This window comes from Phymastichus coffea, unplaced genomic scaffold (genome assembly GCF_024137745.1).
Source record: "Phymastichus coffea isolate CEN01 unplaced genomic scaffold, Cenicafe_Pcof_1.1 PCOF00001, whole genome shotgun sequence".
Taxonomy (NCBI): Eukaryota; Metazoa; Arthropoda; class Insecta; order Hymenoptera; family Eulophidae; genus Phymastichus; species Phymastichus coffea.
The window spans coordinates 16,783,080-16,924,903 of record NW_026706812.1 but is presented as its reverse complement, the minus strand read 5'-3'; the positions used below and the strand labels follow the sequence as shown (position 1 = coordinate 16,924,903).

General features: G+C 37.5%; 16 protein-coding genes across 31 annotated transcripts; 12 read left to right on the top strand and 4 right to left on the bottom strand.

The window, feature by feature from the left end:
* The first annotated feature begins 14,075 nt into the window (after positions 1–14,075).
* LOC131668738 (ankyrin-3-like) lies at positions 14,076–15,718 on the top strand. The gene is made up of 2 exons (XM_058943185.1): positions 14,076–15,638; positions 15,683–15,718. The coding sequence occupies exons 1-2, from the start codon at positions 14,076–14,078 to the stop codon at positions 15,716–15,718; spliced, it is 1,599 nt and encodes a 532-aa protein (XP_058799168.1).
* A 553-nt stretch (positions 15,719–16,271) lies between these two features.
* On the top strand, positions 16,272–20,699 carry LOC131668670 (serine/threonine-protein phosphatase 6 regulatory ankyrin repeat subunit C-like). The gene is made up of 3 exons (XM_058943065.1): positions 16,272–16,617; positions 19,843–20,305; positions 20,561–20,699. Exons 1-3 carry the CDS (start codon positions 16,272–16,274, stop codon positions 20,697–20,699), a joined length of 948 nt encoding a protein of 315 aa, XP_058799048.1.
* A 9,958-nt stretch (positions 20,700–30,657) lies between these two features.
* On the top strand, positions 30,658–32,827 carry LOC131668599 (glucose dehydrogenase [FAD, quinone]-like). The gene is made up of 3 exons (XM_058942952.1): positions 30,658–30,885; positions 31,205–31,495; positions 31,595–32,827. Exons 1-3 carry the CDS (start codon positions 30,658–30,660, stop codon positions 32,825–32,827), a joined length of 1,752 nt encoding a protein of 583 aa, XP_058798935.1.
* Positions 32,828–40,469: 7,642 nt separating this feature from the next.
* On the top strand, positions 40,470–44,445 carry LOC131669869 (ankyrin-3-like). Of its 7 annotated transcripts, none has more exons than XM_058945509.1 (3): positions 40,470–40,632; positions 41,037–41,118; positions 41,208–44,445. In XM_058945509.1, exon 3 carries the CDS (start codon positions 41,219–41,221, stop codon positions 44,189–44,191), a length of 2,973 nt encoding a protein of 990 aa, XP_058801492.1. In that variant the 5' UTR covers positions 40,470–40,632; positions 41,037–41,118; positions 41,208–41,218; the 3' UTR covers positions 44,192–44,445. The 7 variants fall into 7 exon arrangements, with proteins under 7 accessions (XP_058801492.1, XP_058801541.1, XP_058801414.1 ...); XM_058945558.1 differs by having other exon boundaries at positions 41,037–41,130; positions 41,211–44,445; XM_058945431.1 differs by having other exon boundaries at positions 41,037–41,130.
* A 249-nt stretch (positions 44,446–44,694) lies between these two features.
* LOC131669651 (serine/threonine-protein kinase 11-interacting protein) lies at positions 44,695–53,995 on the bottom strand. 4 transcript variants are annotated; one of them, XM_058944816.1, is made up of 23 exons: positions 53,835–53,995; positions 53,608–53,707; positions 53,327–53,535; positions 53,012–53,251; positions 52,708–52,948; positions 52,337–52,633; positions 52,064–52,257; positions 51,316–51,640; positions 50,749–51,041; positions 50,382–50,550; positions 50,201–50,279; positions 49,953–50,127; positions 49,612–49,738; positions 49,370–49,546; positions 48,644–48,721; positions 47,561–47,696; positions 47,184–47,305; positions 46,929–47,096; positions 46,615–46,805; positions 46,445–46,542; positions 46,168–46,370; positions 45,793–46,097; positions 44,695–45,550 (listed from the first exon to the last, which is right to left on the bottom strand). In XM_058944816.1, the coding sequence occupies exons 4-23, from the start codon at positions 53,243–53,245 to the stop codon at positions 45,335–45,337; spliced, it is 3,828 nt and encodes a 1,275-aa protein (XP_058800799.1). In that variant the 5' UTR covers positions 53,246–53,251; positions 53,327–53,535; positions 53,608–53,707; positions 53,835–53,995; the 3' UTR covers positions 44,695–45,334. The 4 variants fall into 4 exon arrangements, with proteins under 4 accessions (XP_058800799.1, XP_058800879.1, XP_058800712.1 ...); XM_058944896.1 differs by lacking the exon at positions 53,327–53,535 and having other exon boundaries at positions 53,012–53,247; XM_058944729.1 differs by lacking the exon at positions 53,327–53,535 and having other exon boundaries at positions 44,696–45,550.
* Positions 53,996–54,128: 133 nt separating this feature from the next.
* LOC131670502 (lipid droplet-associated hydrolase) lies at positions 54,129–56,491 on the top strand. Of its 4 annotated transcripts, XM_058946351.1 has the most exons (5): positions 54,129–54,482; positions 54,647–54,718; positions 55,034–55,375; positions 55,506–55,697; positions 55,774–56,490. In XM_058946351.1, exons 3-5 carry the CDS (start codon positions 55,067–55,069, stop codon positions 56,212–56,214), a joined length of 942 nt encoding a protein of 313 aa, XP_058802334.1. In that variant the 5' UTR covers positions 54,129–54,482; positions 54,647–54,718; positions 55,034–55,066; the 3' UTR covers positions 56,215–56,490. The 4 variants fall into 4 exon arrangements, with proteins under 4 accessions (XP_058802334.1, XP_058802416.1, XP_058802259.1 ...); XM_058946433.1 differs by lacking the exon at positions 54,647–54,718 and having other exon boundaries at positions 55,053–55,375; positions 55,774–56,491; XM_058946276.1 differs by lacking the exon at positions 54,129–54,482 and having other exon boundaries at positions 54,551–54,718; positions 55,053–55,375.
* Positions 56,492–56,847: 356 nt separating this feature from the next.
* On the top strand, positions 56,848–58,333 carry LOC131670700 (LDLR chaperone boca). Its single transcript, XM_058946561.1, has 5 exons — positions 56,848–57,270; positions 57,567–57,641; positions 57,740–57,900; positions 57,968–58,112; positions 58,185–58,333. The coding sequence occupies exons 1-5, from the start codon at positions 57,103–57,105 to the stop codon at positions 58,269–58,271; spliced, it is 636 nt and encodes a 211-aa protein (XP_058802544.1). The 5' UTR covers positions 56,848–57,102; the 3' UTR covers positions 58,272–58,333.
* A 1,911-nt stretch (positions 58,334–60,244) lies between these two features.
* On the top strand, positions 60,245–62,582 carry LOC131670214 (ankyrin repeat domain-containing protein 65-like). The gene is made up of 2 exons (XM_058945667.1): positions 60,245–60,358; positions 60,414–62,582. The coding sequence occupies exon 2, from the start codon at positions 60,442–60,444 to the stop codon at positions 62,410–62,412; it is 1,971 nt and encodes a 656-aa protein (XP_058801650.1). The 5' UTR covers positions 60,245–60,358; positions 60,414–60,441; the 3' UTR covers positions 62,413–62,582.
* Positions 62,583–63,718: 1,136 nt separating this feature from the next.
* LOC131670276 (free fatty acid receptor 4-like) lies at positions 63,719–91,889 on the bottom strand. Of its 2 annotated transcripts, XM_058945865.1 has the most exons (6): positions 91,615–91,889; positions 80,262–80,585; positions 74,751–75,161; positions 74,479–74,676; positions 65,976–66,289; positions 63,727–65,675 (listed from the first exon to the last, which is right to left on the bottom strand). In XM_058945865.1, the coding sequence occupies exons 2-6, from the start codon at positions 80,364–80,366 to the stop codon at positions 65,303–65,305; spliced, it is 1,401 nt and encodes a 466-aa protein (XP_058801848.1). In that variant the 5' UTR covers positions 80,367–80,585; positions 91,615–91,889; the 3' UTR covers positions 63,727–65,302. The 2 variants fall into 2 exon arrangements, with proteins under 2 accessions (XP_058801768.1, XP_058801848.1); XM_058945785.1 differs by lacking the exons at positions 80,262–80,585; positions 91,615–91,889 and having other exon boundaries at positions 63,719–65,675; positions 74,479–75,847.
* LOC131670384 (uncharacterized) lies at positions 68,924–74,620 on the top strand. 2 transcript variants are annotated; one of them, XM_058946068.1, is made up of 4 exons: positions 68,924–72,628; positions 72,903–73,013; positions 73,425–73,911; positions 73,967–74,620. In XM_058946068.1, exons 3-4 carry the CDS (start codon positions 73,576–73,578, stop codon positions 74,480–74,482), a joined length of 852 nt encoding a protein of 283 aa, XP_058802051.1. In that variant the 5' UTR covers positions 68,924–72,628; positions 72,903–73,013; positions 73,425–73,575; the 3' UTR covers positions 74,483–74,620. The 2 variants fall into 2 exon arrangements, with proteins under 2 accessions (XP_058802051.1, XP_058801971.1); XM_058945988.1 differs by having other exon boundaries at positions 73,099–73,911.
* Positions 77,740–78,911, top strand: LOC131670760 (transcription initiation factor TFIID subunit 10-like). The gene is made up of 2 exons (XM_058946692.1): positions 77,740–78,060; positions 78,581–78,911. Exons 1-2 carry the CDS (start codon positions 77,870–77,872, stop codon positions 78,783–78,785), a joined length of 396 nt encoding a protein of 131 aa, XP_058802675.1. The 5' UTR covers positions 77,740–77,869; the 3' UTR covers positions 78,786–78,911.
* A 2,235-nt stretch (positions 91,890–94,124) lies between the features above and the next one.
* Positions 94,125–102,277, top strand: LOC131675670 (UDP-glycosyltransferase UGT5-like). The gene is made up of 6 exons (XM_058954739.1): positions 94,125–94,409; positions 98,095–98,532; positions 98,604–99,023; positions 99,099–99,330; positions 99,393–99,618; positions 99,697–102,277. The coding sequence occupies exons 2-6, from the start codon at positions 98,128–98,130 to the stop codon at positions 99,980–99,982; spliced, it is 1,569 nt and encodes a 522-aa protein (XP_058810722.1). The 5' UTR covers positions 94,125–94,409; positions 98,095–98,127; the 3' UTR covers positions 99,983–102,277.
* A 7,250-nt stretch (positions 102,278–109,527) lies between these two features.
* LOC131675677 (uncharacterized) lies at positions 109,528–110,788 on the top strand. Its single transcript, XM_058954752.1, has 4 exons — positions 109,528–109,716; positions 110,204–110,406; positions 110,464–110,590; positions 110,655–110,788. The coding sequence occupies exons 1-3, from the start codon at positions 109,585–109,587 to the stop codon at positions 110,588–110,590; spliced, it is 462 nt and encodes a 153-aa protein (XP_058810735.1). The 5' UTR covers positions 109,528–109,584; the 3' UTR covers positions 110,655–110,788.
* A 362-nt stretch (positions 110,789–111,150) lies between these two features.
* LOC131675659 (UDP-glucosyltransferase 2-like) lies at positions 111,151–115,652 on the top strand. 2 transcript variants are annotated; one of them, XM_058954717.1, is made up of 6 exons: positions 111,151–111,766; positions 112,515–113,068; positions 113,143–113,565; positions 113,627–113,858; positions 113,927–114,152; positions 114,238–115,652. In XM_058954717.1, the coding sequence occupies exons 1-6, from the start codon at positions 111,754–111,756 to the stop codon at positions 114,530–114,532; spliced, it is 1,743 nt and encodes a 580-aa protein (XP_058810700.1). In that variant the 5' UTR covers positions 111,151–111,753; the 3' UTR covers positions 114,533–115,652. The 2 variants fall into 2 exon arrangements, with proteins under 2 accessions (XP_058810700.1, XP_058810708.1); XM_058954725.1 differs by having other exon boundaries at positions 111,157–111,604; positions 114,238–115,649.
* A 4,679-nt stretch (positions 115,653–120,331) lies between these two features.
* Positions 120,332–123,445, bottom strand: LOC131673783 (putative ankyrin repeat protein RF_0381). The gene is made up of 2 exons (XM_058952101.1): positions 123,173–123,445; positions 120,332–122,960 (listed from the first exon to the last, which is right to left on the bottom strand). The coding sequence occupies exon 2, from the start codon at positions 122,918–122,920 to the stop codon at positions 121,412–121,414; it is 1,509 nt and encodes a 502-aa protein (XP_058808084.1). The 5' UTR covers positions 122,921–122,960; positions 123,173–123,445; the 3' UTR covers positions 120,332–121,411.
* A 12,081-nt stretch (positions 123,446–135,526) lies between these two features.
* Positions 135,527–139,407, bottom strand: LOC131675038 (SET and MYND domain-containing protein 4-like). Its single transcript, XM_058953866.1, has 6 exons — positions 139,232–139,407; positions 137,958–138,983; positions 137,647–137,900; positions 137,385–137,576; positions 137,069–137,203; positions 135,527–136,542 (listed from the first exon to the last, which is right to left on the bottom strand). The coding sequence occupies exons 2-6, from the start codon at positions 138,961–138,963 to the stop codon at positions 136,258–136,260; spliced, it is 1,872 nt and encodes a 623-aa protein (XP_058809849.1). The 5' UTR covers positions 138,964–138,983; positions 139,232–139,407; the 3' UTR covers positions 135,527–136,257.
* Positions 139,408–141,824: the final 2,417 nt, after the last annotated feature.

The window sequence follows — 141,824 nt, the reverse complement described above, 5'->3', positions numbered from 1 at the left end:
TTTTGATTTTTTAAAAACTGCGTTACACTTCTACTTGCATGGTTTATTTTTTGCCTAATGAAGGCACACGTTTGAAACTTATTTTTTATAATATATGAAATTATTATTATAATATATGAAATTTATAATATATGAAATATATACCAAAAGGTACCTACATATAAATTTTGGAGTGATTTATTTTTAACTTTAAAACAAAATTTTTGTGACGAGTTACAGTGCAAATTCTTCATTAAACCATACCTTTTCATCTTATAGCTTCGAAACTATAGTAGATATCCTAACATAATCTTATGGATTATATTTTTCATCATTTTTCTTACAGAAAGCATTTTTCAGATTTACATTACCTCCTTTTGTAGAACGGCTATCAACTAGAATTTTAAAAAGTTTTAGAGATTTGCTCATATAAGAGATTTATCGATTCGGTTTTACGTAGTTTTACATTGTTGTTTACAAAAGTTCTTTTTTTTACAATGTTCAGGTCACCCTGGAAGCTTTATTAAAGGTAAAATATTATAATTTTGTACATTTTATTAAGTTTCCTATAGCTAATCCTATAATTATTAACAATTTTTTCTTATTATTTTAGTTTGAGGGTTGGCAGCATTCCTATGCTGTCAAGCATACCAAGCCGAATGGTCTTTCAATACAGCCTACTGTACCTGGGGTCTTATTGAGATGCATAAGTCCGGTTGCGCAGTAGCAACTGCACATTGCATAGTTGCAGTATAGAGGCTCTGCGCAACCGGATATATTTATGTATATCGATATAAGTACAAAATTGGTATATATTTATATTTGAACTTATTCTCTTTGTAATCTATATTTATTTTCTTTAGTTTTAGGAATAGGCTATCGTACGAATTCTGCGGAAGTGCGATCCGCCACACATCTAAAAACCAGGAAAAGGGTTATCAAAACTAAGACGCTACCTCACATACACGCTTAGATGTACGAGTATTAGGGCACTTAATCAAAATCAGTACCATATAAAGAGCGTGACATCACACCTATGCAAAAATCTGTTGTTTACTATGAAAAATCGGCAATAGTAAGGTTTTTTAATGAACAAAAGCACTTTTTTAGTTAATTTTGATGCACTAATCTCAAATTTAAACTTATTATATAAGACTTAGCGAAATTTAATTTACAAGTAGAAATCACGAGCTATTTTTTAAAATAAACAAATATAATGTGAATTTGATCATTATAAGTGAAATCAATATCTTAAGAAAGAGAAGCAAGAATTTAACATATTGATAACTGATTTTTTAACAAAGTTATCAATAAATAAAAAATTGTTAATTTATTTAAATTACTTAGCGAGATAGCGATTCAACTGTACATACTTGTAAAATTAGTGAAAACGATTATTATCTTATCGTCGATTTTATATACGAAAAAGAAATAATTTACGATTTCGATATTTAATTATTATTCAAATTCTGTTGGTTAAATTAAAAATCTTATTTTTGGATAATGTTCAGAGTATCATAAATGATTTTAAGTATAAAAAATTCCTATAATTTTTTTGTAAATTTTATTGTATTCATTTAATTAACTTTATATGTTTATAACTTCGGAAGGCGATTTTTCCTCAAAAAGTGACTTATATTATAAAATTCACCATTTTTAACTTAATTTTTCAATTCACAAATTTTTCTCATATTAAAATATCACAAAAATCTGTCGTGTTGGACAAAGTCAAACTTCAGATTCAGAAATTCTCCGCAAAAAATTAATTCAACAACTCTCGGTTGGCCGTAACAACAAAATCATGCAGATTTGCGTAATCTTTATTAATTAATAAATTTTAAATAAAAATGTAAACTTTCACTTGCCATATTTTAGTAAAAAAATGATATTCAAACTCAAGTTTATTTAAAAGAGGAAGACGTGCTCTTTCAAATGCATGAATACGTTTTTGAAAAAAAAATTCACTACCATTTCTACATAATCTCGAATATACATGAAACTTGTTTTTTGCAATTTTAGATTAAGTTATCTCCGAAACCTGCAATTTTATTAACAGATTCGTTTTCAGCGATTCAAAATCTACGCAAAATGACTATTCATGCTCAATCCAAGAGTGTCATGTTGATCTGTGTAATTAATGTACTATGATTTTAAATAAAATATGCGAAGAAAATTTATACCATTTGAAATAAAATTTATTAATGCAATTTGATATGTATTTATTTCACAATCTCTGAAAATGTACAAATTTATATTTAACAAATTTATAAAAACTTTTTAGTTGAAAACGTTATTGTTGAAAAATATACAAATACACAAGTTTTATAGGAAAAATAATTACACTTACAAGATTTTTGCACAAATCACGATTTTTATATCAGTAATATATCATCATATATCTAACTTACTTGTGCCAAAAAGAATTAATTTTTTATGACAAAGCTAGTGGATATAACAATTTTATTATCCCGCTAAGATTCAATTTTTTTAATATGCTAGACTTCTGAAAATGGATTTTCCGTAAACATGATGATAATTGTTAATTGAATATATGGCTTCGTATTTTCAATAATGTCGATTATTATTGCAGATTCTCCCGAAATTAATTGTATCATTAAATCATTGGTTTTCTTTGATTGATCATATTTTTCATTATACAGAGTATTCTCATATACACTTTTTATAAATCATACCTTCTCTAATCCCATATATTTTTCCATAAACCTTTCCCGTAATAAACAATGTCTGTCCCGCGACGAAAAGATTTACTCAATCTAATTGGATTAAATAAACTAGAACAAAATGTTGGTGACGTATCACAAGAGGTTATATTTCGAATATTGCCGGTTTGGAACAATAAATTTTTTAGATGTTTCCTGGCCATTTGCCTGTCTATACTTTTTTGTCCATTTACCTAAATTTTGAAGGTGTAAATATTACTTTTAAAAAGAAATACAGAGTTATAACATAAAGGCTTAATTTTTCTTATGAAAGTAAGTATATGACGAAGTATATGTGTATTGAATGTCATCTTATCTTTGTATTATCTCTCATGACCTACTTCAAATTTTAAAAGATTATTACCTGAAGAAGAACTTGAGAAATGTGGTAACATTTCTCAAGTTCTTCTTCAAGAAAGTAGGTTTTAAAGCAATGAATGCGATACTTGCTAGTAAACTATAGTGTTTTAAAGCTTTTCGGTGCAAAACGTTTTTCAAACAGGGTAAAGTATAAAACAATATCTAAGAATTAAGTTCAGCGACCTTGGATTTCACCAATCCTTTAATAATTCAATTTCTTGGAAGCCGGAATCTATGGATGTCGTGAGTGGCTGTTATATACAAAAATCTTTGTTCAATAAAATCTATCTCTATCTTACTGATTTTTAATTCTGAATCGCCATTTTTCCACTCATTCCAAATCTGATGAATCGTCCCATAAGGCATAGCTAATTTCAATACTCATATGGAAAGAATCAAATCATATCGATTCGTTTTAATTCTCTTATTTATTTATTTATGATATACGTAACTTCTATTTCTACTTATAATATGAAAAATAAAATTAAAATAAAAAATACTGAGTAAGTCTTAAAAAGTCTGATAAAATCTCTTTCTCTTGCTGCTTATCTTATCAGTTAAATTAATAGTACAGGGGAGTAAAATAATAATTAGTGGAAATACAATGTAATGTCGATTGTTTGCAACGGTAAAAATTATATAAATTTCATTCCCGTAATATACAAAATTATAAAAAAATATAGACAATTTTTAATAGAATATAAAATTGTTAAGATATATAAAATACTATTAAAAAATTTTGAAAGTTATTAAAGATTTACGAATAAAATAGATTCATTAGTTGAATATTATATAAAATATTTCAACTTTACAAAATAACTAAAAATACGAATGGAAATATTGCCATTCATGATTTTAGGTTTTTTTCAATAGAACTGAAATTATTCATTGCAATAAGTCGATGAACAATTTACAATATATTTAATGCTGGAACTTGTACTTATATTCATTATGTTTCAGCTTTATTCATTAACATGACGTGTATTATAAATTTATTTAATAATCAATGTTTTGAAATAATTTTTTTAAATGTACTTTAACATTTTAACTATATGATAAATGACTGATTGGCTTGCATTTGAATGTAGGTATTTCAATAAATTCGAAAATGTACAATCAATTACTTTCAGTAATGGTGAATACTATATTCATTAAGGCACACTGCATTGTCGCAAACTGTTTAACATATTCCTACAAATCATTTTTAATTGTTATTAACATAAATATTGATAGTGATTAAAAATTATTTATACGAATATATTAAAAGATATAAAGATTCAATGTATATTGACGTGACGGACCATTTTATTTTCTTTGTAATTATATGTTTGATTAGAATTTCGCTTTCAGGAGTCCCATTTATGTGCGTGCTTTGGCGGGAATGAGTGGGAGACGCTGAGCATACTGCTGCAGTATTCTGCGACCGTTAGTTGCAAAGACAGACAACGGAATTCAGTTAGTGACAAGCGCCTCCAAAATTTTTTAGAATTTTTTTTCTACCATACACATGTCAATATCGAAATCATTCTTCAACCATGAGTGCACAAAATTGTTGAACTTTAACAGAAAATTTTTATATTCAAAGTTTTTTTTCCAAAATGGCGGAAAAAATGCCAAAATCTGGAAAAAAATGCGTTTTAGATTACTATTTTTTTCTTAAAAACTATGAGGTTAAGGAAAAAGTTTTATATAACAAAAATGTCATATAATTTGTCAAGGAACACTTTAAAATTTTTTTTAATTTTTCAAAAAATTACAGTATTGAAAATTTCAAAAACATTTCGAAAAATTCTGGAAAAATTAGAGAGTATTCTTTGACTAATTATAAGACATATTTGATCTTATAAATTTTTCCCGAAAGCCTATAGTTTTCGAGAAAAAAATTCTCAAACAATTGTGGAAATTCTATTCAACCGTTTCAACTTTTGGAATTTCATAAGATAAGTTGGGGTGCAAATGTATGGGATTTCCATTCTCCATGAGGTTGGAGGAAAAAATCGTATTACCTGAGTATTACCTGAGTTCTCATAACATTTATATTTAGATTTTACTCTCAGCGTAGCCCATCTCTTCTCTTAGAAAAGTTTTACCAAAACCTATTTGGGCAGATCGATTGAAGTCGATAAACGTAACGTGGTTTTTCAGCTCAAAAGTTATTCAAATTCATCCTTTGAAATTAGGAAATTTTCTTAACACTTTCGTGTTTATACTAGCAATGCCTCGAAAAAGATCGAGAAGTGCTGTTTCTTCTGAATCTGGAAGTGAATCTGAATCATGCACCACAGACGATGATGAAAATTGCATGATACCAAATGCAGAATATTCTGGTTCGTCAGATTCTGAAAATGAGTCAGATAGTGATTCAGATAATTACCGTGATGAAAAAATACCGAAAAAATTAATGGGTTAATATATATAAAGATTAAAAGATTATATGCTAATGCAATATGCCTAAAAAAATACAGTATTGAAATAAATTTATTGTATATACACATTAAAATATATTTTAAAAAATTACAATCGAATGACAACTGCAATATTGAATATGATTAAAAATGATTCATTATGCATTATATAGTAAAAATATTGAAGTCTATTTAAATAAATACTTAAAAATGTAATTTTAGCTATTGAATATTATTCATAAAAAATTTTTATTACGTATATTTCGATCTCTAAAAAAAACACTTTTATCAAAGTAAAAAGTTGCATGAATGCTTTTGTAAAATTCTATATTATTATTAATACTACTCTTTTAAATGCACTATTTTTTTATCAATCTTATTTAAATACCATTATACAATACAAAATTTTATAAACTGTTGCTTACCTTACTACATGTTGGTTACCTTATTACATGTTACTATACATTCTTATCAAATCTCTATTTAAATTATTTATGTATTCAAACACACTTTTTTTTTATGTATCTCAATTGAGTTTTAATTTTTTTACGAATTGTTTCTCAATTTTTGAAAGAAATGAAATCTATTTTATAATGGCACGAAGGCTAATTTGTTTAATACACATGGCTTAAATAAATTAAGTACGCATCTAGCAGATCAATGAGTCTGATATATTATTTGAAAATAGAACAGATGCTGAAAAATGTAGTTGAAAATAGCTTTCATATTTAATATCATAACACAAGTAATGTATTTATTTTTAAATATATTTATTATCATAATTTTAAAAATTACACATTGGAATACTTAGAGTTTTGGAAGAAGTGATAGAATAAAAATGAATGATATAATGTTATTTGTAACATATACGTTAAGTACTAGTCACCAGTAATTTAAATATATTTTTGATAACTTTCATTCTTGCCGGGCCTTTTCGCCAACAGTATCAAGCTCATATATATACAAAAAATAATTCTATAATAATATAGCTTGTATTTTCAGCAATTTTATACATCATATAATCTACTGACTTAATGTATGCATGTTATCGTATAATTTAACTCTACTCGTCTATACGTGCATATAGATGATTTCACATAATTATTTTTTAGTTTACAACTACAATATGTAGATACTAGCTTTTTAGATAAATCGGCAAATTTTCTGTATTTAATAAAAAAAAAATAATTCTATAATAATATATACTTAACAATTAATAGTACATGTTTATATAATTATTGAATTACTCTTTTATGCTATATGGCTCCCAAATCTTGAAAATTCGATAAAATCATTAGCTATTTTTTTCAGAATCTATAAGAAAAAATTATCTAAGAACATACATATCTCTAAAATTGGTCAAAAAAGACCCTCAAATTTTTTTAGTATTTTAAGAGATTATTATTATTTTTCAAAAATGGCAAATATTCAAATATTTAGAAACATTTTAAGTTTGAAAAAATGTAAGGGTATTCTTTGATCGATTCTGACAAATTTTTCTTTTATATAAATTTTTACCAAATTTAATAGTTATCGAAAAAAAAAATTATTAAAGTTCAAATTACATATTTCGTAAAATGTTTTACAACTTTTATATCCAGATAATGTGATAACGTATAACGTATATTACTTGCTACACTTAGCACAGAGTGTTGTTAACTGGGGTTCATTATATTCTTATAGTGGCTATGTGTATTCAAATCAGGTAATGAAAGTATTAAAAAATTATTTATGCCAACAAGGATATTTTGAGCCTAGTATGTCGTCATCTGTCATCATCAATTATTTAAAATAAAAATTAGCGATATATGTAATTTGAGCTTTAATAATTTTTTTTATCAAAAATTGTTGCATTTAGAAAAAATGAATAAAGAAGAAAAATATTTTAGAATCAATCAAAGAATGCTCTTAAATTTTTGCAAAATTGTAAAAAAATGTTCTGAATATTTCAATTTTTTACAATTTTGGTAAAATAAATTTCATCTTTAAAATTTCTAAAATTCTAAAAAAATTTGGGGGTGTTTTTTTGATCAATTTTAAGACATTTTTGTTCCTAGATAATTGTTTCTTAATTCAATTGCTTCTGAAAAAGAAATAGCTAAGAATTCCATAAAATTTTCAGAGTCTGGCCGCAGCCATATAGTAAAAAGGATTGATTCAATAATTATATAAAAATTTACTGTTAATTGTCAAGTATAGATATTACCTATAATCATAATTGTATCATGAATTCCGTCCGTTAACATAAAAAAAATGTCAAAAGTAAATTTTTTTCGTAAATTTTCACCTTTTTCATGATTAAATCAGTCATATATTTTTTCCTTAATGTTTAATCAAAATTTCGAGCTTAGATTCTGAAAAAACCTCAAATTTAACGTCTGAATAGTGGTATTGCAAATATTTTTTAGTCTAAAAATATACAAAATAAATCCGTTGAAAACTTACAAAAAATTCATGTCAAATGGGCGTTAACGGGTTAAATAAATAATACACACATATTCTGAATAAAATAATGTGAGCATCTTCTATAAAAATGAACTATATACATAATGAGAAAATTGTAATATAATATAATCAAGTCATACAACGCGATAAATTACATGTATCATCAAAAATTATTGCATTATTGAAATCTTCTCGATTTTCTACATCGAATTAAAAGGAAACGTAAAGATTTTTTAATTAGAAGCTGAATTAAATTAAAATAATGATTCAACAATGGCTTGTCAATTTACTTCGCTACACTTGGTTGTCATGTGTTAAGATAAATATAGAAAGTTCACGAAAAACAAATGCATCAATTTGATTATGTATTTATTTTTCCACCTACTTTTTATAATTTTTACATTTACTTTTATTTTTAAATCGATGTAACAAATCAAGTCTTCCCATATTGCACAAACGCAATAAACAATGCTGAAGTTTAACGATCTACATTGATTCAAAAGAGGATAAAATAGTTGAATTTTCGAAGAGAAAAGTTGGCGTGCCTGTTTCGAAAGTGAAAATAGTATATAAGTTTCAGCCATAGAGAGCGTCATTCTGTTTTGTGTTTCTGTGACGATAAAGTGTCCTGCGGAAGATTCTCTTCGAAATAGACGCTACTATAGTACGGGCGCCGTCTTTGCTAGTGAAAACGCTGGATTACAATATTAAAGCATTTTTTCTATCTTCAACATTTTGAAGCTGTAAAAATTGTAAGTTTTTATTTACAATAATGTATGCATGTATTTTACCCTATATTTTATATATGTATGTATGCGTCTTTATCTGTATATGTATGTGTCTATATTTTATATATGTATATATGTGTTTATATTATATATATATGTCTGTGTCTTTATCTGTGTGTGTGTATCGATTGGTATATTTTGATAGAGATGATCCCTTAATCATGCTCATGCTTGCTTGTTAATGTACATGTTTGTTCACTTAAATGTTTTAAATATATTTATTCATTATAAATGAGTTTATTTATTATTAATTTTTTCTACTGTATCCTGGATTTTCTATTCTTTTCTGTAAATCAATAATGAAATTATTAATTGATGTAATGTATCATAACATTGCAATCATTAGTTTAATAGCATTATTACCGTCACAAATAATATTTCAGTAAATTATAATAATTTATAAAATTCTATTTATATTATTATATCTTGCTAGAATATATTAGCTATCCGTTAATTTTGGGTTGAATGTGTGCAAAGCCTACAAAGAATTTAAAGAAATGGTGCTTATAAAGTATTACTAACATTTTCATCTTCATATTATTATTCCTGCATTCGTAAATAATTGTGAAAATAGTAAATTATTATGTTGTAATAATGACAAAATATTTAGAAAATGAGAAAATGAATATTGCAAATTGTTATACCTTTTCACACATGATTCAAATAGAATGGTCATACAAATGTCATATATATTTAATAACATATTTGTTAAAAATATTCATTACACAAGTTTCTGGATGATTGACAAACAAATGTATATTCAAATAGATTGATTTGTTTTCGTACTTGCTCTAGTTTCATTGACAGTAACCCAGTGAAAATATTCCGTATTTTTATAAACCTTTTAAATTGAAATCAATGTAATAACGAACTTTCAATCAAAATTAATCTAGAAGCAGATCACGTAAAAAACATTAGTTCGCGTCGTAGTTTACGACGTGAACTCCACCCCCCTAAAAATAAGTATACAAATTTTATACAGAATATGTATAAAATTCATACAAGAATATATATAAAATTTGTACCAACGTCGTAAAATATTCGTACAAAATGAGAACAAATTTTTTCATATATTTTCCGAAAAAATTCGTACAAAACTTGTAAAAGTTAGATATAGGTCTTATATAAGTTTCGTATAAATTTAATATATTTTTATAATTTTATAATTTTATTATATATTTATAATTTTATAATTTTTATATATTTTATGTGCACTAAATTGTTACAAATTTTGTATTCAATAATCGGCTTGTTTCAAAAAATTAAATAAATAAATAATACCCACACATTATGCATAAAATAATGTCGACAACTTCCATAAAAGATTAACTACATTCGAAAAATGAAAAAAATAAAATAAATAATAAAATGAAAAAAAAAAGATAATATCAACATGACCGAGTCTTGAATCCGAGACCTTCGTCTTATTCATCATTATTTTATGTTATATTTTTTATGTTACATGTTTTCATTCGCTCTTACTTAATTTTGCAATAAATCGTTTTTTTTTATTTCCAATTTTATTTACAATCTGCCTGTCAACAATATGTAAATGATATTATAACAATACTATTTTTTGATAACAAAAACTACATTACATGAAGGTACTTCACTATTGATTTGTACCAATACTTTTATTTTATAGAGCTAAATTATACATGTATAAATGGTGATTTATAATTTTTAAATTTAGATGTTCTTGGTGTTGTGTGGATTAATTTCTTCGCTAAAGAATTAAGATGTTCTATTGTCGTATAGAGTACCTTTTACAAGCAATTTCTGTTTCTTCCTTAACCCATTAACGACCAAAATGCTCAATTTTTTTGTCGATTTTCAACGCGTTTTTTTCGGTAGTCATAGGCCTAAGAAATTTTTGCAAACACGTATTTGGATGGGAAATTTAACGCTCTTTCAGAATCTTTTTTCAAAATTGCGATTGATTGCGTTATAAAAAAGTTATAGCCAATTAAACAATAAAAACCTGAAAAATTTTGCGAAAAATCAAGTTTGCGATTTTTTTTTAGCAATGTTACCGCTAAAAAATCATCAAACAAATATGATCAGAGGTGATCACGACTATCAAAGTATCTCCAGAAATTTTGGTGGAATATTTGAACCACTTCTTCCAACAAAATAGCAAAATAAAACAAATCCATAAAAAACATTTCTCATTTTTTATTTCGGAAATCATTAAGTTTAGATGAAAAGTTCATTGAACAAAAAAGTCTTAGAATTAAACGAGAAATACGCCTGAATTTTTTCAGAATTTTCCGAGGTGATTTTTGAATTTTCGGAGAATACGAAAAATCCATTTTTCGAAAATCATCTCCAAAAATTATGAAAAAATTCAGGCATGTTCCTTGATGAATTCTAAGATTTTTTGTTCTATAAACTTTTCCTCTAAACTCAATAGTTTTCGAGATAAAAAGTGAGTTAGGTTATAATCCTAGCAGCGTTAATATTTTTGATACAGAATAAAGAACAGCCATTCAACAATAATATAATAATGTTTTGCCTTTTTATGTGTATACAAGTGCAGTTTGTATAGCGTATATTAATATACACATATCAAAAAAGCAATTCAGAAAATTGTATGTGAGCTCATTTTTATTACTTACTAGTCTCTTGTTATTTTGAGACCATACAGTAAATCGAATCGAAAAGATTATTTTCGCTTTCTGAAGTCTAGGTTTGACAAGAAGCATTGAAAACTGTAGTAATTATTTTCATTAGGTATTTTTATTATTTTATATAACATGTCGCAAAAACGTAAAAGACGTTCCACTCGCTCCCATGAAATGTACGAAATTGATACTTCAAAGAACACTTACGATGATATATTTACCCTTCCAAATCCTGACAATTCTGGTTCTGATGGATCAGATTTCGATACTGATTCGGATGATGAAATTTCTAATATAACGTACACAGAAGCTTGTAAAACATACTGAAACTCAAACTAAATTAGAAAGAACGCATGAACTCCAGTGGATGGAAGGAGAAAAAAAGTATAATGATAATTTGAAAGACAAAATTTTATTGAAAGACTCGGTAAAAAATAAAATACAAGAAATGGAGACAGTAGAACTGTTTGAAACATTTTTCTCAACTGAAATGAAGCAATATATTATAGATGCTTGCAAAGAAAATAATTTTGATTTAAACTTAAAAGACTTAAATACATTCGTGGGAATAATCATTTTGACTTCATTCAACAAAAGGAAATATCAGAGGGATTACTGGTCACGTGATTCCTTTTTATCTTGTAACGTTGTTTCTTCTGCTATGTCACGTAATAAGTTTGAAGAGATCAAATCAAAATTAAAATATTCACAAACGAAAGATAAGAATCCAACTGACTATGCTTGGCGTGTCCATTCACTATTAAACCTATTTGAAATTAATATTATGAAGTTCGGTGTGTGGAGAACTGCTCTTTCCATCGATGCTAAGTCTTATGCGAGGACGGTTCTAAAACAATTCATTCGAGAAAAACCCATACGATTTGGTCTCAAATTCTGGGGTCTTTGTACTTCCGATGGTTTTGTATTAGGTCTTGACTTATACTGCGGAAAAAATTCTACAACGAGAAGTAAATTTAGTAAGTGTGCATTAGGTTCTCGCGTTGTCAGGAATTTACTAGAAAAGTTTTTTCGTGTTATACCTCCGGGCAAAATATCTATGTTCAATCTTTATTTTGATAATTATTTCACAAGCTTAGATCTCGCTGTGCATTTGAAGAAGCTTGGGCTAAAATGTACAGGTACTATTAGAGAAGATAGAGGCAAAGATAAAAATGTTCTAAATAAAAAAGCTCAAAGAGGTGAGTATGCCGTGCAGCACGATAAGAACAGTGGTATAAATTACATCACTGTGATGGATTCAAAACCAGATTCGATTATTTCTACTGCTGCAGGGGTAACTCCATTATCCTTTTCAAATAGATACAGTAAGCAAGAAGAAAAAAAAGTTGAAATACCTTTTCCGAGGGCTATTAGCGTCTATAACAGTTTTATGGGCGGCAATGATGTCCACGACGGACATTGTAACAATTTACTTCCGAGTATTCGTTTAAAAAAGTGGACGTGGGTAGTTTTTTTAAGACTAATTCAAGCTTCGATTGTAAATGCTACTGTACTATTCAATGCTGTCAATGATGAGAAAAAAAGGGTTGGAACAAAAGATTTTGCACTTTCAATAGCTAAAAATTACATAACGCAGAAACAATGCAAAAAAGAGAAACACAATATGTCCAAACAAACAAAACTCAAACTTCGTTCTTATTGTCCCGTAAGAACGAGAATTATCTGTGAAAAATGTGATTTATCGATTTGTGTTGAATGTTTCAAAAAAAAATTCGTATTGCAGTGAGAGGCAAGGGGACTCACTCAAATCAAGCACCCCAAAGGAGACAAAATTCTACTACGTCCTCGTCGTTATCTCTAGGTCGTGCTAAGAATAGAACGTTTTTTATCTCGAAAACTATTGAGTTTGGAGAAAAAGTTTATGGAACAAAAAATCTTAGAATTTATCAAGGAATACGCATGAATTTTTTTAGAATTTTTGGAGATGATTTTGGAAAAATGGATTTTCCGTATTCTCCGAAAATTCAAAAATCGCCTCGGAAAATTCTAAAAAAATTCAGGCGTATTTCTCGTTTACTTTTAAGACTTTTTTGTTCAATGAACTTTTCATCTAAACTTAATGGTTTCCGAGATAAAAAATGAGAAATGTTTTTTATGGATTTTTTTTTATTTTGCTACCATTTTGTTGGAAGAAGTGGTTTAAAAATTCCACCAAAATTCCTGGAGATACTTTGATAGTCGTGATCACCTCTGATCATATTTGTTTGATGATTTTTAGCGGTAACATTGCTAAAAAAAATCGCAAACTTGATTTTTCGCAAAATTTTTCGGGTTTTTATTGTTTAATTGGCTATAACTTTTTTATAACGCAATCAATCGCAATTTTGAAAAAAGATTCTGAAAGAGCATTAAATTTCCCATCCAAATACGTGTTTGCAAAAATTTCTTAGGCCTATGACTACCGAAAAAAACGCGTTGAAAATCGACAAAAAAAATTGAGCATTTTGGTCGTTAATGGGTTAACAGTCCATATAATGAGGTCTACTCTGATTATTTCGTTTATAACAAACTATGGTACATTTGTAACAGATGTTAATGCTTTATTTGGGAATCTTTTAATAATATCAATATTTGATTTTTTTTGCAAAAATGACATGAAGTACAATATTTATAATGTAATTTAATGATTTTTTTTTATAATTGTATTTTTAATATTTCAGCATCAACTGGACAAGATAACTGTTGGGATCAAAACTGCACATAACTGTACAGATATATTTTATTATGAGCACGATGTCACAGCAAGAAAATGAAACAAACAAACATCTTGCAAGATTTTATGCCGCGATTAGTAGCGGCATTTCCGATAAAAAATACAAGATCATAAGGAATATTTTAAAGCATAATAATTGCTTGAACAGCCTGATACCCGAAACACCATACTTCAGGCAAGAAAAACCACACTTAATCGGCAACTCGCTACTCCACTTAGCATTAATGGAACATGAGCAGAAGATTTTCAACTTTTTAATAGATCAAGGCGCAGATTTCACCTTGAAAAACAGTAACGGTGAAACGGTTTTACACCAAGCTTTCCGTCAGAGCAACAAGTCTCAAAAGCCTTGTGATATAATCTGGGGAAAAATTATCCACCCGTTTATAGATTCAGGACTGACTGCTCAGGTGAACAGCCGCAACTGGAGCAACCCCAGCAATAAACACGGCTTAACTCATTTTCACATCGCCTGCATGGTCAATCATACAGCGGCTGTCAAATTCTTTTTGGAGAACGACGTGTCCGTAAACGAAACCGTGGATATGGACTCGCCTTCTCTGCCGGGCTATTCAGCTCTGCAATTTGCGGTGCGATACTATGCCTATGAAGTGGTTTTGATCTTGCTGAATTATGGCGCCGACACGAGCTTGAAGGACGCCAGCGGCACGAACCCGCTGCAATTAGTGGTCAAGCGAAACATCGATATCGCCGAATGGCTGCAAAGTGGCAACCACACATTAGACAAACTGTTCAAGAAGGAGTTGGAGGCCAACGAGAAGGTGATTGCCGCGATACTCGGCCCTCCGGGTTTCGACGACACCGGCAGCCTGGGTTTCAACGCGCTGCACGCAGCCTGCACGCTATCCGACAGCTCGACGGTGGAGGAGCTACTGCGGCTCGATTATGACCCCGAACAGGCCGTTGACGTCCGCTCGCCGATCTTTCCGGGCTACCGGCCGCTGCACTTCGCGGCGCACTTCAACACGCGTACGATAAAGCTACTGTTGGACGCCGGGGCCGATCCGACACGCGAGGACGCCACGGGCCGCTCGGCCCTCGACATCTGCATGACCCGGGACGACGTGAGCGACAGCATGCCCATGCTCCTGTCTAGCCGGCCGGACTGGGCGAACATCAGCTTCAGCGACGGCGTCACCAGCCTGCAGAAATTCGTCCTGTCGACACGCTTATGTTTAAGCCTGCTATCCTTCTTGGAACATGTCGATATCGACGTGCACCTCCCGCTCGACTCGCCGCTCTGGCCCGGTTGTGGCGTGCTGCACCTGTGCGTGCTATTCGCCGCGAACGAGGACAACGTCCCGGACATACGTACGAGCATTGACTTACCGAACATCAACTGTTGGTTAAGCCCGAATGGTCCCTTATGGATCGAGCACTGCCTGAGACACGGCGCCGACATATATGCGCCGGACGCCCGCGGCTTGAGTCCGCTGCAGCTGGCCTTCCGCCTGGGCAAGCACTACCTGATTACTTACCTGCTGCATACCCAGCCGTGTTTTCAAGCCGACCCCGGCATGTCGCGCTTGCTACTCGGCTGCCTGTATGGGGACGCGAAATTCGTAACGGAGTTGCTGCGACAAACGAATGGCGCTGACTGCGCCAGCCGGCTCGACCAGGACGTCAAATTGGGCAGGGGTGAGGACCACATCTTCGCCAGCGGCTCTACGCCCCTGCATATCGCCATGGCCAGGGGTTGCGGCCAGATGGTCAGGGCTCTGCTGGATTTCGACGCCGACTACGGGCTCCAGGACGATAACGGCTTGACCCCGGTGCACCGACTACTCGGTGTTAACCGGCAGGACGAGGATCTCGTCTCGGTCCTGCTCGCGTTCTACAAGATGTGGTGCGTGGACATCGGCTTGAGCCCGTTAGCCGACTGCGGCTTAACTTACCTGCATGTCGCCACCTACTGGGACTGCTTGTTCGTTGTGAAAAAGCTGCTCGACCGCGGATGTGATGTCAACGCCACCATCGCTTGCAGGCCGCGCAATGTCCAGGCCAAGGGCTCGATCGACTCCATGGCCTTTCTGAAACGCTACGACGGCTACAACTCATTGCACCTGGCCATAGAGAGTAAAAGTTCCATCGCGATTACTCTGGTGGAGCATGGTGCTGACATTCTTGCTAGACATCCTAACGGATTAGCGCCACTCTACAGCATTCTAAAATGCGAATCCAATGACTCCGAGTTAATGGACTGCTTCGTCAAAGCACTTCTACGCGACCCGTTGCTGCAGGAAAGTCTGTTATACGAGTCGGGCTTGACGATGCTGCACGTTGCTTGCGCCTGCAGTAACATGGACTTAATCGAAGATTTATGTGACCAAGGTCTGGACGTCAATGCACGTGCGTACCAGACTTCGCCGATTTTTCCAGGTTGTACACCACTTCATGTGCTGATCATCAAATTCAAAAACAACATAAGTCATATTTCTGAAATGATTTATATGTTAATAAACCACGGGACTGACGTCACAATAGCTAGTGCTGAACAAAAGACTCCAGTTCACGAGCTCTTCGATTGCTTTGTCGCACAAGGTAATCTTTGGACTTATTATTGTGTACTGTAAACATTTTTATTGAAAGATTTTTCATGAAACCTTATCGAGTTTAACTCATTAAGGTGCAGAATCGCATTTTATGCACACAGTTTCAAACGCATAATTCATACAGAAAAATATGATAACTGCCTCCTAAAATTCCACATACGAGATTTTCAAATGTGCTTTTTCAGAATCGGGTATCAGTTTTACATTAAAATGTCAATAGCATTATTAATTTTACATTTTAATAAAAAAAGACTTATTTTTTAAGAGTCCTTGTATTTGTTTTTAATTATTTTTCTGTTGTATTTAAACCAATATTCTATCGTCAGAAATCGCGGTCCCAATATTTTAAATTTCTGAAATCGTCCAGACATTGTTTTTTACAGCACTTTTACAAAATGGCGTGTTTTTATGAGTGTTATATGAAATTTCATAATTTTTTTACTAGAAAAGTGTCAACTATACAACATAAATTAATACTAAAAAAATTACTTACAGTTACTTAAAATATACGTCTAAATTTTTTTTAGAGTTATTTCGAACATTTTCGGATTTTTCTTATTTATAACATATTCTGAAAAATAAAAATTTGCTTATCAATTCAAACGAATTAATTAATTGAGATGTGTAGAAAAAAATATTTTTTTAGTTTAATTTTTTTATATATTTTTTTTATTTGCAGATATTTTGCAATTTATTCTTCAAGTACGATTCTTCTAAATGTTCTGATTCAAAACAATTTTTGAAGAAATATAATTTACACTCTTTGCAAATTTTTCTAATTCTTTCAGAACAACTTCAGAATAACTCTTAGCAACAACTATAATAATACTTTTTGTTTCTATTTTTTTACGTTTATCTTTCATTGCAGTATTGTATCAAAATATAATTGATAATAATATACAAAAACATAAATATTTTATATATAAATATTTTTGTACATTACGTGCCGTGGTACAAGATAAAAATTGTTTCAAGGTTTGAATTGCATCGCAACTACCAAGAGAAATTTTAAGTAAAATATTACTTTTGCCATTTTTCCAAAGTATATATCTAAATTGAATAAAAATCTAAATTGAATAAAAATCTAAATTGAATAAAAATCAATTTGACGTATTGTTTAAAGAACATCGCTCATGGTATTTTATCATCATTTCATCTATTGACAACGCTGTCGAGAAAACCCTAAATTGCATATTTTCCCTCATAATATTTATAGATGTCTTCATCCGCCAAACTTTGTCTTTATTTTAATCATCGGGATTATCTAGTTTTATTTAAATTGGATAATTTCCGGCCCATACATGGTGTCACTAGATCCGATCTCAAAAAATAATTTCTTGAGCAATAATAATCTCTGAGATAATTTCTTAATGAAGCAACTAAAAATTATGATTTTAATAAACTTATTAATCTTCCAAAAAAAAGTCATAACCATGCGCTTTTGTACAATCAATGATATATTTTTTAACTTAAATGACATAAAAGCCAAAAATCTATGTTGAAGAACTATTTAATAATTTTTTGCCATCATATTCTTTTAATAATATTTCATTTTCTAAACATGTATTGTACTCTCTTTCGCCTTTATAATAACTCAATAACCCAGTGATAAATGTGATTTCTTTATAAAAAAATTAGAATTCCGTGGAACAAATTCTTTAGAACAATAATTTTTTGTTCATTGAAAGATATAAAAATGACAATGTTTCAGGAAAACTCATCAGGTCAAAAGTAGAAACTACACTTGTAAAATCTACACTTATCTACGCTTGTAAAATTTTTTTAGTTTCTACTTTTGATCAGATAAAGGGGATCATGAAATCTCTGAAACATTGTCGTTTTTGTATCTTTTAATAAATAACAAATTATTGCTCAAAAAGATCTGCGTTGGTTGTTCTAAAGAACTGATTTCACGGAATCCTAATTTTCTAACGATATCATTATTAACACCCTAAAAGGAAAACACTATCAATAGCTCTAACTTTGTTTGAGAATTAATGTATGATTCTATAACTATTCTAAAGGCTTTCAAAAAGTCAAGCTTTATTGCTTCTCCAGAATCACTTGCATTATCACTCTTAGAATCACTATCTGATTCAGAAGAATCGTTAGATTCTTCAGAATGTTCGTTATTTAGTAATACAGAGATATCGTAATAATCGTCACATTCTGTAATTTTAATTTCACGTTGGTGAAATCTTCTGCTTTCAATACCACTTTTCCTTTTGAATATTGTGATATTCTTCACTTATACCTTTCAAACTAATCAAAAGAAACAGTAAGATATCGGAGAATTTTTTGCAGTTCGATAATATTAGTTATAGCCCATCAATGTACTTACCTCTCTATAATCAAATTACATAAAGGTCCGATAATATATACGACGCACTAAGATTTAACTATACATTACTAGTATTATTAATTCATTTTATAAAAATTCAAGTGGCATTTTTTGAGTTAATGTAAAGAAACAAGTTTTTTTTTTGAAAAAAATGATTTCGAACAATGTCTATGAAAGTATGGGAAAGAATTCAGGATTTTTTTACTTGAAAAAATCAGCTAAAAAGAAAAATTTTATTATATGAAAAGTGCTTAGAATCAGTCAAAAAAACTCATAAATTTATTCAAAATTTGTAGATAACATTTTTTTTCAGAATCTGATCAAAATAGAAAAATCCGAAAATGATCGAAACACCTATCCAAAAAATTCACACGTATTCTTTAAGTAATTATAAGTGATTTTTATAGTATCAATTTTTTTTATAAAGTTAATAGTTTTTGAGTAAAAAAATTATAAGGTTTTATATAACACTCACAAAAAATCGCCATTTTGTAAAAGTGCTGGCAAAAAAATAATGTGTCCGGACGGTTTCAGAAAGTTCAAACATCGGGACCGCAAATACTGTCGATAGAATATTGAGTTTAATGCAACAACAACAAAAATAATTCTGAAAGAGCACACTCGAAAACCTCGTATGTAAAATTTTAGGAGTCAATTACCATATTTTTCTGTGTGAATTGGGCGTTTGAAATTGTGTGCGCAAAAATGCGATTTTGCACGTTAATGGGTTTATTTTGTTTTTTACGAAAAAAGTATATTTTCAAGCAATAAAAAGAATAATGTTTTATTGTCAATAGTCGTTCGAATCATTTCCAAATACTGGCAATACCTATGAAGGTGATGCAGTTTTCATTATTTTGGTTTGTTCTCTAGGCTATGAATTAGTAAGTCTACTACTGAGGAATCAAAAAGATTATAGTAAAAATCCTGTCACTGTTCAAGGAATATCACACTTTCACATAGCATGTTTATATAAAGAAGAAACAGTAGTAGCAGAATTTTTGAAGCACGGCGTTGACATACATTTGCCCATCGATTACTTCTGCGAAATCTACGGCGGTCTCACCCCTCTACATTTGGCCTCGATGCAGCACTTTAAAGATATTGCCTTCTTTTTGAGAAAACGAGAGATTGATGTACGCTCAGTTACTTCTTTTATTTTATCAACCCGACATGAGTCATGGCATTCAACGATCCATGCCTACAAAGAGACTGTCAACTTATTACTGCGGCATGGCGCTGATCTCAATATTAAAGATAAATTTGATAATACTCCGCTTCATGTAGCCGCTATGTCTAATCTTCCACAAAAAGATGTTTTTCATAGTCTTATTAGGTACGTAATCGACTATTCCTCTAAGAATACTTTCATGAAATAATTTTTATCACGATATTGCTCAATTAGTAGTTTCTGAATGATGTCACGTATAAAATAATTGTCTGCAACGATTTTTTGAAAGCAAATGAAATGTTATATGAAATAAGGTCATTTCCTTTGTTTATAGCTTTTATTTCATATGACATCTGAAATAAAATATTTAATCAATTAATTAATTGCAGTACAATATGTATATTTTACTAATGTATACAGGGCTGGAGCTCCAACCGAAAGTGAAAATGTTATGGGCGAAACACCTATCCAAGTACTACTTTCCTCGACAGGACCAAACATTTTAGTCAGTGTTTTTTTTACTGTCACTAAAAATAATGCCAATAAAGCACATTTATAATACATTATGTCAAGCATTCAGTATTGTTTTCAACATCATTTATTTTGATATAATGGATCGGAGTCTTATTCATAATGTTGTTTCTCATAGCGAGAAATGATAATGATTACATAAAATTTATTGAAATTTTCAAAAAATTAGGACACAAAATCGATCATCGCGATAAAACAGGTAAGCTATCATTTTTGGTCGAGTTCGTTTCGTACAGATACCAATCCCGGATAGCACAAAACGTTTTCAAAAAGTTTATAAAATGTTTTCCAAACGTTTTTATATCATTTGATCCATTATTATATTATAAGTTTATGTTATTACGAATAAAACAAAATCATTTTGAAAGCGTTTTGTATGAGTAGCGTTGGGTTGACCCGAGGGTTGATCGACCAAAATCCTATCTCTTCGATTATAATCCTAGCTAAAGCTATAAACCAGTAATAACACTTGTACATATAGATCGGTATTCAATATTGTAAAAGTGACAAGCTTGCTATATGACTGCATGAAATCCAGCAGAAAACCATCTAATAACTTGAAATAAACTATTAATTTGAATAGCATAGTCTGTTTTATTTTTATCGGCTACTGCTGAATGATCTATTATTGAAATTCACATGCCCTTACACTAAACTTACCATCTTTACAGTAGTCAATACCTTTTTTATAAGTATCATTCAGCAGTATTTAAAATACATTAAAATGAAGACCTGAGCTATCTAATTACACTAGACGATCAATGATAAGTGTACTCCGATTAACGCAACATTATCCATACTTTCATCATCAGGGCTACCTTTTTGAATATTTTCCTTCCTAGGATAAAAAAATACAAGGATTATTGAACATCTATATTCATGATATATGTTTTGAAAACGTTGGAAAAACGTTTGGATTTTCAGGTTCCAAAAAGTTTTGTTGCAAAAACCGTTTTAAAAATATTTTACAAACGTTAGCATACTTTGCAAAATGTTTAAATTGGTGTTACGTCCGGAATTTACAAATATTTAATTTAATTTACTTGAAAAATCAGTCTAGAGTAAGCGAAGCTTGGCAAATTTATCGAAAAAAGAGAAATAAAAAGAGAAACTGTCGTAGCGGGTACCCTTCACTACCTTTTGGATTGTTGTTTCCTTTGTGATTTGTCGATCTGCAGTCCGACGTTTGACAAGAAATGGAATGTGCCTAGAAGCACCGCTCACAACCAGCCACACTTCACAAGACGAGAGGTATTAGCGGAAGTTTCGGTTTAAGTTGAACTTTACTGAATTGAATTTTAAGAGATATCGTTTCCTTTATTCGATTTACACCTTTTTACTTCGACGTTTCGCGCACCTTGTTACCGTTTCACTCCCAGTTGCCGAGTGTCGCGAGTCCTCCTGCAATCGAGGAAAAAGCTCCGCGATGATCCACCCATTGGCGTACTAACTAATGTCACCGGCCAATGGGCTAATTGCTCAATCAGCTTCGCGAGCCATTGCTTATTCTATTCGGCCATTCTCGCAAAAGCGTGAGAAAAGAGAACTGTCACTCCCACCTTCGCGACGTACTTTTATCAAAATCGCATATTAGACGGAAAGCTAAACGCGACTTCCATTCTCCGCGGGAAACGGCATCGGCTTACACGCACATTCCGTCTGGAGGTCGATTCGTACCGAATCTACCGAAAGCGAGGAACCGCGCAGTTAGCCGTTTACGTGAGAAAGACTAAAAGTCACACGCTAACTGCTACTTCGACAACATATCAGCGTCTGATGTCTGCCTTGCTTGGGACGTAACAATTGGTGGACTTATCTCACGTTTTAAAAACGTTTTATTACCAAAATGAGGAAACGAGATGTTTTACGAAAAAGTTTTCAAAACGTTTTTAAAACGTTTTTAAATGTTTTTGTGTTATTCGGGATACCTACGAAAAAATGTGCTTATTTTTAAATAAGCAAAATAAAATGAATAACTTTAAATGAACAGAATCTTTATTATATAATACTTCTTTATGAACAGATAACAAACCATTATTTATTGGAAACAAATACTATTTAACGTATCAACATTCTATAGAAACCTCAGCTGAAAAATAATTTATCTAATGTATGATATCGCTGTATTAAATTTTATTATACAAACTACTTGAATTCCTGTTTTACTACCTACATAATCTTGCTAGATATTTTAACAATTACAGAAATAAATAAATAGTTAAAAGAATTATATGTTTAGGATTCTGAATATTTAATTGTTATTATAAAAATAATAAAATGTACGATTATGTTGTGGAGAATATTTTGTACGAATTAGACATTTGCTAATTTTTTTGTAGAAAAGTATAATACCGGATAATACATTATTTCTTATGAAAACTGTATTTTATTTTTCGCATTCAATGTAAAAGTATTGTATTAAATAAATCAATTTAAAATATTCTTATCACATTACGTAGTCACATCACGTAAGATCGGAGTTCGTGATACTATACGAAAATACTATACTATATTATATAAAAAATATTTGCACTGTTTTGATAACAAAACTAACATTCCTCTTTATTTTAGCACTAGTAAATACAGAATCGAAATTACTCCAGGTATATTCTATCTTCTTCAAAAACAATGCAAGATCGATGTCTCGTTGGCATAAATAAAATTTTGTATTTGAAAAAATGTATAATTTTTCACTCTTTTCGCTTTACTAAGAATCACTCTATCAAAGCAGTTTGCAAAGTTTTGCAACATATGCAATAACTATTCTCGTAAATTCAAGTAATTTCGAAGTACTAATTACATAGTTAAATTAGTGGAAAGTTCAGCCAATAGCTCGCATGATGCTAAGAAAAAGAGCGCTTAGTGCAGGCACGATAGGAGCATTCATTAGTTCACGAAGTTGCTAAATTCATTTAAAATTACGTATTCTATCAATCTTCCGTTGGCGGTAACATACATATACACGCTTACTTTTCTAGCTATTACACAGATAATCGTCCTGGAATTACTAATAGATATGAAAAAATACAATATTTTTATATATTCTATACAGCATATTTTTGCCTATCTATCTATAATATCGTAATGAATTGAGAATAAAAGGTAATGTATCAATATTACGTATATATCATGGAAAATTGTGTACCACTCAGTATCTACGAATGTGTGTCAACACTTAAAGAAATAAATAGTCTATTGTACTCCTAGATACAACTAGTTTTAAATTTACCGAAGTATCCAAAAAAAGTCGTAACTTAAGTACATAACCAATTTTTACATTTTTATTATAATACGCATATTAAAGTTTCATTAATTGGTTTTATTAATTTTACCTGCATATACGAAATACTGACACAGAAATGTCATTTTAATTACATCATATTTCTCGTCACCTCGGTTCATTTTCTTGACATATCCGTAAGTTTTACTGACATGTGTTTACGAAAGCTCGAAATTTTTACCATTCTGTGGAGCGTCATGAAACCCTCCCATTTCTTTACATAATCTGTAATTCAAACACGTGACATATTTTAAAATTCGATGACTCGTAGATTTAATGTGAGAATCAGGATAATCGTTCGTTACAGTCAAGAAAGAAAGATTTGCTTTACGTTTTGATAGCACTAGAAGTCGGGGGTATCATCATACGTTCTTACGCGACTAACACCTTGTCAAGATTTCAAGTAATTGACATTTTAAGAATGTATTTACGAAGTATCTAAATCAGGAAATCTAGATATATGCGGCATAACTATTTAGTCAAACTAATATTTAATACGTACCGTGTAAAAATGGTATATAACTGTAGATACACAGCAATCAAAAAACACAATACAAAATACAAGCGTAACTGTCAAGCTTGTGTATATCGACAATTTCTCGTAACATTTAAATAATCTTCCAAGCCAAATTGAAAGTACAGCATACCTGCCACTATTGCATACCATTTTTATTAGGTTCACTATAAATATCAGCTTGACTAAATAGTTATGCCCGAATTATAGTAAGCAGTCTTGGTACTATTTAGTCGTTAAATTTATTTATACTCACAACTTCTCTTTGACATGTTCCTGCGAAATTAGTATATATGTGTTCGAAAATTTCACTCAATACGCATTTTAAATTTTGGCCGAACAAATATATAAAGGTCGAAATTTTTCTAATTTCCATAAGAAATGATCTTCATTGTTAAAAATATGACATTTTCTTGAGTCTATGCGGTTACGTAGCCTGTCTAACGTTCAAATATATATCTTTGACATACTGTTTCATTACTTTTAATGCAAATGTATAATTTCTTATAAAATATAAAATATATTTATATTTATTATTTTTAGAAGATCCTACAGTGACCGAAAATATGAAGTTTAGTAAGACGCTCATTGACGAGGAATCATTATTTTTGAAATGTTTGTTTTATTATTTCAAAATATCGGGAATCGCTCCAATGAACTTTCATATCAAATCGCTTAATAATGAGACCAAACGTTGGGTATTTTCGTATAACAGGATAAGTATTGCGTACAATTTGCTTTTAGGCTTTTGTACAATCGTATGGAATTACGTGATCACCGACTATATATCTTTAGATATGGCTGAATATAATGCTACAATTTATACACTCACCGATAACGTTTTGGTTATTGTTAATGTGTCCATCGTCTTATTTTTTTGCACTCGACAAAGAAAGGGAATTACCTTGTTAAACAGAATCAACAGGGCTCGAGAACTGATATATAATAGCAGTTATAACATCAAATCATGCAAGATGAAGAAAAAATTAATAATGTTATTGTTGATTAATTATTCCATCTTGTCCGTATACAACATCTATGCATTTATCTACTTCATAGGCTCCCCACAGTCACAGTTCGTATGCTTTCTGCAGTATTTAATGCCAGTCACAGTGATATTACAATACTGTATACTTTTGAGATTGATTGAAAATCTCTATATAAATGTCAATGAAAATTTATCTGGTATGTCGTTTAATCACAGTTTAATGGTTATTAATCCTAACCAAACTGTCTATGAGCAATACTTGTCTCAGTTTTGGGATTCTTACTCAGAATTAAATGAAATAATTAATGACATGTCAGATTTTTATTCTTTTCCGCTACTATTGTCTGTATCTTGGCAATTTTTGACGATGACCTCGTCGATCTATTCGATTACCTCATCCAACTTTACCGGATATTTTTCTCTCGATTTTTTCACTTTATACGAATTAATAGTACATCTCTACATTCTGCTGTTATTAACAACGTCTGTCACTAATATCATTGATCAGGTACGTAACGTAAATAATATAGATAGCATAGATTTAATATTAATTTATTACCACCATTTAATACTTACTTCGATGCCGCCTCCCTTAATTTTAATAAAATGTCACTACAAATTACAAATTATAAATTATAAATTCTATTATAATAACAATATAATAGAATACCGTTTCTAGTAATCCATTAAATTCGTTATTCATGTCAGATAATTATTAAGCATTGCTTATTCAGGATCAGAGAATACGCAGAATAGTTAATAGCCACTTGAAAAGAAAACACTATCAGAAGGAAGTTCTAAACAAGGTGAACATAACAAGATTCTGCGATGTATTTTACTTTATAATTAAATTATTTATTGAATATGTTACGATAACGTTCCTCTCTAGTTAACGCGGTTTTCCATCTATTTGTTGAATAGCAGCATAAAAATATCTATTTATAATTTATGTCCATTGGATAACTCCTTATTGATAAAGGTCAGTATCTGCAGATGTGACATAAATTCTCGTATACCAATGTTATTCATCAAGTACTGGTGTATTATAGATTATCGGCACTATAACTACGTATTTGGTAATACTTGTTCAGTTTCAACCTAAAAATAATATGCTTGCCGACGTCCAATCGTCTTCTACAACTTTTTGCCAAACATAATCCTAATCATAAGTACAACTATCAAGTAAATAATATCGAATAAAAGTAATGTGGTCCTAAGAAAGCATAAAATTAAGACCATCAGCCCGAAGAAACTCTAAACGTTTATACACTTTAGTATTTTTATTTTATCGAATAGTGTAAATTTGTATACAATTGTTATATCTTTTCTTTATTACTGTTAACTTATTCGCTATATTCGATTTATCATTTATCTTATTCTACGTTTGCATTTGTCGCGTTACTAATAACAACCGCCGTTTTAGCTATGCTCGATAAAACAAATAAATTGCGCAAAGATCAACGAGCGCAGTCCAAACTTTGGCAAAGAGCCGTTGCTAAAATATTTAGTCAAAAATACACGCAAAGTATTCCATTTAATTGCTACTAAAAGTTTTTTTATAACACAATAAACAATTATAGTTATGAAACTTATTAAAAAGGACTGTCTGTTTCATTTTATATCATTGTAATATAACTGCACGCGTTACGTACAAAATTATGAATATGACGTGACAATATTTATTTTTAAAATACAAATTTTATTCGGAAAATTCGACAAATGTTAACATCGTGCCATTTACAAGTCGACAGTAAAATTAGCTGAAATAAAAAAATGTATTACATCAAATTGATAAATTGGATCGACATTCGATCTATGAATATTGTATATAAATTACTCTTCATAATATAGATAACGAAGTAAAATTGAGCAAAAGCAATTTTTTTATAAGTTTTATGCCATTTCAATCAAATAGATCGCCTGTAGCTGATTGTAAATACGTTGCAACATAATTCAGAATTGATGTCAATACAGATGAATATAGATTTACAGTACACGCATTACGATGTTTATTTTTTATGGACCATTGAATAAAGAGCTGAATTAGGATAACATTTTAATCATGACAAAGTAATACCAGGCAACCTTTGATGCGAACTTGAACAAAAATGTTTAAAGTCTTACGCCGGTAGCTATGCGAAGTTCTGTGTTATTATTAATAAATAATTTTGATGTTTAAAAAAAATGTTCTATTATTGTTTCAATAGAAAATAAGTGCTACTAACAAACCTAACAGAGCTAATGAAGCTAGTTTTAATATTTAACTGTACTGCCTCACAAGTGGCAATTATACCGAATGTCAATAAAATTACACAACGAGATTTTATGTATAATTTTGTTCACCAAAAACTATCCGTTTTTGAAATGGTTGATCGATGGAGGTGTACCTAAAATAAAATATAACGTAACTAAATTGAAGTTTCGCACACAAGCTGAAAAGCCGAATCAAGGTCTGCGAATTGTTCTCATGCTTAAATATGTTATAGCAACAAACTTTTTTAGGCATTCTGCCGAGTGCCCGGATATTAAACAAAATTTTGGCAAATAGCGTAACGCGCACATAAAAATCGACCATTTATCTATTTGTCTGGTTCGATCAGTCATTTTGCTCAATTTCCTGCAAATAAAAATCTCTCTTGACATTGATTTCGACTCCTATTTCAAAACTAGTTTACAATCAGAATACTAAGTTACGGCACTAACGCAGAACATACGTTGTTTTTAGTAAATAAATTTTGAATATTAATTTTGATCTTCAATCGCAAATAAAAATGTTCTTCCGTAAATTATACTGTTATTCATTTGAGTTAATTATTTGCACATTACTCATGGATTACACAAGTATAGCTAAATTACGCACATATTTTATGTTCACGATAAGAGTAGTGTGAATAAAAACAATTATTACAAAATTAAATCTAATTTATTATTATGACAAATAAAATTATTAATATTTATTAATTATAAATAAACAAAATGAAATCAAATTGTAAAATAAATAATATCTTTAGACGATCGGAAATTACAAGTTACGCGTGAATCGAGTTAATAACGAAATGACAACTTGCCTCGCTGATAGTTAAGAGCTTTCTGACCATACTTGAATGATGCCTGCCGAACGAGCCGAGCAACCAAAGCATTACTCTCCTCCATCCTTTTCTTCCCCTCAAAGGGATCTAGAGATGGAAGGCGTCAGTTTTCGTTTTTAGCTTATCATTTAGATTATACGCGTAGCTAAGCACGCCATACTGCTCGCTCTATCAATTGATCGTGTGCCTTTGCACGGCCTTTCAAAACGTTCAAACAATGGTGTAATGTTGCACGTTAAAAATGCTTAAATGAGAGTGTGCCTTTGCACGGTAAACATTCAGCAATGATGTGCCTTTGCACGATAAATATTCGAAGGTGGTGTGCCTTTGCACGATAAATGTTCGAGGTTGCATATATTGCGGTATGCATGGCTCCCATCCGATCTATGGATGTGTATGCGATTCGAATTGCGAGCTTGAGAGCAGGTGGCAGTAGCTTTTTGTATTTTTTGTTTAAACTGACACGTGGCAATTGTACGGTTTTCCTTTCGATCAAATTTTACTCTATGTTTATTATAATTCAACTCGCGTCGGCTAGCATCATTCTGCATAGTTGCAATCGCTCGGTTTACAATAATTTTCGCCAATAAAATTATGATTGCGCTCGCTCGTTCAGCTTATATCTAGGTGATTAATACTACGAAGGTCACAAATTATATAATCGCAGAGAAAACGTGAAACGGTTTAAAATGAAACAAAACTTAAATAAATGGCCGGCATAAAAAATCTCGCCGTCTGAGAGGAAAAAGCCTGCCATTTTACAAGCCAAACTTAATCTAATAAAACGCAGAGACAAATATTAAAAATGGCATAATCGTGTACGTTTCGTTGCAATTTGTTGTTCTTCTCCGAAGAATTTTTCGAGTGTCGGCTCGTCGACACTTGATTGTACGGTCGTAAATTCGAGAGCGAAGGCTTTATCGGATTTTGTATATGTATACAAGTTGTATTGTATATCGGCTATGAATCATGGGACAAAGAGAGAAAATTTGAAATAGAAACACACTATGAAAATTAAGACATTCAGGCACACGTCATCGTCGGCACGAGTTTCGATTTTGACACAAGCATCTTGATTTCATTGCAAGCAAACCACGATTAAACTATACTCGGTCGTACGGAACATTTTATTTATTACAGCAAGTTAAAGATTAGTGGTAGCGTGAATTAGTCAATATTTTACTTTGAAGTATTGATTTGTTCTATATTGATTCCCTACTAGTTTGTAATTGTATTTTTTATAACTTTGGCAACCATTTAATGCTTACTCCAATGCCGCCTCCCTTAATCTTAATAAAATGTCATTACAAACATCATCAATTGTAGAAATGTAATGCCATTTTTCATTCTTACTTGAATAACAGCCTCACGAATTTTCATAATCACGCCAAAAATAGAATTTAGGCCCATGGACTTCTGATCTGCTGTAGAAACTGATAATGTGATATAATCACGAACTACTAATGGTGGAAATTTATCTTTAAAAACATTAATCATTTTTTACACTAATTGCTTGTCGCTAACAATAGTCTTTCTGATTGTTAGCAAAAATTTGTCTTCTTATACACAAAGCACGTCTTCAGTACCTAAATCTAATTAACCACACTTATCATGAATGTAAAAGTACATATCGTATCACTTTAGTTTTTAAGCAACTTTCAAAATAGCATCGAAATCGACGTGCAAGTGACATTTCTATTGCCCGGGAGATTTTTCTTAGGCCTTTTGCTTAACAGCGCCTGAGAATTAACCAACGTGACTGATCGAATCAAACAAAAATAGATGAACATTCATTACGTAAGTTTTACGTTACCATTTGTCGATGATTTGTTCAATGTCCGAGCATTCAGCAAACGCCTGAAAATGCTGATTGGCCACGATATGCATATGTGCACCCTAATTGTCGAATTGTCCAGCTGATAATAGCTATCACCACTCAAGCAGAGATAAGCGAATAAAGTTTTTTTCTTGAATCGAGTGTTTCCATAAGAGTATGTTTTATTATACCGTTGTCATGTCGTCAGCAGACAGTTTGCAAAAGACCTCACGTGAAGGAGAGCCTGCTGACGGAGAATAAAATCTAATCTAGAATCAGGACTATTTATAAAAATAGAAATGACTTGGGTACCTGCTAATTATGATAGTAATTGTACGCAAAATTCGAAAACGCTGTCGCTATTGTGCTTTCTCGTGCAATATTTTGGAGAATCACACGACAGTATGCTGACGAAAATCAATAATGATCATTGTACAAATGAAGTCGACTATGATTTCATTATTGTGGGAGCTGGGAGTGCCGGCTGTGTTGTTGCCAATCGGCTAAGCGAGGAATTTCATTGGAAGGTAACTAATATTCGACTTTGACTAATATTGTTATTGAGATAAGTATGAGTAATAAGAGATTATTAATTCTTATAAGTATTTAATATATTTGACGAGTGGCGTTACAGACATACAACCTAAAATTAGACGCTTGACTTCGGAGCTTTTATATCCGATAATCGCTGAATTGTAATTACACAACTCAGCACTCATCAAAATTTCAAAGAGTGCATCGTACTGCTAAGCAATGCATTCTATGGAGTGCATTGTACTGCTGAGCCCAACATAAATTTATTTTATATTCTAACAATTGTCATATTGCAAATGCATAAATTTGCAGATATTGCTGCTGGAAGCTGGTGATGAAGAACCGCTTGTGGCTGAGGTGCCAAGGCTCTACCCAATTTTATGGAATTCTAATATTGATTATGCTTATCGAACAAATGATACGAAAGCTGAAATTTATTCGCGGGGCAAAGTTATGGGTGGCTCTAGCACTATCAACGGTATGGTCTATGCGCGAGGCAACAAGGTCGACTACGACGACTGGGCGAGAATGGGAAACGACGGCTGGAGTTGGGACGATGTGTTACCTTACTTTATAAAGTCAGAGGATGCGAGAGATCCACAGGTAAAAGTCGATCATAATAATTTCATAAGTTATTTCACTACATAAAGTTCCATCTCATATAAATTCTTTGCGTGCATGCGTGCGTACATCATTTCGTAGATTCTCGCCAATTATTCCCGTTACCATGGTACTGGCGGGTATTTAACTGTGGAGGAATTACCGGAAGAAGATAAAAATACGCCGATTTTGTTGAGAGCATTTAATGAAATAAGCCTGAATGAAACAGACTATAACAAAGGTGATCAACGCGGTGTAGCTCGAATGCAGTTCACCAATGTTCATGGAACTCGACTAAGTTCCAATGGTGCCTTCGTTAGACCCATTCGAGGGCAACGACCAAATCTGGTTGTAAGACCGAATGCTCGTGTGACAAGGATCATGATAGATCTTGAGTCGAAATGCGCAACCGGAATTGAGTATGAAATCGGCATGAAAAATAAGATTGTTACAAAACAGGCTTTTGCCAAAAAAGAAGTTGTTGTCTCAGCTGGTTTCATAGAGTCGCCGAGACTACTAATGTTATCCGGCATTGGTCCTAAAAAGGATTTACAGCAGCTAAACATAACAGTGGTGAAGGATTTGCCTGTAGGTCGCAATCTTCGCGATCACTTCATGGTGCCAATGACACTACTTTCGTCGAACAGTGAAGTCCCAATGAGTGATGAAATGGTAAAGAGTAATCTTTTCAAATGGCTCAATACTCACGAGGGTCCAATGTCGGCAAGAGGAAGCATAAATATTAAAGCGTTTTACCAAAGTGAATTTGAGAAACGTCCAGGAGCCGTTGACATTCATTACGGTCTATCGGGCGGAACCATTGACCAATCTCTTGGAAATATAACCATCTTTACGACTCTCGTGGCACCTAGAAGCAGCGGCTTCATTAAGCTCAACAGCCTCGACCCACTTAGAGTCCAGCCAGATATCAGACTAAATAGTCTTTCTGATCCGCAAGATATTGAAGTGCTAGTCGAAGGTTTGAAGTTTGCGCGTAAACTTGCAAACACTACCACTTTAAGAAATGCAGGTTTGGAATTACCTAAAGCTCCAACTGCTGGCTGCGAAAATTTCGATACTCGGAGTGATGACTACATTCGCTGTTTTATTAAAAATAATGTACGGAGCCATAGCCACGGAGCAGGAACTTGTAAGATGGGACTTGCGAGTGACGCTAGTGCAGTGGTCAGTCCGCAATTGAAAGTTCACGGTATCCGACGACTGAGGGTGATAGATGCGTCTATCATGCCCCAAGTAGTCGCCGGTAACACCAATGCACCGACAATCATGATTGGTGAGAAAGGTAGTGACATGATCAAAAAGGATTGGCTATGAATCACATACGAAGAAACACAAATGTAGAAATAAATTGTATTACTTATATATATATTTCTCTGCAATTTTTTCCCGTTGAATTGGCAATGTTCACCTTCGGAGTACATCACAACTGTGCAATATTATCATAATTACCAGAATACTTTTAAATTATCGTAACTCTGTCATTGTTCACTGTGATCGATTGCTAAATTTTAAGTGAATTTTTTAAATAAATATTTTTTAAATAAAAAAGTTTTTTTAATAAATTTTCTTTTTTTAAACCTTTTTTCAGAAAATTTATTTTTCAAGAAAGAATCTATATTTACTTTAAATATGAAGCATCACGAACATCTCGAAAAAAAAAACAATCTTTTATTGCAATTGCTAAATTACATGACAACTTTGAAAAAAACAAAATGTAGGTTCTACATTTCAAAATAAGATGTACGTATAATAATTATCACGTATTTGTTAATATATCCATTAAAAATGCATCCCTGATACGGTACAGTATTAAAATAGACTATCTCATAGTCTTCTGCACATGTAGAAAAAATTGACATATCCTATAGATGCTCGAATAAAGTAGATAAATGAAATCTTCTGCAGAGTCGTTGAAGATAGCTAAATCATGGTGGAAAAAGTACATTACACAGATGCAACTAATCCAGTTCTTTTTGATACTTTACCACTTTTCGCAATTGCTTTGGAGAGACTAGTGTGGATTTCTTCGTTGGACAGCAGCTATATTTATAACTCAAAATCTTTTCATGATCGTTCTATTTGTTAATATTATTATTAAATAAATAAGATCTTATTGTTTTAATAACACAACGTATAGCACAATAAATATACTGAAAAAGCATGTTTGATCTCAGAAAAAAAAATTATTGTAAATTAACGACATAAGTATATTTAACGTTACAGTAACAATTTAAGTAGCTATCAAAAGTTTACGTAATTAAATTCAGTGGATCTAATGCTATCGATGTACTTGACAATATTGCTGGCGTCATTGAAACCGTGAAAAGGAATAAAGTGATCAGTTTAGATGTAAATTCTAGGATCGTGTACATCATCAACTATTTGGAATGAACTAAAATCAAAGGAAACTATAAGTTCGCCGAAGATATCGTAAATGACGGCGATTACATTCTCAGTGAAAATAACAGCGGCGAAAGAGTTGGTAAAGCGAGACTTTGAGACTATGAATCTATATCTGGAATCTTAGGCCCCTTTCTGAAGTTAGCTACACTACACTGTTTGGCCTTTCTATTTCACCTAAAAAATACTTTTTTAAATATTAGCATCTGCTAAATTCTCGAGATATTGATAATGCGGTATATGCTCTCACGCACGAAATCAAAGAGACAATGGAACTGACCACTTCCGCTTTTTTCCTGAGGTTCGAGCTCTCACCCCCAACAAGAACTGCTTACGCAGACACCTGCAATACATCGGTAACGTCAGCTTTCTTCGCTCCAAGCATAATGTCCTCAAACGCGACGTCAACGATGCCCTTCAATCCGTTCACGACTCACAATTCGATCGATACATCTCCGAAGTGAAAAATAACCCCAAATCTCTCCGCTCATGAACAAGGATATCTCGTTCTTTGCCGATATGCAGACAAAGTTAATAATTTCGCAGAGTCCGTTAGTGAACAATGTTCCTAATTTCCATATTTTCCATACGTTCTATCATGCTGATTTCCACACCCCAGTTACCAATTCAGTCAAAAAGTTCAACCCTTCCAACTGCGAAATCCAGTCAACGTCTCTTACAGAGGTAACTAAGGCCATCAAATACCTCAAAAATAACAAAGCTCCTGGCACTGTTAACATCTCAAACGGTGTACTACAAATATTTTTCGCCACTCCGTGCGCAAAGTGCGTCTTTCCCGCGCGCTCGGCAGAAAACATGTGTTGAAAATCGCACTTTCCACACGTCGTATCAAAAAATACGGTACGACACACGTTCGGGAAAGAGTTTCGTGTGTCTTTTCACCCTTATTTCGCTTGGGCGTAAACATCACACGAGACAAAAATCTACTTTCCCGCATTTGTATTAATTTACTATTTCCGCATTCACACTATATTCATTTGCACTATCGTAAATACAATATTACGGCTACAATATATCCTCATCGCCTGGAAAGTGACAAAATACCGCCCACGCTGCTGACCAGATTTGCAATGGCTAACCTAGTGCGGCAACCCTCGCCAAGAGGCTGTTCTCTTCGAAGATCTCTTTGTCTCATACTCGCGTTCAAGAGAAACCTCGCTATTCCGCTATCAAGTTCATCCAAAATAAAGAATCATTAAATATTTTTACGCTCAAATTAACAGGTTACTCGGCCCGTCTGACTCCCATTGACAATATGGAAACCGTCCAAGCTCCCTTCTTTATGAAAACACATGATCTATACCGATTATACTCAAATTTATTCCTGAGTGCTCCCGGGCGTTACTTACGGTACTCCTTTACCAGTAGCAAGGATAATATACACTTTATGCATATCAAGGGTAAGCACTAATTGCCCGCTCAACATCCACGATCAAGCCCTGTTGCCAACTCATCGCCCGTAACCTTTAACTTTTTATTTACTATGTTACATGTGCCTGTGTGCCTTTCCATTATTTTGCGTCTGTCTATCTTTAATTTAGTCACTTACAGAAGAACATTCCCAATCCTCCGCCTCCGATTTCGCTGCAATTTGGATATGTTATAGCGAATTGAAAAATAAAAGATACGTGTTTTTTTATCGGCGGAAAAAGCTTTCTAAGGGGTGAAAACCATCCTCGAAAATCACCCCTTAGAGCAGTTTTCTATCAATATTTTTGTTCAATTATTATTTTTCAATGAAACAAAATGGAAGTCAGTTACTTTTTTCTAAGCAAATTTTTTCCATTTTATTTCATTGAAAAATATGAATTGAAACCAAAAATATTGATAGAAAACTACTCTAAGTAGTGATTTTGAAGGGTGGTTTTCACGCCTTATAAAATTTTTTCTGCCAATAAAAAAAATGTATCTTTTGTATCTTTTATTTTTCAATAAGCTATAACATATCTAAATTGCAGCAAAATCGGGGGCGGAGGGTTAGGAACGTTTCCTTGTTCTTTGTTAACATATTAACTGCATGCGCTATGCCTGTTATATTCACTACATTTATTTAAGTCTCTTATTTTATTTATAATCGTATTCAACTCCTTGTCAATTTACACTATATATGTTTATGCACTCTTATGTTACTCAAGTTTGTTATGCTTATCTGATCGTTGTTCACGTATTGTTTATGTTTTTTCACTTGTCTTATATACTCTGTTAAACTGATTAATTTATTTTATTTATGTTCTCTCTCTCTCTCTCTCTCTCTCTCTCTCTCTCTCTCTCTCTCTCTCTCTCTTATTTTCCTTGGAACGATGTTTACAAATAGCTTTATGCCAAATCATACAATACCAACTAATTTCACGGTACGAAATTGCAACAATGTCAAAGAACATGCCTCAGTAATCAAAGTTCACAATTGAGCCAAAATTAATTAAAACTGAACAGTTATTTGTACAAAAATATTGTTCTAGACTTACTGTTGAAAAAGGTAGCTATTCTGAAAATTAAAGAGCATCATTTGCTCACACATATGTATTTTATACGTTAGGGATAAAGAAAAGTAATAAATCAAGTAAAATATTTATAATAACAAGTCGGAGAGATGATGGCGCAGCTTGGATAAGCTGGGATTCACCGTTTCAGTTTCATTTGATATGCCTTACTATCTTATTTTTATGAAATGTATTTTATGATAATCTTTGCCCGTGACTTTAGCCAAGTTTCGGCGTATAAAAACCAGATACTCATAAGCAGTTAATTCAATCATTATAAATTGTTTACCATGTCGAAAGGCTTTACCCGGGAAATCCCATTAGTTATCTAAATCCATTATCATTGAATTTCTAAAGTGCTCTTGAGTAAATAGCGCTATCATGAGTGAATAATAATTAATACCCGAGTGATTGCTCATGGACAATGCAACGATTAGCTTCAGCACCATTTCGTGAGATTCCGTTTATATTATCAAAAGCAGTGATGTCGTGAAATTTTTATTAATAACGATTGACTTTTGAAATAATGACACTTGTGAGGAAGGCGTTTCAAGTGATTTAATTTGATATACATTAGTACCGAAAGTTGAAGCTGTGGTTAAGTGAGAATTCTAAAATTTACAGCTCCATCAATCATTATACTTTACACGATCGCTATAATTAATAAGAAGATCAGAATAAATTCGATTAAAGTAAAAGTCAATTCCTAGAGCTAGGATATCGACCCATCCGAGGATTCGATTTTTTTCTATCCCTCGCAGTGACAACTACTCGCCGTATCATTTCAACGCTTTCTTCGAGATTTTGGAGCAGGCACAAGTGCTTGGAATCGATGGCACTCTTGGCAGCACTACTCATCTGCCGCCATTCGATGCGACAAACATAGACGACGTCGGTTAATTTTACGCTACCAATTTCGCCATTAGCGCGGCTTTTGTTAAGCTGATCGACGAAAGTTTGAAAATGACCAAAAGAATTTAAGTTGATTTCTACCGTGTAGGCTGTTATAGGAATAATTTAGGAAAAAGCCAAAACTTTTTAAAGAAAAATAAAGACTTTTTATAGTTACTCGTGCATATGCGTTATTATTAAATATTACAAATTTATATTTAAAATTTGATAAATCCTCATTCGCACAAACTACAAAAACAAATATATGATTCAAACAATATTAGAATAGAGTAAACGCATAGTGTGTTTGATTGAGTTCCTATAGAATTCAATGTAACCAGGAAATACGTTAATACGAGTAATATTTCCCGAACACAAATGGATAACAAAATTACTAAATCTATACGTTTCGAAACCGAAATCACGTATTTTAAATAGCTCTGAATTGAGACGACTAAAAGAAATTATTTCAGATGGTTGCTGCTGTTATTTGACGTTGTATCATCCTTTTTTAATTTACCTAAAGATCTTATGTTGCAAGTTATTGCGAAAAAATGGCATTGTATGAAATATCGTGTTGCCCTTTCCAGAGTTAAGTCTGAATGGAATTAAGTTGATATTCAATGAAACATATCACCAGTTAATGGTAAGTAAATTTTATAAACAAATCAAAGGAGCTCTAATGAAACCCTAGCTCTTGGCTATTGGAACTTACTTTAGGAGCTTTGGAAACTAATGCATCGAATACATTACAAAATTCGATTTTCCCACGGAAATATTGCATTGATAATATTTTAATTGTTATAAAAAAATACTATTAATTTTGTTTTTAACCATTTTAACAAATTTAATAAAGAATCATAATTCACTATTGAAAGAGAAAATAATCGCAAAGTTCTGTTTTTGAATTTATAGTTACAGAGAGAGATTGATGGCTCTGTTACGATTAACTGGTACAGAGAACTGATGCTGAAAGATATCTTAATTATTTCTCCCACCATTCTCTGTCTACCAAAATGCAAATTGTCACCTGTTTGATGGATAAAACTACATTGTTATCAAATCAAAGATTTCACGATTCGAACATGAATATCATCAAAGATTATTTAATGAAAAACAATCATCCAGAAAAGTTTATTGATTTATGTGTGAAAAAAATCGGGAAAAGACAGTTTACAACAAAATGTACAAAGTAAATTAGATATAAAATTAATTGTAAACAATACAAAAGTTAGAATATTAGAATGACGAAGAGAAGATTAAAAATAAGAATAGCTGAACATAGAAGGAATAAATCATATAAATCTGCACTTTATTTCCATATAAAAGAAATGGAACGCAAAATAAATTTTAGTAAAATAATATTTTAGAAAAAATCCGTATTTGGAAGATGTTACATATTTATGCACGTAAAAATACATTAAATCATATACGTATAGAAAGCAAACAAGATTTTTAACCTATTCACAAAAAATTTAATGTGATGGTGCATCTGAATAGCGTTACATATACAGAGTGTCCAAAAGGTCCAAAAAACCCGAATATTTTCTAGACAAAGTAATTTTTCGAAATGGTCAAGGTCAGTCTTGAAGTAACTTTCTACGAGGAATGCATTGGTGACCTTGAATGTGATTTTGAGCGTGACCTTCAAAATTATTTAAAGGTCAGCTTGGTTTTTCTAAATGAGGACCCCTATTTTTGAGCCTGAATTCTGAAAGAGTGAGAATTTCTACATTCAGCTAAGGTAAAATAGGTGGGGACTGAGTGATCCCCAAGGTTATGTGGGGATAAGCCTAATTTTTTTTCTTAATCTTTTTATCCGAATGATCGGGTAAGGATAAGTTCAACAAAAAATATTGGAGAAAAAATTGCCTAAAATCAGAGCCTACATACTCTGTATTGTACTTACCGTGATACAATATAGTGTTTATTTAGTTTTCCAGGTATTTTATAGTATAAGTGGTATACATTTATTTCTTCTTAATAAACACTCGTTGACACCAAAAGTTTTTTGTAACGGTTTTATATTTCTTTTTTTTGAACCCTTAAAAATGCAAAATTAATTTTTCGGAAACGTCAGAAGTTTTCAAATAAACTTATTTACTGAGATCACTATACTATCAAATGTGTTTCTATAAACATCGATAATACGTGCGTTCAAATGAGACGAAAATAGTGCGAATGTTAAATCAATTTGTAATAAGCCTACGCAACATTAATAATGTACCCTGTGCAAAAATAGATTTTCGGGCATTGAAAAGATTTTTTTACCTAGAAGAAGTTGACTTTTCATAGATATACGGTGTTTTACACGCTAATAATAACTAACTAAATATGGGATTGCAGTTTTTAAAATAAATATAGTTAATAAGACTCTAATGCAAATTCAAAACGCAGGCGTTGGCTACAGTCAGTTAAATCAACTTTTTAAATCCAAAATGAAGAATACAAGAGTAAGGTTTAAAAGACCGAGACTTTTGCAACAGCTCAGTTGCTTGAACTCGAAAATCAAAGCTCACTCGAAATTCCAAGTTCAGCAATTAAGCCATTCGAGCAACTTATTGTAAGCAAGCTCACAATAAATTTATATATTACACGCCTATTTGAATATCATTTAAAGTGATTATTTCTAGACAATCATGTTAAATATCTATTTTAATAAATATCATAATCACAGTTGAGATCTCATTTTCTGGCGATTTTTAGTAGAGTGTACACTTTGATATCAAGGCAAGACTACATAATATAATAATAGACAAGTAAGTCTTCTGAAAAGAAGATTGACTTCAACTTCAGTTTTTTACAATTACTCACATAGTTATGTCTCAATCAAGTCAATAATAAAACAAGATCAACTTGAAGCATATCTTTTCAAATGAACCCATCGGAACGGATCGAACCGTTCTAGAGCTATTCACAAACGTACATCAAAAAACACAGTCAAAAACAAAATAGAGAACGTTTTTCAAGTCGGCAAACTTAAAACTTGTCAATACAAAGATTTCTATGCGAAAACGAGAAATCGTATTACGCGCTCAAAATAAAGGCTGTGTGCGCAACACATGTATGTGTACGTACATGTATGTATGTACGTCATGCAGTGCACCACACACATAGCAAGAACTGAGAGCCAGTGAGCCAGTAGTCCAGTTAGTCCAGTACAGCTGAGCAGCAGTGGAGCGACGAGTGTTCATTACTCAAGCGCAGCCAGCCTTGGCTTGCTTGCATATGCGTGCGCAACTCGGATTTGTGGGTCCTCCCCACGCTATCATCACTTCAAATTGTTTAGCGAATAACTGCGTTGTTAACTATGGTGACATCTCTCAAGTAATTCAACAATTTTTTCCACAAAAATACTGTTAACAACTGCTTTATTTGAAGTCCACGAATAGGCTTCGGGTGTACATCTGTATGTATTCTGTATATATATGCAGATAATTAGTTGTGACAGTGTAGACTGACTGATCAAATTGGATTTGTGTTATGAAACTCTGTCATCGTGATAATTTTCTATTGTTGTCCATTTGTCAAGTAGTGTATAGTTAACTTATACATAGCTTAACGATTATAATTAAATTGTACTTCCGTATTGAAGCGCATGTCAATAAGTCTTGTCTCTTGTCTCTTGTTTGATAAAATTATCGATTAGTCCTCGGTAGTCACAATTAGTGTATAGAAATCATATAATTTTTAGTAATAAAAATAAATAATGATTTTTGTTTTCGTTGCAGCTAAGTGCGTTAACCTGAAAACGTTTGCTATTAAAAAGAACGAACTCCGAATCACGGCTATTGAACAAAAAACCTACTCGAGGTATTTAAAATTGTAATGTAACTTTTTAGTCTAATGACATATTAATGAGATAAATACTACAGATTAAGATACATAATTGGTGTTTACAGTAGTTGGGAAAATGGATGAGGATTTGGAGGAAGTTTTCACTCAAAATTGCTTTAGAGTCACTTCATTATCAGATATGATAAAGTCTCAATTAGGTATTAGTTATGGAAGTTATAGTCAATTAAACAAAGCTCTGAGAAGTGGAGATGAAAAAACTGCAAAATATTTGATACAAAATACAGCTATAAGTAGAAGTTCGCTTGCTGACTGTGTCACTACACCATTGCATTTAGCAGTAAATTTGGGAAGTTTGGAAATTGTTCAAATGCTATTGAATAAAGGAGAATCTGTTAATGCTCGCAACTGTAATCATGAAACACCACTAGTGGTTGCATGTAAGATGAAGAAAACTGAACTTATTGACACTTTACTTTCAGCTGGAGAAATAAAAAATATATTAAATAGAGAAAACTTATCACACATGCATATTGCTTGTATGAGGAATCGTGTTGATATTGTAAAAAAGTTTTTGCAGGGTGGAGAATTAATTGATTGGCAAGTTCATCCTAATTCACTTTACTGGCCTGGATATACGTCATTACATTTTGCAGTTAAATACAAGTGTTATGATACAGTCAAGTTACTTCTGAACTGTGGTGCTGAAATTTCAATAAGAAATAAAAAGAAGCTGACAGCTCTTCATATAGCTGATATGATGAGAGATGAGGTCATGATCGATTTAATTTTGTCAACTAGTCAATGTCACTTGACAAATCCAGTGAATTGTGAAGGATTATCACATTTTCACATAGCATGTACTAGGAATAATCCAAATCTTGTTCAGAGCTTTATAGCACAAGGAGTAGATATCAATGCATCTGTTTCTAATAATGCTATGAGTAGACCTGGATATAAACCTATTAATTTTGCTATAGAATATGAATGTGCAGATGTAGTTAAAGTTCTTCTTTCCGAAAATGTAAATTTATCTCTAGGCCTTGCCATTGTGAATCCAATTTTAGAAGTTTATAGAACTGCAAATACAGAGATTATTGATTTAGTTTTATCAAAAAATGATCTTGGAAAAAAGTGCACTGAAAGTACAATGGAGGAATTCTCAGAAGATAGATCTATTGTTGACAGCACACCTTTACATCTTGCTGTACAGTCCTGTGATGAGACAAAATTAAAATTACTCCTAGAAAATGGGGCCTCTGTCATTATAAAAGATAAGCAAGGCAAAACCCCACTTCATCTTGCTTTTGAAAAAAAAGAAGCAGATATTTTAGATATGCTACTAGGAGCTCACCAAACTTGTCATAGTAATCCAGTCAATCATGATGGGCTGTCACACTTTCATATTGCTTGTGCAAAAAATGAAGTAAAACTTGTGAAGATGTTTATATGTAGTGATGTCAACATTAATAAATATGTTAATAAAAATTCAATATTTTGGTCTGGCTACACAGGATTACACTTTGCTGTAGAATTTCAACAAACAGAAACGGTAAAGCTTCTTTTAGAAAATGGAGCTGATGTTACAATTAAAAATGGCATTGGTTTTTCTTCTCTAGATCTGGCAATTAGGTTACTTGAGCCATCCAGCTATCATTTAGAGGATTCTGAAGATATATTGAATATACTTAAATTAATTTTGTCCAAGATACCTCACAGAATTAATGATGATTTTGATGATAGAGGATTCTCTTTGTTAAATATCTATTGTATTTTAAATGACGTTGAAAATGCTTCTCAATTTATACAATTATACCCAGATAAGATAAACAAATGCGTTAATTGGCCAGTTTCTGATTGGTGTGGTTATACACCATTGCATTTTGCAGCTCATTATGGTAATACAGAAATTATTGAAACTCTGATAAAGTTAGGAGCAGACATAACAGTAATAAACAAAGATGGAAATACTCCAGCGCATTTAATATTTTTTACGAGATGTTTCATGCCAGATATTAATTTACTTTTCGTTAGAGAAAATTCTGAATTACTTTACGTGAAGGAAAATCCAGTTGGTGATGAGGGCTATTCTCATTTGCATATCGCATGCACAATAGGAAACGTCGACGCAGTCTCGTACTTCCTAAAACAAGGAGCCGATGTAAATCAACCAGTAGTATTTTCGAAGGTTGAGGACGAATGCACTGGCCATACGTCACTTCATTTAGCGGTTAATAGTGAATTTGCTACAGAAAATTTGATTCTTCTCCTTTTGAAGAATGGAGCTAACGTACACCTAAGAACTATCGAACTAAATACACCATTGCACTGCATAAAACTACATAAACACGAAGGTGTGAGGATAGCAACAGCTCTATTGAAGTATGGAGCTGATATAAATGCCAAAAACATTTGTAATGAAACGCCTCTGTTCTCGATTTGTCGTGAATGGAACAATTATAGTATTATTGATCTACCTAAGAAGATACGTTTCCTCTTGAATAATGGGGCAGATATTAATATTGAAAATGATCAAGGTCAAACTGTTTTAGAGTATATTGAACGGAACCTTGACGCCAACGTGGCGAGTAAATGCGTATTCATGATTATGAAGCATATAAAGAGAAAACAATTGATTGGCGATTACGTGAGCTACAAAAATATTAAGCGATTTAGAGAATTGACAGCAGGACAGCACGAAAATAACGTACATTATAACATGGATGGCTTTGCTACACGATGTGCATCAGAGCTTGAAAGATTGAGGAATACGTATATTGATAATTATACAACGTTATGTGATATTTTACTTAAGAATCCTACCGAGATGACGCTTCATAGTCAAAACAATGAACTTCGTAAAATAATCTCTTCAGCTAATTTTAATAAAATGTTTCCGATTTACGGTCGTTTAATTAAAACTCAGTTTGAAAATGGCCTTAAAAGAAGACCAGTATTAGAAGTCTCTAAACCGAAATTTAGCACTTTAGTTGGTCTATCGTTACCTAGTATTCAAGAAAATATTTTACAACACTTGAATGATGATGATTTAAAAAATATTATACACGTATCCACTTCTAAAACTGAATAATTTGAATACATCGACAAATATCTGAAGCAGTGATCACATAAAGTGATCAATTTCGGATTAGCTTAAACTTCGTAGATCATTATTTTTCTAATATATAATACAACTCGATGTGACGTTTGATATAAAGTTTAATATTTAAATAAATACATTCTATTTTTTGTGATACTAGCTGTATAATTTTCTTCTTAATGTTTTTTTTTTTAAATCTTGCACAGCATTTAACTCTTTTAAATACTTTTTGTGTTAATTAAAAATACACGAACAGTTTATAATTTAATTACTGTAATGTACATTTGTATAAACTTGTGTGTGTGAAAATTGTTTATTTAAATAAATTATTTATACTTAAAGTTATACTTTTTATTAATATTTAATGTAATGGCTGTCTATTTTATATTACATCATATTTCATCATTTGTGCATAAAATTCACTGCAATTAACTATGGTAAAAGTGATAACTAAAAAAGCAATAGTGAGTATTTTTAACAAAGTTTATTTTATATAAAAACAGTTTTAAATAAAAAATATGTTTAGATACAATTTTTTATTAACATGTCATTTATATCTGCTAATTACTTTTTTTGAAACATCTTAGGAACAAATCAAAGCAAACATTTTCTAGCCGAGTAAACGGTGGGACAAACGATTTTCTTGTAAAATTACTTGTATGACTTCATAAATTTAACCTGACAAACAAAAATAACGAAAATTCGCGTTCAAAAATTTTTAAATACACTTTTTAACGTAAAACTTATATATAATTGTTACGTAGATAAAAATTACAATATATTTGATGAATATTTAGTTAGCGATCACTAGAAAAAATTTGAAACACGCAGGACAAATCCAATAACTAAAATCAATTCAAATAACGGCTCAATTTACAAACAATTTTTTTACAATGTCAACTTTTGAAAATCACATCAGTTGGCCAATGGTCAATTATATACAAAATCAACAACACATCATTGCCGCGTCTTGAATCTAATATCGCTGAAGACAATGCCGTAGAGGAAGTAAAGATAGAGGACGCAGGCAACAACGAGTTGCCTCACATAGACAATGTGACGCACAAGTCGCTCGCAGTATAACCGCGGAGGTGATTGATAAGCGAGCACCACTTCGTTATTATTCGAGACCTGTCACGTACATCCCTCTGCTTCTGTCGCCCTAGTCAACATTGTATTTGCCTCACAGTTAATCTGTAATGGCACCGAAAACAGCTCCTCCCACGGAGGACGAATTGAGTTTATCACTGCCTCTGCAGCACTCAGCGATACAAATTCCAGTGTCCAATTAGTTTCTACATCAGCCACCTCGTCAAGGAAACTCATCTTTAAAGAATTGCCAGTCAAATCCTGAAAAGGAACAACATTTTAGTTTTATTTATTTATAATGCGTCAAGCATTTTAATTAATATAGTTGAATTACGCCCATATATAGAAAATTACATATGAAACATTTTTGTTTGAAACATTTTTTCGAGATTTCGAATTAATTTCGTTAAATAATCGAAAGACTGAATAAATGGTCAACATTATTTATCACAATTATTCAGAGAGGTGATTATTGATAAAAAAGTTTTTTGATAAATGCTTACCACTTCTATTAAATTACTCATTCCCTGTTCAGCTACGATAGATGGTAGTTTATTGCTCCCAGATAAAAGCCAGTGAATTTTATCCTGCGTGATGATTAGTGTAGAAGAAGTAACGATTAAGCTAGAAACTTTGAGCTTCTGAGTTTCATGAGCGAATTTAAGAACAGCTGAAGAAAATATCGCGAGTAATCTGATAGCATCTTCCTCTTTGTGATTTTTGGAAGACTTGAGGATATTTTTCATAGACGTATTGTAGTATTGAGGTACCGTAAATTCGACTTCACAGCTGGCAGGAAGCGGAGAGTCTGAAATTAAAAGTTGCAGTGGCACCACAAGTTTTCTAACAATAAATTAGCGTAATTTTTATTTGCATACCCGTGAGATAAAATAAAAAATTAGACGTCCTCTGAAAGTCTTGCAATATACAAAGGACTACGTTGTTGGTAACATTTTCTCCGGGTTTATTAGGCTGCTGCAATTCCACTAGTACACCTTGTTTGAATGATAACGGCGCGAAAGATCTGAGTCGATCTACCGTCCAACTGCATTCTTTATGTAACCAACGTTGAGGGTCTTCACTGAAAAATGTTGGAAAAAATTAGTGATCTAAATGTTCATGTTCATCTTTTAAAACACAATAAAAACAACATACCCTTCTGGTCCACTAATTCTGAGAATGTAAAGCTTGGCCGTCGACATGACTAAGCATCCGGGGAAGGGATCTGGTGATGTTTGTGTTAGTATGTCAGCCTGGATGTAAAAAAATAATCGTTACACACGAACGCTGAATTAAACTCGAGAAAAAAAACTATATGTACGTACACGTAGCAAAAACGCAAGATCTTCGTTCTCATGCTCAAAAACATTCAGTATAATGTGAAGCTTGATCCTGTGATCGACGTCGCTGAAATTTGTGTAGGAGTATTGAATGCTAGTGCCGATAAACTCGGAGCTTTCCTCCGATTTGGCGATTGTGTCTTTAGAAGCCCCAATTTTCATACTCTGAAGTAGTTCTGATAGAAAAGTTAAGAATAACGCATCGTAAGAGGCACTCACAAAAGAACGACAATTTGCTGTTGGACATACTACCACAAGCTTCGAAAGCAATATGAGTGAAGATGATAGAACGAACTTACCGCCAAGCATCGACGTTAAATTGGCGACAGGTGCAAAAGAGCCCTCCGAATCCACGATATCGGCCTTGACCGTTTCGGCATCGCTGACGCTTTTGCTGTTAGAATCAATCTTATCTAACTTGAGGGATTTGTTTTCGTAAGCGGTACACACACTGTCAGTCAATGAACCTGCGAATGAGGTTAGTTTGCACATATATAGAGGCATCGTTCTTTGATTAAAAGCGTAGATCAGGACGGCAATGAAACGGTTCAAACCTGATGAGCTACTCTCGGTCAAGCCCGCCATAAGAAGACTGGTATCGGGGATTGTTAATAACGAGGGAGCTACAGCCACGCGTCTTTCTTCCGACGATTTCTTGCGCTTTGGCGTCGTCGACCTAATTAACGGTTACACAAATTGGCAATCGGTTAGAACAGCTCGGCTTTTCTCGTCTACCAAAGCTTGTTTCTTATTGACATGTGCGCTTTCAACGAACTAGTCATTGCTGAATCAATCACACTCTGACAATTTGGCAATTCGGCGAGTTAATCGAAAGCATCGAACGAGTATTTTCTCAAAATATTCTCAATTAAATACTGTTTTTCACATTTAGCAATGAACAAACGGCACTCGCAAGTCGAAAATTACTTACTTCGATCCATCGGAAAGAACTTCAATGCTACTTTGGCTTGGATTGCTTAGTATTTCAATATCACTTTCGTACTTATTATTAACTGTTCCAGTCGAAGGCGTTGACTCTCGGGATTCTTCTAGACTCGTAGCTGAACCTGGCGTTCAAACCGATCGTGAGAAAAGTAACAAATACTTACGTAACAAATACTTCGATAGCTTAGAATGCAAATTTTTAAATTGTGATAACTTATAACATGAAAAAATGTGTATGATATGGATTGTACACTAAAACTTGTGTAAGCATTGCTTTGATTGATTGCATGTTTGCCAATTAAACTTTCATTAATCAAATGAATAGAATAATGCACAATAAATTCATTATCCACTAGTAATCATAATGAACTTTGATTTAAGTCAATCAAATTCAACATTGTCTACAATGTCGAATTTACAAGATAAGGTTTACAACGTAAAAATATAGTTTCATTATTGAATAATGATCAAGATTTTGATACATATTGAAAAGGTCGCGATATTTAACCAAATGAACCGGTATAAAATAATGATATCAAAATGAACACATCACGATTTTATCTCTGCTCGAAGTTCGATATGCATCTACTTTTCAATCGTGTTAACAAATTTGATTTTGCACACACGGATGATACAAAACTTACTAACTTGATAATTGTTAAAATTGTTGTATTTAAGATAGATTGAATAATAAGACTTACATTACGATATTAATAAACGTGGTGTATACAATGTCTTCATATTATATAGCACGAATAGGAAATTTTTGAAAAAAAAATTGTGTATATTACCAAAGCATTCACGCTTGCAATATCTAAAAGCATTTATGTAGGTAAAGTTGGATGAAAGAGTTCTGTGTATAATCCCAACAAAAAATGCTTGAAAAATAACGTTTATATTAGACTGCCAAAAAATGATAGTGCACGATAATACAATTTTCCTTGTAGACGTTGAAAATTAATAAAATAGAAAACAAAACAACAAATAATAAGCAAATAGGAATTAGGAATAGTATGAAGTGGCATTTAATCGATCTGAACGATAAAAAATAATTTATGACTAAGCTTACAGCTGATTTGAGCTTGGGAGTGAGAGTCGAAGTGCTTTAGAGTAGTGGCGATGGATATAGCTTCATTTTCTGTTCCACCTGCACCGGGGATTAGTTATTGTTACGCAAGTCCAAATTAAATCGAACCAAAAAGAAAATGTTTCGTACTCAATTATACTGACCTATAGCCAGAAAGGCTGTATTATTTATCATTTACAATCTGCAAGTATAGCTAATTCTAGCTTTACTTGACAGACGTCTCTACATTTTATGATTATTTATGTCAAATTATCACCGAAGTTTTTTTTTAAATGGTTTCATACCAGTTGTCAAAAAAAAGGCTCAAAATTATTCCTTCATTGAAAAACCTCTAAAAATGTTGAAACACGTCACTAATTAGGTACTAGCGTTGCTAAAAATATCAATAAAAAAATTAACTCATTTAAAGCTATATTTCACTATTTTCGATTACAGTAACTTTCACAAAAGTATACTGCAATATAATTAATGTTAAACACAAATATTGAATATCGAAAAATATAAAAATTAATACATATTCTACACGCCAAAAGCATGCTCGTTAGAAAATTATTACTTTCAATTAGTAAATTAAATATAGTTCGCGAAAAACTAAAATATGTCGTTTATTAAAAAATATAAATGCAAATCAAATACTTGGTCCATAATTAGTCATTACATTTTCATTAATAACTACTCTACTTGAATAAAATTTTATAAAAATCTCACCGATGCTAGACTGAGAACTTGAATGCGGTAGTCGAGCTTCGCTGCCAGCGTCTTTTTGCATCTCGAGCTTTGGCTTTTCCGTTATTTTTTCTAATGGCCCACTCGCCGTAGCCGGAAGTTCATCTGTTTGGATAACCAGGGTACTTTTACATGTTGGGCATTTGAGTGGTCCCTCAGCTGAATCAAAAGAAATTTTTTAAATAACTTGACTGGATAATAGATAGTTACATGAGAATATATACCAGTCGAAGATGTAACAATATTGTTGTCGCCATCTTGAGAAAAATGAGTCGAACATTTCATGCATTTGAAGATTTTTAAAACTATAGGTTGAGTTTTTATCATTTCGTTAAGAGTTTGTACAATTCTCTGAAATAGAACAAAAGCCCAATATTTAAGTTACCATATTATTTGTACATACGTAATTAGGTGATTGTAGTTTATATGATGTGTAAATAATAACAATTTGAAACACAAGTTAATATATAAAATTATTTGAATAAAATTAAATAAAATATGAACAGCCCTAAGAGTTCAAATAAGTAACAGAATAAGATAAGAATGCAGTTTCAATTATAATTACTTTAGCATCGTCGAGCTCGACAATATACGTTCTAGCTTCTCGATCTTTTCTTGTGGTATCAAACGTAATATCGATAGTCGTCGGTACACCTCTACCCAAAACACAAGAAAGTACCGTATTTGTGGCCCAGCGGTATTTAATCTTACCGCTTATTGAATCTCTTTCTTTAATGTCCCTAAACAAAAAAGGAAAGACCGATTTCATATGTAAACTATCTAAATGTAATTAATTGAATTTTTGTAACTTACTCTTGAGATATAATTAAAAAAATCTCATCAACGTCACCCGTGCCTTTTTTCTTTTGAACTAAGTACAGATCACCTTTTTCTATATCAATATAAAAATAAAAGTTCCAATTATTATTGAAAAAATTAGCGGACTTATTATTTAGGTGTTATTTTAAAAATATTAAATTGGAAAATAACAAACCTTCTTCAGGGTCATAAAAGCTTTCTTGCAGTTCTTGCACTGCTTTAATTGTCGCATTTTCATCTGCCTCGTTCTCAGTTTCAGGTTCAACCACGATACCTTCGTCAGTACTTTCATATTCTCGCAAATCTGCTTTGATGCCGTCTGTATGTTTCTCAATAGTTTCGACCTATCAGAGTAAAAAATTTTCTTCAATCACTTTAAACATTGAAAACTATTATGATATTTTTCTGTATAATTTTTTAAAAATTGATCCTAGCGCCGATTTGTGCATTAAAGTTGTAAGAAATTTTCACTGCAGTATTCACTTAACTATTCAAGTTAAATATTTCGATGAAAGAATATTCTAGAAAGTAAAATTTGTTACCTGTGTGCCTTGGTCTTTAACAGCTTCAGTTCCAATAACATGCGTGTTAACTGTGCTTGGTAAAATCGGAGACACAGATAATTCAGTGACTGCAGCTACGGCTGCGGTGAAATTTTGTTGATTATCTGTGAACGATGAGGATAGCACCGGAGGAGTGGAAGAGGGTGTTTGTCGCAAACCCATTATATTCTGGACGTGAGCGGCTGAGTGACTACTTAGCCAATTTTCCTCGCCATACTTAGCTCGTAATGCCAAAATTTGGCGTTTGGTTTCCAAATGATCCATCGACGCTTCTGCAAATCAAAGTTCAATAAATAAATGTTTATATTACTAAAACGCCATTATAAAATAATATTCATTATATTTTCTAAAAAATTATCATTCAATATAACATACAGGATATGATAGATAAGTAATAATTTTCTTTAATTAAAAATATTTAAAATCTATTTTTTCCCCTCTGTAAATGCAAATTCATATTGATTCGAGTACTTAAATAAAATTTAGGTATATAAATCATATTTTCAAAATGTTTTTGTTTTTATTCTTGAGTTCATGTTTACTTACCAAGCGAGTTGGTATACGACGAAGCCAATTTCGGTTTCGATCGTTCTTTCACTACTTCGTCTTCGGCAATAACCGCTTCCATCATATTTTTGCGCTTTTTCAAGGTTTGCCTAAATCCGGACATCGAAGCAGTCAAATCCACGCTGATTTCCAGTTGATTCGTCGAACCGCTATCCTGAATTTGAGTCTCTAACGAGGCAGTCAGGGAAGGCATCGGATTCGGCACATTTGTTGAGCGATGCACTGTTGAACGAATGGCCGAAATGCGGTTTTCCGAAACGAATAATTTCTCTGAGTTATTCAGTGGATGATCGTCCAATACAAACTGTTAATTAAACAACCATTCTTTAATAAAAGTAGCGGTTAAAAAGCATAATACGTAGTATCTTTTTTTAACTTGATAAAATGACGTTAACTAATATTATCTTATATCAGTATAAGAATTTAAAAACGTTAATATGTTTAGTCAACTAGTCAATCGTCAAAAGATTATTTTTATCTTTCCTGGCAAACCAATCACACTCATGACAAGTTTTTGTTAAATATTCATACTAATACCAAATGATAATCTAATAAAGCAATAAAAACTTAGTGCAGAATAGTACTAAAAAAGGATATTAGTTATTTACAATCAATTAATCTCAATTACAATCTACAGACAACATTTTGCATATTTATGTAAACTAATATTAAATAATCTACTACTACTATTATTAGTATCAAATTTTATCGCTTAAAATATCGTCACCTTGCTGTCACTGAGCGATGGATGCAAATGTTTGATAGTATGTAGTCTGTGACGAGGATGATAAGCCATTGGATTGCCTTTCAAACAAACCCACATAAGCATCGACATTGTTTCCAAAGGCCAGAGCATTGAATGATCCGTTAGACAATTGTACGATAGGTCTAGTTCAACTAAGCTATCAAGACCTTGTAAACCTATGTGCAATGCATTAAGAATCATGAGAAATATAGCTTTAAAAACAAGTATATAATCATAATATAAAGATTAAACTACCGTGTATATTATCAATATAATTGTTCTTGAGTATTAGTTTTTGTAAAGTATGAAATGTAGCTTTATTGAACGTAGGGACAGATTCTAGACTGTTATATCCTAAATGAGCATTTCTTAAATTTGGCAGATATTCCAATTCTGTAGCTTTGATTATTGAATTATGGCTCAAGTCTATCATTTCTAGCCATGGAGCAAACTCAAGAGATTTGTCTAAGTGTGTAAGAGCATTGTATGGCAGTGCTAATCGATGTAATGATCCCCAAACAAAGCCTGTACCTGCATCGGCTCCACAAGATGCTATAAATTTTTTTCCTATTGAAACTATACTTTTTTCACATAATACAGAAAAAAGGAATAGTGAAAAAATTTACCCAACAACTCATGCACACTACTAACTCCACGACCACCTGTACAAACAATGCATTCAAGTTGACCTCTGATGCCCTGAATTCCTTTGACCATGTCTATAGGGACTTTTTGTAATTCCAAATACTTCAAATGTCTAAATTTTGTGATATCAACAGGAACTTTTATATTGTTGTGGCTGTTCTGAATTTTAAGACCAATAGTTTTTTGCACAAAATCATGTAAGAATTTGATATCTTGGAAAACCTACAAAAAATATTTCATCAAATACAAAAAATAAATACTGCTGTTTTCTTAAATTAAGCTTACCTCATTGCGAGAACTATTACACACTTGGAAAGAGGATTCCAAATCATCTGTTTCATTAATGATCATTGAAAACGTTTCATTCAGATTATAAAGTAATTCTGTGGACAAAGACAACTTGCTTGAGGCACTTAAAACTCTATCACCTTTATCCCTCAAAAGTCTGGCAAGCTGAATAATCTCTTGCATACCAGCGGGGCTTGCATTGTTAATAATAGCACCCTCAGCTCTTGCCATGGCTACCTACAATAAGTATTTTCAAATGACTTGCAAATTGAAAAGAACTTAATCTATTCTATATTTAGTTCTCGTCATTACAGAATAACTACAAAAATCTATAGAGATATGTTTACTAGGCAAATGAGCACAGTATGATCTTTCAAGATAAAAAGCTAGTTTATCTCAATTGTTTCTAACTGACATCATTTTCTGAATTGCCATCAGTTATCATGAAAGCTTCAAAAAATTTGTTTGAATCAATTGAGCATCAAGACACAATCAATGCATCATGATGCACAATAGAATGCCTAGAATTGATCAGAATATTTGTTATAGGAAAGAAAGTAAAGATCTTTCAAATTACAAAAATATTCACTGACCTTTGGGTATTGAACTTGAAGATGCTTGTCAAAAATTTATCCAATTATCAGACAATATAAACCGCCGAACCTTACGGTCGACAAGCATCGTCTTGTGTATCTGCGAACGTAAACAAAGGCGAAAAATTAACAATCACTCACGCAAGCTATGCAACTAGGAAAAACAATAGTCAAATCGAATTATTATATAAGTCCGATAAATCGGGATAATAACAAAGCAGACGGACCTGGTGATCATCCAAGCGTTGTGTGGAAACGGGTTCAAAGCGAAAAATTGTAGGACGGGCCAAGCCAACGTGACTCAGAATGGTTTACTTGTTGTTCAGCTTGTCAAGTCCTCCATCACTACTTGTCGAAAACGTGTTCTTGTTTGTGTGTGTTTGCCGTTTGCCACTTTCCCTACTTATACTCCCGTTCGCACTTCGCATGCGCAATACCGTATATATATACGCATTGCAACGTCACATGCAATGCATATAGTCTCCTTAGCTGAACCGATATTGTACATGCTCGTCAGCTGATTAAGTTGATTCATTGATATTTTCTATAAAAGAAAAATAAATATATGTGTATGTAAACACAGTCTCCATAATGAGAATGGCCAGCAACATAAGTCCTGTTGTGTACAGGAGCAATGCATTATGTCTGTCTTCATCTTGTTAAAATGCAGCATTCCATTTTTTAAACTAATTACGCCATTCTATGACGTGATGAAATAAAATATACGATGTTAGCATTTAATTTCAAAAGAAAACCTTTTTTTCACATCATTATATATTATCTGATAAAGATGAAAATTAATTTCTTGATTATATTTACCGCGCGTTAACAAACTATAAACAACTAAGCTATCTACGGGGGACAAACATATATAGGTATATAAATCCATGCTTTAGTATGATCGCAGTATCTGATCATCTGATGATCTTTTTTTTAGTCTTTATTTCTTGCAGTTTTCGCGAGTTAAAAAAATTAAGTAGATAGAAAAGAATGGTCTAGAATATTTTTTTTAGAAATTCACATCAAATACCTTTTGCAGTGTCAAAGCGACAATTTATTATACAGGATCGCATTTTGAATAATTTTTGTCATATAAAAATCAATTAGTTAGGTAAGAAAATATTTATTTGTCGTTGTTTTAAACATATGTACGCTTCAATTATCCACATAGAATAAATAATATTTCGGCTTCAAGTTAATAAATTAATGAATCAACTTTGTTTATGCATTGTAAGACTTTTAATTCTATTTAGAAAACTTTTGATATAAAATTTTTAAAAATATTTTGAATTGATACAAATTAATAAAATGTATTACATTTGTTCAGAAAGGAATTAACTTTATTAATTACAATTTATCAGACAAAAAAGTAGTTATAAATAGGGTGTTACACATTTATATATCTTTTATTTTATGTTATTGGCAGAAAATTAAATTATTTATAGTGGAAAAGAACAAAATGCATCGTGCAACTATTCCAGTTAATAATGTACCTACAGAAATTATTACATATAATCGCTGGGTGGAAGAAGGAATAGCCATGAACGGAAAAAATGATATTGTTATTATTATTACTGGAAATCCTGGTGTACCTGCCTTTTATGAAGAATTTGCAAAGCAACTTCAACTAAAACTTCCTAGTGAAATACCAATATGGGTTATAGGTCATACTGGGCATACAAAACCACCAGATAATGTTCCTGATTGTTATCCAGATACCAAAACCTTTAGACATTTATATGATTTAAAAGGAAATTTAGAACATAAGGTTTGTAGTTTATAAAATACAATTTATATCAAATTTCAGCTGATATAAGTCAATAAAATGTCGGATTGAATTTGAAGGGTAAGGAAACAATTCCTTATAATTAATAGTAGTAACCGTGTTTATTTTACAGGCAGAGTTTATAAAAAAGTATGTACCACCAAATGCTAAAATACATTTAGTTGCTCATTCAATTGGCAGTTGGTTTACTATGAACTTATTGAGAGATAAAGGGATTGCTGATAAAGTTGTAAAATGTTATTTATTATTTCCGACTATTGAACGAATGGCTGAAAGTCCATGTGGTCAATTTTTAACAAATATAGTAAGCTCCAAATATTTTATAACAGAAATATCAATTAGTTTCATATAAATTAACTATAATTTGTTTACAATTCTAGATTTTGAGGATAGCTGCTTTTATCATGTTTATGGCATGGATATTTACTTTATTTCCTCATATTGTGCAGGTAATTTTAGTTAGGATTTTTGGTTTATTTTATGGAATACCTACCAACTGTACAGATGCTGTGTTACAAATGGTTCATCCAATACCACTTAAAAGAATTTTTTTGCTGGCTAAGCAAGAAATGATTGTTGTAAAAGACTTGGACAATGATTTGATATCTCAGCATAAGAAAAAATTATTTTTGTATTATGGCAGTAAAGATGGTTGGACACCCATACGTTACTATGAAGATTTGAAAGCCAAATTTCCTGATGTTGATGCTCATTTAGATAGACGAGGATTTCAACATAGTTTTGTTCTTAAAAATGCTGTTGAAGTTGGAAAAATGATAGGAGATCTTATAAATGAATCCATATCATCAAAGATAACATAAATCTTGTTAGTTTGTTTTCTTAAGAGAGATATATGCATTTAACAACATTTGATTTCTAACTAGAATTAATCTTATAGTTCACTGAGATTTTTCTTTTCTATGTAGAAAACTGAAAATATTTAATTTTAATAATGACTATTTTTTTAAGACTGGTTCTCACAATTCATATTATGATGACTCAAAATGTGATGATAAATTAAATTATTATACATATTAATAATAGTACCTCAAGATGTTTTTCTCATTTAATAATAAATTCAAACAGCGTTTTTATTTAATGTTTTAGCCAAAACCTTGCACACATAATAATTACATAAATACAATTTTTTTAATTTTGATTTCAACAGAGTGTGTGGCACATATACTATTGATTGCAAAAAATATTAAAAAAAGAAATTTTTTTATAGGCCCTTTTTTTGTAAGCATCATTAACAATAAAAATAACGGTTTAAATATTAAAAATTAAAAAAATTCATTTTTTAGCTCTTTTTTTTGCAAACATTATTAACAATAAAAATAACGGTATAAATATTTTGATAAAATAATTATCATTAATTAACGTGACATGGATGGAATGAACACAACTAGGACACAGAACATCCGTAAGCGCTATGATGTAAAACAATAATTTCGCTCGCCGGATCGGCCGGATATTCAGACCCGGCAACCAGTGGGCCTATTGGATTTGTCCACTTGGCGTTTGATACGGTTTCAACTACGTCTGCGATCCATCCATAAAATGATACAAATACTTACAGAAAAACGTGGTATAAGTAATTAATCTTGTGATTGACGAGTACATATTCCTTTTAGTGCTTCCAAATAACATAGATACTCGAAATTTAATACTGCAAGACATAACCTTGATCAGTAGAATAAACATAAACAATGAAGCTCAGAACTCTCACTCCAAAATGCAAGTTAATTTTGCTCATTACGTTCTATGGAGTGATGTGTGTTAATGCCACGATAGAAAAGCCAAAACCTAAAAGAATTGGCAAAGATGTAAGAGATATGACTGATGCTGATTTGGAGCATTTACTGGACCAGTGGGAGGTATCAAAATTATTATTAATTAATGATAAATCACAAAATCTAAATAAAAGAATTGAGTTATTGCCAAGGTATTTTAAACTTTACATGTTTAATGAACAATTATTTGACATTTCAGTAAAAATGAAATATTTTTTTACAACATTTATGGTAATAACTTCTTATTATTCAATTTTAACATGAAACCATTGAATCAGCTAGCAAGAAATAAATTGATAATTCGGCAAAATTTAGTAAAATTAAAAATTATGCAAATTTAATTAAAAAAATTACATTCATGTGCAAAATTACTTTTGCAGGAAAACGAGGAGCCTCTAGAACCAGATGAACTTCCAGAGTATCTTAGGCCTCAGCCAAAAATTGATTTATCCAATGTTAGTAACACCACTTCAGTTTTTAATATTTTGTTTTATCCATTTTTACTAATAAAATAGAAGCTAATTGAAATTCAATCTAATTCATTTAATTTCAGGTAGATTTTTCAAATCCTGATAATATTCTTAAAGTATCAAAGAAGGGAAAAAGTATTATGATGTTTATTGATGTTAATCCAGAACTTTCTGAATTAGAAGCAGATAGCATTTTGCGAATATGGCAAACCAGTCTTCAAAATAATCACATTGTTGCAGAACGGTACCTAATTCATTTTATCTGTTTGAATCTGAGTCATAAAAATAATTATTATTTCAAACCATTTTAGATATCCCATTGATGCAAAAAGAGCAATATTCATGTTCAGAGATGGAGCACAAGCTGTTGATGCTAAGAACTTTTTGATCGAACAAGCTGAATGTTCACATGTAACTTTGGAAGGACAAAATTATGTTGGGAAACATGCATCAGTGGTAAATGAATTATATATATAGCAAGAAAATTTTCATATGCTGCATTGTTGTGATAAATGAATTTATTTGCAGGCTGCAAAAGAAAGATTGGACCAATTCCAACCAAAACCAAAAGGTACTGTAGAAAAAGTGGATTTACCTCCGAAAAATGAATTGTAAAGTCTTTTTCATAACAAAAGCATTTTATTCACAATAAAATTTGTGCTTAAGATTACAAAAAATATTTTTTTGTTAAAGTAATATAAGAACAAATTTAAATTTTCAATTTATTGCCTATCTGTTATTTTTATTTTATAAATAAATGTTTTTTACCAAAATATAAAATTTTTTACTAAAAAATGCTTTATCAACTATCATTGAGATAGATAGATTAAGTATAAACTTGTTTTGAGAGTGTATAGCTTAAATAAATACTAATGAGGGATAAGAAAACTTCGACTAATCACTTAACATTTAGATTCAACAATTATCATATTGATCATTTGATTATTTTGTTAAACTGGTTTTGCTTGTGTAAGCCGATGCACTGTTTAAAGCTTTGACTTCTCGTTGCAATTCTTTAACAACTATAGCTAGAGCTTGAGGATTTACACCATTTTCACACAATCTTACGCAGTAACTTAATGTTCCTGGATCCAAATTAGTATTGAGTAGCTTTGATATTCGATATAATGCTTGAAATGTTTTTCTTGCAGTGTTTATCTGATGGTGTACAGGTTCCGGCATGTTGGCCTTGCTGGATTTCTTTCTGAAAAATTATTAAATTTCAGTTCAATAATTGTGACAAACGAATTGGAGAAACGAAAGATATTTCAGTATCCACGTTATGGTTGAAAGGTCAAAGTAAATAAGTAAATGAGTAAATAAAAGAGGTAAACTGACAGAATAAAAATACATAACAAATTTAAAATAACGGCCAAACTTACCCCTCGAGGTTTGACAGCTTTTCAGGCTAATTCGACACTGTTTACGATGAAAATTTGGATATAGTTTTACTTGGTGTTTTTATAACCTATGAGTGTCGAAGATTTCATGAAAAACCTACGACACGAAAGTAAATTGTGAGAATAATTATCCAATCTCGATTTAACAGGTCTGAGACTGGATTATTATATATACTCAATTGAAATACGCATATCGCACGAGGAGAGCAGAAGAGACTATAGACAACATTCAACAATAACTTGCATGAAAGAAAGAGGGCGCAACGCGCAAAACCTGAAAGCGCGCGAAAACGTAAATAATGATGGCTTGATCAATATTGCCGTAACCATGATAACAAACCATGCTATAGAATTGATATGCTTTGAGAAATCGATACTCCAGTATAGCAGTAAAATAATATAGTACATCGCTGAGTTTCCAGACATTCGTTTCGCCTTTGAACGTTGAGTCGTTGAAGCGCTAGGTTTCGTTCGCGAAGTTGTACACCTGCTCAATCATGAGCTACGAAGAGGCCGATGATTCGAATCGAGGAAAGAAGGAAAGAAAGCAGTCGCTACTGGAGAAGTTTGATGTTCCAGTTGAGAATTTATCGTACGAGTACATTGGACAATGCTCCGATGCCAAACAGCTTGAACGCATAGTACGGATACTAAGGTAACTCGAAGCGTTTATCTGCTAGCGGATGCTTGATTTCGCGTTGCGCCGACTGACGAATAGGTCAGGCGAAGAGGGCGTCTATCCGCACCTGACGAACTTCGCCGAGGAACGTTTGTCGGAGGTCCGGCCGGACAGCGCAGTGCTGCGCGTGCCACAGCCCGTGATCGCCAAGAATCTCCTGGATCCAAGTGAAAGGGGCCAGCTCGACGGCGAGATAGGCCACTGGACGCAGCAGATGCGCACGCGGGATCGAGACCTCAAGGACGAGAAGAGCCTGGAGGCCGAGCCGCTGCCGCGGCCCGCCGTCAGGACACCCGGCCGAGCGTCCAAAGTGAATGCGACCGCCGAATCATGCCGTGCCCGAGTACGGTCATTAGACGAGCGTCGCTCCGCGCAAAGCACCCGGGCTCTCTTCGAGGGCCGAGCCGCCGGTAGATGTAGCGAGCGATCGAACGAAGTAGTCGCGTGGGGGGCTGTGCTCTTGCTCTGAGTGGCGCGTTTGGCCCGCGTATTGATTTTCCGGAGAAAACCTACGCGAGCGCTCCAGCAGCGCGCGAGTGCACGTCGCGTTCTCAGTGCACGCAAGCGACTCCGCGGCCCCGAGCACGGTGCATCCGCGAGCCGAGGATCCGCCGGCGGAACAGGTCAGTGCGACTCGACGGCCGCGCGTGGACGCTCAGCGCGTCGAGTGGCTTGCAGGCGGCGGTCGGTGGGGCGCGTCAGCCCGATGAGCGGCTCCGACAGCGACAGCGACAGCGATGCCGCCGCGGAAGGCCGCGAGCAGCGCGCGCGGCGCCTGCGCGCCTTCGAGCCCTACTTCGAGGAGGTGGTCCGCCGGGGCGGCTTCGCCGAGCACACGAGCGAGCGCCCCGGCGGCGGCGGTGCCGACTGTACGGCCTACATTCTGCTGTGCGCGGCCATCCTGTGCGGCGACCGGCGCGGCGCGCGGCTGCTGCTGCGTCGGCACTGCAGCGGCCGCGCAGCCCGAGCCGACCCTGGCAAGGACGTGCCGCTGCAGCTGGCCGTGCTGGCGGGCGAGACGCAGCTGGTGGGCTTGCTGCTGGCGAGCGGCGCGCGCGCCGCGGCCTGCTTCCGCGATCGACGCCAGCCGCTGCACCTCGTCTGCGATCGGCGCTGCAGTCCCGCGACGCCCGACTCGACGCGGCTGGCCATCGCGCGGCTGCTGCTGGCGCACGACGCCGAGGTTGACGCACCCGAGCGCCGCGCCGGCGACAGCCCGCTGATCCTGGCGGTGCGCAGCGGCTGCGCCGAGCTGGCGTCGCTACTGGTGCGCGCGGGCGCCGATCGGAGCTACGCCAACCGGCGCGGCGAGACGGCGCTGCACGCGGCGCTGACCGAGGGCGCGGGCCCGCGGCTGCTCGCGCTGCTGTGCGCGGAGGGCGCGCCGCCGGGGCCGGGCCTGCTGGCGGGCGCGGCGCGCCGCCTGGCCAACTGGGGCCTAGGCGCGGCGCCGGAGGGCGGTGCCGCGGCGCTGGCACCCGTGCGCCTCCTGCTGCGCCGCGGCGTCGCGGTGGACGCCAGCCTGGACGCGCGCGGCAACCGACTGCTGCACCTGGTCTGCCAGAACCGCGCGGCGCGCGCGCTGCCGCTGCTGCTGCGCCACGGCGCCGACGTGGACGCGCGCAACGACGAGGGCCGCACGCCGTTGCACTTCTGCGCCGAGGCGCAGCCGGCGCGCCGCGTGGCGCTGCTGCTGGAGCGCGGCGCGGACGTGGGCGCGCTGACGCGCGCGCGCCAGTCGGTGCTGCACTTCGCCGCGGCCAACCGCAGCCCCGCGGTGCTGGAGCTGCTGCTGCGACGGGCGCGCGGCCGCCTGCGGCTGGACGCCACCAGCGAGGACGGCCTCACGCCGCTGTTCTGCGCCGTGTGGGCCGGGCGGCGCGCGTGCGCGCGGCTGCTGCTGGACTGGGGCGCGCGCGTCGACGCGCGCGTGCTCCACGGTCAGGTGGTGCTGCACGTGGCCGTGGACCAGCGCCAGCCGCGCATGGTCGAGCTGCTGCTGGAGCGCGGCGCCGACCTGGGCGCGCTCGACGACCACGGCAACAGCCCGCTGAGCTTGGCGCGGTGCCAGGCCACCGCGGCGCGCGCCGACGAGTCCGACGGCGGCGACAGCGCCGACAGCGCCGATAGCGCCGAGGGCGAGCAGGCCGGGCCGCGGCTCGGGCCAACCGAGGCCGTGCGGCGCGCGCTCGCCCGCCACGGCGCCAGGCTGTTCGCCACCGCGCCCCGACTGCTCGGCGAGCGCGGTCTGCGCGCGCTCCGTGGCGCGCCCTTTCAAGAGGCCTTCGACGAGTGCCTGGCCGAGCTGGAGCGCGTGAAGCGCGCCGGGCCGACGCCCGAGGAGCCGCTGGGGCTGCTGCGGCTGCTGGCCGGCGGCGACGCCGAGGCCGCGCGGTGCGCGCGCGATCCGCGCTTCCTCGAGGCCGCGGCCGCCGTCGACTTCGCGCGGGCCTTCCCCATCTACGGCGGCGCGCTCGGGGCCAGCCTGCGCCGGGCCGTCGAGCGGCTCGCACTGCTGGAGCGCTGCTGCGCCAGTCTCGACGAGATCGCGCGCGGGCTCGGCGAGAGGTGGCTGGACGCCTGCCTGCCGCGCCTCGTCGCCGAGCACATCCTCCAGTACCTCAGCCTCGCAGAGCTGCGCCGTCTGGCGTCGATAGCCCAGCGACCAGCTCGATAGACGACACCTCCGTTTCTGTAGCGGGACTATAGAGAACCAGAATAAATACGTTTTATCGTTTCGAACGACCGACCGACTGTCCCTTATTTGCGAGCCTGTCCGCGCGGCAACCGACCCTCTGTCACAGACGGTCGTGGCCTAACAGTATCAATTGTGCGCTCGTGCAGTCAGCGGAGCCGCGCGTGGACCGAGGCAAGAGACTGAGCTCCTACGATTACTCGGCATGGGACAAATACGACGCGGACACCGAGTTGGCGCGCATCGAGCTGAGCGAGGAGCGCGAGCGAGCCGAAGCGCGCCGCGCGCAGGAGCAGCGACGAGCCGAGCGGACGCGCACGAGGAAGGAGACGATCATCGAGAAGTGTAAGGTCGCTCAAGCGGCGGTCGTGCAGCGGCTGCGAGCGCACAGCGCGAATCGGACGCTATGCTTTCAGCGCTGCTGACGGCTACAGAGCTGAGCGTGATGGCGGCTCGAGAGCGGGAAAAGGGCAACGAGGCGTTCCGCGCCGGCGATTACGAGGAGGCGCTTGCGCTCTACAGCTCGAGCATAGCACTCGATTGCGACGTTAACGCCTACAACAACCGAGCTATGGCACGTACGTATACTTTATCTGGCTGCTCTCGATGCCGTCCCTTGCGATTCGCAATTCGATTGGAAAGCCCGACCAAACTCGGATCTTACTACTTTTTCGCGCGACCACCTCGTGCGCGCTACTCGCTGAAATCACGAGCAGCTCTCCTCGATCTCAATCTCGCACTGCTTTGCAGATATCAAACTGAAAAACTACGATCAAGCGATCGCGGATTGCGGCCGAGTTCTCGAAGCTGACTGCGCGAATCTGAAAGCACTTCTTCGGAGAGCTTCCGCGTTCGAGTCCCTTGAGAAGAACAGACAGGTAGTTATTCGACGTTCGCTAGATTTTCCAAAAATGAGCACTCGTTGATTCCAAGTGGTGAGCGACATTTGCAGGCGTTAGAGGATTATCGGTCCGTGCTGCGGATAGATCCCGAAAATAAAACTGCGATAAGCCACGTCGCCAAGTTACGCGAGTCGGAAGAACTGTCCAAACCAGTGAGGTACGTGCTGCTCAGTCCTCGCCTTGATTGCATCTCGTCATCGACAGCCTTTTGTTCGTTACAGATTGATAATCGAAGAGATATATGAGGATAGCTAAGCTTATTATGATTCGCATCGAATGAAACTCTGCTCCAAGATTGTCATGCAGCACGTCCACTTGCAGCTAGTCGCTCAAACCAATCTTTCAACGCATTCTGCAGATTTTTAATATTTAAAATACCTTTAATGTGAATCTTTACACAAATCATTCATTACATTATTTGCCAAACTTTGACCTGTCACGTACGTTATGAGCTTCGAAAACTATTCAAGTCTAGCAAGTACGATATAGTTAAAAATAACTCAAGTCTTTTAAATAGCACTCAAAGTTTGACTAAGTACAAAAATACATTGATTTAATAAACAACTTCTTTAACGCATATCAATACAAAAATACTCACGTATTTACATTGATAAATGTCCTGCTTGCATCGAAATTCTGAAAGTGCGTCATTCTGTCTTACATTGATTACAACTATTTTAGCACGCAAAGTAATTTTTACGATTGCAATTTTATATTCTCAAATACAATGACGGTGCAACTAGAGAGGAATAATCATTATTTTTGAAAAGAATCTTGAAACGATGAAGTATTTACACACTGAGGAATAACGCATTTCTCTGTCGAATAAAAAGTTGAAAACTGTGAAAACATAAAAAATAATTATAAAATGCGTTTCGGCCAGAGCCACTACGCGCAAAGCATGCCTAGGTATTGTAGTAGCAATGAGAACAGCGTGACTCGTCAATCGGCCTATTTGCAGATGGGTAAAATTTTCTTGGACATTTTTTACGTAGAAACGAGCTATTTCACTATTTTCCGAATACAACCAATACAGTGTTGACGCTAATATGTTTCGTATTTTATTTTATACATATAATCCCAGTGTATTTCCTTAAAATATATATTCATATTGTTTTTTGCGATGGATATAAAAAATATAGGAATGGGTGTAATGTTTACTCGTACATAAGCTCGATTTCTGCCATAGGCAAGAAAAGCACAGAGACATTAACCGTATCAAAACATTAATAGATTCACATGTATAGGTGTTATCAAAACACCCATGCGACTATACAGCGTTGTAATCGTGTCATTGTGCATTTGCCTCCCATTATTCGTAGTTAATGTCAAATCGATTTTTAATGCTGCGTCTCGAAATATGGAATTGCTTCGACGTCTGGTTAAATCGTTTGATAACTTGCAACGCTCCGAGTAGTTAATGATCGAAAAGAAATAACGACGATGTTCAAGTGCCATCAAGTTATGTTGCTCCGACGCGGCTGCAGAAATGCGACTCGCGTATCCGTTAGACAACCTGCTGATCAATCTCACTGTATATTAACATTACAGTCGATGTTTCACTGGCTGACTTTTACGCATCCGAACGGCTCATAAAAGTCTTAGTAGTAAATTGGTTTTGACGGGAACTTTTTTTACGTTTTATGCAAATCAGTGTTTTCAATGACATTTTTCTTAAATCGAAGTATAACAGGTGTTAGCACAGTCTAGGGGAATATTTTCGCAAAATCAAATGTTCGATCTACTCGCTGCTCTTGCAATAGAGTATAATGAGTGGACAAAATGAACTAAACAAAATGGAATGGTCCTGGTAGAAATTGGCGAGCGGGTAGGATCGAGTGTCGGCGGAGCGCTCTCGTCGAGATCTCGAATGGGCGATGCAAGTTTCGCCGAGAGCACTTTTTGCTGAAACGCAGTCTTCCGGTCGGTCGGTTACAACTTTAGCAAGCTGGCGAGCGGGGCTCGATCAGCTAGAGCTTCTCGGACGCAGGCATCTCGATGATGCTGGCGATGCCGCAGCTGGGCGACTTGTTGGAAGAGCAACCGTTGCCGGTCAGTCTGCCGGCCAGTCGGGTCTGCAGCACCTCGAGCGACCTGGCACCGCCGGCTCTGCTCCCAGCAGCGCCGCTCGGACGCTCCCCGCTCGCCGGATTGTTGTTGTTGCTGTTGTTGTTGTTGTTGTTGTTGTTGCTCTTGTTGTTGCTCTTGTTGTTGTGCGCGGCCTCGCGTCGCCACAGCTTGGCGAAACACGCGCGGAAGTTCTCCGAGAAGACGCCGTACAGCAGAGGGTTCACCACCGTGTTGAACTGCGCCACGACCAGCGCCCAGACGAAGTGATGGGACCTGCGGACAAGTCTCGGTCTCAGTTCCGGCGCAGCTCGCTGTCCACGACGGCGAAAGACGGTGACCATCGTTCGCCTAGATTTGCCGGCTCGACGGCCGGCTTTCCTCTAGGCCAACGCGAGGAAAAGCAGCCGCGACGGACGACGACCAGACGGACGCGCGGTTCGCAAGCGGACGCGGCAGCAGCTCGCTTGGCCGGCTCGAGCGAAAGACAAGTCGCGCGCGCGTTCGACGGTTCGACGGTTCGGCTTTCGTCCGGAGGGATCTCGGCAAAGCAGGAGTAGTGGGCGTTACGCCGACCTCAAGAAGAAGTCAGTGTCTTCGGTCGGGCGTCTGCCGTCGAGGTATATGAGCAGCATGACCACGGTGATGGGCAGCCACATGAGCAGCACCGCGCCGACGTTAAGCAGAAGCACGCGCACGACCCGCAGGTGCTTGTGCAGGCGGACCTCCTCGTGCTGTGACAGGCTGCCCGCTCGGACCTGGCGCCCGGCGCCGCAGCCTGCGCCACCCGTCATCGACGCCGAGGACAGCTTGCGCCCAGCCCACGGCACCACCACGCCCACCACCGACAGCTCCGAGTCCCGGCGTCTGCTCGACTCACTTTCCAAGCCCTGCAAGCAGCCGAGCATTTGCACATTAGTCCCAACTTCGAAGGTTGTCCATTGGACAACGACACTCGCAAAGCCCCCCTCTTAATCGTCAGGACGTTAAACTTTACTATTTGCTTTGCAGGGATTTCACGCGTTGTCTAATAAGTGACATCGCACCAGATCCAAATTAAATCAAATATTCTGCAGTGACGCGTGTTGCGATGCAATTTATGAGTTCACATATTTTTATTCAACAGAGGCGTCAGATTTACAGATATTATATTTAAAAGAGCGTTGAGAGCTCGTTTCGATTCGATAAACATCAGTCTATGCTCTAAATTATTTGACATTTCATTGAAAATATAATCAATACGTTTGATACTGCAAGAGGAAATGCTCTTGAATCTAATCTTGGAACTTTTTTCTAATTGGATGAGTATTAGAGCAACTATGTAGAAATTTTGCAATTCATTGCTGCTCGCGAGTTTCACCGTAGTTTCCTCTACTTTTTACACTTCAAATTTACTCCGTTTTCTAACTCCATGGCAACTAAAGTTTCATTTACTTTAGGGCACTCACGTACATATAATCATCCTACAAGTTACGCTTCTCATTATCAAAAATGACTATATCACCTCACGAGAGCGGATCTATTTCACAGCCACTGTACTCGATATAGTTTAAAGCCTGTTGATATTGCGAGCTCCGCTCTCATTTGAATAACGAAAGTGTTCGAGTAGTACGAAAAACTTGAAGGCGAAAAAGGCAAGTTCAAGTGATTTGGCACCTTATATGGCAAACCTTATTAAATGCAACCACATGGTTTGTAAATTAGTGGTGAATGGCTTAAAAAGGATCCAACGCAGTGACTTGTCGATTTATCAAAAAATAAGCTCCAATATAAGCTACATTTTCAATTCTATGTAATTTTTTAAGAACCTATACTGGCGCAGTACAGTGATTGTATTTATTGAACAGAGACCGTGGCGAAGGTTAACCATGACTATTCCATAAACTGAATGACAACGTAGTAGGAAAAATACTTTTATATTAAATGAAAATGTATACTTTTATAAACTGCAATTTATATTTGGGTATTTTATTATTTTATTTTATTTTTTTTTTGCATGTATTTTTTTCAATCCAACTATATTAAAATGTATAACATGCGTGAAAGTGAAACCAGAGTGACTGACTTGACGATTGTTAAAGCATAATGAATGTTGACTCGTTACAATTAACTTAGTGTAGGATAATTGAGAGCGTTGAATAACATGATTAAATTTTAATCAAATCGAGCTTCCTTTGACAGAGGGCAAGGCTATTCTTGTCCCCAAACTCATTTCAACTGATGTAGAATTCGGTTGCGATTGATGAAGGTCGTTGAATTATAATACCAGTTATTCCGAAAGTTATTCGGTTCAATAAAGACATATAAAAGTCACAAAGACTGTATAATACGACTACGTAGAATCGTAAAAGTTATAGATTGACTTATTAAAATATCGAGCAAATATTGAGTAGCTTTGCATCACTTGGGACTGCTTTCTCTATTTCATATGCTCGCGCGTCAGGAATGTGCTTTTTCAAAGCATCGGACAACGACAGGTACAACGTAACTGAATAATCAAAGTCACGGTGAGCGAAATGATCGTGAGACAGATTCAACTGATAAATAGCTGCAATGTCAATGAGATCTCCGTGATGGAGAGCGCCGAGTACCAACAATCCACCGAGCAAAATACTATCAGCTGCTAATGAGTACTTTCCACTTTGAACGATGTCGATCAAGTGGATGGATTAGCGTCATAAATTTGCAGTGAACATTATCGAGAGGTTCAGTTACGAGTTACGGCGCTACAATATTAGACGAGGATCACTTTTGTTCGGTCAATGAAAGACATTTGCCTCGCAGTTATTCACAGCTTCGCATAGAGCTGTTGATTTCTTTGATTTGACGCGAATAATGGCAGAAGTTGACTTAGCAATTTTCGGCTAATCCCCCGAGGTGTCATTTACCGACAAGGTCGATGGTATCAGCGTGAAGACAATAATGGTTGCGCTTTACGGAAAAGCTACCAGTATGGACTCGAAATCGAGTGTAACTACGATCTGCGGACATTATGATCGAACAATCAATTGAGAAGTAAGCTCATACCTGTTATTCGGGCAACTCAACTTTACGGCATACTATACCCTAGTTTTAACTTCAAACGTGAACCAAGGTTCCATAGATCAAAGAACACAATTTTACAGTACTCGCCGATTGCCTCACTTATTACGACAACTTTTCAGCTTTTTCAACTCGATTCAAGTTTTATTAGCAATAAATGCAATCTAAGCGACGATTGTGCTACATATACATAAGTATTCATAAATTTTATCCAAATTATATTCATCTACGCTTCGTCTGCTTATTTTATTCGGCGCGAGTTCAGTGTTTATCAGCTATTCAACAGCTTGCAAATGACAGTCTATTCCGATAAATTTTAAGAATTTTCCACGAATTTGTCCTCAAATTTTAGCCACTTTGATAATGCCTAATTACAAATCTTTTATAAAAGCTAGTGTGCATAATTTGACGCAGAATTACTTGAAAGTCCATATAAATCGTAACATACAAAAGATTAATATCTTTTTCTAATCCATATTTAATAGCGTTTGATTTCGATTGATTCCGCATAAGTATCGACTGTGCACTAACGTTAGAGTCAGCTAAAGCCTAATTAGCTGGTCCAACTGAACAGAAGCGCTGATATCATAGAGTATCCGAATAATACGTAGAACACATAGTTAAGTAACAAGGTCAATATATCTCACGTTTTTAGTACTATAAGCTAATTACTAGCAGGTAGCAATGTTGAAGTTACGTGTAAAAATAAATTTTTTAAATATAATGAAAATCGATATTTTCACTTTAATAGCTAAGATAACTAAATTTATTTGGGCTAAATATCAAGTTCTCTTTGACATTCGAAACTGAAGCAAAAGGAGTATTATTGTAATGTTTAATTCTATCGGGTTTAGTCAGTCCACAAAAGTAATTCAGGCATCGTTTGACTTATTTACACCCTAGAAAATATCTAACGAGTCGAATGGTGTATTCTGCTGCACGTTTAGAAATGTTTGGAGAGTTTAAGTGACATAATATAATAGTCAAAGAGATATTGGAAGAACTAAAAAATACGGTGATCGGAGAACAAAACGAGTGGTATAAAACGGATTCAGCCTACGAGAATGCGATTTTAACGGTGTTACCGCTAGAAAAATTGCTCTCAGAGAGCCTAAAAATTCCGGCACTAGATTTCTGAATGTTTGGATTGCGTCGGCTGATCGGCCAGTGCCGTATTCACCTTCAACTGAAAACTTGCTGCCGACGCAATACAAACATTCAGAAATCTAGTGCCGGAATATCTGGGATCCGCGAGAGCAATTTTTCCAGCGGCAATACTGGATTTAAATCGATGGGACTACTTGATCATTGCACGGTGTCGTGTCGCTGTAGCACGCGTTAATCCAAAATCCGAGCATAGTTTGACATTAGTTTCACCTATCTTACTTATTTCGAGTCGCTTATCTGACCACAAACAACAGTGCGTCTTACTGAACAACTTTGACTTTTAAGCGCATTCAGTGAGGAGCTTGTTCAGTTTGGAATGAGGCACCATTTACGCCAGCGTCGCTCGACTTCGTAATGAGAATTTTTCGAAATTGATGCCTTAATCATACGCCATGCGCAAGCCATGTCATGGCTATAATAACGGAAGGACTTCCATTCAATTTAAACCAAGCGATAAATATAATTGCAATAGACATCATTGTTTCGATTTATTTTCTATCAGTTATTAACTCAATGCTTTTTATGACTTTAATAGGGCAGAAATCGAGCAAAAACTGCACATTGGCAAGTAACATAGTCTCCTCGTTGTGCTTGTATTATGCGTATATACGTCATGCTGTATTTGTAATGAGAAAGATTCATAACTAATAGGAACGACTAGTACGACTACGACAATGATTTACAATTCTACTACATCTTATCCATCAGTAAGGTCAATGTGACTGTTGCAATGTGCCCGCAGTCGTAAGCCCAATACTCGCCAATTCAAAGCAGCCGAGAACGTCAGTTCGTTTTTCATGGATATCGGTTTAATTCAATTTGGCGACAACGCCGAGCACATTACTGTCGACTGGGCGACAAAAGCGCTCGTGCCCTAAACTTTCAATCGAGAACGGACGAGAAGAATTCAGGTGATTCATTTGAAAACTCGCATTGTCAGTGAAATCTCAATAAAGTTATCCAAGAGGAACAGCGAATTCGCAAACTCGAACTGAACTCGAATTGTGCAGGAAATTTGGACTTGAAAAACTAGTTAGACCTCGATACCTACGACTGAGCGCCACGTGATGCATACGAAAGCGTAGCGTTATATCGATCGGTCGCTCGGTTTGACACTTGGCTGCCACTCAATTGCCATCATTGCATTACCATTGGCCTTTGCGATGATTTTCGACACAATTTTACTTTACAATTCCCATGATATCAATACATCGTACATACAGTTCAATTAAAGAAAATTAAACAATGACGGTAGGTTGTTTTCAATGTTAAGATTATTCAAAATCTATGTTTTCTGAACGAGTAATGAAGGCCTGGTACTAAAACTCGAAACGTTCTTGTGTGCGTGTACAATGTAGCACGTTAATTCGACCTGCTTTTAGTCAAATAAGCGCGACACGAATTCCCGAAAGGATTTCTTATCAACGACAGTTCCCGCGCTTACAGCCTTTCGTGTGAATCCTTTTTTCAGCTTTTTAAAATCTTCTTATAATAGTCTGATGTTACACACTGGCGAAAATTCAGAAACCAAATAAGTTTATCTATAATAACGTGTGCGAGAAACTGAGTCCTAACATTTGTATACGTAAGTGCATTGACGTTATATTAAATAGCTCTAAATGATGTAATTACGACATGTAAAAAAGTAAAAGTATTGACGCGACACTCATGCTACTTTTTGATATGTACACCATACGAACTGGATAACTACATATTTGTGGACGAGAGCGCGCGAGACGCAAGCTTGGATATAGGGTGTAACTAAAATGCATTCCTGTACCGCGAAGACAAATGAAGGCTTTGAAACTGTAGGAGACAAAGTAACAACCGAGATAGTCTTGTTTGACTTGGCCTGTTTGTCTGTCGACGCACATTCCATCCGTCGAACTAACATTCAGCTTTGGCATCCTCTTAGACATGCCCAATGTGTACAAATAAGAACGAAAAAACTTCGTCAGTGGAATTCTCCTTGGACGCGAATACGAAATGCCGGCAGGCAAATTGACGCGACTTAGCGAGCATCGGCGCGCTCACGTCTGACAAAGAGAAAACGACTTTAGCCACGGCATCCAATCGTCGAAGGTGTTGCGATCGCTGGAACGGCAAACACGAGTCCGGCTCGGCTATTAGATTCGATCGAGTCCCGATGCCGTCACGCGCAGCGCATAGTCTCTTTCGCAAGATGGACCACAGCTGGGCTTACCTATCGAGTATCGCGCTCGCGCTAACGACGAGAGACTGCTTAAGCTAACTGCTTAGCAAAATAGCTCTGAGTGCAGGTGGTCTGGCGAAAGGCAACCGGACGCGCTTTCGTTAGTCAGAGGAGGCATCGATCGATCGGTGCCACTGCCCGCTTCTCGCGACAAAAAGCAGGCCGAAGACAATGCAGCCGTGACGACGGAGGATGCGTTGAACGACGCGGCGGCGAGGTGGCTTGTGCCGAGCGAGGCGCGCCGCTATCAATCGGCCGAGTGAAAGCTCCGGCGAGCGACGGAGCTGAAAACGGGCCGAGAAAGCGAAAACTTACGTCATCGCGATCGGCGGCAGCAAGCCCGAGCGACGACGGCAAATAAGGCGCCGAGTCGGCAGCCGAGCGCACACGCACCGTTCAGCCAGTCTCCGGCGACGCACTCGGCGAAGCGGCTGGCCGCGCTGTCGGCTCTCGCCTCCTGCCGCTGAGCTGTCCCGCGGACCGCGTGCCCGAGGCGCAGCCTGCGTCGCGTCTCGTCGCTCGAATCGCTGCCGACGGGCGCTGCCAGCGGCTCGCGATCCTCCGCGACGCGGCGTCGGCGCAGCGAGCGAACGGCCCGAAGCTCCCGGCTGTCTCGCGAAGCGGCAGTCGACCTCGCGGACAGCTCGCTGCCGACCACTTTTCGAATATGCCGCTGTCGATCGAATACCGCGAGCGGGCGACAGTGAAACTCCGTTGCGCGGCTCGTTTCCAATGTCGATAATCCTTTCGCCGGATACACTTCGACTGGATTGCAGATAGAACGAGCAAACTCGAACGCGCGATTCACGTAAGTTGCTCGCATTATAATATTCCTCAACAACGCAGCCGTCCTCTTGGAACTGCAGCGTAGTAAGATCGGAGACTACTTTGCAATTCTCAGTGCGCTTCTGACCTAGAAAAGTCCAAGTTTGCCAATGAGAGCCAGGCCAGCGATACAGTTCTCGACTCTAAGAGAAGCCGTTTGCTCAAATCATATCGTGAATTCGTTCCGCTGCTCGCTTATTTTTTCATCGTTCGACGGTCGAATCACGTTGATAACGCGTCGGCAATTGGTTTTTCAGTGGGATTCTTAGCATTTGTTGACTCGTCGTAACCTTGTGACGTGGTTGCGTGACAGCACGTGGACGATTGCATCGGGATTTTCCGTGCACGCCGTCGGCTCAAAATCAATGGTGAGTATATTATATGGCTAGCCCAAACGAAAGAGGTGAGCCGCAACGCAGATGGAAATTTCTTAGCCTCTCGCACGGTTTGCAGAGTCAAATCCAGACGAGGAGACTTTAGTCGAAAAAGATGGCTGCGAAGCGAGTAATTTCATCAGTATTGATCATACTCCACGTGCAGTGGGTCGCTCGATGCGATTTCACCAGCGTGGATTACTTTTCCAAAGATTTGAATTTCCGAGTGCCAGCGAACGCGAGAGATCGAGTATCCGTAATAGTGAGCACACCAGAGAGCGACGCGCTACGGAAACATTTTCATTTCAATTACGCGAAGTGCGACCTCTCGACGAGCGACTGCGAAGTCGGGCAGGATTGCTTCGACTGCCCGCCAGCTTACAGACCCAAAAAGTGCCCTTTCAGCTTGCCCGACAACGACAGCCTGGCTCTGGAGCAGGCCACGTTGAGGAGCTACGGAGAGCACGCCGAATTCGTCGTCGTCGACTGGGCCACGAAGGCAGTCGTGGCGCAGAGTTCCGCCGAGAAAGCCAGCCGGAAGGTGCAAGTGATCGGCATGGCGAGCTGCTCGGTTCGCGAGATCCCGATCGAGATAAGCAGCGCCGGCAACGGAATGAGGAAAATAGTGCTGGACGCGCCGGCGACGACGCGCGACCTGGAGGTCTTCTACGTGGACTACCGGGCCTGCCGCGACAGCGGCTGGGTCAGAGCGAGCTACCGCGAGGACGGCCGGCCGGCCGGCGAGCCCCAGTGCCTGCTGGGCCTGCGCAAGTCCAAGCTCAAGCTCGCCATGGACGTGGCCGCGGGCGCGGACTCGAGCCGAATCCTACTGGACAAGGGCGAGCGCGACTGGGCGCTGTACGAGCTGAAGGCGCGGAGCAACCGGGCCAGGGTAAGTTGTTGGGCCGGCGAGGACGGGCCGACCGCCGACTGACCGAACCGACCAGGAGCTGCACAGGGCCGAGAACCGCGAGGGCGGCCTGCTCGACGTGGCGCGGCTGGCCATGCACGACGACGACTTCGGCAGCCTGTGCTGGCTGGCCGACCTCGAGCCGTCGTACAGCCTCGACTGCACGATCTTCCGCGCGGAGCCGCCGTACGCGCGGCAGCTGGGGCTGCGCTTCCACTACCGGCTGCGCGACTTCGAGCTCGCGCTGGTGGACTTCAAGCGGATCTACGCGCTGACGTCGTCGAGCGACGACGCCGGCTGCGCCTACGACCTGTGGATCTTCGACGTGGGCGGCCGCGCGCTCGACGGGCCGCTGCGCATCCAGGGGCCGCGGTGCGCGCGCGGCCGCCGCCTGGAGCCCAGGCCCGCGCTGGCGCGGCGCGGCCGCGACGAGCCGTGCGCCAGCTTCGCCTTCGAGCTGGCCGGCGCGGGCCGGGCCGGGGCGCGGCGCTTCGCCGCGCTCACCGAGTGCCTGCTGCACAGCGACCGAGGAGGCCGGCTGCTGCTGACCTGAGCGACGCAGGGCACGGCCCAGCGGTGGCGCGTGTCGAGCATCCGCTGGAAGATGCGCTGGTAGTGGTAGACCAGCAGGCCCATGGGCAGCAGGCAGGCCAGCGCGACGACGGGCAGGGTGAAGCAGAGCGAGACGTTGAGCGCCTCGCTGCGCGGGAACACCAGGGTGCAGATGGTCCGGCCGTCGGCCACCGTCTGCGAACAGACGCGCCGCTGCAGTCGTGCCGTGCTCGGGCGGCCGTGGCGCGCGCGCGCGCGCGCGCACAGACCTTCAGCCGGAACCAGAAGGCGGCCGGCAGGAAGAGCGAGGCCGCGATGGCCCAGGCGAGCGCCGAGGCGACCAGCACGCGGCCGCCGGTGAGCGCGCTGCGGTACGGCGCCACGGCCAGGCACCGGTGGCGGTCCATGGAGATGAAGCTGAGCGTCCAGAGCAGCACGAAGCCGCAGACGAACTGCGAGTAGGGCAGCAGCCGGCAGGCGGCCTCGCCCAGGCGCCACTGCTGGCTGAGCCGCGTGTAGGCGGCCGCCGGCACGCCCAGCGCGAACAGCAGATCCGCCGCCGCCAGGTTCACCAGGCACAGGTTCGTCGGCGTGCGCATCTCGCGGTAGCGCAGCACGCACGCCGCGATGCCCAGGTTGGCCAGCACCGACACCACGAAGCTCACCGCCAGCGCCAGCACCTGCAAGCATGCGCACCCGTGTTTTCTTCGCTGGCTTTCCCCGCGCGCCCGACGGTCTCGCTCGAAGCCAGACACTCCCTCGCGTTGTCTCGCGTACTGCGGCGACCTTGCGGACTCTCGTTCGTTCGCCGGTCTGCATGCATTTGGCTTCCGTTTTCGGAAAGACCGTTTCAGCTTCGAATTTCATGTTGTCAACAAACATTTATGCGATATCGAAAGAACCGAGTCGAGGGACTACGTTTTTTTTTCCACGCACCCAGCTTGCTTCTGTCTAATCATGGTTAAGCCCGTTAGCGCGTTATAAAAGAGATCGTCCGTGGAAAAAGTGAATTCGTCGTTACGAAAAGTCAAGAACGACGCAACGAATGTGCGCCACCGCAAATACATAACTACAATTATATCACTGTGTTTCTTGCTCTTTGCCATTTCGTTTTGCGGTTTGGCCAATGCGATGAAATTTCAATCACGCGCTTCTCAACCGGAACAATGACAATCTATGACTAATAAACAAATACTCTCAAGAGGTGTCGATCAACATCCTTTATGTTTGTAATTAGCTTTATTTTAACATTGCAAAAATTGTATTCAAATGCTGAATTCAGCTCCAGCTTGAATGTCAACAACATTTTCAACTTTTTCAACAATTTCACTTTAAAACTGTGTACATTGTGCAATAAAAAATTTCATTGTAGAATTATATTTTTTGTCCTACATTTTGAAAAGTCTGAAGCATCATTACAACTCATAATTATTCGTTACTGTCTCCGGTGGCAGTTATTAGCATTGCACCGTTAGATGTGGCAAGCAATCGAAAGCAATCGAAAGCAATCGAATCGTGTTACGCACTTCTCTGGTGCTACGACTAATTTACGATGAGACGAAAATTCCTTGGACGTTCAATTAATTCAATGCATTTTACTAATTTTAATCAACTAAAAGACATACCGGAAAGAATAACTACATGTATTTTATATTGTTAAAGCAAAAATAATCGAGCAACGCTATTCAAAATCCCCGAGCTTATTTAATATTAGCAATTATTATCGACTGCATTCGTGCATGTTCAAACTCTTGGGATAAAATTGTAATGATATCGGCTAAACTAATTTGTTTAGCATCTATGGAGCATACTTTCGAAGCCTAACAAGATACGTTAAACAAGTTTTCTTTCTGACTCACATATTTTATCGATTCTATGTTGGGAGCCAAATCTACATTATCCAAGTTTCCCATAAACGTCACTGTGAATAGCACCGTGAATAGATGGCTATAAATTATCTGCCTCAAGCAGATTTCAAATGTCCCATAATCACTGTCATTGTAGATTAACTACTTGTAAATATGACGATATGTGATACTTTATCAAACTTTTCAAAAACAATGGATAAAGAGTCACACTGTTCGTCAAAACAGCTAGATGATACCAAACGCAGTGACGCTAATACAAATAAGCCCGTATTCATTGTTTTTAACTCAACTGTTTTGTAATTTTAATACTTTCACTCAACACCCGTGGAATTCTGAACTTAACGATGCCATTTTTCAAGTAGTCATCTAAAGCACTTTTTATTCGTAAAATTGCTGTGCAACACAATATTTTTTTACATACAATATAAAATACACAGTTTTGACAGTACTATACGTTTGAGTTCAGGTTCTCAGAAAAACTACACCTTGGTGAATTTATATTCTTATGGGACATAGCGACCTAATTTTTGTTACATTACTTTATAAGAACTAGACAAGTGCGAAACAGTAACGCTATTCACAGGATCCATCGAACGTCTCATAAATAAATGAAATATCAATAGTAATAATAAATGATATTTCTTAGAATGCCGAGTTTAAGGATAAAAATTAAAAGTCGTTTCAATAATGTTATCACCGTCAACATTTTTTTGATCCTGAAGTATTCCGTGATAAATGCTTACATTTCCTTCTTTTTAAGTTACAAAATCTATCAAATGATCACATCAAATTATTTTGAAAAAGCTCATTTTCTTCCTTTAGACCAGTACTCCAGATAAAGCGAAGGATTTTATTTTTCAACTAAATACGTCAACTGAATACGCTCGAATTCGCGCTTTCCGCGCGTTGTTACAAAAAATGCCGTAGCTAACATGGTCGGGGGAGTCTCGCGTGCCGTTTGAGTTTCGTATTGCTCGGACGTACACCTCGCACGAGACTACAAGAGCATAGTACTTTTCCCCACTAGTTATGGCTAATGTACTGTTCCCAGCTTAGAAAACTTATAATTTTCATTGTTTAACGTCGAAAGATTTTTGCGAAAGGGAAAACTGAAAAATATCGAAGCGCCATCCTACACTTTAACTGTTTATTATAATTGTTTATCGATCGAGGTTTGATAATGACAATTCCAAATTCCACTCGAATGCGTCGTTTGGCGATTGTCCTTCTAAACGCGGGATAACTTGTAAATCTCGACGAACGGAGACTCAGCGGCTGTTCGAAGAGCAGCCTGTAGATTGAATAGCGCCGCCGGAAGTAGAGTCCGCCCGAGCGGCAATAAAGCACGCCCTGTCGGGTTGTTTTGAAAAGGTCGGATTAGCATCGAGTTCGAGATTGGAATTGGCAGAGAAGCGGCGTACACCGGCCAGCCCTCAGTTACGCTCCAGGCAGGAACGACGACACTCGTCATTGACCAGTATTGACAAACAGAGCGAGCGCCCGCTTGCCACCGTCGAGCTATGGAAAGCAACAGCGAAAATCAGGACGGGTCCGTCGACGGACCCGAACAAGCCGATTCGACGAACGCGGCCACTCCGCTATTCGACGTGTTGGATTTGATGGACAAGGAGAACTTCGAGCCAACGGTTCCGGACGCTGTCGCCGAAAAGCTGATGCAAGTTTCCGGCTGCCTCACGACCGACCCCAAAGTGTAAGTAAGCCGAAGGCCAAAGAAAGTCGGATTTTCGCCGCGAGGGGCCGAGCATTCGTTTTTCAGCACTCGCCACACTGATAGCCGTCTGCTGGAAATGGCGTGGATTAATATGCATCAAATATGGAGGATAGAGAGCTGTGCAAGGACAATTGGCCGCTCGATCCTCTCTATCCTCCGCGGCATAACGTACGCCCTCTGACCTTCGTTGCATATTGATTTCTTCGTAAGAGTGCTTATTTATTTTCATGAACTTAGCTCTCGGCAAATATTAACCGCTTGGCCAGTTCCTTCTTGGCGTCGGAATTGAACGAGCTGAGATTGTTCGCGATGCCCTCTGTAATTGGCAATGTCAACAGGCATTTGCCTGGTCGCAGGATCTATCGAGAAGCATTCGTTTGTGCACACAGGTGGTGGCCCGTCGTGCTCCACTTTGCCCTGAGCATGCAATGCTACGTTACATCATAATTCGGCGACACTTCACTATTGAATACGAGCCCTGTCGTGACATTATTTCCAGGACAAAGCTGATAGCCGTGGCTGCTCAGACATTCATATCTGTAGTGGCGAAAGACGCTATGCAGCATTACAAGATGAGGGGAGCACCCCAGTCCAACAAATTTAGAGGCAAGGACGAGCAGCATAACACACTAGTTATGGAGGATTTGATTTCTTCTATAGAAGACCGCGGGGTCGTTGTGAGAAAACCCCCCTATTTCGTCTAAGTCGCTTTTGCATTTCTCGCAATAGCATTGGGGAACTACGAGGGAACGCAAATTTCATTCCCAATCGAAGATAAACAAGTTGTTATTTACAATCCAATGTTAAAAATAAATAATACGTTCTCCCAACTACGTGTACTTTGACTCTTTAGTATCGAATAACAGACGAATAATAATCGTAGTAATAATCGCAACTGCACATCATTTCAGGGTCGAACAAATCATATGAAAGTCGAGAGTGCGATAAACATCTCTATCAGCATCAGATCGAAACCTTTCCACTGAATGCATTTAACTCTCTTGCACTCGAATATAGACATTTACGTCAGACAGGTGACTTCTCAGATACAGATGGTGGGGTTTCATGCTAGAGTATGTGTGAATAATACGACACGAGAACGCAGATAAACAAACGAACAAGCGGTTCCGTCCGACTCGTAAGCAATTGACGTTTGCGGCGGGAGAGGCAGAACGAATAACGGCGACTAACGTCGTGGCAACGAGCGAGACGCTCGGGCTCGTTGGCAAGTATTGCGGATTGAAGTCGAGCCGACAAAGGCCGATCGTCGGCTGCAATTATCTCGACTGCGCGCAGAGCCCGGAGGAGTCGGAAGTACGGCGAAAACGGCGGACGCCGGGTTGGCGGGCGGGGGGAGGGGGCCGCAGCCGAAAGCCAACTCCGGGTTGCGTGGGCAGCCCACAGCCGCGCGGCACGCCCGTCGTCGGAAGCCTGGATCCGAAGCTTGATTAAAATCGAGCGATGCCACAACTTACTCGTGCTCACCTCGCACAGCCACTCGCGTCGCCTTGGCGTTCTCGACCAGCGGCACCGCGCGCGCGAAGAAGCCGCGGCAGCGAGAAGGAGGGTATAGGAGGGCGAGCGCCCGCGAGCGATGAGAAGTGCGCTGCCGGCCAAGCTGAGCTTACAGGGGGAATCAATTGGGCGCGCGCGTCGAACGGCAGGGCGGCAGTCGAGGGCGTATACGCGCGCGCCGACGTACTGCTCCGTCGTTTTGCCATCTGTCTGGCTCTCCGCCTGGAGCGTTCCGCTTCATATTTCCGCGATGTACTCTCGCGGCGAGCGCCAACAGTCGAACAAGGACCTCGATGATTGGCTCTCCTGAACATCAATTCGATCGACTGTCAAGGGCCAACAGTCGCACCTCAGCGAGCATTGTTCAAACAGTTCCTCTGAAGATGTCTTCTGAGAAAATGACAGAAACGCGACTGTTTGGTACTTTTAAAGTCTCGATGCCGGTTGTTGCATAAGCTGTCAGTTGATCGATCGATTACCAATAAGAACGAGCGAGTTCTTAAGTTCATCAAGAGACGAGCTCGAGGAGGAAGAAGGAAAGAGTGGCAAGTGGAAGATGGGTTGGACTATGGGCGACACGTGCGGCTGACGAGAACGCCTCGATGACAGCAATATCGGGCTCTAGAAGACGCCAAGACGGAATCAACTGGTTCGAGACGACTGACCTCTAGTCCGCTGGCTCCTCTTCTGTCGCCGAACTCGCTGTAGTAGGTAAAGTAGTATCGCCGACCCCACTCCTCGTCCTCGCCGAGCAAGTACGAGCTGTTCATGCCGTTGCTGATTCTCTCATCTGCGCCTGGTCCACGTTGCAGTCGGCTCACTCGTGGTCGTCGTGGACACCTTCGACCTGCCTGCGACACCCTCCGCGACACTCGCCGAGCTGCCGCCAGCTCGCATCCTCATCATCCAGCCCAGAGTTGAGCCGCACTTGGATCCCCGTGCCTGGCCGCGGACATCCGATCGCGACCTCCAAGATGCTTCCCGCTCGGCTGTGAACACCAAAACGTTTTTCCATTCGTTAGCCACGCGAGTCGATATCTCGCTCGACTGCACTCGCCCTTTCGCCTTTCCCACGACTCTGCCAGACGCCACATTTTTCAGCGTTTCCTCGTCGCTGACTGCGAGCGCGTAGTGGTAGATCGACCAATTTAACAATTTCATTTCGATTCGCAATCGCAAGATTTTCCTATAATTATTCCGCGCTGTATTTTCGTAATCAGTGGCTCGAGTGGGCGGCGTTGAAAAGTATATAGCGACGTAATACGACGAGCGGGCAAAAGAATTGGAACGAAGTTCGCGGCCGACGTCAAAGTTCGCCTAAATTAAAGAAATTAAACCATCGTAAACGGGTGAAGAAAGACAGACTGAGGTCCGTTTGGTTGGACTGCTCGAAATTAAGTTTGCGGCTAAATAGGTCAGCAAAACAAAGAAAAAAGGTAATCAGAACTCTATTCGGGAGTAGGTTGGCCGAGAGAGGCGTCACGTCGGTTGTCGCAAAGTAATCCGCAACTTAAGCCCGTCAGTGCGAGCAATAACGCGCGACATTGTCAACGCTGGCGAAACAAGGCGGACCGAAAAAAAAAGCGTCTCGTGCGTGGACAGTTTGCCTTTTTTTTTCCCGTCTCGCCGCGAGGAACAGGAACGACGCTTACGCCAGCTCTGTCGCGCACAAATGCAGTACACGACGCGTCCGAGCGGCAGCTACGCAAAGAAGAAAATGGGGAGACGATTCGCTTCTGAATTGTGTCTGCCCGCGCGCCTTTCTTATACGCATCTCCGCTGTTTGTTTTTTCAAGACTCTCGTGGACCGACGTGGAATCGTGATTGCGTATAGACGCGGCGCGTCGAAGTAAGCGGGCCAAGCGACCAAGTTTATCGCTCCCTTCTGCCGATCGTTTCTCAATTCTCGTTATCCTATATCTGATACTTGCAAATCGGAGCTCGGATCGATTTGTTGCTCCTTTCAAAACGCTCGGGAAACGCTGAAAAAGCCAATGGTAACATTGCGAAAAGATAGAGCGTAAAATTTGATTAGCAGGAATGGCAATCGAGTGGAGTCATGCCCGAAGCTCCACGGCCGATACAATATAACCAGACACCGAAATTGTGGAACGCGCGAGACGGCATGGACGCGAAGGGAAAGCTAAGTTGCGGCCGGGCGCATCGTTCGATCGTCGATAGGAATTGTTGATTGTTCGTGGCGAGTTGGCGAGACTCGGGGAGAGAAAGAGGGGGAGAGCCACGCGTCTGGCATCGTCAGGAGCGGGAGACGACGAGAGCTGCGAGCGAGCTGCCGGTGCTCCGCGCGAGCTGCGACTGAATCGGCCGATCCCCCGCCGGATAACGGCGAGTCGCTCGTTCGACGATTTCGACGGCCAATGCGCATCGAGCGCTCGGCCCTTCGGGCTCTCGACCTTCGCTCGGCTGGTGCGCGAGAACAAGCGCCCCCATTGCCACGGGGTAACGCCTCGCCTGGTTGGCGCGTCGCGATCAATCGGAGCCTGCCTTGCTCCTTCCTGCGCCGACGAAGGCTGCCGCCGAAATCGTTGCGCGCGCGCCAGCTGCCTGGTATACCGAGGCGTTCGCGGCGCCGAGCAGCGCGTGCCGATCAGCGGGATCTCGTTCGAACTCGGTCAGACTCACCGGACGCGGCGAGGTGCAGCGGATGCTCTCGCCTCTTCCCTCTCGCGCGCGGCAACGGCGGATCCGAGGCGGAGGGGAGCACGTGGCGCGCGCGCGCGCACAAAGACGCCTCGCCGCGGCGGAAAGTTCATTAGGCTTGCATACCATTGCCACTCGAGTTATCGATTGCGCCTTGACATTGGAGCCAGTGCCAATCAGTGGGCGCGCCCTCCCCGCGGCGCCCACGCAACCGTGTCAAGGGGACAGCTAGTCGTTTTTCCGGCGAGCCCGCCTCCGAATTTCCAGCGAACGGCCTGGCTGTCGGGCGATCGTCGGCTCCGATCCGATTCCGAGAGCTCGTTGCGGAAAGCCGACCGCGCGGAAGGAAATCAATGCTGCTGCAGCGCTGCGTCGGGCGTGCACGCGCCCGCGGAGATAAGAGCCGGCGCGTGGGCAGCTGCTCGGCGCGTAACGGCCCGGCCGAGGAGCCTCGCGCGGTCGATGGCAGTTCCGCGCGAGGCCGCTCCCGTTTTCATCCACGCTCTCGAGCAACGAGGTTTGGCGCGCACCGAGCGAGGGAAACGCCGGAGAGCGTATCGCGGGCGTGCTCGGACAGGACGTCGGGATTTACGATGGCGCGGCACGTACGCGCGTGCGAAGCGCGAGAGAACGGATTATCCGTCTGGACGTTGTCGCTGCGTCCTCGAGTGACGAGTTATTGCGCGACCGTTCCAAACGTCAAAGGATTCTCGAGCCCGAGAGAACGAGTCGACGTACGGGCGGAGGTTTGAAGAGCGGCTGGCAGATACGGAGCGACGAGCGCGGCTACTTGATTATCGGATGAAGGGCGTGTAGCCCAGAAGCGGCGGATGCTCTTACGATTGGCTTTCGACGCGACGGCCTGTGTGTACCCGACAATCGCGCTCCGAACATAAAAAGCCAGGAAACAAAAGCCGCTCTCTCTCTCTCTCTCTCTCTCTCTCTCTCTCGAACGGAGAAGCGGATTCTCCAACTGTATAACCCGTATGCTGTGACGAGGCAGCAAGTGCACTAGCCGATCATCGTTCACGCGCAAAGTGCCTGCCCTTAGTCTCGATATGCATCCCGCATGCGTCCAACTTTTTTCCTTTCAATTCCACGTCCGTTATTTCAACGGACTGCCAGAAGGAACAACAACGCCTGCCCGTTCACTCCTCTCGACATCGCGATCCTCGCGCATCCCACGTTACTCCGTTCGACGATTGGAAGCTTACGAAACGCTTGCACGCCGGCTCTCCGCGATTGCCGAAGGTCAGCTCGGAACAAAGGCTAACGGCCGACGGAAGCTTGTAAAGCGTAGCTACGATGTTGACTCTGCAAACAGCAGAGGCGACGCGCTGATGAGGCAGCGCGGTCGGCGGAGAGGAGCGCGAGTCGCGCGTAAAACTCGTCCAAACGAGGGATAGCTGGCGTAGGCAGCGTGCGTTTTACTCGCTCGTTTCCAAGACGATAACGCAAGTAGCTATGCCGACGGAGCATTGATTTACGAGGCTTGCCTTCAGCGCCAACCTCTCTCGCTCTCTCCCTTTTCCACGCGTTTTGGCAATCGAGGCGAACTCGACGTTCCACTCCGGCAATCTATACGGATTTTCTCGCGCGTCAACTTCCCATCCCGGCCAGACTTCGTTATCAGTTCATCCGGCACTGCTTTTCTCGCGCCAACTTTTCGCGCTACGATAAACGCCTCTTCGGATGTACAATGGTTAGCCTGGAATGCGATCGGTCAACTTCCCCGATAGCATTCACGGCAAAACCTTAAAATCCTATGTGTTTAAATTTCAACGTTTTAAGTGTGTAATTGTGACGTCACCCATAAGAAATACATTGTCGCTGAATTTAAACATATTAAACGTTTAAATTTAAGCAGATGGGTTTACCGTGATGCCATCTCGTAATATCAAAAAGTCAACGATAAGATTTTTCATTTGTTGCCGTAAGCATAACAATGCGTTGTCGTAAGAAAACGCCGACGGTTTGCTTTTGCAAATGAACGGCTGCGTACACCGAAACGAACGTCGCAAGCACCGAGGCAAAGCATCGGGGCAAAGCGGCGACAAATTATCCAGGAATCGTCGGTTTTCGTAGCTACGCGTCGGGAGCAAAGATCCTCCAACCGGAGAGGAACGAAGGTATAACTAATGAGAAATCTTCGGCGGTGATAAATTAATAGCGGGCGCAAGAGGGCGAGTTTGGAGGGAATTCCAAGAACGTACATCCATCAAGCGCGTCGAAACGAGATGATTTTGAAAGGGCCTTTGGGCGCAAGTCCGCGCGTAACAGATGAGAGGCTGTCGGGCGAGTGCCCGTGACAAATGTCGAGGAAACGATAGGACGGGAAAAGTGGGACTTGGCGCTCGACTCGACGGAAGGAAAGCCCAAAGGAAGCCGCGGCGCTCCGCTGGCTCGCGACGCCGGTGACTTAAGCTTAACGAAGCCTCGGTCTATCGAGCAGGCGCTCGTTAGCCTGCGCAAAGATCGCTCGAGCCACTGTACCGTGGCCGCTGCGATAACTCGTTCGCGACGAGCCGCCGCCGAGTCGGTCGATCGAACGCGCGGAACGGAAGCGCAATCGTGCGTCGTCCGCGGCGGACAGGCGAATCGCATCCGCGCGGCCACGGCCTGCCTCTTCCGCTCCGTCTTATCGGAGGGAAACGAACAGCCGGGCGGCAGCTGGCACCTGCTACGGGCAACGGCAGGCCACGGCTGCCGCGTTCGCGGACGAGCCGACGACCTTCGCACCGATCCATTTGTCAAGGTGCCGCGTCGCGCACCTCTGCTCTTTTCTTTCCCTCCGACACATGCCCAAGATTGTTCTCGCCTGCGCGATCGATGTGACCGCGACTTGCGCACGAATCGCGCATCGCCTGCATAATCGCATTTTATTCGGGCGGACAGCGTGTCGGCTCGCGCGGCCTTGTCAACTCGGTCCTACGCGCATAGTCTAGCGTGAAATCAAGTCCAGAGTGCCGTGGCTCGTCGGCTTTTCCGCCGAGAACTGCTTGCTGGAAAGTGTATTGATCAAAGACCAAAATAGTCGGCGCCTTATTTTCAACTGTCGACAGCGACACTCGGCAGGTATTAGCAGAAACGTCGGATCGAGTCCCAACGTAGCTCGCGAAATGTCACTCCGACCCGCGACCTATTGTCGACTACAACTCGTTTAGCTCGATTCCCATTCAAGCCTGTTATATTTTTGTCGGTGCACTCAAGCCTTACTAAGTTTTCTGGACTTTTAGCATTTGATTTAACGTTGACAGCAGCATCCGTTTGCCAGCTATTACATGCGAAATATTATCATCCAAATAGCGGTCGATACAAGTCCAAGTTGACGCCTGCACTCGTCGCTGTATAGAAGGGTTTGACTTTGAACGCCACGACCGAGCATTAATGTGTCAATAAAATGTTTGCGCAATTGGCGACTCCATGAGTAAACCTAACTCTTTTATGTTATAATGATGTTGTGCGAAGACTCCTTGAAATGACAAGTTCACTCGAATGGCAGAGTCGAGAAAGTAAACAGTTTTATGACCGCGAATTTGCATTTCAATGATAGGACATTGAGAAAAAGACGCGACTCCGCTCGCATCAACTATTTTCAATAAATTACGTGATTTCGGCTGCTGTGTAACCTCCAAGACGTCGATTTTTTGGTGAATGCGAATTCCTTCTCGAGTGATGCATCGATTCAATACATATTCGAATGAATAAGAGTCCCAAGGGGTGAGATTGCCGTTCTGCCGGCTGAATGAAAATCCGTGGGAGCGCAAATAAAGGGATGATGCTCTCCACAGCAGCGAGATGAGAGTGCGGAGAGCGAAGTCGCGAGGAGGCGAGGAACGGCAGCGGCAAGCGCGAGCGTGCAGAGCTGATCTTCCGACGGGGCTTCGACTCTGCGAGCGATTTACGATCGCTAGGGCGCCATGTCTCTCGCTTCCGACTAATTTTCCGGCTGATGCCCGGCCCGTGGTACAACGCGCGCTAATGCCATTTTAGCCCAACTTCGCCCGCTGATCTCGTTCGCGCTGCCGTCCTCGCCAACTTCCATCCCCTCTCGCCGAAGCCCATTCCAGCAGCTGCCGCTTGCCTCGACGGCCGACTCTCCGCTGCGCTCTGTCTCTCTTGCGAAATTGTGCCGTGCGTGTGCGGCGCCGCGGTATTCGGAAAGCTTCGAACCGACGAAATTCGATTGGGAATTCAGGTCAAGTCGATTGTCGAGCGTTTTCGCGAGAGCGTCTGCCTTCGCTCGAAGCGCACGCCGAGCTGCGAACGGATTGCCCGACGACCGATCGGCTTCCGATGTCGATGTAGCCGGCATTTATTGGTCGCGCGGCGGCGAGCCGCTACGTTAGGCCTGGTAGTAATGGGTACCTGCGCGCTCGATGAAACGAAGGTCGGGGCGCGCCGTAGTCTACACACACTCGCGAACACGGCCGTCCGAGCGACGCGCAGGTGAGCGCGCGAGATATTCTTGGCGATCGGGCGCTAAAAATAAAGGCTGCTCGCGCTAAAAATAGAGCTCCCCCCCCCCCCTTCTCCCACGGCAGCCGCACCCTCGGCTGGCCCGGCGTCGCACGCGCCCGTTCGCGATACTGCGCCGCAGAGAGAGAGAGAGAGAGAAACGTGCGCGTTTTAAATCTCGAGCGAGGAGGCCCTCCCCCTATCGGCAATCAATAGTGCACTCGCCGAACGGAGCGTCCGCGAGACGCGCGCACTCGCCTCGACCGGATTGCCAATCGGCATTGTCTCGCCCGGCGATTGCGGACCCTCGGGCTGGCCACTCCGGGCCGAACTTGTGCAACTCGCGCGCTCGATCGAGACTCCTTCGCGACAACGACGGGCGTGTCAATGGTTCCCGGAGTGACCTTGCCTTGCGCCCTCTGCTCCTAGTCTTTCTTTATATTTTCAATAAAACTCGCTTCAAGGCCGAATACAGTAAGCGCAAGAGCGCGTTTGGCTGAACGCTCGGTCGCTTAGCAACCGCTGAACAGTCACATCGCGCATCCTTTTGCCCATGTGATATTTTCAAAACTCATCTCTGCCCCCCCCCTCCCCCCGGATATCAAGTGTTTTTGCAATATATAGACAAATAAGACTATATCTTCGTTCCTCCTCGACCCTTTCACCGAAATTCCATGTGATTGAATATTAACGCAACTGACATAAAGTCACGCTATTCCTTCCTTGTAATCAGTACTCGTTCGCCGTGCAAATTATTACAGCAATTATGCGATCATGAGTCAATATAGCGAGGAAACACTGCTGATTACGACTCGAGGCATTTACGCTAATAATCGACCGCGTCAAGTACAGATTAAACATTGAATAATGCGTACGTTTTTCAATTTTAACACATAAATATTTGCGGAATTTCGGGCTTTTATAAATATTCAATTGCAATATTCGAATAATTCAAGCGATTTTTCAAGAGAGAGCTTTGTAAAAAGCCGTACCCAGACAACTTGTTTGAACAGTGCGCATTATTCAAATGAAATCCGGTTATTTTTCTGGAAGATATTAATGCGAGATATCCTCAGATTTAATGCTTCAAAATATATAAGATAACAATTTTTTGACAATAATATTGCGTACGAGAAGCAACGGCTGCTTTCGTACTTAGACATTGATTTATTTTATGAAAAAATCATTCAGACACTAAAGCAGATATTTTTTAAGAAACGACTTGAAAAAGAAGAAAATGATTCTTATTTATTTATTGGTATTTAGCATAGAATGGCTTCAAATGGAGTGCAATTTTTCATTCAAATTACACAATCTCTTCATCTAGATTTTTGATTATTAAAAACAACGTTCAATGCAATTGCAATGAGGATAAAAGAATAAGAATGTTGATAAAAAAGTGAAAAACATGAACCAAAATTCCATTGAAAGCTCATGCTATTTCAATGGTTTTATGTATAACTTGAATTCCGCATGACGCAGTGCGGCTGATGGAAGTTTCAATGTTATTTGTATAAAGCCTGAAGCGAGCGATGCTATTAGTGCGCATTTCAATCAAGTTTTACGATTAAGATGCACCTAGGCGCTTGAGAAGTCTATATAACCCTTACTCAAGGTATTAGTGTATAAATAAATAGTTGGCGAAGTAGACTAAAAAGTCCGTTAAAAGGACGCATCAAAACTGCGAAAATGAAATGGCTTGTACTTCATGGAAGGAAGAAAAAATCTCGTCGAAATATCTCGAGCTGCGCAAGCGTCAATATTAGGCGGAAATGTTGCAGACCTGCCAAAGCTCGCAGGTGCACTTTTCGAAGCGACTGTGCAAATGAAAAATCGAGGCCCTACATATGCCAAACTCGCTGCTACATTTATGAATTATTTAAACTCAGTTTGCGTTGGTAAGCGCCGGGCCACGAGAGTACTCTGCACTTCGGTAATCCTCGCGCGCTTGGCTCTCGCGCAGCTCGCGATTCCGCTGGCGCGGAAGGTCATTCGCCGATACGAAATCAGCGTTGTCTTGAACGCCAGCTACGGAGGCAGCGTCGACAACTTCGTTTCGAGACGGTGATCTGCACTCTGGCTCCGCTCGTAGACTCTCGTTCGACGCGCCTTACGCGCAGCCAGCACACTATTGAATACCCTAATCCGAAAACGCATCTACATTGTTTTGATATGTAGATCGCGAGTGAGCGCACTCGACGAAACAACGCCGTCGACCAGCTTCGCATTCTCAATAGTTTCTTCGTTTACTTTTTCTTTTACGATCCGTGTCAAATTGGATGTTAAATCACTTCGTTTGTGCTACCCAGTCGTTACTCGCATCCGACGTCGAGTCGAGTTCGCGCGGCTAAGCTTTGCAAGGTTCAATTGAAAAACGATCGACAGTACGAGAGTCCCGTTTACCGAATTGATATAAGCGAGATCTTCGACTGTGGCCGACAGCGTAGTAATCAAAACTTTTACTTGCCGTTACTAGGGCACGTAACGGCGGCTGACTCTCGATGTCCAGCGCGGCTCGCCATATTTGCACGAACGGCGGATAGCAGCAGAAAAAAGAATCGGTCGAAGTGGGCGTCAGCTGGCGGAAATTGAAAAAATAGCGAGAAGAAGGTCTGATCGGACAAGGGATCCGAAAGATGACGAAAGGGGCTGCAATGCCAAGCCAACTGCTTGCCGAGCGCAATCGACGCGTTGTTTTTCTGCGCGGCGGCGCTGGCCAATCGGAGACGAAACGCGAACGAAGCCGCGGAGCGCGACGGCCGCGAGCGCGCACACGAAGCTCGAGGCGAGCTTTCAGGCTGATTAACGCGCGCATCTCGAACGCGTGGCTGCGACGGGCGCTATTCGGCACTGTTAAAAGCTAGTCGAGCGTGCCGAGCGACAAAGTAATTAGGCGGCAAGTAATCGCAGCTGTGTGCGCGGTCGTCTGTCGTGCTCGCGGGCCACTCGACCGCGCGGCTAATTTAATTGGGCTCCGAGCGCGACGCCGGCAAGGGCCGCGCGCATCGATCACTTTTCGCCAGGCACTTTCGCTCGCACACACACAATCGGTACGGCTGCAAGCTGGCGACGCAGTTTCGCGCGAAGAGGCGCAGCGAAGCTAACGCGGATGTCGAGTACACTCCGAGCGACTGAACCGTCGAGGACGCCTTGAGTATCGCGGCGACGTCCCGTGCTCGCCATCAATTATACAGTCAAATACGACAAAGCTGTTAGCGAAATAACGAATAGCGCGCCGGCTGTTATCAAAGTTTTGTCCTGGCTCGAGTTGCTAGTGAATTCGTGGTCGACCCTCGTTTCGTCTCTCATGTTCTCCGTCCTTTTTGCTACCCCGACATTATCCGCTCTACGCTCGATTAAACTTCTGCTCAATACTGCGTTTCATCGGCATTTGTCATGATCAGCGCTAAGGAAGCTCGAGCATAGTATCCTTATATAAACGCGTAAAAAAACTTGCGCTAATTATCGATCGGATCACAACTTCGCAACGATAGCTTACTCCAGTCTAAGTTTATTCGACGTCGGACTTATTCGCTCGTTGGTCTCAAACTGTTGCCCTTCTTTGTTTTTTTTTCTTCCTCGTCTTTTTTTTAACAAGCAAAATTTTCAAACTTACAGTACCAACGCCAGAGTCAGCTGTTTCCAATCAATAGCTTTCAATTTATAAGAAATTTAGTTCATTCCTATCGAAATATACAACTTGACGCTCGCTTATTTTTCAAACCCGAATAAAATTTGTTTCGTTCCTTTAGCCAATTATCTTGCACACAAAACTGTAACCCTCGATCACAATCCTCGAGAATATCTTTTAATAACGTTTCATTGACATCTTTCTGTTCGATTGAATTGTTCTAATAACCAATAACATTGAACAGGCAAGAGTGAAAATGATGAAAGAATTGACGGGACCTGGCAGTGACGATGGGCACAAAAAAGCACGTATAAAAAGAAAGCTTGCAGCAGAACTGCAATAGGATTAGGCTTACGCGGAATGAGCTGTACTCGACGAGTAGGAATGAAGCTTGAAATGATGTTAACGCGAAGTTTGCGGTGCGTGCTTGGCACGTTGCTGCGGCGAGATTCAAAGGGAAAAGAAGAAATCAAAGTTTGTAATGAGAACTGGATCTACTCGAGAAAATTTTCTAAAAAATTGACGAACGAGAAGCAGCAAGGGGGTTATTCCGGTATAATGCGCACCGCGAGAAGACGCGAAGGAAGAAAATATACAGCGGTGGTGTTGTTATGTCCGTTGGCAGCCGCGCAAGCCGTTCACGAGGCATTTATAGCCAGCATCGACTATCGATCGATCGCGTTAAACAATCGCTCGCGATTGTCGTCTCTGCTTCGATGGAGCACGATGCAGCTGCGCGCAGCCGTCTTTGAGCCCGCGAGCAATAAAAGGATGTGAATCACGCGCGAATCGCTAGCGGCAAGCTGATTGCTACCCGGAGCCGGCGTCGCTTTGCCCGTCTGACTCGTTAACGACTCTCGCCGCCAGAAGAATACGAGCTCTCGCTGACTGTTGCATCCAATATCCGCGTCGACGCTCTGGCCATTGACGTGCCCAGCTGCGGCGGAGCTTCATTGGCACGAAACCCCGCAGGCACACCCAGCTGCCTTCTCGTTTGCCGACGCAAACTCGTCGCGGCCGATAACTCGTGGCATTATCCGTCAAGTTGGATTGGCCGCGCGCGACAGCCGTCAGCGAGGCAGCGCAAGCCCGTCGCTTCGGCGCGTCTCTGCACTGCGCGACTCGTGTCAAATGTGCTCGGTGCTCACGAATTCATACGAGCTACGTTATCGCTCGCTGCCGAGGAAATGCGAGCGCGTCCAATTCCGAGCGAATTGATCGTCGCGCTGTTGTCACAGCGAGGAGAGCGTCATGCAAATGGAACTCACCACAGGGAGACCCGAGGCGAGGCTGGCGCTGGAGCGACGAGAGCGCGAAGCGCAGAGCTGCTCGTTCGGGTAGCGCTTGCACGGCACTGACGCGGCCAGGCGAGATTTCGCCGCGACGAGAGGGCGACGGCGCAGCAGCAGCGGCGGCGTTCATCCCCTGCCCGCGCTCTCCTCCTCACCGCTCGGCACGTATCACGACTCCCCAACGCCGTTTGCCTGTTCGGTCGAGGCCCCTAAAAGCCCGACTTTCTCGGCAACCCTTCTTCGTTCGCCACGCATCGGCTGCTAAGCAAACTTCGTATCCAACGCGCTTTCGAAACTGACATTGTCGCGCAATGATCATTTTGATGCGAACAACAACGAGCCGTTACTTGCAATCGTTTCTGGAATTGTTACCACTTGCGACAATCGTCAGATAGGAAAGACGTCGTCGCGTATATCTCGAAGTGCAAGCTCGTCGAATGATCTTTTTAGTCTGTCAACAGACTTTTGTCGAAATTTTTCTTCGTATCTTAATTGAATATATCAGTCGGCACGTAATGAATTCCTCATAGTTTCTTAGTAATAACGAAAAATTTGCCTTACTTGGTTTCCATGGCTATAATCTTGCTTTAATCGTCCATTAGTACGAGTACCGGCCATAGTAGATACAATCGCTGTACCTGCGATCCGGCGATAAGTACTGTAATAATACTTTTGGTATTTGTATGCATGACAAATGTTGCAGAGACGAATTTTGCGCGCAACGGTATAAAACTCTTCTCCAGTGGTGCTTGCCAGTAGATACAACGTACGCGCTCAGAGAAATAATAGCAAAAGTATTTATCTGAGATAGTTAATCGATACGCGCTCGTACATTGCATATAAGGGATGGACTTTTGAAATATTTGTTTACTATTCGAAACAAAGTAAATTTGAGATACGAAGCCAATATCTGAGATCACCCACGTGCACTCACTCAAGGGAAAAGTCCTCCTTCGATCCAACAGTCTGCAACTTTTTCATATAACGATCCTCGTAATTCTCATATAAATACATTCTTTGCGTCACGTCTACTCGTAGTCACGTACATCAACTTTGTTGACGTGCGTGACTATGAGTCGAAGGCGTTGAGTAAGGGAGTCTATTGACAAGAGGACAGCTTAATTTTACGCTTTCCTGATGGCTTATTTTATTTGTATCCCCTCTGCGACCAAAACTCTTGTTAAAATAATGGCAGATAAAACCTCGCGCTAGATGCTTAGGGCAGATCGTTGCATTTTCGCACGGCTCGTATCATGTGTCATTCGAATAAGTCATGTAGCGACAAACAAATTGTATCACGCGGAAGGAAACACACGCGCGTATGATTGATTTTTATTTCCGAGACAAGCGTTATTAAATTTATGTTCCTTTTAACGATTGCTTTAGACCATTTGAAGCCGTGTTAACACTCATTTTGCGCTCATTCTGGGTTTATCTGCGAATAAAATTGATTTTTCGCAGACAGGAAGACAGTAATAGTATAAAACAACTGTAATCGCCGGAACATCTGGCGAGTACGAGCTGCACTCATCATGAAGGCGCTATGTCCCGATATAATATGCCATCACGAGCTCCGCGAATGTTTAGCTAGCGAGATTAATTTATCGAAAAACAAAAATCTTTTACGATTTTGGAAGCATTCCCTGGCAAATGAGTCCACTACCGTTGGTATTGCTTAAACAGTTTCTACGCAGATATGCGTGAACATACATAACAAATTTCAGTACAAATCCCTTACTTTTTTAAATCGACAAACCGAAATTTTATAATAAAGCGACTTAAAAAAAAATTTTATGAGGAAGCGACCATTACTTTGCGAATTATTTTCCATCGTAAATATCAAATTACAGAATGGAATTCAAAATTGTTGTTATTCTTGAAAATCCGGTAAGAAATAACATGGAAAAATAGCTCGGTCTTGTCAAACAAAACAAAATTGTTACGTCAATCAACAATGAATAAATGAGCCCATCGGCCATAAGCAATACGAAAATGGGCATGTAGCAAATACTCCGGGTCGTATAAATGTCAAAACGAATAAAAAATTGAATAATAAATAATTACAAAAAAAGTATCCAACGCAAAATGAGATAGCCCAGTTATAAATGAATACACCATATATACATACTTTTAATTATTTTTCTAATGCCTGTATAATATTTCTTCGTCAATTTTCATCGTGAGAAACACTTTGAGTATATCACAAATTTCTCTCCGAATTCAGCACGTACTACGAGAATAGCAATCTCTATGACTGGCCATCCTTCAAAATTGCCATATTGAGAATTTGTTATTGTTTTATTTGCGGTGCACTGGCGCATATTACGAAGGCTGTAACGATTCGATTTGAATCGTCCCGCTAAACTACACGTATACGCGCGTGTATATGATGGGCCCATGGTGCGACCATCGACCGCGCATGCGTGGCTAAATAATAAAACTGAGTGGCGTTTGCCGCCCTCCTCCTTTTCTGCTGCGTCGTACCACTATAACCGATCATCGCCTCTCTGCGACTGGCCAAGGTCGTTCGTCACCGTCGCACCGGTGTCCGTTGCTCAAGCACTTTGCTATTTCGTTAACTCCGAGAGAACGCGCCGAACTCCGCACTACGGCGTCCGATTGCTTCGGTGTCTCCGAGACGGTTCAACGTCACGCCGGCAAAGTACTCGTCGTCGTTTATGACGGCTTCAAAGTCGACCAGTAGTCCGTTGGTGGTCCAAGAATAGCGCAGGAATTGAGAGCCAACGACAAACAAATGGTTCTCCGCATACGTAAGAAATGCCAAATAAATATTGTAACTTGCTACGCTGAATTTGAACGTCAAGCAAATGCCGTCATAACCAATGCTCATACATTTTAATTGGACTTCATTGACTCACTTGATCTGATCAATTGTACGGAATCCGTGTGTAATTGTATGGAAGCGCGATCACGTGGACTTATCTTAACTCCGTACATACGCTGTAGAAAGCCTCAAATACATATGTTTTGAATCAGTTGCAACAAATTTAATAGTATGGACTGTACCGTGGCCTTGCTGTTATTCTAGCTTATCCTTTCCTTCGCTCTTCCGACTCTTATGTACTTATTTGTTTTTTATGGTATCGTCTGATCCTCCTAGCATTTTGGTAGCATTTTAAAGTTGAAAATTTGGCGCGTTTTTGCGAGGAAATATACTCGGACAAACGCACTCATTGCTAATCAATTGTGTCTTCTCGTATTGTGATATTCCTAAATCAAAAACCACTCAGCGATTATTCAACAACTCATAAAAATTTGTCTTAGCGTATTTTTTTAATTACATAAATCTTAGCTTAGAGATGAAATGAATTTTTATTGACAGAATCTGGTATAACAGAGCTTAAACGTATCTAAAATATCAATGCCGTCTTAACATTATTCTGAACGATTGTATCAAATAGATAAACAAATGTGTCGAATGACGGAGATAACAATTATAATCTAAGTTTAAAGTGGCTCAAAATGAACTTATGTGGCATTAGAAAATACGTGTGAGTCAAAGTATGTACTTTAGACATAAAAGCTCCAAGATTATTCCAATTTGACAGATGAGTAAATCAATCCGGACAGCTTCATCTACGATTATTCAGTTAAATTTGCATTATGGTCGATTGACTAGATGTTATTTGGAATTAGAAATAAAAAATGGGCAAAATATCCCCCGACTCTGAATTTATGTTAGAACATTAATAAACTAATCAAATAGTTTTGGGATGATGAACTAATTATATCAACTTATCCACTACAAAATATCACGAAATTTCGTCTGTATATTTGATTACTTTGCTATATTTTTAATAGTGCCGGCACAGGGCCGGCATTGATAATATACGGTCTTTTGGATTGTGAAATCCTCAACTCAATAAAATTTAGCATTATCCTCGGCTGTCGAAGTCGAAAAAATCGATTGAAGAACCGATTTAAGATTTTTCAGATTAAAGAAAATCAAGCAAATATTCTTTGCGGTATTTCATCAGCTATGATAGGCCAAGATCTTTAAGAGTATATTATTGATAAAAGAAGTGAATTACCTAGGCCCGATAAAACGGGATCTCAGTACAACACACCAATTTGCTTTCAGAAAGCTTTTCACTTTCGATAGAGAACCTAATGTTACTTATACTTCGAAATGCTAAAAAATATATTACTAGTAAAAAACATTTGAATAGGAGAGGTATTAAAAAATTTAGCGTCGTAGTGTCGTTTAATATAAGCCTATTTAAAAATTTGCCATCTCATTTGAAAAGCCTTGCCCTCATAGATCGATAAGTTGTTTCTGCAATCGACATCTTTTATCGATAAGATATACTTATAAATTGAAACAGATAATATAAAATAATACCTGAAACGTTATATAAAATAGTTCGATCTACAACTGAATGTAAACTGGCTTCACGTTTTTTGCTTTCTCATTCGAGTGAATCATTATTGCCGTAGATGAGAGGAATGATATTGGAATGACAATCACAATTTCTACTAAGAGGTGTTATATAGCTCATTTTGAGTAAATATTTTGTAAAACTAGCTTTAAATAATATTGACATTCTGAAAAAATAAATGCTAATTAATCTATACAGCCATAAGAATAATGATTATCTAATAATTATCAGTGGCGTTTTTCAAGAGAAATTATTAGCGTTATATATATAGTTGATCAGCTGCTATCATTTCCAATATACGTATGCGTTGATCTTGTGACGCAGTGTTCAAAAAAGTGCAAATCATTTTTATTTTGCCCACTCGTGAAGTATGCAAAGTTACTACGCAGAGGAGAAAAACAATATCCGCATAGCCGTACCTAGATGATTATCTCTAACCATAGTGGAAACTCTGAGTGATTGAAAATCAATTGGGATGGACTAAGGCTTCCGACCCGTGGCCCGTACTGTTCGTCCTCTACGTCAATCACCTGCAAAACTTACTTGAGCGATGCACAAAGAAAAGCCTATTCCGCGAAGACGACCTGCAAATTTGATTGCACGCATCCAAAGATAAAGATAAAGTTCACGAATGATCTGTCGGAAGCAACACTTCTGGGTTCTGCTTGGGCCCGGTCGTACCTCGAATTCCGACAGAAGCAAAGCTATTTATGTTGGTTCAATAAAAATCGTCGATAATAATTGACTCCGGGAAGGTGTGGTTCTCGGTTATTACATTGCACAGCGAAACGACATGGAATCCGCAGATAGACTCTGTAACGGACTCTCTAATAAAACTACGGTTTTTCAAGGACTAAGACTCTGCGCAGAACGCCTGCCCGAATTATCGTGCCGCGCTGATATCGACGCTTCGAACTATATAGCAGCGTATCCGCTTGCAGCGCCTGTACAACGTCTGCGTGCGCGTCATTATTGGAGTCAGGTGGAATGAACACATCCCGCGGGAACTGGCTGTTCCGATACGACACCGAGAACCAGAACTGCTTCTAGAGCCTTTTGGAACTCCCTCTTCCGCGACTTGCGCAGCTCACCGTCTCTCGACACTCGACGTAACGCCTCAGCGGATGCTAATCGACCGCGTAGGCTACTTGCATAGCTCACTGTTGCCATTTGATGTGACACAAGACCTACTCTTTGCTTAACATTGACGTGAACTATTAACGTTTCCGTGATTGTGCTTTTAACGATGCATCTCAATCGAACTGACATCAAGTACTCTGAGTACTCGATATTCATTAGCACTTGCTAATAAAAGGTTATTATTTACTTTGTTCTGCATGGGCAAATAAGAGGGATCTTATCTAATCTATACCAACCCTTTTTTTCTTCGCGACGTCTACCAACAATCTAATTGGCGACGAACTCTGCTCTAATAGCTGACGGGTAATTTTCATAGCTCTTGATATTCAATAATATGCATATACTTGCCTACGCTCAAGTCATCATGACATAAAAACAGAGCTCGCTTTTTCCTGATGTGACTTTGCAATACAAAAGCAATTTACAACTTCTTCACTGTCGGTATGTTTTGATTTTTCAAATCCTTACACCTACGCGACAGACGCTAGCTGATAAATGTTCCTTCCGCCATAATTCTATACAATTTATCAAAGATTACTCACGATGAGTAAGTTTTTTTCTACATTGAAATTCAACATACGCATTCAATCAAGTAAACTCAAGCAACATTCACTTATAAAATACCAAGCTTTCAAACCGCGCCTTTTATTTCTATCATAGATGTTAATATTTATTCATTGGTTGAATCACAAGATTATAATTTTAATGCATTTTTTTTCGAAGGTTTTATATTTTCTTGCGATTTGATGTTGTTTAATTTCAATAAGACGTAAAGCTTTTTAATTTGCTTAAATAGACCAATCAAACTTTCCATTTCTCATTTATTACATTACTTGTCAATTCACAATCCATTTATATAGTATTTAAGTAGCAATAAATACGGTATACGCGTTCATGATAATTTTGTAATTTCTAGATTGTTAGCGACATCAGCTAAGAATCCATCAATATGGCGCTAATCACCCGTGTTGTTATTGCACTCGCATGCCTCTGCCAGTGCATCGACGGATTGCGAATATTAGGTTTATTTCCTCTGCATGGAAAAAGTCATTTCGTTATGTGCGAGAGGCTAATGAAAGGCTTGGCTGAGAAGGGCCATCAAATAGATGTATATAGTCATTTCCCTCAGAAGAAGCCTGTTCCAAATTACAATGACTTTAGCCTCGACGGCACGCTACCAAAAATAGTCAATAACATGTCCTATGACGTTTTTAAACAATTTCAAACTGTCAACATGGAAATAATGATGAAAGAAATCGCCAATCCAGTCTGCGATTTGCTCGACATACCTATATTTCAAAAGCTTATCCAGGACTTGAAAACGAATCAACCGTACGACGTTGTTATCATCGAAGTAATTTAAAACTTGTACTCGCATCGCGCGATTATAAGCTCTACTGACATACGTTTTCGCTTGAAATATAGGTGTTCATATCAAATTGCTTTCTTGCCTGGGGGCGACATCTCAACATTCCGATGGTGGGAATAATGACTAGTACATTGTTCGACTGGTACAACGAGCCACTAGGAAATCCGATGAACACGGCCGTCACTCCCGCCGTCTGGTCGGGATTATTTCACCCGATGAGTTTCTGGCAAAGGCTGAGCAATACTCTGCTCTACTGGACAGTCAGTGGACAGTTCAACTATTACATTCGCGACCAGAACAGGTACGTCGAGAAACACTTTGGCAAGGACTACCCTGACGTGACCGACCTGCCGAAGGATCTGGATCTGCTGCTGATCAATTCGCACTTGTCCCTCGACGGCGTTCGGTCGTTCACGCCCAGTATCATACCGGTCGCGGGTGTGCACATCGACGACGACGCCGCCAAGTTGCCCGCGGTAGGTGCATCCAAGCAGTGCTGCTGCAGTGCTGGCCACAATCCACTCTGATTGCTCGTTTTGCTTTGTTTGCAGCAAGTACAAAAGTGGCTAGACGACAGCAAGCACGGCTGCATCTACTTCTCCTTCGGTTCCATGGTCAGAATCGAGACCTTCCCGCGAGCAGTCCTCGACGCCTTCTACGCCTCATTCCAAAAGCTGGCCCCCGTGCGAGTGCTCATGAAAATTGCCAAGCCGGAAGTGCTGCCTCCGGGTCTGCCCTCCAATGTCATGACGCAGCCCTGGTTCTCTCAGCTGCAAGTGCTAAGTAACTAGACTCGCCCCGTTAACGCCAGTCTCGAGTAGACTGACCACTCTCGATGTCGACAGAGCACAAACACGTGATAGCTTTCGTCACGCACGGAGGACTGATGAGTACCTTGGAGTCCATTTATGCCGCTGTGCCCATGGTTGGCATCCCATGTTTCGGTGATCAAACGCTCAACGTTCAGACGCAAGTTCAGCGCAAAACTGCAACGTCGATCAAACTGGACGAAATTACGGAAAGCAGCGTCACCTGGGCCATTCGGGAAGTGATTCAAAATCCCATTTACAAGTGAGAGCAGACATGGAAGCAAGTGGGAGATGTCGACTAATTACGCGATCAATAACGCTGCCTCGATTGCTTTCGCAGGAAAAACGTGGAGCGGCTGTCCAAAAAGTTCCTCGATCGTCCCATGAGTGCCATGGACACTGCGATCTTCTGGATCGAGTACGTCACTCGACATGGAAAGAAGGCATTGAGAGCGCCAGTCGTCGACATGCCTTGGTGGCAGGCTCACTTGATCGATGTCTACGCTTTTATCGCGTTCACGCTCGTAGTGGCTTATTATTTACTCAAATGCAGTCTCAAACTCATCATCAGACGTTGCTGCCGCTTTTCCAAAAATGCTCAAAGCAAGAAAGTAAAAAAGCATTAGGAACTTTTCCGATCAAAATTTTCTGTAATTATATGACATAGTTTGAATTGTTTTATCATACATCGTTTCTATCATTAGTGATAGAATTGGTTCAGCGCGCTCATCGTTTTCGCCTTTCTTCACATTCATTTTAATACACGAATGCAGATCAAAACTTATAATGGCCAAATTGAAAATATGACAATTCAATATACATATTAAATATTCCCATGATTTCATATGAGATATAACCGACTCATGATTAAAAAATGTTATCAATGAAGTTTGAGCGAGTTCTTTATTGGAAATTCATCAAAAAGTTCCAAAAACATGACAGAAAATGTAATATAAGCTATAAAAACACCATAGCGTTTTATATAACCATATCTTTCATGGTATATAAACAGCACACTTCGGTATATATTCACGGTTATAATTAGTGCATTGTCAAAAAAATTTTCTAATGTTTTATGTAACTGAATACAGCCAAAAGCACTGTACAATATTGTAGTCACAATCTACGATTTATATCTTTTATTGCCTATTTTGTTTATTCGAAGCTAAACTTATTCGCATAGTGCTAAATTCAATTAATTTCTCTATCGAGGTATCGGACGGTTTTTATTTTAAAACTAGTGTGAATAAATCAATCAATTCAATTAAATTTATGCCACTTATACGCATATGCTTTCGAACGAAAATCTGCAATAATCTTTCATGCATGTACACAACAGACATATACTATCACGTAACAAATGCTCCTGTGACTATTCTTTGGCCAATAAAATCACGAATAAACTGCCTTCACTTTTCAGGCTATTACATTTTTAAGAAATTATGATAATTAGGACATAATGCAGTTAGAATACATATAAAAATTTGTATTCCATTACTGATTTCCTTTATTAGAATCGCCAGATAAGCAATTGTTACTGAAAGTACGACTACGCTTTATCTTTGACAAAACCGTCAAATAAGTTTCTGAAAATTATTGGCAAAATCATTCTATAATACAAGCTACCTATTAAAACAAGATCAAATTTTTACACTTGAATTCTTATGATATAAGAAACCGAGTTCAAGATATACAAACTCACTTGGTACAATTAAAATTAAAGATATTTAACTATATAACTAAGGTTAAAAAAACTTTAATTAGTAATAGTTCATTTACGATATTTAATCTGTCACCGTATGAATTTATGAAGGTATCGATTTAGTGTGATTTCAGACTGGAAATATTTTAGTTTTAATATTAATGTTAACTATAATTATGATCACGGCAAAACCTTAAAATCATATGTGTTTAAATTTAAACGTTTTAAGTGTGTAATTGTGACGTCGCCCATAAGAAATACATTGTCGCTGAATTTAAACGTTTAGAAGACCGATGCGAAAACAGCTCGACACAAATAACATTTTATAAAAAAAAATGATCACATCTCACGTATGTCTAATTGTACTTCTCGAAAAAATAATTATTTGTTATTGTACCATTATATTTCTCAGAAAAAATAAAAAATATCGTTATCGATAATTCACCTCCTATTTATTCACATAAAAGACATAATTAAGCAAAAATAAATCCACAGAAAAATTGTACCTTCTGTAGTCTAAATTGTACCATGAGTACAATTCTATAAATTTGTTTCTAAAAGAAATAATAGGACAATTACAAATTACCACTAATTGTTACAACTTACAAGTGTCATCCGGAAATGCACTTTGCGCAGGCTTTGTAATTGTCCTATTATTTCTTTTAGAAACAAATTTATAGAGCTGTACTGATGGTACAATTTAGACTACAGAAAGTACAATTTTTCTGTGGATTTATTTTTGCTTAATTATGTCTTTTATGTGAATAAATAGGAGGTGAATTATCGATAACGATATTTTTTATTTTTTATGAGAAATATAATGGTACAATAACAAATAATTATTTTTTCGAGAAGTGCAATTATACATACGTGAGATGTGATCATTTTTTTTATAAAATGTTATTTGTGTCGGGCTGTTTTCGCATTGGTGTTTAGAAGTGTTTAAAATTGAGGACAATGTATTTCTTATTGGTGACGTCATATTAAACGTTTAAATTTAAACACATGGGTTTACCGTGGATATAGCTAATAACACATATTATATATAATATACACAATGAATAAGAGGTTAATGTTTCTTTTGCGAATGGACAATTTTCTCGAGTCTGCGCATACTAGTATCACCAACTGTATTGCTACATAATAAATAAAATAAAAATAAATATCCATACCGAAATTAAATATATGGCTGTACGAAACTAGAAATAAGAGTGTTTATTTATTATTTATCATTATTTCTGTATCAACATTACAGTCTCATTTTTGTAGCTTAAAAGTCTAACAAGCCTTAACGTCTAACACTCTTGCAATATGTACTAAACATAATCACCAAAGGAAGCTCATATATAATTAATACAGTTTTCAAAAGAGATATGATGCAACAAGAGATACAAATTATCCCGTGATTCTCGTTAAAAAATGTAACATTTGAAGGCACTCATTTAAGAAGCCGCTTTGGCATCAATCGAAGTTTGCACGCATAATTATGATGTTTCACTTTTTCATGTTTCAATCATCGTGAACCGCAATTTCCATTTAGTCATCGAATTATAGAAATAGATAAAAATACCAACCAATAATAGATAAAATTGAAAGTGCCACTCTTGATATAGATATCGAATACCTATTCTAAGAAAAAGCGATGGCCTGTTGCGTGAAGTTATTTTATTCGTAATCTCATCGGCTAAAAGGTAGTCGCAAGGCTTATAGTTATATGACAGTATGTATGTGTATGTACATATTTGATTATAGTGTAATTCAGCACAGCGAACATGTCCGGTAAATTGGTGCTAATTAATAGCTCGAGGCGTTTCACATATTGATCATTAATTACGTTTATTTCCGGGAAATATAAATTTATTAAATGTATTTAATTTTTTCAAAGGATCAGCTAAATATTATTGGTTACATATTATCAGCTTCATATAGATATAATCAACAATGAGAACTTATAAAACTCTAGACTATTTCCCGTAAGATACTGTGAAGTGATTCTGCTCATAATTGCAATAATTTATTTTAAAAAATTCTTAAATTAAACTTACAAATGTAAAAGAAATTTCAAAAATGTAACGAATGAATAATTGTAAAGTATGTTACGTTGTTTGTTGGAAGTGAAAATTTTCAAAATTATTTTAAGATAAAAAACGGCATAAAATTTAAAGACATAATTTACAGTATTGTTGATGAAATATATATCTATTGACATGAATATATCTTACAAAAAGTTTGAATTCATCAGAAAGAAAATAATTCGACGGTTCCTAGCGATAAACGGCTATCTGATAGCGGTCAGGATAAAAGAGAATTATCTCATCGATAACTAAAAAAGGGACTGTCTCGTGGCCACTTCAAAGAGGTGATATCACGGTGCGGGATAATTCAATAGAGGGCTGTCATGGCCATCAAACTTATTCAATCTTCATGGCTTTTGTATGTACAGCCCTTATAGCAATTAGAAAAACGTAATTTGACAGACTTTATATAGTTTTTTATTGGCAAACTAATGTTGATTACAAAATATTAATGAATTTGATTTTATTTCTGTGAGCGATGTCAGACAAATGTTCTTGTATAAATACTGACGACAAAGGCCAAATCAAAATTGAATCCATGTAACTTGATTTTCAAAGCTTTTCTTTGTCGTTCATTATATCTTCAAAATAATTCGTATCAATTATGACAAATTGATGTTTCACTACCAAAAGCTCAACTTGAAACCGTATGTATGTATATAACCGTTAATTTTCCGCCACGTAGTACATATATTTCATGAACACATCTCAGCCAATCATATTACGAATAAAATGTTTCAATGTGACATCCATCAGTTTTTTATTAGGAGAATATAGGAAAATATAGAAATAAAATAAAATAATAAGGGCCTGACAGGAGTCATAAGTTGGAAGCTACGTGAAAATTAGATGATTTCAAATCGACAGACAAAATAGCCCTTTATTGAATTATCTGCCAGCATAGCACCTTTTTTATCTGACGGCCGGATAGCACCTCTTCGAACTAGCCACGAAATAGCCCTTTTTCGGATTATCGATGAGATAGTTCTTTTTTATCGTGACTGGTGAGATAGTCCTTTATTGCTAGAAATCGTTACCATGTTAAAAAATAAAGAAATTCTAATTGTTAACTAGGTACAGCTAATAGTTTGATTTATTAGAATAAAAAAAGTGGAAGCCAACTTGGTGTGTTACCCATCGTTGCCCCATTGTTACTGAACTTAAGTATCAATGCAGTTAGATGTTTATTTGCCAATTACTGGCAAATATTGAGCACATCAAATCATAGAATTATTATGTTTTATTTTGTCTATAACAGCTTTGCGGCACTACTATTGGTGCGAAAAAGATAGTCATCTGATTGTTAAAGCATACATCTTGAGGGGAAGAATCACATGGATATGAACTTTACTTGGCGCTGAAGCTTATAGATCTACTGATTCGTCTGCGGTTCATCTAGACCAATTAACAAAAGTACAGCGGCAATGGAAAGACAAAAAACACGCATTTTCGAGCTGTTTCGGACGCAGACAATAATTGCTCTATAAGAATAAAAAAATCACTTACTTTATTTGTATAAAATAGTAGTTGATTCAGATAAAACTTTGAATTATAAATTAAATTATTTTCCCAACGTTTCAAGATTTTCTGATAAAATAGTAGCTATACGAAGTTGTTCGCGTCTGAAATAACTCGAAAATCCGTTTTTTTCCATGCCGCCACAACTACGTTAATTGATCTAAATGAATTGCTGACAATTCAATGGATGCTCGAGGTCTTAAGCTTCAACGCTGTGTAAATTCTATTTTCATGTGATTTTTTTTACAAAGATGTTCCAATAATACAAAAACCTTTTACCTTTTATTTTTTTGAAAAATTCAGAACGCTTACGCGTTTTTCTTGGTGAAAAAACGCGTGTAAAAGGTTGATAAAACAATTGACGAACGATTCGTGAAGAGTGTGTGAAAGGTTTTTCATATAAACATTTTATTCTGGATACTGCAAAGAATCACAAGCTGTCTAGCGATAATCATTGCAACAAATTATCATGTACGCAGATATCCATACTGAGCAAGAGTGATAATTTTCATTAACATCAGTATTAATTGCAATGATTACCGCTACAGGGCTTATGATTCTTCGAAAGAAGCAACTTTGTCTGGAGCGTAACCAAGCTCATATTGGGACATTCAAGAGTCAAAGATGAAGAAAGATTGGCAAGGTGTGCAACCAGCATGTATCCTATCCAAAGGGACTGTATACAGGAAATCAAGTAATAAAAGAGTTTCGGCACTCGTAACTATCAGACTCTTGGCTGTTCCGCGCGACACCTTACAGTTGAATCGCAATATAGAGTCACAAATGCTAGTCGATAAGTCTGGTCGGTATATAGGACAAATGCAGATGACGCACATTCTATAACAAAAATACAAGAACAATTTACATTCAAATTGTCACTCTATTAACTAAGCACATTACAAATGATTAAGCATCTATACTTCAACCTAAGCCCATGAAAGAATCTATGACTATATTATGATGTACTAGTTATAATTATTAAAATAAAACAAATTGTAAAAACTTTAAACCAATTATTATGCACTGAAGCTCGAATAGAGCAAAAAGTGATAATGTGAATTTAAAATAATAAATGGATGAAAGGATGACGCTACTGATAAAATATAATTACAATTAACATATTATCTGGATTAAATTAGAACGGATTTGCGTTTGGTAATACCAATTACCAGTTCACAATTGATAACAATTAGTAAGGGTATCTAAATGATTGTGAACTATCTGAATGATAAAATAATTAAAATAGAACCAACTTGTAATGAATATTATAATGAATGTGTAATGTTTATTATTCAGAGAGAAAAAAAACAAATCCAAAGGACTCTAACATTGTTTAAATTATTTTGAAAGAAAGATGAAAATAAGACAGATCCAGAGGACTTTGTAATATTATTTATAGGATACTTAAAAAGAATGGTTAAAAAAAAGTAAACAACTGACATTTACTTTTATTGACCAGTGTTACCATAAACTACTGGAATTCAATAAACGTCAATCAGCGCTTATTAGTAACTGGAATACAACGGAAAATCTTGTATACAGTGTGAATTTTTTTTTTTTATTTACAAAAAAAGCAACACACATATAACATATTTGCTTTTTTCTGTTGCTTCTTCCATTTGTACATTTTCCTATGCAATATCAGCACTGACACTGATTGGTTTTTGGTACATTGATTGCAGGGATTGTTTTTTCTTGTTTACACGATACTCAAGTTCTTGCGCCTTTTCTGTTGCATACTAAAACAGAATATTTTAAATAAACGTTTATATTACGTAGAAGCGTGACGTTTAAAACCGCAGCAGTTAACAAATATAAAAATAATGTTAAAACTTATTGCTACATTCATATCTCTTACAGGTTGGGCATTTTGCTTCAATGTTTTTCTTTTCAATCATTTATAATGACCTTCCCATTAATGGTCATCACGTTATCGGCTATATTTAAATCTTTATGCAAAAAGTGTAGCTCCAAATTCTGTAAAAGAAGTAATTAAATGTATAAATATTGTCTTCGATAGATACGTATCGTTTATTCTTTGCCATATAGATATAATGCGTCATAAATTATTTTCTTACCTTCGGCACTCCAAACAAACAGCATTTGCGAGTTCCATCGGCATTTCTTTGCTTCATATCTTTTGCAGTACCTAGCATAACATGAACTTTTCCGATTGTTATTAGCTGAAAGTACTAACACACTAGATAAGATGGATGTGGTCAATCAAAGCGCCTATTTTCCAAGATGCATTCGCAACAAAAAAAATAAAATGAATAGACATCTTAGTATTCCCGTTTGACGTGTATAAAGCTTACCCATTTTTTTGACGATTCCTATTGGAAATGATGCTCAAAAAATTATTTTGTTAAGAATATGGAATTGTTACTCCACACTTGCAGTAAGGAATAATCAAATGCGTGTTTAATAAGTGTAACTTCATTCATTCGTTTGTTCATTAAAAAAAATGTCACCGAAACTTCAGCGAAATCAATAATAAAGATTGGCTCAGATGAATTCAAAAGGTAAAGATTTGATCGATTACCTAAAAAACTTTTTTTCAATGGGGATGCATATTAAATTTTCGAATTTTCAATGTCGCCAATAAAAGTTTTAATATATTCGTGCATAGAAAAGAATGTGAGAAAAATATAATATACAACATCATATGCTGCTACGTTATTAAATTTAAAATGGTTACTGGATTGGAGTACCAACGTCATTGAATATTTACTAATTAATATCGACGGATATTGAGCATTTGAAATCATATTATTTTATGTGTGCAGTATATTTGAGAATTTTTAATTTTCTTTATAACAGTTATGACTTAATTCAAGTATCAAACTACATATTAATATTATATGTATGTGTGAGTTTGTGTGTGTGTGTGTGTGTGTGTGTGTGTGTGTGTGTGTGTGTGTGTGTGTGTGTGTGTGTGTGTGTGTGTGTGTGTGTGTGTGTGTGTGTGTGTGTGTGTGTGTGTGTGTGTGTGTGTGTGTGTGTGTGTGTGTGTGTGTGTGTGTGTGTGTGTGTGTGTGTGTGTGTGTGTGTGTGTGTGAACCAGAAATGGGCGTGCGAAGAGCGCTTGATCAAACTCGTTGGCTTCTTAAAAATAGAACTATAGCCTTGAGGGAGATAAATTATCGATAAAGGTGTACATATCTAGTCACTAGAGAAGTAATTGTGTTATCAGGAACTTTGAAAAATAACAGTTAGCTGTGTAAAAAAACATGCAAGTCATCTGTGAAATATTTACAATGTAGAAATGTATAATTTATTTATTTGCAGTTATATTTAGATATCTTTATCATCAGTATACTTTAAATAATTTATAATTTTTAAGAACTTTTTGCTTAGCATGTGTTCTTTCACGAACAGATGAAGCACGTTTCTTTTCAGCAAGCCATTTTGTTATTTGACCATATCAAAGCTTATTGCGAATTGGTGTTTCTGTAGACTTCGAAATTAATTGTCGATCGGAAAAATGCATTTTCAAAAGAAAGTGGCATTGAAATCGATGCTTTAGCATTCTATTAAGGATTCTTTAATAAATATTTAGTTTTTACGTTATTATAATTCACAATATAGTTTAAATAAATTTTTTAATCATTGTTAAACAAAAACAACCGTTTTTTAATCTTCACTTTTCCTTTTACCTATTCCCACCATCAGCTTTTTCATCAACTATACGTAACTGGAAGTTGATAAGGATCAGCCGAAAAATTAAAAAAAATGGTTGTCGTTAACAATATTATTTTGAAATTGAAATTGACAAGATGAAAAATGTTGTAAATTCTACGGAAATTTTGGTATTAAGTTATTATGTATATTTCGGTGCTAGTGCAGGATAGCGAATTCCAAGTCCACACGAAGATGAATTTTTGTCCCGACGATGGAAGAAGATTCAGCGTATTTGCGAGCGCGTGCGTCAACGAATATTTTCTGTCGATATATCTATCTATCGACTATCAATCGAGGCGCGCTTCGCCCACAGATTGCAATTTGCAATGGCAAGCACTAAAGACAAATTCAACTTGGAATGTTTCCGAACAATTAGCAATTGTGATCCGAGAGCGAATTTTCACGAAAACTCGACGTATTGCTCATTTATTTCATCGGATCGTTACACAATCGCAGTACGTTACAGCGCAAAGCTCATTTCTGTGCAAGTCTTAGATTACATTGTTCGTTTGCCGTATGTGCACTTTTTCCTCGTTATTACTTTTTCACGTGCTGATCAATGAATGACGGCAAAGACCAAAACTTTTGTAGGCCACTTCACGGCCATACATATCCGATCCTAGAGCACGAAAGCGCCTTTTCAACTTGAAATCAGTAAGATATCATCAACGAAGATTTACGCTATCTCTAATAATAGAAAGATACGCTCACTTCGGAGCGATAACATTTCGCATAAAGCTTTCGATTGATTATTTGTCGAGGAAAATTTTTCTCGAAGCATAGAAAATATTGCAATTTGTGCTAGGCCACTTATATCGTACATTCTAACACTGCATTTATGACAGACTGAACCTCGCATCTAAACGCATAACCCAATAGTTCACGAGTCTATCGACCAACCGTCTTCGAACAAGGAATAAGCTCTTCCATTTACTCTCGTGAATTAAGCGCGCGTCGCTTAATATAATTCGCGTGCAGCTTGATGCTTGAATCAAATGAAAACCGTTATCAGGAAAATGTCAAGTTCTCAAATACACTGCATACGTGGAAGAATTTTGATTGGAAACGCTCAAGGTCCGTCGATGCAAACTAGTGAATTATCGAGGAACGAATCGACAGCCCAGCAAAATGGGTGTACGCGGCTATACGACGTGGCTCGGTGCAGTAGGCGAGGCTCGGTCAGTGCAGCGGCGAGTGCACTGGTAAATGGTCGTCGGTTGCGATCGGTCGCGGGCAGAAAAGCGGCAGCGGGATGGAGCGCTGGGCGAAAAAAGTGGCAGTGGTGACCGGGGCCTCGTCGGGCATAGGCTTGGCCACGGCCAAGGCTCTCGTTCGCAACGGCCTCACGGTCGTGGGCTTGGCTCGCAACGGCGCCCGCATGAAGGTACGCGCGAGCTTGCTCTCCTCTCGTCGCGAGCGTTCAAGGCGCGCAGCTATGCGAGCCACTTGTCAATTTGATCAAGGAAAGAAGCTCGTGCTCAAAGCCTACAAACCGCGAGCGCCAAGCTTGCCACATTGCAGTGACGCCTGTGACTATAGCTGCGACTATATATAGTTTTCCTGCTTTCGTTCTGCCTAGCTGTCCGCGGATACGCCTGCGCGCCATGCTGTTCGATCATTTTCACGTCGACTCGTAATCACCTTCGTTGCGCCAGCCATTACAACCAATTACACAGCCACGACCAAATCACAATTATATTGTTTACTCTATCGATCAATTCTGGCTATATCATCCACGCTTATACCGATTATCTCTTGCTACACCAGCAATAATAGCCAACTTGCTGGCCGCTCTGCCGATCGGAAACTGTTGCACTCAATTGACAATGGCACGGTGTCCTTGACATAATCGGGAAATCTGTGAAAAACAGGACAGAAGCAACGATATACGTGAACGAACGGTTGCAGGAGGCCATGAAAGGCGTGAAAGGCCCTGGCCAATTTCACGCGAAAGAATGCGACATCACGCAGGAGGAAAGCGTTGTCGAGACTTTGAATTGGGCTTACAAACGCTTCGGCTCGCTCAACGTTCTGATAAACAATGCCGGCAGTATGACTTACCAAACAATAGAAGGTTTGTGCAAAGCCCCGACCAGATTCACACGAGCGTTCACAACTATCCGCTTTTCAGACTCGCCCACATCAGACCTGGAGAGTGTTATCAAAGTGAACCTGATGGGGCTGCTATACGCAACCAAACGAGCAACCACACTGATGAAGGACACTCAAGAAGACGCTCACATTGTCAACGTGAATAGGTGACTCGTGAATGGATTCGGAAAGAGAGAGCATCGAACTAATTGCTTTTCCACGCTGTCTCAGTGCTTACGGCCACAGCGTTCCACCTTGTTATCCAAATATGTCATTCAACGTCTATGCCGCTGCCAAATTTGCCGTCAGGGCTTTATCGGAAACCCTAAAACATGAATTAGCAGGCTCCAAAATACGAGTCACTGTGAGTATTTTATGATAAACGAAAACGATGTAATGAGAACGTCGAGCAATCTAGTTAAGATTGGAGTAGAGCTGGAATTGCCATATCGAATACACCGTGTCGTGTAAACGCAGGAGGTGAGCCCGGGTCTGGTGAGAACGGGCATGGCAGCGAACACCGCCGAGGTGGTCCCAGGGGTGGAGAATCTGCCGCACCTGAACCCGGAAGACCTCGCGAGCGCCATTATTTACGCACTGAGCGTTCCGCCTCACGTTGAAATCAACGAGATAATGCTACAGGCTCGAAACGCTTAGCCCCAGCCCCACACGTTCCTCTGACAAGACACCGCATGTCATTTTCTACTTTGTCACGAAAATAATGAAGCTCTCGTTCGCTCACCCCGCACAGCTGTTCTTTATTAACAAATTCGTTATTAAATTCAGTGCTCGCTTAGATTTGCCTTTATCGCAATTAAATACGCCCGAGAATCCTTCGACGGAATCGCGATCAGCGATACCGGCTCGTTCGTCAGAGGTGCCGGGATGACGCGATGACGGAGCGAAAATCTCGAGAGCCCCGCGAGCGCGCAGTTGGAAACGAGAAAACGTCGGATAATGCGAGATGGCGCGCCGCGCTATCGGCCTTGGCGTTTCGCAGCGAACGCGCGCTTGGTGTGCCGCGGCTCCAGACAGTCGGCCACTCGCACCACGACGATCAACGCGCGCCTCGTTCCGCGGATAAACAGCTTTCACTCGCGCGCGTTCACGTAAAATAACGCGGAATCACTTGCCACCGTCGCGCTCACGAGGGCTCATCGTCATCTCGAAGAAATTCATAGGTAACCGAGCCTGCAACTATGCGCTCGAGTGCTACCAATTTTTCAAACTCGTTCGAAATAACAAGCGGCTTGGTGACGCTTAACGCAACAGTGTCGATTTTTTGCGCCGTTGTACAACCACTGCGTAATCGATTAGTCGACCTTTTCGAATGTGCAATCAAGGTAAAAAATTGCGAATTATTAGAAATTATTTCTACTCGTGGAATCCTTCCTCCAAAACAATATTCGGTTTTAAGCAAAATAATTGGGTTTTTTGTAACACTCGGAACGAAATCGATTGTCAAAAACTCTTTTGAGTTTTTTGCCCATGAGAAAAGCTGCTTTAAGTCGAATACTTAACAATTTCATAACAGCCAATTGTTTGATTTAACGACTACTATGTGCGGACACGTGAGAAAATTGAACTTAAGCATATTTTATAGTCAATCCGTTCTCGAGATCGTTGCGCAAGAACACGGTCATCAGTGGTTTTTTTTTTAATTTTGTTGTTTTGCTTGAACTCTCAGCAATTATGGTTCAAAGTATTTTTTTCTTTCGAGTGTTATCGTTGATTGGAATACTGTTACGATTCCAGCATCTATAAATTTAAAGAAAAAATATGATAAATAATGACGGCGTTAAAAATTATTGTAAAAAAAATCCAATTTTCCAATATAGTCTTTTTTTCATGTGCTTTAACGCAAGCTCTTCGCTTATGATAATGACATTTCGGAGCAGACCGGAAGGAATTAAAAATACAATGATTCGAAAGCTTATCTCGTTTGAAGAGAAAACGCAAGGGTTTGAAATTCACAACTTTGACCTTGATGTGGCAACCGAAAAGACTGATTAACAGATTACACGGTATCTGTCCATGAAACTACACGCACGGAGTTTCCGGATGGCGCTAGATTGTCTTTTCGTTCGATAGATCAACAGCTTTCAGAGAACATCCAAGCCGGGTATAAAAAGCGCGGAAGGGATAAAGAAGTAAGCAGGAAGCGGCAAGCTCGAGTCGAGGACTCTGCGTCCACCGATTGTCCAGGCAGGTCGAACGGACGAATGGCGGTGGCGGCGAGGGCCGCGTTGCTGAGCGGCATCGCGATGATCGCCTGCTGGCAGTGCGCGCCGAGCGAGGCGCTGCGGATCCTGGTGATATCGCCGCTGAACAGCAGGAGCCACGACGCCATGTCGGACCGGCTGGCCAAGGCGCTGGCGGCGCGGGGCCACCAGGTCGACGCCTACAGCCACCACCCGCCCAAGAAGCCGCTGGCCAACTACCGCCACCACAGCCTGGCGGGCACGCTGCCGGCCTTCACCAACAACATGAGCTACAGCGAGGCGCGCCAGTTCCGCGGCGACCCGCCGCGCCTCGTGTTCAAGCGCATCGTCGAGCCCGTCTGTGAGCTCATGGGCCTGCCCGTCTTCGAGCGACTGCTGCGCGAGCCGCCCAGGGACCCGGCCTACGACCTGGTCGTGCTGCAGGTGAGCCTCGATCCACGTCGGGCCGCCCGGCCCGTCCAGCGCCGAGACCTCAACGCCGACCGCTCGCGAGGCAGATGTTCGTCGCGGACTGCTACCTGGCCTGGGGCCGCCACCTGGGCGCGCCGCTCGTCGGCCTCTCGGCCATCTCCTCGCTCGACTGGTTCAGCGGGGCGCTCGGCAACCCCTTCAACGCGGCCATCACCCCGGCCTTCGCCACCGACCTGCACGCGCCCATGGACTTCTGGCAGCGCCTGTACAACGCCGCCTGGTCGGCCTTCGCCTCCCACAGCCTCGGGCGCATGTTCGCCGAGCAGCACTCGTTCGTGGAGCGCTACTTCGGCGCCGGCTACCCCAGCATCGAGGAGCTGCGCCGCGACCTGGACCTGCTCGTCGTCAACTCGCACTACTCGCTCGACGGCGTGAAGCCCCTCACGCAGGCCCTGGTGCCCGCCGCCGGCATGCACATCTCGCCGGAGGACAACGCCACGCTGCCCGAGGTCAGTCGCCCCCGCGCCCCCGGCTCTCAGCGCCCCTAACAGCCGTTGCCTGCGAGCGCAGCAAGTGCAGCGCTGGCTGGACGCAAGCGAGCACGGCTGCGTCTACTTCACCTTCGGCTCGATGCTTCGGATCGAGACGCTGCCGAGGGCGGCTCTCGAGGCGATCTACGCCGCCTTCGGCAACGTCGCCCCGGTGCGCGTGCTCATGAAGATCGCCAGGCCAGAGGCGCTGCCCCCCGGGCTCCCTGCCAACGTCATGCCGCAGCCCTGGTTCTCTCAAGTCCAGGTTTTCAGTGGGTCGTCGACGCTCTTGTCGCGCCGCCCTCGCCCCGGCCGTTCTCACGCGTCCCGTTCGTTTCAGAGCACAAGAACGTCAAGGCTTTCATCACGCACGGCGGTCTGATGAGCTCCATCGAGGCCATCAGCAGCAAAATCCCCATGATCGGCATTCCGATATTCGGCGATCAGCCCTACAACGTCAAGACGAACGTTCGGAAGGGCATCGCGACGTACGTCGACATCGACTCGATCACCGCGGACAAGCTTACTCGAGCGATCAAAGACGTTCTCGACGACCCGTCTTATAGGTAAGTGGCGGGGCCTCGGCCTTTCGCCAGCATTCCACGCGGCCACCTCTCGTGCAGGCTCGACTGTTGGTTTCGTTCGTTCCAGAGACAACATGAACAGACTGTCGGAGAAGTTTGTCGATCGACCGATGACTCCGCTCGACACGGCCATCTACTGGGTGGAATACGTCGCGAGACACGGCAAAAGGTGTCTGCGATCGCCACTCGTCGACATGCCCTGGTGGCAAGCTAACTTGCTCGACGTTTACGCGTTCGTGGCCTGCGTGCTTATCCTCGCTTATTACATCCTCAAATTCCTCGTCAAGAAGATTTGCGGTGTCTGCTGTGCAAGCAGGGATCAAAGTTCGTCGGGTAAACTGCAATCTAAAAAGAAGAGATAAGCTCCGGTAGCGTCATTTTGGCAGATTTTCTACGATTATGTTACCCGTGGATTGAACTTGGTGCTCACTCTTGTATGTGGTAACGGTACATTCGCCATCTCATGGTGGCATGAGAATTTCTTTCAGATCAAATATATGTATGACAGCGCACGAGTTTAATCAACATTCTAGTCTTGTGTAATTCACATTGACAAATACTACATTTCAATTTCCTAGCGAAAACCAATTAATTCCTAATATTATGCCTCCAAATAAAATGTCAGATTGCTGGACGAAGCTTTCAATAAATATACTCAAGTTGATGAGCATTCATTTGAATAATCTAGGATCTCAGAGAATGCGAACGTAGGCCTGCAGCGGTAATATCGGCTACAATTAATCAAAGCAAGGCCAGTAGCATTCGACGTGAATCGACATATCAGCTCTGCCGCAGCTGCTTGCTCGTTGCTCCTTTGATTCTATCGCTGCGGCACAGCCTGTCGTGCGTGAAGAGCCTTGCCCAAATCTAAGAATCGCATATCTCACGACACCCAGGCACAACTATCAATTTTCATTAGATCAGTACACTACCGTGCAGTGTATTCACAAGAATCCAACCAACTGTTCGAACGGAATCACATTTACTGAAATGAAGGTGAAAACTGAAATGAGTGTATATAATGCACCGCGCAAGTTCCATGACACGCTGTAAGTTTTATTTTGTCAATCTTTCTTCAAGGCTCCTTGCACCCCGTACTTTTTCGAGTACGAAAGTCCATAAAATTACTTAACTCGAACGATTTCCTAACGCACTTCGATTTGAGCAAACCAGTGCTTTATTTACTTAGCGTTTACTCAATTCCAGTAACTTTTTGAATTCGAGTAATCCAACATGAGAGCACGTCAGTACTTTTTTGGAAAATTAACGTTATTCGAATACCTTCAGATTTGATCTTAATAAAATTTTTTATATTAAAATTCGTATATGCAACCTTATGCATATATAAGCAATCGTTATTTTATTATAAGTTAAACTATATAATTCCATAGACAAGTGTCATCGTATTAATGGTTTTATAAATACATTATATAATTAAGTATAAACTGGTAATTTGAGATAAAAAAGAACAATTGTTTGTTCCTTTTCGACACTTGCGTGTTAAAGTGTCAAAAAGAAACAGACTATTATTATTTTCAAAGATAAGTTAGCCAACCCAACCCCTTACAAAAAAGTAATGAGTGCCACGTTGAAGGATTTTGTTCGTGATCTAATTGACTGAAATATAGTCACATGATATACATGATATACTGTTATTGCGACAAATAAGCATGTCGACGTGGTTTCAAGTTAAAATTTTAGTAATAACAAATTCAATTTATCATAATTGATATAGATAATTTTGAAGATAATGAAAATAAAATATAGGCTACAATATTATTGTTTTAACACTTATTTCATGAAACTAACAGCGAGTAAATTGTTTGGTAAAAGTAACAGGTTATTATGCTTTGGAATTATTCTCATTATTTTCTGTTACAAATCGATAATCTTATATTTAAACGTGTAAGATTGACAAAAATGTTGTAATGTCGCAATCTTTATTCAAAAACTAGGATAAACGTTTAATAGCAATTTGACCCGTATAGTTTAAAAGAACTATAGAGATTGTTTATGACAGTTTTCGATGTGATATATCATGAATTCGGAATACGCGGAACTGTTTTACTAATACACCTTTCCACAGTGATATATGTTTTGTAAACAAAATTGAAAAATCCACCTTTGAAAAAAGTGATTTGTGTTGAATATGTTAATCAATGTGACAAGAAATGAAAAAGAAAATGAAAGCACGCAAACTGCGTTTTATGTCCCTAGTACAGTAAAATATTTCTGAAAACAATATCTCATATTTATCTCGTACATAATATGACTTATGGTCAAAGTTGAGAAAAATTGACTGCTTTGAAAGGCGCATTTTTATATATTTACATACAGACGCTTACTAGCATTTTAACCTGTAAGATAGATGGAATTGATACGAAACAATATCCAATACGAGACTGTCCAAATTTTGAATTGAACGGCGTTCTATAATGGTACGGCATTGCGCTATCAGTCAGTGACAATTTCATTAATTTCATTTTGCGCCCTAACGATCGCATTTTTCAGTTCTTCCGAATTCTCTTTCAACCTACCATTCTATTCGTCGCGATCATCAGATATTTTCTGATACGTTAATAAACCAAACGATGTCCCAATTACTGTCGTTCGAATTTATATATCCAATTTGAAAGCACAACGGCTGTATTAATCATAAATTTTCCATATACACTGCTATAATAACGTCTTTTTATGTTGCAATTTTTTATTTCTGTGTATAGCCAAAGAGAAAATTTGACAGTTAACGAAAAGAAATATTAAAATATTTCAGTTATCAAAGTTATTAACAAGTCGATTTTGGTTTTATTTCTAAAAATCAATGCGTTACTCAACTACGGCGTTGCTATTTAGTAGTAATTAGCTTATAGTACTAAACACGAGAAATATATTTATGTAATTAATTTATAATTCACGTGGGTGACAACGCTTTTTTTTTAATAGCCCAATATCGGGTAAACTTTCTTGGTAGCCCTGGGAAAAGGAGGTTTTTAGAGTGCTCTAGCTTGACCTTCATATCTTTAAATCAGTTGGGCGAAGTTTCAGTTTAAAGCTACAAAATGACTTTTATATAATGGGGCCTCATACTTTGACCGAGCAGTTCGCGTATAGCAGCCTCGCATTGAGTTCGCTTACCATATATTGAATTTTTGAAAAAACAGTTAATGTAGTTAATGCAATGCCCCCAAGCGTTCTAAAGTAAGAAGAATTTACTTATGTACATATTTAAAAGAACGAGCAATGCGAAATATGTTTTGGAATCGGGCAGAGCTTGCAGTCACTTTGTGTACGCCAATGCATATATTGAGTGGGCCTGTAGCTGACTATAGTTAACATTGCGCAGGCTGAGGATAAGTCAAGGTAGAAGATCACGCCTGAACGCTTAAAGATAGACGCAACTACCAAGATATCCTGTTGAAGCTCACCGGTCAGATTGCTTATGACGAGCCTATTGTTCGTCTGGAGCAATATTTATCTGGATTTATTGAGACATAGATCAGCACTAAACGCGGCATAGCAATCATGTTAATGACTTCCAATGAATTATCTACTTACAAAGTTACTGTCGATTATACTCGATTATTAAGTTATACTCTCTGCTTTGAATGGTGTAGCCAATTTGGTTTCTTTCTTCTTAAAAAGACATCGAACTTGGATTTTCAGTGTTTTACATTACTAATTTTGTACAAAGCTTCATTGTCAAAATTTCAGGAATGATTTTGCCGTAATAAATATCTGAAGAATGTGCAGTATTCAATTGTCAATCAGAGTAGTGCACTTTGTTCAATTTTTTATTATTGTGACTGTTCTTGTAAAACGTTATGAATGGAAAATTAGCTCGAAAGATACTTCAAAAGAATTTTTTTTTTGACATTATCCATTCTTCTTGACAAAGCTCAATAATCCGTAAAAAGTTGATTTTTTTCTAAATTGAATATGAAAATACCAATATCTTTTCTAGATTTATTGTCAGCATCTAAGGAGTTATTTCTCTCTTAACTCCATACATAAGAAGATTACTTTTGCTTCAGAAGGCTACTGGGCATTGCATTTCTTAATTGAATGCTTTCTAATAATTTAGTGGAGGTAAGCATGCTAGTTGTCTGTACTCAACTTTGACTAGTAGTTCTTACCGTCAGACGCTGCGAGCACGCAAATGTACATGTATGGTACCGAAAGCTGCAGGATCCCATCCTTGGGGCGCGCACGCGTTTTGAAGGTCGGTCAATTCTATTTTTAATTGCCTTGCCGCTCGTTTCGCGTCCCTCGCCTTGATCGTCTCTTAGTTATTGAATCGCCCAGTCCGTGTTTAATAGTTCATGTACACTGCTCCAAAAACTACTTGGTTCTTGCTCCGTGCACTATTTGGCAATTTGAACAGTCGATTCCAGGTAGGTATGATTACAGATAGCAGTCGTTTGGTTTCATCACGCGCATACATTACTTTCGACGTATATTTTCGTATATATGCACTGATTTTCAAACATTATAACTTTTTTAACTCAAACGATTAGAATTATTGTTGCAAATTTATTCGACTCTGATATTCATTTCATATGTTAGTGATAGATTCCTTTCCCTTTTTGATATATTTATAAATAACGTGGACGTTTTAAGTTATATATCAAGATTTCTTGTTTCTAGACTGTAGATTCATCCTCCGATCGAATGGAATTCCGAACACAAATGTGCACAAACGAAATGCGAATCGTATAAGAATATGGGGAAAATAAGTAAATTTCACTGTTCAATAGGTTTATTCAACTTATCGTTGTTTCGAAGTGAGCATCGATTGTGAGGACAAACCCTCGGTATAGAGACGATCCTGTTCGAGAATAAATCTTCATTGTAGAAGCGACGTTGATACGCAACTCGAAACATTTAGAATGCTGAGCAATGTATTTGAACAGGTTGAAAGCAACAATTGTACTCGTTCGATCCCCAATTCGGAAGCGTTGTAGAAGTTTCTCTGCTTGGGCGCCGAAGCGCCTCGAACCGTAAGGTGGACGTGTGATATTCGGAAAAGTGGCGGAAGACCGCGGCAACTGTCGCGGCACGCTGATCCCGCTGACCAACGGCACGAACTACAGCGGCGTGCTGGAGCTGAAGACGCTGCGGGTCTGCACATCGACGACAGCGACGCGACCGAGCGTTCGGCTCGATGCTCGGGTGCGAATCGCTGTCGCGTCTGGCCATGCTGGTTTTGTACGGCACCTTCGTCGGCTCTGTTCCCGTGTGCCACCTCCTCGAGGTCGCTCGGCTTGCCCTCCAACGTCACGATTCGCTCCTCGCTCCCGCAGCTGCGCGTCCTCGGTGAGCCGCCAGCCGCCTTCCTTGCCTTTCAAAGCACAACAACACCCGGGCCTTCGTCACTCACGGCGGCCTCAACACTGCGCCGTGCCCATGGTCGGCGTCCCGATCTCCGGCGACCAACACAGCAACGTCAACGTCAACACGGAGAAGAGCATTTCCACGGTGATCCGAGTCAGCCGGATGAGCGAGCAGACGCTCACCGCTGATAGTTGCCCTCAAGGCCATTCTCAAGTGAGCATCCTCCTTGCCGAACTTCTCTTCTCCGTCTGACGCGCGTTCGCTCGCGCTCGCTCGCATTTTCCAGGCGGAACATTGAAAAGTTGTCCGACCGACCGATGAAGCCACTGGATGTAGTTAATTACTGGGGGTGGCTTACGTCGCTAGACACGCAAGGCAATGTCTGCCCTCGCACCTTTCCAACGTGCCCTGGTGGCAAGCTGATTTGCCCGACGTCTATGCATTCATAGCTTCCGTACTTGTCCTTATCTCTTACGCTTACAAGCACTTGACCCAACTGGACTGTAAAAAGAACTAAAGATAAATCTAAGCGATGCCAGAAATAAGCTTCAACTTCAAAAAGATGCAATAGTACTTATCCTCAGTCTTTTTACTCATGCTAAAATGTTTACGTGCACTTATAAATCTCATCATTACCCTGCTCAATTATGGTCAATAAAATTGCATTACACTGCCTCTAAGCCAAAGGAAAGATTCGCTTTCTTTCGTTTGATACATGAAAACTCGGCAAATCCCATAAAATAACACTTTTTCAAAGAAGTAACCTATTAGAAAAATTAAACTAAGACAGGAAAATGTTTTTTATAATACAATATATTCATATTCTGTGTTTCAATATTTTATTTCACATTTTCTATCCATTTGATAACATCGACGCGCTCGCTTTAATTTAGTCATCATTGACTAACAATGAGTCAATTTTACAAAAACTCAATTTCTTGTCATGAGAAATCAACCTTCAGCACAATAATCAGATTACATTCATATCTATATAAAATTTTCAAAATTCATCTGTTAACTTGCAATTTTTTGAGCGAATAACAAAAGTAATTAATTACAGTCACAAAAAGTATCTACGATCGCTGTGAGATTCTGTTTCAAAATGAATCCAAGACAAACTTTAACGTTATTGTTATAAACTACTATCTAAATGCTTTAATAGCATGAATAGACCTCCGTAACTTAATCAAGTTCCCATCTGCCGATCTTGTTACACTCACTATTTGGTAAGATAATGTTATACAATTTGAAATTACAACTTAATTTACTAACGATTTAAAAATAATAGATCCGCAGGGTTTTTAGTGAATAACTTAAACAAATAAAATCGTACGATGTTGGGACTTGTATGACATCGAAGGAAAATGTTTTGGCATCAGCATAAGCTTGCTTGCGCTTTAGTTAAGATTGTTAAGACAAGTAGGCGACATGAAATGTGGTACAATGTATCAAACAAATTTATTCATTTTTGAATGAATAGCAGACTTTCATAGTACGCTACCAAATATGTACTAATAATCTTAAAGTTGCAAGCAAGCTCATGCATATCATGCAATTTTCGTTGCTTTTTTTTATTCGAGTTATTTAGTCAAAAAATAAAGGTTCCTATTATTTTCAAACCTATAGTAATTATAGTAAATGTATGAAACACCTGAAAACATCGGATAATATTTTTAGTCGATTTCCTCCAAATTATTGTTTGCATAAATAAAATTTTCCTACAGACGATAAATAGAAATTTGACAAATAAATACACTATCATTTCTTTTACTTGTCTTATTAATTATAATATTAATTTTAGTCGAATCAATATTGCGATAATTAAATTTCAATCTTGACAGACGATTATTTTAAATAAATATACTATCATAAAACGAGTTAACTAACGTCAGTAAAAATATACTAAAATACTAAGTATTTGACGTAATAAAATACAATTCGTCGTTACTCAAATTACCCAAAATTTCTCGTACAACTACTATTGGTAGATGACGATATTTCAAAATATCAAATAGTGTGACTTCTGCATTATCCAAAAGACCTCGCCTCAGATAGCTTATATTGAATCGGTGCTGAAGCATTGCACCGAAAATTTCAAATTCTACTAGAACATTATCGTTAGATTGAAAAGTTTTTATAACATCTTCTCGTCTGGTATAAGCGGCAATTTGATTGCAATTTTTCGTTATAAAATCAAAATAAGATAACTCTAAAAGTTTTTTACTTTTCATTAGCCTCACTTCACTTTCACACTGTTCAATGTATGAATAAAGAGATAAATAGTACTGATGTACAATTGAACTACTATTCAACATGGCTAACAGAGACTTAACTACTGTTAAATTTCCTAGTGTGATGTAAGAATTGGCAGAAATTAATTTTGATACATGTTTTAGTAATACAATAGCTCCAATTTTGAGATCTAATATTGTGAAAAAGCAAGAAAATTCAGAGTCGTAGTGTTTTTCATCATTAAAAGTCTCGTCATTATTTTCAGCCCCAGAAAATTCATTGATTCTATTATAAATACAATTAAGTGGTGTATTTCCTTCATTATCTATAGCATTAATATCTAAATGCAAATCCAAAAGAGCTTGAATAACTGCTATGTTACCCACTTTAGTTGCATAATGTAACCCAGTTCTGCCATTTGCATCACATACAGGACTTTCACCATCATAACAAGATAATAAAATGTCTGTACTAAGCATTACAATATCTGATTCTTCATTATCATCAAAATTTCCACCTATACTCATGACATTGACATTCATTAAGTCAACATCATGCTCAGATAATAACAGTTTAAACAAATCAAAGTTACGATTATTGCTGTTCTTGATGCCTCTTTCTTCCGCATATAGACTCATGATTTTGGTAATAATTCTTAACATTTCAGTTTGCTTAGCAGTAAATGGTTGCCAATGTAACTGAAAAGATTCGTACCAATTTTTTACATAAATAAAAAGTGCTCTTTTAACATTAACAAATGATATTGCTAAATCTTCTAAGCACAGTAAAATAGAAGCCCACAGTAGAGAAGAAGTTAAATTATCAGTGTTATTCACTTTAAAACCATGCTTTAGCATTGTTCTGATAATTTTTTCTTCATCAAATGAATAATTAAGTAAACTTTCATAAAATTTCTGTCTCACAATACTAATACTAAAGTCTGGATTATACTGCAATAAAAGTGCAACTATCTCTGGTGATCCTATGCTTATGGCAGAAGATAATGCTGTATTACCATCAGCATCTTCTATATTAACACTAGCACCAGTTTCTAAAAGTACGGCAACAAATTCTTTATCTCTCATCCGAACTGCAACATGTAACAAAGTGTCCCCATTTTCAGATAACTGATTCACATTAAATTCTCTCACAGATTCTGGAATTATTGGTACATCATTGGCCTCCATATTGCTATCGTTACAGTTACTGATTCATGCTTTTCCTTTTCTGAAATTGGCAATTCCATCAGATACTAGTCATTATATTAATATTCTCTTTTTTTCAATTTTGTCATCAAATAAGCAACCATCGTTTTAATTATTTATCTATCTTAAAGTATTTATGTAATATAACCAGATTATTATTTGATGAAATAACCGAAACTTAAAAGATTTTACATTATCCACCTTTAATATGAACTTTAATTTTCAGATACTTACATAAGATATTTATAAAAATAAGTGAATCAATTATTTTTTACAGTTTAATCTTTTTGATAAATCACTGGAAACTCATTTTGAATATAAATACTTTATTTTTAGGTAGATGGCTTAACCTATTTTTCGTTTGTTTGCATATGTATCATCAAGCATGTTCATGCGTATATGTATGTGTGCATTCGTAAACTCAGTTTATTGAGTTTATTCTTGATATTCGTGTAAGATGTAGCCAGGCTAAGATATACAATATTCAGACAAATACATTGTGCATACACGCGTACATGAACATTATACACACATCTAATTTCATGTAAACTGCTGTTGAATTTTCGGATTTTTCCACATGCGCAAGCGCTTTAGTATCCAATCAAATGAGACTTACGCGTTAGTACGCGTTACTGCTGCTACCTAAATTGTATACTATACCTACCGCATCAATCGTCAATACCGACAAAAGCAAAATGAAAACTATATACCAATTAAATGTCACTACCGTTAATTAAAGTGGTTTTAGTTTACGGTTATAGCTATCGTTTAAGATTTTTCATCTTTTCGTATAAGACTTTTTTAAATTATATTCATTGGTGTAACTATAATAAACTGGAAATTTATTTCTTAATATTGTTTACATCTTCATTTCTAGCTGACATCAAACTAACTGTTTTTTTTGTCACGAATAAGTTTGTCAAAAATACCATCAACAAAGCTTGTTATAGATGGTAATGTGCAATGTTAAAGAATATCGATATAATCACCTGTATCATGCAATGTATCATTTGCTATATTTAACAAAAAATTCGAAAATTCAATTTCATTTGATGAAACTCGTATTAGTTAACTTAAGTATGAATTGTATAATGCTTCCACGATGAACTTTATTTTACGGATGAATTTAAAACTTTATTTCTTGTTCCTCTGACTTTAATAAGTATAAGAGTTGTTTACAATTACCACTTAAAATCGTAATTTACCTACCAAATAGTAAATCATTTCTCATAATACATTATGAGAATTTATTTGCAATATCTAAAACGTATCTAGGAGCTATTGAAGCTTCATTTCAAATAATTACTTTTCTTTTGCTTAATTTTTCAGTCTCTCTTAATAATTGTGTTTTGATATTCGATAAAAAATAGAACAAAAGATCCTTAAGTGTTTGAATGTCAGCGTAAATAATTTTATCAATATCAATTCATAATAAAACAATCGAAAAACTTTCTATATGTCTTCTTAGTTTTCCAAGCAACAAAATCAATCTCTTATTTGTAGTATATACTACCTTTATTACAAACTGTTTCAGTTGAATAAAAATTACACGTGAATAAAATACAAATGTATATAACATCAAAGTGCAATAAATTGTTAATTTTCTAACACGTACAATAGTTAGCTGGCAAATGAGCACGCATTTTCGTTAGTGTGGGGTGAAGGTCATACTCAAAATTCAAACTCAATTATGAATTTTATAAGTAACACAACTAATTTTATATGATATTGATAATTTTTCTATAATTTTTATATTAATCATATAAAGGAAAGAATAAATTTATATCGAAATCATAATCTAATCATAATCTAATGTTATTTCAAAAATTTCGCACTAAATTACGTCAATTCGCGTATAAGCCAATCAAATGTCTAAATTCCCATCTTCAGCCGACCAATCAAAACGTTTACAGGTTTCACTTTTCAAGATTCCCTTTGTTAAGAAGAAAAAAAAAGGAAAAGCATACTAATAATAATTAGTAACTAGTAATTATTATGCGTTAAACTCTTGTCAATTTGTACATACAAAGTATATAAATAATTTCCGATTCTCGCGCCAAATCATTACGTCATATCAGCAAGCCAATCACATACCATAACCTCGATTTTCAACACCAATCATAATCAATATAGCCTTCACTTCTCATCATTCTCCTTTTTAGTAAAGGTAAGTAAAAAACAAAAAAAAACACTAAATTATTGACTAACAGTACTATAAACAAGTCAACGCATATGTACACATTGTAAGTTCTAGGTTTTATCGTTACCTACGGTTGGCTACTACTTTCAGTACCAAAACCCCCCTCTATATATATATATAACTACTGCAACACCGCCGCACGCAAGCCAACAATAATGCCGAGTGCCGACGCTTAACACAGCACAACGCGCGATTTGCGGAGTTCGAATTTAGATTGTACGTTATTAATTGATCATAGAATATTTTCTTACTTTGAATATGAGTTAAAAGATTGAATTACAGTAAAGATGATCTAATGTTTCTAATTTAATATAGATCAACGTTTACTTTTATGTTTACTCAATCGTATGATGTAAAATTCAAGTGGCATTGGTGTTATAGGTTAGTTGCTTCACTTTCGTATTCTAGCAATTAACAATAATATTGACGATGATTAACAACGTCATTTGCTTTTTTCATTTTCGTAAATTTGATTTTAATTTTTCATTAATATTTCAGATATATTTCTGTTTTAAAATAAACTTAACTTCAAAATTTAATAAGTCAACAAAATGCCGCGAAAAGCAAGAGTAGATGTTAAAACCATGTTTGAAAAACTCAAAGATTTACCAATCTTTGATGAAAAAGGAGAATTAAGAAAAAGAACACATCCAATATGGAAAGAAGCTGGTAAGAAGATTCCAGAAATGACTATTCACAATATGCACATCTTTATACATCAGAATAGAAAAAATTTAAGAGCAGACATCATGAAGCATCAGAATATTGAAGGCCGTATTCCTCCACCAAAAAAGAGCGTCAAAGAAGAACAAGGTGGAAGGCATGGCGAGATTTGGGATGATTATGATTATTACGATACATTGGATGCAGAAGAAGAAAATGTTAGTGATTTCTATGCTTTGATATCTATGCTGAATAGTGATCAATTCAAGGATGTTATTTGCAAATTATCAGTTAAACCATTCTCTGTTCTTTATTGTCATCCTGATCAAGTTGTAATGTGGAATGATCTAATCAACATCGAATCTACTGCATCTCTAATAGTATTAGATAATATGGTTTCTAAAATTGTTGAAGATTTTGAAAGCAAAAATGTCTTTGTCTGTGGTTTAACTGTAAAAATAGAAAATTCTATTGTATTATTAACTCAAATGTTAACAGATTCAATTACTTCTTCATCCATACAATTGTTTCTTAATTCTTGGTTGGAAAACAGAGCAATTGCACCACCAGAAATAGTTCTACCTTACTCACATTGCATATTGAATGCTGTATCATTAACTTTCAATGTATGTACACTGGAAATGTATAATTTAAGGTAATATTACATTATATTTTACATTCATTACATAATATTTATTACAATAAATGAAATTTTGTACGATACTTTAACATTACTTATTTCAGGTGTTTTCAATATTTGACAAATGAAATAACAGAGTTACCACCCACATTAGTTCTAGTAGATCTCGTTGGACTAATTAAAGTGGTAGACAAATGGCAATGTTTTGACAACATTTTGCAATCAGTTAAAGATTTTTATCTTTGTAGTATAATGTATTTGAGCACAGTAGATAGCTTGGATGTATTCAAAGATGCAGTTGTAAATATTTTAACTTTGTGTCAAAGTCCATATGAAAATGCTGAGACAGAATCAATAAGAACAGAATTATGGATGCACTTAACATCAGATGCAATTCAATATATGAATCAACAGTATTTAGAATTCATGACTGGAAAATATGGACCTAAAAGTTTCTCTTTTTTGAATTTGCAACAAGAATCCATGATTAGCAATGAATCAGATCCTGTTTACAATTTTATAAACCAATTGAAGCAAGAAGCACATGAAAAGTGTGATTTTACTTTGGATGTTGAAAAAAAACCAAATGATTACTATTGTCCTATTGTTCTAGAAGATTTGACTAATCTGTTAGTAGAATTTCCATCGTGGACACAAGTAATATTAAAAAAGAAGAAATATTCTACTTTAGTGTCTATATCTTCAACCAAACATTTGTCTACATTGCATGAATTGAAAAGGCCTGTAACGGCTCCTCAATTCTTAGTGTATCACTTAGAAAAATTAGACAAATTGACGTCAATAGGGAAGCATACGGTCCAAATTGCAAAATGTAAAAATAAATACAAAGTGAAAGAACGACAAAATAACCATAATTATTTATCACAGTTAATCAGTTCTTCCAAACCTTTATATGATAGTAGGATTGAAATAAGTATACCTGAAGAAGAATTGCAAGGCATGGATAGTGATAGTTTGAATCCTATTGATAGTATTCAAGAAGTTAATCATGAAGATGATAATGAAATGGATCATGACTATAGTAATAATATCGATGAGAGACCAGACGATGTTGAATTAGATTTAGTTGCTTTTAAAAATACACTACAATCTACAGTCAACCTATTACAAGATTTGGACGAATGTGTAGAGAATTTGAAAGCTCATGTAAAATCAGGAGATGAAAAAAGAGTTTGTAGGGCTATACTAGATTCTTGTGCAGTAATGACTTCATACAACCATGTTTTTGGAAAGATATCTGAGGTAATATGTCTTATTAAATATGAACTAACAAATATAAAAGTGAACATACGTAATGTTTATATATCTATATTTTGTTTTCAGAAATTTTGCTCAACTAATGATGGTTTTATAACTTCATTTCAAAAACTATTTCTAGAATTTTTTAGAAAAGTTGATTTGCAAGACAAAAATACTGTTGAAAATGTTGCTAAATTATTTGCTCATCTTTTGACGTCAAATTCTATTACATGGGATGGTTTATCCCATTTGAAACTGACCATAAAAGATACCGTGGGTACTAAAAAAATTTTTACAGAAACTCTTTTAAAAGAAATGTCGGCATTAGTCGGACCTGAAAAATTAAGACATTTATTTAAAAAAAAGTAAGTCATGGAAACAGTTATATCTGTAGATATAGGTAGATTATAATATAATTTACAGCTCAAATAAATGCGTACATAAATATTTTGTTGCAGAAATTATAAATTATTATTCAAAGGACTATTTCCAACTAATCTTAAAGACTTAAAGTTCGCCTTAAATTTCTATAAATCAAATAATTTGAAAGAATTATGGTAAAAATTATGCTCACTCATATGTAATAACTATATTAATAATCTAATAATATGCATTCATTAATTTTTTATTTAGTAAATTACTCAAAACTAATAATAAAACTGGTGGAACTGACGGTGAATCATCAACTTTAAGGCGCTCTTCAAGCAACTCCAGTTTATCTTCTACTGCATCGTCTAATGATGTTGTAATTGAATTAAGGTAATTTATAAGAGGATTAAACTAATAGATATCCACCAGTAAATAATATTTATTTAAAGAAATATTAAAAAATGTTGTTATTTCATTTCAGAGTTTCAAGAAAACATGGAAAGAAAGGAAATGAGAATAGTAAGAAAAGAAAAGTAATTGTAGTGTAAAATGTGTTTCCCAAAGTTATTAGGTTAAACTTTAATCTAGCAAGTTTTTTTAAATACATTATTTCGTAAACTTTATCTGCGTATGTTTCTTTTGTTGCTAGTTTTTCAATTAAATGTTATAGTTAATGACAAACAACAATTCATCGTTAGTAATCTTTATGAAAATTATACTGTAATTATTGTACACATAAATGTGTTAATCTTAAAAGTTGACAAATTTTTTTTTGAAAAATTCAATGATTTTATTTCTAATAAAATATTGAGATACTTAATTTTACTATGATTTACTAACATTTTTGAAAAAAAAATATGTCACTCTCGCACGTGTATCAATGTGATTGCTTATTTGAAAGATATACTATATTTTTAAATAACTAAGTTGACATAAACTAATGTAAATAATTTTTTAGAAATGTGTCATTCGGCCGATGTTCATAATATTTATATTTCTATAATAAAACGACAAAGATAATTTAAGAAAATTTTCTTTTTTGAAGAGCAAACTGGTTTTCGAATTATACCATAGGTTCTTCCACAAAAACAATATATTTTCTAAAACAAAAATATATGAGAAATGCTCACCATTTTTCTAAAGATAAAAAGATAAAATTGGCTTCTACTGTATAAATATTAAAGTTCTCTATTTAATAACAATTATAAGTAAGTACGTTACAATCTATAAAATATTTCTTGAAAAATCATCCGAAGTATATTTTAAATAAATTTGTTGTCGATATCAATATGTATCTCAATAATTAGACGTGCAACATAACTTTTCACGTTGATTACAAAATTATCTATAAGTTTTAGCTTAAAATGTTTTCTGGAAGATCTGTGTGTATTATATAATAAACCAAGAATCATCACCTTTACAACTATATGTCATTCTTTATTAAAGCGGTTTTTGAAACAATTGTGTAATGTAACAATATTTACGACAGGCCTTGAAGATGAAGTAATTATAACACAACAATACTGTCGATCTGTATTAATGGATTTCGTAGTTTACTTGATGAACGTTCTTCACGGTGTCTTTTCTTGATAATAAGTACAGACTACTAAGCCTTCATTGATACTGTATTCGCATTAAAAGAATGAGCAATGCAAGCGTCATAGTTATCGGCAAAACGATGTGTGAATAATGTGCGTAAAAGTTCGCTGTCTAGTATATTCTTAGAATGTCTAGTAGGGATGTACAGAGATTCTGAAAAATGTAACAAAGTGCAAGGCAAATTTGCTAAGACAATCGTCTTTGGCGAGGTATAGTTGCCTAAATCAACAGTGCATTCGCCGTGTTTGGTAAAGTAGAACAAGTCCATCGTGCGGTTAAACACATCAATGATCGAAGAGCGCCGGTGCACAAGCAAGGTACGTAATTGATGTTAATATTGTACAAGTTGGTGCGATGGAAGAAGACGAATCGAGCAAGGAGAAAGAATGAGAGAACCGCAGCTACAAATTGGGCCGATTGGTGGCTTTTTCCTTGGCCCTCAAATTTGCGATGGCAGTTCCCGAGCCGTAGAGCACTTTGGCACGAACCTGAACTCGACTCTTGCCCAGGCCGCAACTGCATCCGCTCAGGCGTGCGCTCGACGCACAAACGTTGCAAAGATTGGCGCTCGGTGCGCTCACTTTGACGGCACTGCTGCTAGCGCACTTGCTGGCTGTGCAGCCGCTGCATCCCTCCGACATAGTGGATACTCGCGTTCGCTGAAAACACTGGACGAGAATGAGGGATGCCGACCGACGCTCCAGTTGGAAGAGCAGCTGCACTCGTGCTGCTCACTTACCGGTTGCACTTGGCGCAGCTGTGGTAGCTGGAAAGGGTTTCGCAGCAGCGGATGGTTCGAGCAAGTGCGCCAAGGCTGCCGGGCCGACTGAGTGGCTGACGGCCGGAGCAGCGAGCAGCACAGACTGGGTCAAACCGCGAGCTGCGCGAACGAGGTCAGTCGCAGCCAACGGAGCCGCTACGCGTTCGTTCGCTTGCTCGCCAGCCGCCAGCCGCCAGCCGGGTCACTGCCAATTAACCAGTTGCTCGCGGCCCACTCGCCGACAACAACTCACGCATCACTTCCGACGATTCCATGCCATTCTACTTCTTGTCCTTTCCTTTCCACTCCCGTTCCACCTTCGGCTGCACTGTCGAGTGTCGACTATTCGATCGTGCCAATCGTCTCTGTCTCGTCTTCCCTTCCAAACTGCTTTTACTTGCAAACTGCGCTGCCTTTCTCAGCAACAAATTAACGAATTGTCAACTAGTGAACTTTGCCACACCAATCGCGCTCCATCGCATTATTACAGTAACCACTCTGGCGCAAGTTCCCCGGTCCCACGCACCTGTGGCCTCTGCCGAGCATACGTCGACACACCAATTTACTGTACCGTCATGTTTGCATTTTCAAATCCAATTATGTATGTTGTGCCAAACATACGTGGATCTTCCATTTTCCTCGAAATCGTGCCACTTGTTACGTCAATCAAAACGCACTTAACAGTGTATAATACTTCGTTCTTTTATTAACATTATATTCGAATTTCGAATTTCTATCACACTACATACACAGGACAAACATCTGCTCTCAAGCTGTCACACAAGACAAGGCTTGAATAGGGCATAATGAACTTTTTGACCGCATGTTACTCACACGTGGTTCGAAAATGAAGTCAGTAGTCATTCTAAATCATTTACATTTGAGTATAAATGTGGGCATGAAAAATATGAATTGACATGGTGTCGAATCGATCAAAAAGCCGATTTAATAATATATCGATTTTGTTTACGACCTTAAAAATAGCATTAGTTGATTGTTGGTTGCATCGCAACGAGATGTTAACGTGACAAATACATACAGTTCATTTGTCTTTAAGCTTTTGGCTCGAATGAACGTGCAAATATAATTTATTTATAAACAAAGATTGATAGCTTCTGAAGCTTCTTTTTGAATAAAGATTAAATAACGATGTAATATGGATTTTAATTTCAGCTTAGTTTAAGAAAAGGTTTCCACTTGTCGTAAGCTTTCATGGGGCAATTGTCATATACGTTGTTTTAGCGTGGCCGGAATCGAATGTACAGTAGGACTTGCTTGTTATTATTTGCCGAGTGTCTTTTATACAAGGTGGGGATAAAAGACGGAAACGTCTGAAGTTTTTTCACGGAAAGTCAAGTTTTACAAACTCCAATAATGTTTCTTTTTTAATTTTCTGCGTTCTTTCAAATAGAGTACTCAGTTTTTGGACCTACTGCCAATTACGGTTCCAAATAAGACCCAATTTGAAAAATTCTAATAGAAACCTCTACTTTTCATTGCAGATGGAAAATTTTGCATTTGGATATGTTGTTATGTAATATTGAAACAATTCATTTTACAAACCTGAAATATATTTACTATTGAAAACTTATTGTGGTGTTAAGCATGTTCATGGAAAAATCGAGTATTTTTTTTACTAAATTAACTAAAATCTTTTATAAATTTATCTAAAAAAAATTACTTAATACAGATAATAGAACGTTAGTTCATTATAAATTGTATTTACTGACCCTGTAAAGTGTCATATTTAGGAAAATTTATTGAGCTTTATTGGAAAATGCAAATTAATAGATTTTTTCGTATATTTTTATTTATAATAGAAACATGAAATGTAAAATTAATAATTTAGCTTTATACCGCAATAGTGAATGCAATTATGAAAAACATGCGATCTTAAGATTCGCTCGTATTTCATTATTTTGTCCACAGTTTAAAGAATTTGCTTTTTAAGAAAACGATGGTGAAGGTGCTTTTTCATATCTAACTTTTTAAGTTTATGGTTAAAGTTGCTATAAAATTAAGAGTATTACTGATTCATTTTTAAACTTTCTTTTTTATTTTCTCGAAAAATGTGTAAACGCCTATAAGAATTTTGTTATGTAAAATCCTATAAAACATATATTTCTAACCCCTTTTTTAAATTTTTCATCAAATTAATTTCTTTTTTTTTAGAGTTATAAGAAAAATGATTGAGATTATTTTAGTTTCATAATTTCGAATAATGTTACGAATCACAGAAACAGAACACATATCTATTTTAATGATGTGAGGTTGAGCTGATCGACTAAGGTCTATATGATATGAGAAATCTTTCCTATAAACTCCCGAAATGAGGGTGTACCTATTTCAGAAAGTTCAGTTTGTAAGATTGTGTCACGAGTCGTACAAAAGACCGTATACTATTCTCGGTAAACCATCATCAGCGACAAATGAAGACAAGACATTAAATTTAGTATTAGAGTTGAACAAATTTCATCCCTACAAAGTTAATCCTTGTTTGGAATTTTGCGAGTCCATAATGGAAAGAATATATAATAATCCTTTATTTTTAAGTAACAATTTTTTCAAACGAGGCAGCATTTCAGTTACATGGAAATATCAACAGATACAATTGAAAATTTTGTCTGAAAATAATCCTCATTAGATGACAGAAAATCATACACATTATTCATAGAAGCTAAAAATTTAGGTAGGTAGTATTGATAACATCTTGATTGGTTCTTTTTTCATAGAAGGAAACTTAATACCAGAAAAATGTAAAATAATGTTAAGAACACAAATAGCTCCAACGATACAAGAAATAAAAAGAGATTATTTCATAGATACCTATACTTAGAGTAAGGTGGTGCTGCACCGCGCATTATGACCGTAATCTTCGACATTTTCTTGATACCAATTTTCCCGACAGATGGATAGGTCAAAGAGGAACGATTGAATGACCTCTAAAATCTGATTTGACATCGTTAAACTATTTATTGTGGTGGTATTTAAAAGGTCGCGTATATAATACAAATCTTCAAAATCTCGTTGAATTAATAAACCAAATTCTTCACGAAGCTAATATTATTCAACTAGATCTTGTTCGAAATGTTATACAATCGTTTTAAAATAGAATAGGATATTGTCAGGAAATTGTTGGAGGACACTTTCAACAACTGTTATGAATAATCATTATTTAAAAACATGTAAGAAAACACCCAAAAATGTGCGAGGCAAGAGGACTCACATTAATAATCGGAAATATCCCTCTGCGTCCATGTTGTTCTTCGGTAGTGCTAGAGGAAGGATATCTAATATCTTGGATCAAAAAACAAGTTACGTTAATATAATTAGAAGAATGATATTATTTGGTTTCAACATACTCAATTAAATTTCATCAATTAGAAATCATCAGTATAAACTGACAGTTTCCTGAACACAAGTTGGATCAGACTTGTTCAAAAGACCAAAAATTGAGTACACCATTCGAAAGAACGAAAAAAATTACAAAAGAAACATTATTGAGCTTTATAAAACTCTACTTTCCACAAAAATTCTTAGGGTTTTCCATCTTTTCTTATCAATCCTGTATATTGTTATATTTACTTGATTATTTACATATACCATGAGTACTTTTTGCGTTCTAGAAGAGAGATCGTAAATAATTAAGTAAAGATATTGAAATAAACTTTTTTGTCTTTTTAATAAAGAATTTTTACAACTAAACACTCGATAGAGCTGTTGATTGAGTACCTCTGTTACGAATGATAAAAATCACCCTTCCGCCTACGCAGTTTTAAAATTAAGTACTTTCAAGTTCAATTCAAATAAACACATGTTTGGAAGCTTTGTGAAATAAGTTAAGCTAATTTACTAAAAATAATTTGTAACATTTCATTGAGCAAAGCATTCGACTTAAGCTTCAAAACCAAAGTAACTTTTGAGGACAGCCGCCCTTGACAAATGAAAAAGAGGTTGCGCGTCTAGCTGTTCTCCTACAAAAAACAATTTCTCATCAATAAAATATGATATGAAATCTAGTTAGAGCCATATTAGTACGATCTTAAAAATTATTTCGTATCATATTTTATCGATGAAAAATTGCTTGTCATGGGAGAACACTTAAACAAATAAAAAACAATGATAATAAAGAGCGAAAAATGTACACTCGCAAGCTTCTAATAGCAAAGGAAAACATTATATTGTCTTTAGCATATAAGAATGGAGATTTGAAAAAAATAATGTAAGTAGCGAGTAAGTTGATCAGCCGACAACTATTGCTCGACAACTTACTTCAAACTTCTATAATCAATTCAAAGTAAATTCAATATTACAATGTATATCAATCTTGAATATAGACCTCTTCTCGTATCTACTTTAAGTGATATTAGAACGATCTTCAAAATTATTTTGTATCATATTTTTTTCATTTTCGATTTTATTTCACTGAACAAACAGCTAGAAACAAGAAAAAATAAATATCATCGCTTTTCAATTATCGAAATATATTAAGCAAATGATCAAAATGAATATAATTGTCTCTGTGTATTCACTTATGTAGATGCGTACCTTACGTCGTTTAGCCTTCCCGAAAACTATTTTACGAGATAACGTCCTGAAATTTGTATACGGATCCCGCACGGACTTCTACTCATGAATCTTATTATTACGCAAGTACATTTAGAATCTCCACGCTTGATGATTTTTATTCTGAGATCCTTAATGGATTCCCGTAAAAGTTAATAAAGTAAAATGATTGGGGACTCATAAAGTTTTTCATGGAAATGAACTCAATAAAGTTTTGAGCAGTCTCAGATCGAATGAACGAGATCTTTGATTAGAGAATAAAACTTAATATGTTTTCCAATGTGCTGGAAAAAAAATTTAAATATGTTTGAAAAAATTATAATAAAAATCACAATATAATTCGAAGAAACGTGAGAGTAAGAGTAAAAGAAAAATATGCTTTACGTTTCTACTGTGAATACGGATTTTTTATACGTAAACTTCAAAATTTTGCTTCCAAAACATTGTTCATCGTTTAATTATGAAAAATATAAGTAAAAAAATATAAATAATTATTTTTTACAACTACAACGTAATCTATTAAAAAGATTGTACAGTCAATTTTACAATCATATTTTACATTATCACAATATTAATGAACATCTAGAAAGCTGGCATTGAAATACATATACTCGATAGCATAAGATTCAAAAAGGTAATAAATAATTCGTGAGTTCAATGAATTTTTTATAACTGGATAACTAAAATTTTATGATGTGTATTATAATAAAACTTAAAACTGCGATATTTATATAAAATCACTACAGTAGTGATCATCGTAAGAATAAAATTTAACTTAAAGTTTTACAGTTTTTAAAAACTCAATTACGAAGTTTAGTTGGTCAAAATAAATAAAACTGATTATATATAAAGATAGGCAAGATTACTTATGGACTTTCGGAAATAAAATGGTGTATTCGATACTAGTGCGACAAAAAGAATCGAACCTCACGTGAGGCTATCCAAAGGTAAAATCACTTTCTTTTACATATGCATCTAACTTGATTTGTCGATACAACGTGTACAAAATAAGATTTAAAGCACGTTTCTTTTCTCGAACGTGCGTAAATCGAGTCCTTACACATTGAGTTTCGAAATGATTCCACCTCCGTAATAACATTCACATGTGACTAAATTCATTTTCTTGCATTAGTATCCAAATGTACTAGTTGAGCATACAATATGTTGCTATTACTTATATCGATTGTGAGACAAACTCCAAAAGCGGCACTAATTCAAATAAAGTCTTAAAAACATCGATTTTTAAGTTATTAAAATCCTAATTAGTTGATTTCACTTCCACAATCATTCATTTTTAAAGGTTTAATTCCGTATAGTTCGTTATAAGCATTAACAAGGTATTGCCTGTAATGCGTACTTAATAGAGCAGCTGAATACTTTGTGTAATGTTTATAGATCAATGTCAATCTGTGTAAAATACCGTTTAATGTTTCTTGATCGTAAGACCATTGATCAACAGGTTGAATAAATAAAGAATCTTCTCGTCCACCACAGTATTTTTCTGTGAACTCGTTCATTAATCGAACTATGAGCAATGCCTTATCATCCTAGAATTTAAACATCACAGTTTCAATGTATATTTTGTAAAATAAAAGACTATCTTTTAATATGAAACATTATTGATAAAAAAAATGAGATAATTAATTAGTATTGAAATTCTTTTGTCTAAAACAATAAAAGAGCTTAAATAATGAAATATTATATTATATGATAAACAAATAATTAACAATTTAATTTTACTTATGAAAAACAAAAAGGCGTAAATAAATAAAAAAGTAATCTTAATAAACTTGGAAAATGTGTTCAATTATAAGCATACTAATAAATCAGAATGAAATTAAGTTTATTGAATTGATGATTCAGAAACTTAATTAAATAATTATAAAACATAGCTTGACAAATTATTTCTTATAAACATTTTTTTATGTAATTGTATTTTCAAATAATCTCTAACAATAATTTATTTATTTATTGTTAATTTATAACGAATTCAAATGTAACTATCCCATTCTTATTGAGGTAACAAACATGAAAAAAATGTTAAACATAGCATTAAAAAAAATTTCTTCTTACCTCAATAACTAGAGGTATTGTAGGCCAATCTTCAAGACAAGGTTGACAATCGCATTGAAATTGAAAATGTGTTTGCAGTAATTGTTGCCTTGATTTTTTCTCCATGGTTAATATTGGACCATATGTTTGACATAACTTAAAAATCGAAATCATATATATTTTTATTTAAAAAATACCAATATGCTAGATAAATTGTCTGAAGTAATTTATTACAAAAAATAAACATTTAAAAATTTTGATTATAATTTATATCATTATATAAGTTTTAAAATGACAATTTTTTACGTTAATTTAAAAATAATCATGATTAAAATACCTGCTCTCCTTTTTTCACAGGACGAGTGACAAACACAATCATTTTTTTTTTAGCAACAAATGTTCTGTTGACATTAGGATAACAACTATGATTAAATAGACTACAGCAAGGAGTAAGAACAACTCCTCTATTTTTGATGCAGTATTCAGAGCAGTATTCATAATCAATACAGTTACAATTAAAATCTTGAAACTAAAAAGATAGAATAAAATTTAAAAAATAATTAGTTAAAAATTCACTACTTTAAAATTCTATAACATACATTGTAAACATTACAATCTATTATACATTTGAGTTTGCTTAGTAACTTTTTAAAAGCTACAACTTTCAAAGCCATTTTCTGATCTACATATTTTTCTATTTTTGGAAATAACTTTGTGTATCTGGACAATAAAGTAAATATCATCATAGAAAAAATATCATTCTTCATAGCACAATCACTTTGCAGATTATAAGATGTCTGAAATTTGTTACTGTAAATTATGCCATTAGAGAAAAATCCTTTCAAATGCATATCTGGAGATTAAAAAAAAATCAGCATATTAGTTTTAATTTTGTATGTTTGTTAATTACCTTTTTCATTATCAATAATTGCAGCTTGGTTCATGACATTATCTAAGCCTTCTTTTTTTATTGCTGTAATCAGTAATCTTAAGGCTGCTAATGCATTCGGTACCTCTAATTCACTCAAAATATCTTTACAGTGAAGAAATGGAAGCAAAGAACATTCTAAATCATGGTACTTATCCCAAGCTTCTATTTTGCATGTTTGTGTACAATAAAAAGTAAAAGGACAGGAATCACATGGAATTCCATTCCATGCATATTCCAAGCAATGAGAACAAACAGTATACATTTTATTTATCTTTGGTAAAGCAATATAAGCTTCTTCAACAGCAATGATTTCACCAGGTTCTATATCTCGATTTGCTACAACATGTCTACCATATTTTTTAGAATATTTTAACACAATACCATCAATAAAACTAGGAATTTTTTTAGATGATATAATTTTTGGAATTTCTGTCTTGTCATAAATTTCTAAATATGAAAGCTGATCTAAGTCTCCTATTATAATTTTTTCTAATTCAATTAATAAATTTTGAGTATCACTGAGTTTACTATGGTTTTTTAAGCTTTTAGATATCACATCTATGCTCTTCCTGTTTTTTTCGTAAGAACCATTTAAAAATGCATAACATTTTATTTTTCGAACAAGAAGTTTTTCTTTTAAATTACTGGGTACAGAATTTTCAAGAGCTCTATTGATGTCAATTAAGCATCTCTTGTACTCTTGTAAGTGCATCCATAATGCTGATCTATTACTATAAGCCAATGCTATCTGATCTGAGTTGGGTGGAGCAAAAGCAATACTCTTGGAATATAATATTAATATTGCTATATGATCTTCCAAATTATGATTTTTGTTAGTGTAAATATGGTTGCCTTCTGAACGAAATGTTGTTGATACTTTAGCACATTTTTTTACAATAGGTTCACCATAATCTAGTTCCAATTTTTCAAAAGCCTCATTCCACTTCAAGATTTCATTGATTTGATTCAAAACTTTTATATCCATTGTGATTTTTAATAATTATCCTAAAATTCAATTACGTAAGTATCAGTATTTTAAATGATTTTTTTATTCTCAACTTATAAGGTCTACTCAAAAAAAGTTTTTGATATATTAAATATATTATTTAAAAGTGATCACGATTATAATTCCATATAAGTGGTACAGAATAAATGTAGTTCATTTTTCAGAACATAATCGGCATATCAACAAATAAATATTTTCCCGATCTATTATATTTAGTATTATATTTAGTAGATGCGTGACAACTTACCTTTTTTTATTTGTATCAGATACTTTAGTTCATTACAACAATTTTCGATTAGTTTCGATATTTTCTGATAAATGCATTTGAAATTGAAGTCCCAAAAGTCGATTCATGAAAGTAACCTTGCCATGCAGTTTTTATTCTATAGCACAGTCCTAGCACGTCAAAGAGGGTGAGTTTTGTATTAGTTCGCTTAACAAAGACTAACGGTATAGTGTCTGCTTTCTTCTTGGAATCTTGCAAAATATAAACAATCTCGAGAGACGATCGTCATGGCGAAATGGTAAACAATGTACATTATATGTACTTTAAAAGTACTTCTTCGATTTTCTTCGTCTAATCCGATTGTGATCTTTCAATCTAATTGGTAAATTGTAAGTACCTATACCCTGTATAATAATTTAATAATATATAATTTAATTTATATTTGCAAAATATTTTCACGTATAGATTATTCTTAATTTTTTTGTTAATATGATATATAATTTAAAATAAACACATATTGTTCTGAAGTTAAAGTATTTTGATTATTAATTTTTATTTTATAATCTCCAACAATATTGTTACTTTTTAAATTTGAGAAAATCAAATAAATACAACACAATATATTAACTATAAAAAAAAAATTATTAGAAATACTAAATAAAAAATTCTAATTATGTATTTTGTTATAAATAGAAGTGTTTAGCTTAATCATTTATTTTATATATAACATTAATAATTATTTAATTTAAGCTCAAACCAGCAATTAAAGATATGTATTATTCTTAATTTAATTGGTGATTACAAAGAAGAATCTAAAATTTTCCAAAGTAAAAACCTTCATAGTGCTAGAGTGTTCATTATATAATATTCAAAGAAGTATATATAACAGTAAAAATATTTAGTTGCATCAAAAAAGAATCCTATGAAATCTATTAAAACTAAATTCTTTATACTAAATTGCTTGAAAAAATAAAACAATTGTAAAACTTATAAATAAATCTGAAAGTTATATTTGTTAAGCATTGCATGTGCTACTATGAAATAATTAGAATAATTAGCATTGGCTTGTATAAATAGAGATCATATATATTATTGCAAGTTTATTAAAAGGTATAAAAATTACATTAAAAACATTGATAAGGCACTATAGTTATAACCAAATCTGATCTTGTAAGAACAAAGTTATTATGTAGTCTTGTTTTGATTTAATGAACTGTAATAGGATAAAAAAAAAGAAAAACACTGCTTAAATATAATAAATTAATGATTCATTAAAAGGTAGAAAACTTGAAAATTATTAAAGAAGCAAAAAAAGGTGTAAAAAATTGTTGAACTACACAAATTAAAATTCTGATTCAACCTATGAAATATTATAGATTGTTGTCATCATACCAGTTGTCACAAATATTTATATCAATAAATTTTATGCATATGTATACTGTAACCATTGTCTTTCATAAATATTGCCTGGCATTCTTTTTAACGTATACTATATGTATGTACAATGTACGTACTGGTCTGACAGGTGTAATATAAATTTAAGTTTGCAAAAAGTATTATAAAGTAGAATATGTAATTCTTCTATAAATAAACTTCGCAGATTACACATTTCAATGCTTCCATATGTGTAAGTGTAGTTATTATGAGTAGAATTAATAATATTTCTCAGCTAAGGAAAAAAACTCAAAAAATTAATTGCATCTAGAAGAGGTGAGTATATCACATTATTAATATATCATATATATTATTAATATATCATATATATATATTAGTATATCATATAGACATGAATAAATTCTTCGATAAATACAAAAATATTGTACAAAAATATTCTGTTGATTCGAAGATATAAATACAAGAATAATTTAAAATAACACAACATTTAACAGTGATTTTTAAGTTTTATATTTTTTTGTCTTATATAATTTAATTATTTAAAGATTCCAATTTCTTTTATAACTTTCAAAGCATAGTTGTTTTTTGATGGTATAATATATGATCTAAAATTGTTAAGTCATCGAAGGTAAAAGAATTAGTTAAGTATGGTATTTTTTATTCCACTATACAGTAATGATAAAATTAGTAATGTCATCTCATTTTTATGGAGACATTGTTTATAATTATTGTATTTCTTTAATAATTGTCAAATTAATAACTCATTATTAAATCATGACTAAAAATCATTTTGCTGGTAAATACTAAAATTTAAAAATGTAAATTCACTTATAGGTATTCTAATGTAGATAAATTTATAAATAACTGTTGCTGCTTAAGAAGAGTATATATTGATTTATATGTAAAAAACTTTAAACATAATTGCAATAAAAATTCTATTTGCTACACATATGATTTTGAGAAAATAATTTATTATTGTACCAGAACAATTTCAGCAAAAGATGAAATATGTAATTCAGACAATAAAGACAAAGCTTTATTTGAATAATTTTATACATTTAACAATCAGTTGTGTATGTTAGTATAAAATTATTTGAAGACTATTTTATATGTGACACAAAATAAATTGATTTTTGCAATATTTTTATTATATATTCAAACTTTAGATCGTAATTAGTTAATTTAAAGAGTTTTGGAGAAACGAGGAGAAAAGATATAA

Bases quoted from the DNA above. Each gene is read 5' to 3' on its own strand.
- LOC131668738 (XM_058943185.1), top strand. From the start codon at position 14,076: ATGTCACAGCAAGAAAATGAAACAAACAAACATCTTGCAAGATTTTAT. The intron at 15,639-15,682 runs GTAACGGAGTTG...TGACTGCGCCAG, and splicing joins TGTATGGGGACGCGAAATTC to CCGGCTCGACCAGGACGTCA.
- LOC131668670 (XM_058943065.1), top strand. From the start codon at position 16,272: ATGGACTGCTTCGTCAAAGCACTTCTACGCGACCCGTTGCTGCAGGAA. The intron at 16,618-19,842 runs GTAATCTTTGGA...TTTGTTCTCTAG, and splicing joins CGATTGCTTTGTCGCACAAG to GCTATGAATTAGTAAGTCTA. The intron at 20,306-20,560 runs GTACGTAATCGA...TAATGTATACAG, and splicing joins GTTTTTCATAGTCTTATTAG to GGCTGGAGCTCCAACCGAAA.
- LOC131668599 (XM_058942952.1), top strand. From the start codon at position 30,658: ATGACTTGGGTACCTGCTAATTATGATAGTAATTGTACGCAAAATTCG. The intron at 30,886-31,204 runs GTAACTAATATT...ATAAATTTGCAG, and splicing joins GCGAGGAATTTCATTGGAAG to ATATTGCTGCTGGAAGCTGG. The intron at 31,496-31,594 runs GTAAAAGTCGAT...ATCATTTCGTAG, and splicing joins AGGATGCGAGAGATCCACAG to ATTCTCGCCAATTATTCCCG.
- LOC131669869 (XM_058945509.1), top strand. From the start codon at position 41,219: ATGGATGAGGATTTGGAGGAAGTTTTCACTCAAAATTGCTTTAGAGTC.
- LOC131669651 (XM_058944816.1), bottom strand. From the start codon at position 53,245: ATGGCAAGAGCTGAGGGTGCTATTATTAACAATGCAAGCCCCGCTGGT. The intron at 51,042-51,315 runs GTAAGTAAACAT...TTTGATTTGCAG, and splicing joins GTCGTATACCAACTCGCTTG to AAGCGTCGATGGATCATTTG. The intron at 45,551-45,792 runs GTAAGCATTTAT...GTTCCTTTTCAG, and splicing joins TGAGTAATTTAATAGAAGTG to GATTTGACTGGCAATTCTTT.
- LOC131670502 (XM_058946433.1), top strand. From the start codon at position 55,067: ATGCATCGTGCAACTATTCCAGTTAATAATGTACCTACAGAAATTATT. The intron at 55,376-55,505 runs GTTTGTAGTTTA...TTTATTTTACAG, and splicing joins AAGGAAATTTAGAACATAAG to GCAGAGTTTATAAAAAAGTA. The intron at 55,698-55,773 runs GTAAGCTCCAAA...TTACAATTCTAG, and splicing joins GTCAATTTTTAACAAATATA to ATTTTGAGGATAGCTGCTTT.
- LOC131670700 (XM_058946561.1), top strand. From the start codon at position 57,103: ATGAAGCTCAGAACTCTCACTCCAAAATGCAAGTTAATTTTGCTCATT. The intron at 57,642-57,739 runs GTTAGTAACACC...ATTTAATTTCAG, and splicing joins CAAAAATTGATTTATCCAAT to GTAGATTTTTCAAATCCTGA. The intron at 57,901-57,967 runs GTACCTAATTCA...AAACCATTTTAG, and splicing joins AATCACATTGTTGCAGAACG to ATATCCCATTGATGCAAAAA.
- LOC131670214 (XM_058945667.1), top strand. From the start codon at position 60,442: ATGAGCGGCTCCGACAGCGACAGCGACAGCGATGCCGCCGCGGAAGGC.
- LOC131670384 (XM_058945988.1), top strand. From the start codon at position 73,135: ATGGCTGCGAAGCGAGTAATTTCATCAGTATTGATCATACTCCACGTG. The intron at 73,912-73,966 runs GTAAGTTGTTGG...CGAACCGACCAG, and splicing joins CGCGGAGCAACCGGGCCAGG to GAGCTGCACAGGGCCGAGAA.
- LOC131670276 (XM_058945785.1), bottom strand. From the start codon at position 75,363: ATGTTTGTTGACAACATGAAATTCGAAGCTGAAACGGTCTTTCCGAAA. The intron at 66,290-74,478 runs GTCAGCAGCAGC...GGCTGCTTGCAG, and splicing joins CCGTGCCCTGCGTCGCTCAG to GGCTTGGAAAGTGAGTCGAG. The intron at 65,676-65,975 runs GTCGGCGTAACG...ACTTGTCCGCAG, and splicing joins GACACTGACTTCTTCTTGAG to GTCCCATCACTTCGTCTGGG.
- LOC131670760 (XM_058946692.1), top strand. From the start codon at position 77,870: ATGGAAAGCAACAGCGAAAATCAGGACGGGTCCGTCGACGGACCCGAA. The intron at 78,061-78,580 runs GTAAGTAAGCCG...CATTATTTCCAG, and splicing joins CTCACGACCGACCCCAAAGT to GACAAAGCTGATAGCCGTGG.
- LOC131675670 (XM_058954739.1), top strand. From the start codon at position 98,128: ATGGCGCTAATCACCCGTGTTGTTATTGCACTCGCATGCCTCTGCCAG. The intron at 99,331-99,392 runs GTAACTAGACTC...CGATGTCGACAG, and splicing joins CTCTCAGCTGCAAGTGCTAA to AGCACAAACACGTGATAGCT. The intron at 99,619-99,696 runs GTGAGAGCAGAC...TTGCTTTCGCAG, and splicing joins ATTCAAAATCCCATTTACAA to GAAAAACGTGGAGCGGCTGT.
- LOC131675677 (XM_058954752.1), top strand. From the start codon at position 109,585: ATGGAGCGCTGGGCGAAAAAAGTGGCAGTGGTGACCGGGGCCTCGTCG. The intron at 109,717-110,203 runs GTACGCGCGAGC...TGTGAAAAACAG, and splicing joins GCAACGGCGCCCGCATGAAG to GACAGAAGCAACGATATACG. The intron at 110,407-110,463 runs GTTTGTGCAAAG...TCCGCTTTTCAG, and splicing joins GACTTACCAAACAATAGAAG to ACTCGCCCACATCAGACCTG.
- LOC131675659 (XM_058954717.1), top strand. The intron at 113,566-113,626 runs GTCAGTCGCCCC...CTGCGAGCGCAG, and splicing joins ACAACGCCACGCTGCCCGAG to CAAGTGCAGCGCTGGCTGGA. The intron at 114,153-114,237 runs GTAAGTGGCGGG...CGTTCGTTCCAG, and splicing joins CTCGACGACCCGTCTTATAG to AGACAACATGAACAGACTGT.
- LOC131673783 (XM_058952101.1), bottom strand. From the start codon at position 122,920: ATGGAGGCCAATGATGTACCAATAATTCCAGAATCTGTGAGAGAATTT.
- LOC131675038 (XM_058953866.1), bottom strand. From the start codon at position 138,963: ATGGATATAAAAGTTTTGAATCAAATCAATGAAATCTTGAAGTGGAAT. The intron at 137,901-137,957 runs GTAATTAACAAA...TTTAATCTCCAG, and splicing joins AATTATTGATAATGAAAAAG to ATATGCATTTGAAAGGATTT. The intron at 137,204-137,384 runs GTATTTTAATCA...TCGATTTTTAAG, and splicing joins CTGTGAAAAAAGGAGAGCAG to TTATGTCAAACATATGGTCC.